Source organism: Pelophylax lessonae (genome assembly GCF_965119305.1).
Source record: "Pelophylax lessonae genome assembly, chromosome: 5".
Classification (NCBI taxonomy): domain Eukaryota; kingdom Metazoa; phylum Chordata; class Amphibia; order Anura; family Ranidae; genus Pelophylax; species Pelophylax lessonae.
In genome coordinates, this window is record NC_138772.1 from 290,809,071 (window position 1) to 290,953,249 (window position 144,179).

Genomic DNA, 144,179 nt, shown 5'->3' on the forward strand with positions numbered 1-144,179 from the left:
TCTCCTTCTCCTCATAATACTCCTTTGCTTCCTGCTGCCTCATAGCACGTTATTTCTGTGCAAAAATGGTGGCTGGTGTATGGTCTTCTTGACCAAATAATAGCAGCTAAGTATCTGACACTGTGGTGTAGCAAAGGCCACAAACTCATGTAAACATAGTGTTTAGTTATAAAGAGACTATGCGGGTGATTTAGATAATAATTGTTCCATTCCAGTAGCAGCATTGCAGAGGTCTGTGAATAGCAGTATACAGATGTGGCATCTTCCCAGATGGATTGCTAGGGGCAGGTGTGCCTGGAGGGAGCCCAGCTCTCCTTAAAGGTATAGGGATAAACTGGATACCCAGCAATTGCACACTGGCAGCAAATGTATCCAGTCTGTCCCCTCACCAATTCGCCAACAGCACAAACAAATGGCAACCACCCCAACCTATAACTAGCTTTTGCAGCAAGGAGCACATGAAAGGGCAATGCAGATCAAAAAACACCAAACGAAAAAAATTCCCAGCTCAACTACCAGCCAGCCTGCAACAAACTGAATTGACCCTGTATAACAGTTTACTTTAAAAACAAGGGGTTTAATTTGCACACATTTGCATATACATCTGTAAGCTGCAGCAACCACTTCATGGCACCCCAGTGTACTTCAGTCCTAACTTCATAATTTTCATAAAGTCACCTGAGTTGGAACACATATATTATAATGGATAGTTTAAGGGCAGTTATGCTTGGAGGGAGCCCATCCCTCCTTAAAGGTATAGGGACCCACTGGACACCTAACAATGGCAGCAAAGGTATCCAGTGTGTCCCTCATGAATTCACCAACAGCACTAACAAATGGCAGCCACCTCAACCTTTAACCACTTGCCGACCGCCAAACGACTATTTACTGCGGCAGTCAGCCCCCTACAGGCAAAACGACGTAGAGCTACGTCGCTCACCCACTAGCCTCTAGGGAGCGAGCGCGCACCACTGGAGGCCCGCTCCCGCCCCCGGTCGTTCACTAACATCCCCGCGCGTGTGACCGGCGGCTCCGATGTCCACCGGTCACTCGCGATCTCCCGCTGGAGAGGGAGAAAGACAGGCGGCTAATGTAAACAAAGCCGTCTGTCATTCTCCCTGGTGTAACTGCAGAGACTATACGATCCTGCTATGTAGGATTATATGTCTATGTGGTTTCATCACAAGCCACGCCCCCCCCCCACCGTTAGGATCACGCCCCTAGGGATACATTTAATCCACTGATCACCAATAAAGTTAACCCCTTCCCTGCCAGTGTCATTTTTACAGTAACAGTGCATATTTATAGCACTGATTACTGTAGTAATGTTACTGGTACCCCCCAAAAGTGTCAAAAATGTCAGTCAAGGGTCCGATCTGTCCGCCGCAATCTCGCAGTCCCGCAAAAAAAATCGCAGATCGCCGCCATTACTAGTAAAAAAAAAAAACAATAAAAATGACATAAATCTTTCCCGTAGTTAGTAGACGCAATAACTTTTGCGCAAACCAAATACGCTTATTACGATTTTTTACCAAACATATGTAGCAGAAAACAAATAGGCCTAAAATGTTAAAAAATTTGATTTTTACATTTTTTTGGGGGAATTTCATATAAAAAAATGTGAAAAATATTGTTATTTTTTTCAAAATTGTCGCTCTTTTTTTGGTTATAGCGCAAAAAGTAAAAATCGCACAGGTGAACAAATACCACCAAAAGAAAGCTCTGTTTGTGGGAAAAAAGGGCGTCAATTTCATTTGGGTACAGCGTCACACGACCGCGCAATTGTCCGTTAAAATCATGCAGTGCCGAATCGCAAAATAGGCCCTGGTCTTTGAGCAGCCAAATCCTCCGGGGCTTAAGTGGTTATCTGGCCTTTGTACAAAGAGCACATGGAAGGACAACACACGTTAAAAAAACAACAAACTAAACACTTCCAGTTAATTTACCAGCTAGTCTGCAACAAATATAAATTCACCCTGGCTAACAGTTCATGTTAAAAACAAGGGGTTTCACTTGCACAAATTTGCAAATACACACGTAAGTGTACTGTAGTCCCAACTCTATAATTTTGAGACTGCCTTAATAGAATAAGGACAGGTATGCCTGGAGGGAGCCCTCCCCTCCATAAAGGTAAAGGGATGCACTGGACACCCAGCAAAAGCACACTGGCAGTGAAGGTTTCCAGTGTGTCCCCTCACTAACTGACCAACAGCACAAACGAATGGCAACCACTCCAACCTATAACTGGCCTTAGCAGCAAAAAGCACATGGAAGGACGAAACATGTAAAAAAACACCAAACAAAAAAGCTCTCTTACAAGCCAGCCTGCAACAAACCAAATTGACCCCGTCCAGCAGTTCACTTTAAAAACAAGGGGTTTAGCTTGCACACATTTGCAAATATATGCATAAACAGCAGCGGGTAGATCTTGGCACCACAGTGTATTGCAGTCCTAACTCTATGATTTTGAAAGTCTCCTGAATTAAAACACGTATATATATATATATATATATATATATATATATATATATAATGGATAAATTAAGGGTGATATGCCTGGAGGGAGTCCACCTCTACATAAAAGTATAGGGATGCACTGGGCACTCAGCAATAACACAATGAAAGCAAAGGTATCCAGTGTGTCCCCTCACCAATTCACCATGTCAAGAAATTTCCATCCACAACATAAAAAGACTCTTTCTTTTCATGGTGAAATAAAAAACGTACAAGGTGTTGTTTGAATCCCATGAAATTGATTGTATTCCATGAAGAAAAATTAGCTCCACCACTGTATCTAATTGTAGAGCAGCTGAAATAGAGTATCTAAGCAATTTTTTTAATGTTTTAAAAAGCTATATGGAAGGCCGTATAAGCCAAAGCACATTAGCAGTCTGTAGTATACATATCATTTTATTTGAGAGCCTGAGGGAGAGGAATGTGGAGCCAGACTGTGCTGAGTATACTGCTGTACCCAAGACACAGAGGAGGGGGTGCGGGAGCTGGAAGTAGAGAATGGAGAGCTGCACCATCTTAATCATGCAGTTGTGACTATGGAGCAGAAGAAGGCAGTCAATTTCTATGGCTTTCTGTCATTCTGCCTCTTCATAGACATGTCTGCTGGGTGCTGGAGAGGCTGATTACATTGTGTACCCACTGTTGAAGAGGCAGGGATCACTGTGAGCTATTTCAGTGTCCCACCAGCCTCTGGAGTCCCCAGAGCAAAGTTGCTATCTTGGCCGAAGTTAGCCACGTCCCCAAATGAGGTTTGATTTTAAGTTCAGAATTTTTAGGCTTCATGCAGGGTTTGTCAAACCCCTCACAGACCAAACAAAGATACACTCGCTCACCTCTGCTATCTGCTAATAATGACAAAGCTTCCCAACAGAAATAATGTAGGAGCAAATAATAGGTAAAAAATGTTGTTTTCTCCCTGGGTTACTCAGTAGCAATGCCTGGATCCAGTGCAAATGCTAAAATAAAGTGTTCATGCTCATGTGAGATTCAATACCCATACTTTAAACTAATATTTGCATTATTATAACATATATATATATATATTTAATAAAAAAAAATCTAGCCTTTGATAGTGTACAAAAAAACAACATTAAATATATGGCTGGATTGATGATATTTGACTTTATAATTCTTTCTACCATGTAAGTTTAATTGTAGCTAACATGTTTGCCAGTAATGCGCCAACAGTCTTGCAGTCTTTAAAAATAGTTCTTCCAACCATATAATTTAGTATGTGAATGACATTAAAGAAATACTTGCTAAGGCAGTTCATTAGCATGGCTATAAACCTTTGTAATTATTTTTTATTGGAACAAAATGTCATCCTCTTAAATGCTAGTAAGAAGTACTGAGAAACCTGAAATTAAGGCATGAAACAAAGAATTTCTAAAAGCAGATGTCTGCATTTCTTATCTATTGGTCACTCTCTACTTTGCTGATCATTTTTTTTTTTTATTTCACAATTGTTGACCTTCTAGGGCAAACTATTTAAAAACTGTTACCAGAAGTTCTAATTTCTTTGTCTGGTTTATTTGCTTTCCAGCATATTTACTAGTGTTTTCCGTTGTTTTTGTTTACTTTTGATTGTCTTTAGCTCTGATATAGCTTTTTTTTTTATATATCTACATTTTAAATCTAAGTTTCCCTTGCCTGTGAAGCCCAATTTACATTCGGATTTTGCACCTGTGGCTACAGTTCTATACCTAGTAAAGGCAATTGTCTAGAGGTCCCATATATGAGAGTATTATGATTATTTTTCAATTATTTGAAATTCCTAGCCATCACTTGCCCTGACTGTCCCCCCTGTGGATAATTTGATACTGCTCTGCCTTTCTTCTGGGGACCCCCCCCCCCTGCTTGAGTCTTGATTAGACTTTAATCCCTCATTCATATAATTACATTGAATCATTAAGATGCCCTCCCCCAACTTTTGTGTCATTGATTATAATGACATATGTAGTATTATGCGTTGTAAATTTATGAAATATATATTTGTTTTTTTGTTCATCAAGTTTTATTGTACATGCATTGATTTATATATTGGATATATCTGTCCACGTGTATAGCATATATCTCCTGAGGAAACCTATTAATTGACGAAACATGTTGTGATTGTTACACCATGACAGACATCTGTAAATAGTTACACTGAGGATACCCAATTCAAAATAATCCAATATTTTTAGTAAATCTTATAATTGTTTTCTTCTTTCTTCAATGTTTTTAACATGAATTAAACAAATAAACCATATAAATTGTATCTGATGTTGTGGCCTAGGTTATTGGCACCTAAGAAATCCCAGCTCTTTTCCAGAGCATTTCTTGTGTCTTTCAGTTCAAGTGAGCATTTTTTCCACCCCAACTGCTAGTCTAAACAAGGCCTAAGGTTTTGTTTGTGTGGGGCATACTACAGTGAGGCCATGTTTAGCTGCACAGGGATTCACAGGTGTGCCATGCATCCTCATGTGGGCAGTCCCATTAATGCCAATTAAGACACAGCAGCTGCACAGGAATTCACAGGTGTTCCATGCATTCCTGTGCAAGCAGTCATATTCATGTCAATTGAGACACAGTAGCCGTATTGACACAGCCACTGCTCCCTCCCAACTTAACATCCATGTGGGTGAATGTTCCTGAACTCACAATGTCTGCATTTTTGGCCATACACCTGCATGGATGTAAGATGGGGGGGCCATGGGCCAGCCGCTTTGTCTAAGCTGACATGAATTGGACTGCCTGCACAGGGATGCATGGAACAGCTGTATAACTTAGCCCCCCATTAGCATATGCTTTGGTACACCCCATGTGAATGAGGCTTTAGTATACATTTTAGGAGGCTATTCGTAAGTTATGTTGTGTTTATGTCTGCAAATCTTAATGATTTTAGCATTTTGTTTTGTGTGAAAATAGTCATTTGATAAATATTTGCACAGCTTTTGTGGGGCCTAAAAATATGTAGCATCTTGTTTTTATTCAAAAGAATAAATAAGTCTAGCGGTCTTGCAGCAGAGAAAGATGCTGCATCATAGGAAGATAAATATGTCAGTTGAGTGGGTACAACTGTAACTCCTTAATGATTAGTTTATGTCAGTTAGCCATAAACAAAGCAACTTTCTGGTGCAGGTAATACAACCAAACAATGACACAGTAAATAATAGTGGTCTGGAAGCTGTGAGCAACTACTAAATGAATGACTAACTTTAGGCTGAGCATGACTGGCTCCTCCATCAGGCTGGGGACCCAGTGGCTTTGAACAGGGCACACCTGTCAGTGTAGTAATCAAATTTATTGAGATCCATAATTCAAAACAAGTGTAAGTGTAGAGTTATAAAGACATTTCTCAGTGTTGTCAGCTGGGAAGATCGGTGGACGTGGAGGGCCAGATTCCAGGAGTGTTGGTCCCTTCTCCTCTGAAGCCACTAAGAGGATAAGCTGTCAGATGGGGGTGGATAGCTGAATCCCAGGAGCCTTAATCCCTTATCCCCATGGAGTCACTGTGAAAAGGTGCCTTGTAGATAACTGAAGCTGCTGGAGGGATCACTGAATCAGATACCAGAGGACCTTGTGAGCACCTCAGAGACAGCTGTCAATTCAGTAGGGTTGTTGGGAAACGTGTTTCGGAGGCTAAGGCCCATCTTCCTTCCTCAATTAGACTATTGCCCTCGCCTGGACACTTAAACCCGCTAGCGGTATCCCCGAGCGTGACTCGGGGTAGGAATTTTCTGCTACTATCGGTATCCCCGAGTCACGCTCGGGGTGAATGGCAGAGCTATGGAGACAGCGCAGCGGAGCGTCTCTTACCTTATCCTGGCGATCCAGCGATGAGCTCTCATTGCTGTGACCGCCAGCGAGATCTCCGCCGCTCGTCTGTCGGTAGGAGGACTTCCTGGTTCCGTTCCCTGCAGCAGCAATGCTGCATGGGAGCGGAACTGGGAGTAAAAATCAAAGTAACACCAAACACAAACATATAAAAGGGAGGTGATACAGTGTAATCTGAGAGGATTACACTGTATCACTTTGGTAAAAGTGGTAAAAGACACAGTGCCCTCTCAGTGCCCCCTTGCCATTGTCCTTTGCGTGAATAAAAATAATTGGAAAATGGCATCAAAAAAGCGCTGTCCCGCATATGCGCTTTTGGATGAGATGAGCGACTGCGACAGCGGCAGCGACATGGAGCTGCTCGCAGAACAGAGCGACAGTGAGTCGTGCGGAGATCTGTCATCTGACTCTGTCACCGACACTGATCCCGCAAGTGACGCCGATGATCCCGCACCTGACCTAAGTGATGTGCGCACTTGATGCCCTTTAGACAGCGACGCGGACCAGGCAGCGCCCCCGAGATTCCCTTTCACTGGATCTCCGGGGATGAAGGTTGACGTGGAGGGAGACAACCCCCTGGCGTACCTCAAGTTATTTCTAACGGAGGAGGTAATTCTAAAAATAGTCGCTGAAACCAGTCTGCTACACTGCGCGCCAGATTTTCCCGTTCCAGAAAATGGGAACCAGTCAGTAGCGAGGACATCTGGAAGTTTCTAGGACTCATCATCCTTCAGGGGGTGGTGGGGAAACCACTCCAAAAATAGTATTGGACCACGAATAAGATGCTGGCCACTCCATTTTTTGGCACAGTGATGTCCGAGTACCGTTTTTCTCTGATAATGAAAAACTTGCATTTTGCCAACAACGAGGAGTTTGATGAGGCCACGCATCCTGCGCCCAAACTCAAGAAAATCTGGGAGGTGAGCCAAATGATCGTCACCAATTTCCAGCAGACCTATGTGCCAGACAGGGATGTTTGTGTGGACGAAAGTCTCATGGCCTACAAGGGACGCCTGAGCTGGATCCAATATATTGCATCTAAAAGAGCGCGGTTCGGGATCAAATTTTACATGCTATGTGAGTCGTCCACAGGATATATATGGAATGCTGTAATTTACACCGGGAAAGGTACAAAGTTCGATCCCAAGTACAGCGGCTATGGGATGGCCACATCCTCTGTCCTTTCACTGCTGGACCCCCTTTTGAACCAGGGATATTGCGTTACAACAGATAACTTTTATACCTCTCCGGAACTTTTTGAAGTTTTGCTCCGAAACAAAACAGATGGGTATGGCACTGTTAGGCCAAACCGGCGGGACATGCCATCCATGTTTAGCAAGAAAAAGCTAAAAAAAGGAGAGATGGTTGCCTTTCAAAAGGGTAAAATGATGGCAATGCGGCGGCGAGACAAAAAGGACGTGTGTCTCATGAGCACCGTGCACAACACCACCACTGCCATGGTCCGCACAAAACATGGAACAGATATGCAGAAGCCGCAAGTCGTGATCGACTACAATCACACAATGGGAGGTGTCGATCGAGCCGATCAGGCAATGACCTTTTACCCGGCGATGCGGAAGCAACAAAAAAGTATTATAAAAAGATTTTTAGGCATCTCCTTGAACAGTGCCTCTGGAACGCCTATATTCTTTACAAAGCCAACACTGCCATACCCCTCATTCATTCGGACTTTATCTGGAAGGTGGCTGAGCAGATTTTCATCAACCACCCGACACCATCATCAGTATCTGCTAACAGACCTGGACGACGTGCTGTTGATGTTGGCAATCCAGAGCGCCTGACAGGCCGTCATTTTGTGGACTTTGTACCGCCCACCCCAAAAAAGTTGGCACCTACCAGGATGTGCGTCGTCTGCTGTTCTAAAAAGGATGGCAATGGAAGAAAAGTCCGAAAGGAAACAAGGTACTATTGCCCAGATTGCAATGTCGGACTTTGTCTAGTGCCCTGCTTCATTTTTTCATACTCAGGATGTGTATTGAATTTCTTTGACAAATTTCATTATTTTTCCTTGCCTTCTTGAATAAAATTCTATTATTGATTGGATTATAATTCATGTGTTTGTGTTTCAAATTCATTACATCTGGGATGTCTACTAGAGTCTTGTTTTGGTAAGTTTTAAGTCAGTAATTACTAAGAATTGTAGGCCTTTAATACATAACGCCAAATTTCCATGGAAAGAATTGAACCGCTTTTGGTACAGAATTCCTGACAGAATCATACCGCTAGGGAGGTTAAATACTAGTTTACCAGCTGTCCTGGGTTTAAACTCAAAGAATAAAGAATGGACTAGAGCCAGGGAGGCTGGAATTGACAGGTGGCTGGAATGAGCTAGAAGAGCTTAAATGAGAAGCCATGGGCAGCTGGGGAACTAAAATAATAAATGAAATAGCATGTGGCTTAAAATAAGCTTTCAATGATAAACATTAATCCAATTCATAATCAATTGAAAATAGTAATAGTAGATTAAAAAGATTATTCATAAATAAAATACCTTATTTAAGTAAAGAACAGAGCATGCTTCTACGTTAAGAAATAATGCATGCGCTTGGGCTTATATTCACCTGAGTATACGTTAACACTTCAATAAAAAAAATGTAAAAAAAAACACTAATACATCCACCTGAATATATACAAATCACACAAATGCATACAATGTGCGTATATAAATGTATACATTTTTAAAAAAATTTGAATAGACATTGTATATAAAATAGATAAGAAACAATATTCATAACTACTCAATGACCTCACAAAGGGGAATCAAAAAATAGGAAAATTAAAAACTAAAACCTCCAGATTTTTAGAGAGAGTTAGTTATGCACAATTTTGTATACATTTGATTTTCACCATTTCTCATTTATTAACTCAATACAGGTTAATCTTTTATATTTTGTCAAATATGCTGTGTTTGCATTCGCTAATGATGATTTTAGCATATTTTAGCGAAAATATTGTTTTGATAAACAATTGCGCAAAAATCATGAGGCCTTATAAAACAGTAGAAGCTTCTATTTATTCTACTGGTCATGTGCTTTCAGAAAATGGGTGGTTTGAGTGCAAGACCCGGCAGTGAAAGATTTTCTTTTTAGAGAAGCCTTTCTTCAGTTATTGGAAATTTATTTTAATGCTTTTTAATTTGTTGGAATATTCTGGATGAATGATTCAAATTTTTGATTAAAAAAAAAAAAAAAAAACCTGAATTACACAGTCTTCATATATTTTTTTTTTTATAAAGCTTCAAGGTATTGCAGATATGGATCTTCTGTTTGCTATATTTTACCTACAGTAGTTGAGACATTTGAATTTGTAAAGTCAGAAGAAAGGATGCAAAGCAGTGTATAAACTACAGTGTTAAAGCATTGGGAAATTTTACTTGTATTAATGTAACCTAGTCAATACTCCTATTACCATGTTATTAAAATATCTGGTTACATTTATATGAATGTTATATTAATAAAAAGTTTTCATGCTAATTATAATATTTTAACATAACCCAATTGTGATATAATTTATATATAGTGAAAACATAAAAAAGGGGGTCAGCACTAGTACTAGCATCCCCGCATGAAACGCATTGGGGCAGGAGCTACACGCTGTCGCTGACGTCTCGCCTCCATTTCCAAGCTTGGAACTGACGGCTCTCTTTAAAAGTGCACTGTTTATTTGTCATGACAATAGTTTTACTGGCATTTGGATGAAGCCTTTTAGTTGTTTATGTGAAATCTATACTTTTTAATAAATATACTATATGTGGTCCTCTGCTTATGGCTCTGTGTGGTGAGAGCTTTTTTCCCAGACAGTATCAGGAAAATCTTCTGACTGTCCCCAGTGGTTAGTGAGAATGGAACTGGTTGACCTCGTATGAAGGATCCTGTTAACACACAAATGCTCATGTCACTGCTTTTCTCTCGCAGCTTTAATATTGGTAAGTGCAGCATTAGTTCTGTTGAAAACACGTGACGGAGAGAATTTCCATTAGCTGGTGGAAGACACTTTCTTTGCTTTGATATTTATCATATAGTTTGCCCTATTTTGCACTGTATTTTATTTACACTGATAATTATTTTTATTATCGTTTTTGTATAATATTGAATGCTTTTTGCACATTATGAATGCTGTATTGATAGCACATGCTTTAAGTTTGTAATAATTCTATATTCTATATTGGAGGTGCTGCATTATTTTCTTTGTTGATACATTTATTTATGTGTGATTCTTTTAATTCCTTAAAGTGATTGTAAAGCCTATTTTTTTTTTTTTAATAACAAGCATATTATACTTGCTTCCTCTGTGCATTTGGTTTTGCACAGAGCAGGCTGAATCCTCCTCTTTTAGGGTCCCTCGTTGCTGCTCCCAGCCCCTCCATCCTGTTGAATTCCCCCACAGCAAGCAGCTTGCTATGGGGGCACCCGAGCTGAGATGCAGCTCCGTGTGTCCATTCAGACATGCCCCCTCTATCTCTCCTGATTGGCTAACTGACTTTGATTAACAGCCGTGGGAGCCAATGGCACCACTGCTGTGTCTCAGCCAATCAGAAGAGAGAGTCCCGGACGGCCGAGGGACTTGTGTACATTGCTGGAAAATGATGGGGCTCAGGTAAGTATTAAGGGGTGTTGGGGAGGCTGCTATAGCCAGAAAGTTTTTTTTATCTACATCTACTTATCTACATTCTATGCATTAAGGTAAAAACCTTCAGACTTTACAACTCCTTTAAGCATAATGTACTCTCCCTACATAAATTATATATACAGTACTTTTCTGTCTCATAACATATATTGTTAGTATTAATAAAAATGCTTAAAATAAATATGGCACAAATCCAGCTTTAAGATATCATATAACACTCAATTACTTTAAAAAAATAAATAACTTATCTTAAGTTTAAAGTTGTCATCTACATCTACAAGGATACCTAAAAAGAATACTAAAAAAGAAATACCAAATTTAATAAAAAAACGTATCGTTTTTATATTATTGTCACTACTTTTATTATATAATTTGCTTTGTTTGATAATCCATTTGCCTTGTTACTGCCTTGAAAGCAAAAAAAACTTTTTTTTTTGCTAGAAACCAATTAACACTATGCTCTTGCACTTCTTCCATTGCAACTTTACTTTATTCATATTCAAAATAATGGCAATGTGAAAGCATTGACAGGTGATAATGTAGAAGCCTAGAAGCACAATCTGCTTCTCTGTCCAAATGCTGAACCATACTAATGAAAAAAAGTCACCTGTCAGCTTATTCTAAGGAGATGTGGAATTTTATGTCTAATGTCTTTATATCAGTGCCTATAAAATCAATACTAACAAAGTAATCCACAACCCTCTGTTCACAATATAATTTGTTTATTGTGATAATTTAGTCCCGAATTATACTCTGATTTTAAACATATTCTTTATCATACTATATCAGTATCCAAGCAAACAACTTCCTTAACATTCTGTGGATGACAAAATAAATGCTCAACAACCCTGTGATTGCCAGCAGTGAAATGTAAAACACGGTTCAAGCTCAATGACAAAGTGTCAGCAAATTAAAAGTATGCTGAAGTCCTGGGTGAATGTAGGCACGCTAGATTTATTTTTAATTCTGGAATGGATTGTGGTCATTGCAAAAATTAAATTTCTGAAGCAAAAAAAAACAAGTTAAATCTCATTTAAAAAAAAAATTGCAGTTACAATTGCTGGCACCTGGCTATTGAAATAATAAAGAAAACATCGATGTAGGGTCCCCCCCCCCCAGTCCATACCAGGCCCTTTAGGTCTAGTATGAACTTTAAGGGGAACTCCATGCCAAAATGAAAAGAAAAATGGCATAGGGCCCCGCCTCCCAAATCCATACCATACCCCTTTCTCCACATGCAGCCCGGTAGGACAGAAAAGGGGGGTGGAGGAGTAAGCACCCACACAGCCTCCTGAACCATACCAGGCCACATGCCCTCAACATGCACCGGCCTTTTTCCAACAACCCTGGGCTGTGGTTGTCGGGGTCTGCGGGGGGGGGCATCAGAATCTGGAAGCCCCCAGATCCCGGACCCCCCTATTTGAATAGGTATTAGGTACATAGTACCTCTACCCATTCACCAAAAAAGTATCAAAAAGTAATAAACACAAGAGACAGTTTTTGACAATGTAACAGTAGATTTGTCTAGCAGTATGCAGGAGGTTAAGCATTGGCCACACACTTTTCTCTACATGAGTCATAATTTAAGTTTTTTTTATGGGATGAACATTGGTAGGGTGTGTTAGGGAGAGAGAGACAACATGCAGGCTGTTCTGGAACAACTTGCACATCCAAGCAGACCCAAATTATCTCAAACAGTCAGAGGGCTGAAGGTTTTCTTGTGTACTAGATTGTGCTGAAACTGACCCCATGCTAGGACAACTCTTCTGCTTCATATTTGATGCAACAGTAATAATAAACAGGGACAGGAAGCCATTACACATACTTTGGGATTTAGGCTATCTTTCAGCTAGCTCCACATTTGAAGCTGATCCATACAGATGCTTATGCAGGAAGAATTGTACCCCTAAAGAATCAGTTCAGGTTTAGAAAAAAAAAAAAAAAGGCCTCAGCCCCCTATTGTTCTAATGCACACTAAACTAAAACCTCTTCACTCAAATGTTCAATTACTTTTCTCCCACTTTTTTCATCTAAGGGCAGCGATGGAACAGGGAGTAAAGGGAAATCTCCCCAATGGGACGCAAAAAAAAAAAAAAAAAAACCTGACAGGGGTTATCTTATAACCTTAAAAAAGTACAAAAAAACTTCTGGATAAAAATACCACCATCATCTTCACCTTGGTGAGCAATTAAAAAGACAACGTTGTCTGGAAGAGACGCAGCTGCGACCACACAGTGCACATATACATACAGATAACACTCAATAGCTAGTTAAAGCATAATGCTATTGCTAACAGCAAGGGAAGGTATGACTTTTCATATATATCCTAATAGTAATATGATGTAATATTTAATAAATTATCCTGTGATTAAGCTGCACTGTCCTGTTGTGACTTCATTTTTTGGGTTTCCAAAATTTCTAATTATATGTACTTGGGTCACTTGGATCGCATCTTTACAAGGTGAGTCAGCAATCACTAGGGATGCTGTCGCATTGGCTTATTTAAGCCTGACAGAAATAACCACTAGTGAGGTATTGAATAAAACGCTTTTCTTTTTTCTGTATTTTATTTTATAACTCTCACTTTCTCTATTCAAAAAAAAAAGTTTTGATTTCAGTTTTGAAACTTTGACACTCTTTTGACAATTTTGAGTCTTAGCTTTTTTTAAAGTAAAACAAGTAAAAATGGTCAATTCTACTGTAGAAGAAAAAAAAATGTAGCCGGAGCTTGGCAATCTCCTTTTCTTGTAATTTGGCATGATCTCTAGTGTTAGTTGAATATGTTGAGTTTTAACAATAGAAGTCAGGCTAATACTCTCATCCACTGTTTCTGATGCTAAATTGTGAAATATTTCTACCAAAACAGAAACTACTTCTCTAACCTTTCTCATGACAACACATGAACAGTATAGTGGTGATCGAAAGTTTGGGCACCCCAGGTAAAAATTTGTATTAATGAGATAGCGGCTTTGGGCGGCAGGACGGACATGTTAGAGACCAAACATGACGAGCTAGCACTGGCTCATGCTGATCTCCGTAAAAAACATGAGACTCTCTCGGAAACGGTTGTCCAGCTTCAATCACATCTGGAAGATCTGGACAACCGCAATCGGAGAAATAACCTTCAGGTGCGGGGGGTGCCGGAGACCACCACAGACCTAGTCGCTGCAGTAAAGAAGCTTTTTGGCTCTCTCCTCCCTGAGCACCCTGCCTCGTCCTTTGCATGTGACAGGCTCCACAGAGCCCTCAGGCCTAAACCCACCCCAGATAAGCCTCCACGGGACATAGTGATGTGCCTTAAAGATTATGTCGTGAAAGAGGACATCCTCAGAGCAGCACGTACCACACAACATATCCAACTGGAGGGGGGTCACCATACAAATCTACCCGGATATCTCTCCAACGACTTTGGATAAAAGAAGAAAGATGAAGGAGGTCACATCGGTGCTCCAGTCGGCCAGGATCCGGTACCGCTGGGGATTCCCTTTTAAACTTACAGTACCCCATAATGGCTCCACGTATACAGTGTTCAATGTGGTGGAAGGGAAAGAGCTCCTGGTGAAACTGGGACTTATGGAACCTCAGAACAACCCTAGACTTCCTTCTACCCCACGTCCATCGGCCATTTGGGCAACACCGTCACCTCAGAGAGCCCACAACAGTGGAACCCGGCCTAGGGATCGTGCCCCTTAACCACTTCTAATGTAGAAATTTATAGAGGTCGGACTCATCCTGATTACCCCCCCCCCATGTCTTATTCTCTCCCTTATTTGGATCTGAGTACTGTGTTTCTATATCAACGGACGAGGGGGGGAGGGTGAGGGTCTCTGTGGGTGCTCCATATTTTATGCACCCTTGAAAAGTTTTTGTTCTTCTTTTTTGCCTGAAGTTTTTTTTCCTTCCTGCTGGACTTTTTTTTTCTTTTTTTTCCTTTTTTGGGGCCATACAGAAGGCTCTCTGTGCCCGCCCATTTATTCCCCCCACTCTTCAGCACTTGCTGTAGTCGCCGAGAATTCCCTGCACGATATTTGCAGCAGGGAAAGCTACGGTACGCTGCTTGATGCTGTAGGTTTGCTACCTCCTTAAAAGAGTGTAGGACGGTTTAGTCCTTGGTTACTCCTCTTTTGGAACAGGGGTTCTGTCCCCCGAAGTTCTCCAGTGACTTGAACTGTGCATTTTAGTATTTTTTATTTTTTTTCTATCTTTTGAGTTTATTGTTTTCCATATGGAAATAAGTTTCTTCCTTTGGTTCTGTTTGTTCCTGATTCTATGTAGACCACTGAGTGCCGACGGGGATTTATCATCGGGACTCCCGTTTGATACGCGGCCCACTGATATACCCTATTACTTGCCTTACTTTGACTCCCTTGGTGTTATAGTGCCTTATAGCCGATGGGGTAAAAATCTTCTTATATATATCCAGGTATGGGGTTGCGAGTAATCTCACATAATGTGAGGGGTTTTAATATCCCTCAGAAGAGGCGGAAAGCATTCCGCTCCTATAGGCACCTGGGTGCAGATATCATCATGCTACAGGAGACTCATTTCTCAGCCCTAAACCACCCCAAATTTTTTGATAAAGCATATAAACAGGTCTATTTCACCACATATACTTCCAAATCTAGGGGTGTCATGATCCTGATCCGTGGCTCTCTACTTTTTGATGTCCAACAGGTGTATAGGGACCCGGATAGCAGGTTTATTATACTACAGGGTACTATCCAGGGTAAGTCAATCACAATTGCTAACCTTTATGCCCCTAATGTCTCACAGGGTTCTTTTTTTTAACATTTTTTCCAGGTCTTAGAACGATATTCCTCTGCACATGTCCTGGTTGGAGGCGATTTCAATTTGGTGGCACATCCCATGCTGGACAAGAGCCGATCGGTGAGCACGGTCAATGCATTTCCACGAGCTTTACATAAGTCATTAACCAATTTTCAATTATTAGATACATGGAGGGCACTGAATGTGGGGGTGAGGGAGTATACCCACTATTCACACCCACATGACAGCTATGCCAGATTGGACTATGTGTTCAGCACTCCGGTTCTATTAGCAAATTCCTCCTCAGCAGGAATCCATGTATGCCCATGGTCTGACCATCATATAGTATCTTTCAATACAGATCACGTAGGACTCCCATTTTCCGCGTCCAACTGGAGAATGAATGACTCCATTTTCTCTAACCTGGAGACGTTCACCACAGTAGCTGAACACCTTCGTGAATACTTTACCCTTAACAATAACGGTGAGGTGTCACCCCCTATGGTCTGGGCTGCCCATAAGGCAGTAATGAGGGGAAAGTTGATTGAGTTAGCCACCCAGGCCAAACGCAAAAGGCTAGCTGATCTTCGCTCATTGACCTCTGACCTACATAAACTGTATCACCTACATGGTCAAAACCACTCACCAGAAGTGCTGCACCAAATCTCACAAAAGAGAGTTGCTTTGGACTCTATATTGTCCTTGGCCACAGAAAAATCACTTAAATGAGCAAAGGCAAGGTTCCTTTTGCATAGTAATACAGCCTCGGCCATGTTCACCAGGAAGCTCCACCAGCCTCTCCAGCCGGAACATGTATATAAGGTAAGGGATGAGGGGGACAGACTGGTTTCACATCCTAAAGAGGTACTGGGTGTTTTTTCTCGGTTTTACATGAAATTACTCTCCACCCCGGAGGTTAACGACCCGGATATATCTTACTCATGGATAAATGACCTGGATTTACCAGTCCTATCTGAGGAGCAGCTTGGTAGTTTGAATGCCCCATGCACGGAAGAGGAAGTAGCGGCTGTGATAAAGTCCCTTAAAACTTCTAAAGCTCCAGGTCCTGACGGCTTTACGTCCACATATTACAAGAAATTTATAGACTTCTTATCCCCTAAATTGGCACGGGTCTTTAATTTTATCTTGCAAGGTAACCCGCTTCCCCCAGATATGCTACATGCCAACATGACTTTGATCCCTAAACCTAACAAGGATCACTCTCTTCCCCAAAATTATAGGCCGATTTCTGTCCTTAACAACGATCTTAAGATCTTGGGGAGACTGTTGGCAGCCCGACTAGCTCCTATTATTTCATCCCTGGTGGCCCCAGAACAGACTGGTTTTATTCCCTCCAGGCAAATAACAGACAACATCCGCCTAGCATCAAATATCATTCAGGATGCCGACCTATTCCACCGTAAGGCCTTGATATTGGGGCTCGATATCAATAAGGCATTTGATAGTGTGCTTTGGCCATATTTAGACGTCATTCTGGCTAAGTTTGGTTTCCAGGGGGCTTTTGTGCATGGCTTTAAGGCCCTATACCGAGATCCCCAAACTAAGATAAAACTGCCGGGCTGCTCCTCTGATCTTTTCCCTCTAGGTAGGGGCACCAGACAGGGGTGCCCCCTTTCACCACAAATTTTTGCACTGGCCATAGAACCCCTTGCTAGGGCTATTTGTAATAATCCAGCGATCAAGGGATACACGAAGGGTTCGTAGGAACATAAGATTAGCTTGTATGCTGATGACGTGTTGGTGTTCCTACCGGACCCTTTGGTCTCTCTCTCTAACTTAGTGCAGGTATTGAAGGAGTTTGAGAGAGTTTCAGGCTTGAGTGTCAACCTCTCTAAATGTTCAGCCTTATCAGTGAACATCCCTCAAGAAATGATGGACACTATCACTACCACATTTGGTTTCCCAGTTTAAAAACAGTCCCTGCAGTATTTGGGGGTATGACTGGCTCCGTCCTTGACGGCCATGTATAGCGTTAACTACCCTCAGGCTTTTACCAAGGTGAGACAATGGCTATCCCTCTGGCACTCTTTCCCAATCCCCTTTATGGGAAGAATAGTGGCAGTTAAAATGTCTATATTGCCAAAACTGTTACATCTCTTCCTTGCTCTGCCGGTTGCGCTCCGGAGAGGGGATGTGGAGGACATACAAAGGGAAGTGAACAGATTCATATGGAAAGGTAAGAGGCCCAGGTGCGGAAAACCCACGGTTTATAGGCCTCTCTCTCAGGGAGGGCTGGGAGTCCCTAGCCTGTGGCATTATTACCTGGCTGCTAGACTGGCCCAGACCGCACAATGGCATGTCGGAACCTCACAGCCACCATGGCTGAGGTTCGAAAATGAGTCTGTTCGCCCCTTCAACCTCCAAGGCCTACTTTGGTCCTCCAAGTCGCATCCTCGGGACGTCAAGCAGCTTAATAGTATAGTATGGCATACACTAAATGTTTGGTCCGCCTGTCATGACAGGTACCAGTTGCGCTCCTCCAGACCTCCATTAATGTCCTTTATTGGTAATAAAAGCTTTGCACCAGCATTTACGTCTCCTGACAACTATAACTGGTGGGTGCAACACTCCTTGACCACCCTCCACGCCTTGTTCCAAGACAACTCCTTTTTCTCTTTTGAAGGCCTTAAGGATAGATATCATGTCCCTGATTCTGAATTCCATAGATTCCTTCAAATCAGAGATTTTTATAGCTCTCAGGGCCCTTTGACGGGCAGCCTTGAATCTTCCCCCTTTGAATTTATCAGCCGTACCTCATCTAGAGATAGAGGGGTAATTTCAAGACTATATGGTTACCTTAATGGCCTCCATCTACCAGACAAATCTCGGGCCATGCTGGCGTGGGAGGCTGATCTTGGAGTGGAACTGTCGGTGGAGTCATTGTCGTCCATGCTGCAGAATATGCATAAATGCACTAAATCTATGTCAGTGAAGGACACGGTAGTGAAGCTCCACACTGGGTGGTACTTTACTCCTGACAGGGTACACAGGTTTTATCAGGGGGTCTCCGACCGCTGCTTTCGTGGCTGTGATGCTCCGGGCACCATACTTCACACCTTTTGGGAATGCGGCAGACTATCTACAGTGTGGAATAGGGTATCAGAAGTGATCTCTCAAATACTGACATCAAGAATATCCATTACCCCCCAGATGGGGTTATTATTTGCTAAAATTCCTGGTGCCCCTGCACCAATTCAGAGATTAGCACACACATTATGTTGCTCCGTGCTGTGGGCGGTAGCCCTTAACTGGCGGTCGGAGACGGTCCCTTGGACTCAGGTAATGTCGAGAATGGAGGCAATTAGGAGTATGGAAAGGGTTCACCACACTTTATATGACACTATGCATATCTTCCATAAAAAATGGGAGAATTGGTCTACGGGTTGATCGTGTTTTAAGTTTCATTGGGTTACCTATGTTCGGCACTTGGTGGTCTACTGGGGGGTTCTACCCCCGACAATAACTCATATCTCAGGAACATTTTGTTAATGTTGTTATTGTTAATTTTTCCGAAGTATGCATATAAGAAAATTGGTATAGTCGGGCTTTTAAAACTAATACACTATGACGCATTCAATGCGACAAAGATCTCCATGCCCTTCTTTTCAGCCAGGACTTTGATATGTTCTATTATTCTTTGCCTTATAAGAACACTTGACTATGTCCTTGGTTATAAAGCATATGATACCACTGCCTTACATAACTTGATATGCTGTATACCGTTTTTTTAATTCCATTTACCTTTCTATGTATGAAATGCGCTATATGTGACACTTGTTTGGAATAATGTGAACTGGCACAGCTCTGACATGTCATACTTTGGTTTTGTTTTTTTTGGCTCTTCTTGTTTACAAAGCTCAATAAAAACGTTTGTATTCAAAAAAAAATTTGTATTAATGTGTATAAAGAAGCCAAGGAAAGAGGGAAAAATCTCCAAAAGGCATCTAATTACAGATTAGACATTCTTATAATATGTCAACAAAAGTTAGATTTTATTTCCATCATTTACACTTTCAAAATAACAGAAAACAAAAAAATGGCATCTGCAAAAGTTTGGGCACCCTGCAGAGTTAATATCTTGTACTGCCCCTTTGGCAAGTATCACAGCTTGTAAACGCTTTTTGTAGCCAGCCAAGAGTCTTTCAATTCTTGTTTGAGGTATCTTTGCCCATTCTTCCTTACAAAAGTCTTCCAGTTCTTTGAGATTTCTGGGCTGTCTGTCATGCACTCTTCTTTTAAGGTCTAGCCATAGATTTTCAATTATGTTGAGGTCAGGAGATTGTGAAGTCCATGGCAAAACCTTCAGTTTATGCCTCTTGATGTAATCCCCCATGGATTTTGAGGTGTGTTTAGGATCATTATCCATTTGTAGAAGCCATCCTCTCTTTAACTTAAGCTTTTTCACGGATGGCATCAAGTTACCATCCAAAATTTGCTGACATTTTATTGAATCCATTTTTCCTTCTACTCGTGAGATGTTCCCTGTGCCACTGGCTGTAATACAACCCCAAAGTATGATTGATCCACCTCCATTCTTAACAGTTGGACAGAGGTTCTTTTCATTAAATTCTACGCCCCTCCAAACGTACCTTTGCTCATTCCAGCCAAAGAGTTCAATTTGAACCTCATCGGTCCACAGAACTTGTTTCCAAAATGCATCAGGCTTGTCTATATGTTCATTTGCAAAGTTCAAACACTGATTTTGTGGTGAGGACGTAGAAGAGGTTTTTTTATGATGACTCTTCCATGAATACCATATTTGTACAAGTATCTCTTTATAGTGGAATAGTGTACCACAACTCCAGTGTCTGCCGGATCTTTCTGGAGGGATCATGCAGTCAAACGTGGGTTTTGAATTGTTTTTCTCACAATCCTGCGAGCTGTTTGATATTTTTGTCTTCCAGATCTTGCTTTAACTTCCACTGTTCCTGATGACTGCCATTTCTTAATTCCACCCTGAACAGAGGATATTGACATCTGAAAATGCTTTGCTATCTTCTTATAGCCTTCTCCAGCTTTGTGAGCGTCAACTATTTTCAGTCTCAGTTTTCTAGACAACTGCTTAGAAGATCCCATGGTGCTGATTGTTGGGGCAAGGTCAGATGAGTCTGGGCATTTAAAACCCTTGAGAAACTGTTTGTTTTGGTGCACAGAGCAATTTCCTACCTGAAGACCCCTTCCTGTACACTTACACTGTAACCTTCACACTTAAGCTGGCCATACAATAATCTTCTTTATTTTTTTATTCAACCAGGTTGGTCAAATGAAATAATATGACCCGATTCCACCATCCACACATTTAATGTGGATGGAGGAATCACTCCAGTTGTGCTATTGTATTCTGGTGTTGGATAGTCTTGCCTACCATCAGAAAAACCTGACAGGCTGGTTGTACAGAAGTAAAATGGCATTTATATAACCAGGCTGCCTATACATGGATCAAAATTTGGCTGGTCCCTGCTGAACCGGCCACATGTTGATTCATGTATTGCTGTCCTAAGCCCTAATTTTAACCCAAACTTTTACACAACCCTTTCTATAACCCTCCTACTAAACCTGCCTTAAAGATGACCCTCTGTCCTCTACCATACAGAAATGGTTCATTTTGTCTGGAAGGATTTGAATAAGCAGCAATATTTACCTTATTCTTTGTTTCAGCAACTGGTGCATGCTGACACTGCAAAGCTTGGGACTGGAGGGGCAAGTATGAAAAGCAGCTTCAGGGAACTTGTTTCATAGTCATGAGGAAGCTTGGGGAGCAAGAAATATGGTAAGAATCATTGCGTATTTCTATCTCCCTGGTCTAGACAATCATTTAACTCTTGCAATGGATTGGGTAGGGGCTCTTCAAGGTAAATATTCTTCTGCTGCCCAGAGTTAGGCTTTAAATAAACTGAACTCTTTGATGGAATTCTCTCTTGAATGCTTCCCTCACATGTCTCTTGAATGCCCCCCTCACATGTGTTTGAAGCTTCTGTTTATAATCTTATGTTCCTACACAGAATCTCTTTATTCTGCAGCTGCATGCATCTGCTGGTTGAACCAGGATCTTCAGCAGGTGGAAGCAATGGGGGACTGACAGAAGGGCTGGGGATAACAGCAGAGCTACACTTCCATCAGGGCTGGAAAGAAAGAAGAACCTGAAGGCTGCTGGGACAGGCAGAAAGTGAAACTTGACTGCTTGGTCCCCAGACAGGGGACAGGATTGGAGGAAATAATCAAACTCTTGACATTGCACCACTTTGAAAGGGACTGCATGCTATCAACCTTGAGACTTCTGGCATAGAATAAACAGTGACATCAGAAGGGGCGGTGCCACCGGGTGACGTAACCGGATGGCCTTGCCCCTTGCCTATGAAAGAACTATCAAAGTCGAAGAGCTGGCATACAGCGGGTATCCTCTTAGGAGGCAAAGCATTTTTTTTCTATTTTTCTGGTACAGCGGGCGTTGTGATTGACGATGGATATACATTGAGGGACATTGTTTTTTTTCTTTTTATTAAAGGATTTGTTATAAAACAGTTTCCTGTGGTTTTTACTTTTTACACTCTTTTGTTGAATGGGTACGGGTACGATGTACCTGATACCCATTCACATGGGGGGCGGGATCTGGGGCCCCCTTTGTTAAAGGGCACTTCCAGATTCCGATAAGCCCCCCACCTGCAGACCCCTACAACCACAGCCCAGGGTTTTTGGGAAGAGGCCCTTGTCCCCATCAACATAGGGACAAGGTGCTTTAGGGTGTTTGGGGTGGGGGGCAGAGCTCCCCCTGCCCCAAAGCACCCACCCCCCCATGTTGAGGGCATGTGGCCTGATATGGTTCAGGGGGGGCGCTCACTCATTCCCCCCTTTTCACCTGCCAGGTTGCTTGCTCAGATAAATGTCTGGTATGGATTTTGTGGGAGCACCATGCCGCTTTTTTTAAAAAAAATTGGCATTTTCTTTTTTCACCTTCTTAATCTGTATTGCTGGGAGCTGCAATAAATTACAGCCGTGAGCAAGTTTAAATGACATTTCTTCCTTCAGAAATGTCAGTGTTGCTGCAGCAGGCTCTATACATCATACAGATGCGCCACTTTACAGACACATTAGGGGCCCCCCCCAGGCACGATATTTAAAGGAATTTTACTTTTTATTGTTTCACTTTAAGCATCATTAAAATCACTGCTCCTTTAAAAACGATTGTTTGAATAAAAACATTGCATTGATACATGTCCCCCAGGGCAGTACCCGAGTCCCTATACACTTTTTATGGCAATAACTTGCATTTAAGCCTCTAAAATTAGGACTTTTGATTTTTTTTCATGTTTGTGTCCCATAGACTTTAACCATTATGCACCGGAAGGATTTGCCCCCTTAATGACCAGGCCATTTTTTGCGATTCAGGACTGCGTTACTTTAACGGAAAATTGTGTGGTCGTGCGACGCTGTACCCAAATACAATTAATGTCCTTTTTTTCCCACAAATAGAGCTTTCTTTTTGTGGCATTTGATCATCTGTGCAATTTATCTTGTTGTGCTATAAACAAAAAAAGAGCGACAATTCTGAAAAAAAAAACAATATTTTTTACATTCTGCTATAAAACATTCCCCAAAAAATGTAATTGTTTCATCGTTTTAGGCCAATTTGTATTCTGCTACATATTTTTGGTAAAAAAAAAAAGTTGCAATAAGCATATTTTGATTGGTTTGTGCAAAAGTTATCGCTTCTACAAGCTGGGTAAAAGATTTACGTCTGTTTTTTTTTTTAATAGCAATGGCGGCAATCTGCAATTTTTATCAGGACTGCAACATTGCGGCGGACAGATTGGACCCCTAACTGAAATTTTTGACACTTTTGGGGGGACCAGTGACATTACTACAGTAATCAGTGCTAAAAATATGCACTGTTACTATAAATAATGATACTGGGAGGAAAGGGGTTAACCTAGTGGGTGATCAAGGGGTTAAATGTAAGCCTAGGGGAGTGTTTCTAACTGTGGGGGGGGGGCTTTTGAATTGATCATAGAGACCTGTGATCCTATATAGAAGGATCACAGGCGCTCTGTGACCATTCCAGAGAGAAGAATGGTCGGCTGTGTTTACAACAGCTGCCCGTCTTTCTCTCTCAGTGGGTAGCAGTCGCGGGTGGCCGGCGGCAATCGGCATCCCTGATGCCTAGTGGGGGTGGGAGCGCCAGCACACTCGCCCCATTGCACCAGGTGCGCGACCAACGTAGTACTACGTCGGTTAGCACAGGGGAGACTGCCTGCCGCAGCTGTCCTTTAGCGGTTAATGTTTGCATGTTCACTAGAACTTTTTCCCTGTTCAAGATGTTCTGGTGCGAACCAAACAGGGGGGTGTTCGGGCCATCCCTAATTGCAGTACATGTTTCCAGATTTCAATTGTTTTAGGAGAATCAGCTGCATGGAGTGTTTCTTACCTGAGACAGGAGACCACAATGCATACAAATAAAGCTGGAACAAACATTGTACTGCTCCTATAATGGCTATGCAGTGTTGCAGAAGGAAAGAACAATCTTTAATATTTTGTTAAGCAGGCTAACACTTGTTTAATCTTTCAGTGTGCTTTAAAAGCCCATTCTTCCTTTAAGATGATCACCCCTTTAAGTGTTCTGCTGTTTAGTGATCTCAGTCTTTAGCTCTTTAGTCTATTAGTTTTGCTTTATTAGAAACATTCTGTTTGTAAGCATGTGGGAATTATCCACTTGTCTCAGTATGTGTATAAACGGTCAAAAACAATGAATAGATGTGTGTGCTTAAGCGGAACAGATGCCCTACTTCCTAAAATTTAAGAATAATTTGAACATTTTCGGGGAAGGAGCCTGCAAAGTAAATTATTGCAGGTTTGAGCACCTCCAGTCTCCACAGTCATGTGCAGTAATACACTGTGGACCAAAATTGCTCTATGCCTCAATGATCTCTGTTTCATGTTTTATGTCAGTTCCAATGCAATGAATCAGATCTGACAAGGAGCAAACACACTTGTGTGGACAAGCAGCCAGAGTAATAGAAATTATTTGAGTCTTATCCCAGGTGACAAAGAAACTTCTACAGAATCAATGAACATGAAGCAAGTCACAGTTAAATCATTGGTGAATGCAGCTGTGATGGGATTATGCATAGCAAACATTAAATCCAGTTTATTATTAAATATTCCTTTCTTAAATAATTATTTTGAGTTTGATTAAAGTGAATAAAAACAATGAAATACACAACATTGGTTCAAAATTTCATAAAAACATTTAGAAAAAAGATCCTGTAGAATTAAAAGATGTCATCAATAGTTAATGTTTTTTAGTGTGATTTTGTGTGTTCCGTAAACACACGCAAAAGCATGCATTCTTGCACATGTTGATGAAACACACACAAAAAACACGCGTCCCGGTTGTAATGCAATGCAATTAATTAAAACAATTTCTTTTTTTTTGGTCATGCTCCAGGCCACCTGTTGATTGCAGTTGGTTGGCCTGATCACCTGTTGGGGTTAGCCTGCCTGGTACTGGAGAAGAGTGTTATGTTTACTAGTCTTATCATCTGGTCTTGATGCGGTTGAGAACCTTTGTGGTTGAGAACTCATGGGGCTTCCACATATCTGTTTGACCACTCTATAATTTGAGGGTCATTTTTCTCTGGTAAGCAGGTTTTTCCTCCAGACACAGTGGTGAAGTGTGCTTTCAGGAGTCACGGAATCTGGTGTGGGGATCATCTCTGTTTTTCCTTTATGAACATTCCTTTATTGGACTGAGGTTTTTTTTTTTTTTTTTTCACATATCTACCATTTTGGCACTGCACCCCTTTGTTTTATAATGTAATTAATTAACCCATGTTTCTGCACACAGCAAAATGCATGACAAATGAGCTAAAAGAACACACAAAGCTCACCCAAAAAGGTGAAGGAGCTTCTTTGGTATATTTTGTACAAATTAATACAGGATTGTGAATACAGCCTAAAACCATATATGCATTAAAAATCCCCCAAAAATGTATTAGAATATACAAAACATAGAATAAAATTCCAACTAAATGTAAAAATGTATTTATTTATTTATTTATTTTAAACTTAAACATTGTTGGGTTTTATTTTACATGTTGCTGCTGGAGATGTGGAGAAGAGTCGGGAACACTCCTACATATTTTTTGAACTTGCCCCAAACTAAGAGAATTTTGGGAGGCTGTCCGAGAGCTGGCACATGAATTTACGGACTTTGAGATTCCAATGGACCCAGCTTTGTTTCTATTGCATGTTTCGGATACCCCTCTGAGAGGATATAAAACGTCAGTTGTATATCATATATTAAATGCAGCCAAATCATGCATTCCACTGAGATGGAAATCTCAGTCACCACCTACTATTAGGGACTGTATATGTAAAATTGAAGATACTAACAAAATGGAAGATTTACGATTCACAAGACTACATAAAAAAGGAATGTATGAGAAGACTTGGGGCTCTTGGAACTCCTTCATCCTCTCAGAGAGAGGACGAAACATGCTTAGTCAGGGGAAGGCTCAAGTCTGAAATCTATAGGCGGGTGCATGGGAGAATAACAATTTGCATATCTATAACCCCCTTCCCCATTAAATGGGGTTCGGGGTGTCTCCTTTTTTTTTTTTTTTTCTGCCTCTCTTTTCTTGCCCTTTTTTTTTCTCTGTTATAAAGGGGAGGGGAGGATGGGGAGGGAGGAGGAGGGGAAAAAAGGGAAGAAAAAAAAAAAGGAGAGAAAAAGGAAGGCATAATGAACAATATTATCAATGCAGGAATTATATAGCTTATTTTATTATTTTTGAAAATTTGGTATGTCAGACTGCATAATGAAGGACAATATCTTAGTATCCTGCTGATATAGATATACTGTTATTGAGCGTTTATATGCCTATCTTCTGTTTTTGTTTCTGAGAGAGACATGACTGATTGCTGATGACTATGTATTGATGTAATTACTTTGATGTGAAATGTCAGTTTCTTTTTGTTTTTGTTTTTCTCTTTGAATGAATAAATAAAATATTGAAAAAAAAAAAAAAAAGAAAAGAAAAAACAAAATACGCACAGGGGTATGGGGAAAAAAAAATGTCAAAAGATGAAATAAAACCAATTACAGCTGAAAAAAATATTTTGCTGAAAAAAATATTTTGGTGGAGTTCAATAATGTTGAAAGGAGAATAAGTTCTTTGCTGCTGGGCATGATGCATTGTGTCTGAATGAATCCCAAAACTTTATTAGCTTCTGTCTTCAAATCGAGTCTTATTCTTTAAGAGGTAAGATGCTAAAAATTCTATTGGATTTGGAGGTCTTTCTTTTGCCAGCACTGAAAGACCCTGTAAAAGTATTGGAACCACAGTTTGGTCAAGATATGCTCGTGTGGGCAAGGCTTGTAAATCCACCTTCTGCTTGGAGGCTTTTTCTGTGCTTGTCTTTTCATTTTCTACTATTCTCTGGCTCTGTCCGCCCTCTGTGCTCTGCTCGGCTTCCATCGTTATCACACCTCACTACCGCGGGCAGCACAGCGCATGCACCGGAAGCTGCTCGGCGATATGGCAACCCCAAATGTAAAAATGTAATTCAATAATGCACACCATACATGTGGCAACAAGGGTTGAATAGGATAATTTGTTACTTCAAGATTTTTTTTCTGTTTGACACAGCACAGTAACACCTGCACACAGTTTTTTTCTAATAGGTTTTCTTGATTCATAGATAAATAGGTAGACAGATACGTACAGTAGATAGGTAGATCTGAAGCAATTATAATGAAATGATATACATTTGTTTTTACAACTTTTCATAAATTATATTTAAAAAAATATTCATTACATCAGTTACTACTCACAACATGAGGGCAAATGCGTAGTAACATTCCTTAAATTCCATATGGTGTTAATGATTCTGTACATCTGTTGACATACAGTATGTCTGAGATGAGTCTTATTAATTTCATATTTTTCTAGTTGTTTGGATAGTTTGAAAAGAAAATGTTAAAAAAAATATACCTGAATAAAATGCTATGGTTTTGATGAGCAAAAAAATGTGTTCTTGATTTTTCTTCACTTTGACACTTAATTGGGATCAACATTTAATGGTTTAACATATTTGCAAACCTACCTACCTATCTAACATACAATGCTACCAACTGGACACTCTAGACTGCTAGACTGGAGCTGCAATAACCAAACCAAAAAAACAGGTCAAAATCCAACCAGTGCCCTTACTCTCTTTTTTGTTATTATTATTATTATACAGAATTTATAAAGCGCCGACAGTTTGCGCAGCACTTTAGAACTTGAGGGCAGACAGTACAGTTACAATACAATTCAATACAGGAGGAATCAGAGGGTCCTGCTCATTAGAGCTTACAATCTAATAGTCTTTAGCTCAAAAAAAGAAAAAATACAGAGGGCGCACCAGCCTAGCGCATTACCTTTGCAACAATGGTTTATTAAAAATATATATGCACATCATACTCACAAATAAATTCAAAGTAAGCCTATAATTAATAGAACCATAGTGGTATCAACTTCCAGATGCTAGACTATATCAAAAATGGGGAAGGGGGATAAGAGAGACCTCAGACTCCCCAGTTGAAGAGGTACTCAATGTAGAAAATAAGTGAGATATACTGAGGGTACTCCTGCCACATCCCTGGAACGTATATAAAAAGACAAAGAGAGAGGGATGAGAAGATCCCACAGCTAGCTGGGGTCTCTACAGTCTCTCACATAGAAATGGGACTTTTAAGGCTAGGAGTGGAGATCCTGATGAAAATGAATACACCAAAGATATATAAAAAATATAGCATTTATTAGTATAGGCTTAAAAATCTTATATAAATATCAAAAAGGTGTAAATTCATAAAGCAAATAATGCATGTACATAAGACAATACAGGTAAACCACTGAATCCCAACCAGCCTCTGAGATCAAAGGCGATTGTTGAAAGATAATTAATGAGTCATGATAGATTCATGATACTAGTACAAAATGATATGGGATATATCAGTGGAAATTCTGGAATCGCGACGCGTTTCGCTCATGTCGCTTCCTCAGACGATTCCTTTTACCCTTGTCCATTGAACAGACATGCTTGAGTAAGCGAAATCTTTATGCCAGAAAAAGATATCTGGTCCAGGTGGAGACGTATCACATGTGATTCCTACAGGTTTGGCCCTTGTTGGCTGCACAGCATAAATTAATGCTCAATGTCTCGAGTGATCCATAGGGAATCAAAACGGTGCATTCCCCACTTAAGAAAGGAGTGCTTATTAGAAGCCAAAGTTCTGTTGCCAGAGAAATGAGCCCGGTCACTAACAGTATAACCAACCGCCTCTCCACGTGGTAGGCACGCCAGCGCCTCCTCTCCCCTGCCGAGTGCCGACCAGTGCAAGTCACTTGCTATGGGGGCACTCATGCCAGCTTGGTTCCAAGCTTGTTCTGTATGTCCATAGACACAATGTTCTATGGTTTCAAAGTTTGTGCACCCCTCTCGCTGGTTGTGAATGACAGCAGTGGGAGCCAATGAGCCTATGAGGAGGGAGAGAGCAAACAGAGCCACAGCCCAGTGCTAGACAGAGATTGGGCTCAAGTAAGTATAAGGGGGACTGAGTGGGAGCTTCACACAGAGAATACATTAACCCGTCGCCTGATGGCCCAGTCCAGGGCCTTCCGTAAGTGTGTACGGGCACATAAACTTTTTGATTCCTGGCGGGCTAAGCATCCCACCTCTAAACAGTTTACTTTCTTCTCTGCAGCACATAAAATGCACTCTAGACTATATCACTTCTTTATTTCCGCCCCTCTCCTCCCCTGCACAGTAAACTGTAACATTCTCCCGATTACCTGGTCGGACCACACACCTGTGGTTCTAGATCTGTCTCTCGCCCCTACCTCCGCAAGGGCTTGTCATTGGAGTCTAAATGAACGCCTTCTCCAGAGTCCGGTCATACATGATAGACTGGCTGCTGGCTTGGTGGAATTTTTCACTCTTACTGAGGGTTCTGTGGATGATGTTTCCACGCTCTGGGAGGCGCACAAGGCCGTTTTCCGGGGCTCTTGCATTGCTGAGGGCTTCAGGATGAAGAAGGAGGCCGGTTGTCTTAGGGCCTCCCTGCTGGCCGATTTGCGGTCGGAGGAATCTCGGCTTGTGGGCTCCCCCTCGGTGTTGAAGCTTAGGAAAGTTGTACAACTCCAGGAACTTATTAAGTCCCTGGACCTGTCGAAAGTTGCCAAATCTTTATCTTGGGCTAAGCAGAAATTTTACGAAGTCTCTAACAAACCGCACAAGATGTTAGTTAATAATCTTAGGCCCCGTCCCTTCCATTCGGTCCCTGACCTCTTAGTCCAGCCTGATGGTACCCCTACGCATTGTCCCTACACTAATGGCTAAAGTGTTTGGTGCTTTTTATAGCAAGCTTTATAATTGCCTTACTTCTGAAAACCGCTTTACTTTTACTCAAGAACGTTTCGATGAGTTTTTTGGTGACCTGTCCCTCCCCAGGTTGTCCGCCTCTGCTTTATCCAAGCTGAACGCTGACATATCAGTGGAGTAACTGGCCGCCACGATTAAGGAGCTCCCCTCCTGAAAATCCCCTGGTCCGGATGGTTTGACGTACCTTTATTATAAAAACTTCCAACCCATCCTGGCGCCTCACTTATTAGCGTTGTATGCCTCCCTGGTTCAAGGGAAGACTCCCCATCCCCAATTCACACCTCCTGGCTTTGGTGCTGAGTTTGGATGCCCAAAAGGCGTTTGATCGCTTGAGTTGGCCGTACCTTTTTGTGACTCTACTGCGGTATGGCTTTCAGGGCTCCTTTTACAGGGCACTGGAGGCCTTATACTCGCCAACTACGGCCCAGGTACGGATGTCGTCTGCTTTTATGTCACCCTCGTTTGTGATGCATAATGGTACCCGTCAGGGGTGCCCTTTGTCTCCCTTGCTATTTATACTTTGCTTGGAGCCCCTGGCAGAGGCCATTAGACAACACCCGGACATCAGAGGGGTACTGATGAGGCAGAGGGAATACACCTTATCATTATTTGTGGACGACATTCTCCTGACTTTGACTAATCCCTTGCTGTCTTTGCCATCCCTCCATGCTGTGTTGTCCTCTTTCAGCACCATATCCAGGTATAAACTTAATACTACAAAAATGGAAGCTCTACCACTTCATATACCCCCGGATCTCCTGTCCCAACTGCAGCGGCGGTCCTACCCCTATCATTGGTGCACTTCTTTCCTTTCATATTTGGGAATTAAGCTTACACCCTCTTACGATACCCTCTATCAACACAACTTTGTCCCCCTGTTTCGGGAGATCCTAGGTTCCCTACATCAGTGGATGGGATATCCCCTTTCTCTCTTAGGCCGGATCAATGTCCTCAAAATGTCCATTTTGCCTAGACTACTTTATTTTTTGACACCCTACCGGTTCAGTTCCCTATGTCACAGCTAAAAACCTTGCAGCGTAGCTTTGTAAATTTCATTTGGAACGATAAGGTCCACAGAATAGCCAGCTCGGTTGTTTTCTCCCCGCATCGGAGAAGCGGGCTGGGGGCACCAGATATAGTTAAATATTATTTTGCATCCCACCTCCGGGTGGGGGCCTCCTGGTCTTCTCTGGTGGCCCCCAACCTGTGGTCGGAGATTGAGCGGGGTATGATTTTCCCGGTCCACCCTTGTTTTCTATTGTGGTCAGCTAATCTGCACTCGGATAGAATTTTGAGGGGTATGTGCCTTGCCCCCATGCTTTGTTCCCTAGATGTATGGCTTAGGTGTTATCGTAGGTGCTCTCTCTCTCTTTGCCATGCCCACCGCTCACTAGTGTTTTGTTTTACCCTTCTATTCCTGATAGTTTGCAGGTGGGACGGGTGTGGACATGCATGCAGGCTCCACTGTTTCAGCTTCGTAATCTTGTTCACCCGGTCTCACGCACCATATATCCCTTTGAAACCTTGCAGGAGAAATTTAACATCCCTAAACATACTTTTTATTTTTACCTGCAGGTTCTTCACTTGTTTCATTCCATGATGAGATCCTTGATTCTGGAGAGGCCCACGGCCTTTGAACAGTTGACGGCGCAGGAGCCTCACCAGAGACGTTTAGTATCCACTATTTACAATATTTTACATGATGCTCAGCCATTGGCAGAGGATACTCACCTCTATATGCGCAAATAGTCTGAAATACTACAGAAACCCATTTCACTGCAGATGTGGGACAAAATTTGGTCGGCTGCTTTTAAGTCCTCCAGGTGTGTGGTGCAGAGAGACACCACATTAAAAATGTTGTTGTTTTGGTATAGAACCCCAGCTAAATTGCATAGGATTGACCCATCGTGCCCGGCCACTTGCTGGTGTTGCGGCACTGGTTTGGGCATGCTGTATCATATTTTTTGGCAGTGTCCTCTCATACAACCTTTTTGGGCCATGGTGGGGTCAAAGATACAGTCTGTGACGGGCCTGTCCTTTCCGCTAGATCCCCTTCATTATCTTTTGGGCCTTCCTTTCCCCGGGGTTTCCAAGCCTACCAAGCGATTGATATCTCACCTTCTGGTTGCGGCCAGGAGAGCAATCCCGTTGCACTGGCGACAGACGGGATCTCCTGATGCTGCCCTTTTTCACTGTTTGGTGCTGGGGATGAAATTCCTTATGGGTAGGGTCCATGACGAAGTTTCTCGCTTTAATGCTATCTGGGCAGTTTGAGACCTTCAGGATTCTGCCCTGATATAAGTATATCTTGGTCTCCTGATTAACCTCTCGTTTCATCAGGTCAATTACATAATTGTTTTTTTATGGCTTGACGTGTGCTTTGTATTGTTTTGTTATTTTCTATTTGCATATCTACTGGGACTTTTTTTTTAATTGCCTTGCAATGTTGTTGTCTTTGGGGTTTCCTACCCCCTGTCTGTTCAAATTACCTGTTTATATTTCCAATAAAAATTACAATTATAAAAAAAGAGAATTGTATCAAATGGTGGATAACAACAAAATTTATAATTCAGGTATACTGGACAGCCACTGACATATCTCGTGAATATTTAGAATGAATGCAGGCACCAAGAGCAGTTTTGATAGAAAAGCATAAAACAAAACTTTACTGGAAATCATAAACACAAAGCTTCCTTACACATCTTAAAAGTTACCATTACTGGACATCATAATACATAAAGATCCCTTACACATAAAAGTTTCCATGAACAAATACACTTTAAACATACAACCCTTGTCCCAAGAATATTGAATACTTAGCTTTGGTAGTTGTAACAGCGTCCAATTTAGCTCTGCAACAAAAAGGGGTCTTGGCCGCATGTTTCCAAACAGCCAACCTTCCAAACGAACAAACAAACAAGGCTACATCATAATGGATGTGAAAGGGCCAAAGGGTGAGGTAGAAGAAAGCTTTCTCATGCAAATTGACCCTTTTATAATCCTGTACACAGAAAGACCTCCCACAGGATGTGGTCATATCTTTTGACCACTCCTAGGTAGTGAGGTCATCCACACATGGCTGCACCTCCCCCCCTGCAAGCACATGGTTCATTAAATATGCGGCAGCCATTTTAGAACCACCTGTGGGTGAGAGTTTATTATTATTACACATGTATTGGGAACATTTGTAAAAAATCCACAATTGATACAAGAATACATTAAGATAAAAAAAATCTTCAGCCTTTAAAACTACTTTAATTTGCCAGCAAATGACATCTCCCTTCTGATTCTTTTTTTTTTTTTTTTAAAGAAAATAGCACACATGTCACAAAGGTCCCTCAAAATGCACATAGTTGTATAGTTGGTGTTGAATAAAAACACCAGTCCATCCAGTTTATCCTGTGTGTGTGCGTTCAAGTAAAAAAAAATATATATATCATATTCTATATCCCTGTATATCCACGTCAGCTCCAGGCCATTTCTGACACTTTTTGTTTAAATGTAACAAATATTTTTTTTTGCTAGAAAATGTCATAGAACCCCCAAACATTATATATTTTTTAAAGCAGAGGCGCCATAGAATAAATTGGTGGCTTTTTGCCATTTTTATGACACGCGGTATTTGCGCAGCTGGAGGATAAACATTATTTGAATTTTAATGCACAAACAAACCAAAAAAACACAATTCAAAACACAATGTTTTTGTAAAATATAAAAAATGATGTTACGCCGTGTAAATAGTTACCAAACATGTAATGTTTTTAAATTGTGCACACAACGTAAATTTTTCTATTGTTTAGAAATGCTTTAAAAGCCTTTACAGGTAACCACTTCAGATTTATAGAGGGAGTCTAGTGCTAGAATGATATATAGGAGGCACTATGCACTACCACTTTCAGCAAGTTGTTTAAATAATAATCAAATGATAGTGATTAAAAGAAGCTGCTCACAACGTTCAATGTACCCCCACATGTAAAAACAAAGATTCAAAATTACCTATTGGGTGAAAAATCCCAAATTACTGTAGTTACAGAGGGTAAAATGATTAACATATACCAAATATATAAATCATCTATCTTCCAACATAAAACTAACCCCTCTGGGTAGTGAATCTAAACCATTGGTGCTTCAGAAAATTCAGCAAATAAGCAATTAAATAAATGGAATAATTTCATATAGCAATTAAAAAAAAAAAAAAAAGGTTTGAGGTAACTCTATTGTGTGGTGCATTCAAATCACCAGTGCTTCAAAAAATTGTGCAAATGAACAAATAAACAAATGAACCAATTTAATATATCAACAATTAGAATTTATCAATAAAGTTGCAATATACAGTATATAATATATCAACAATTAGAATTTATCAATTAAGTTGCAATATACAGTATATTCCATTTTAGTGCTTAAATTCTAGAAATCAAGTGTCCATTAATAAGTAAATTAAAGTTCAGTGATGATAAAGTGCATATCAGTTAAAAGGGTAACTCCACTTGCGTGTGGAAAAAATAGTAATTAAATAAAGCAATACTCTAGCGTATAGTCATATTGTAATTGAATATTATTAAAAATTACCTTTCTCTTTAAATCTATAGCTCTGTAATTTTCTGAAAATGCAATGCAATATGGCTACCTGGAGGTGTTCTGTACACAGAATGTGTACAGAACGCCCCCAGAAACATAATTTTCTGCTTGTGTGAATGGCTCACCAATTTTCCCAGAAGTCTTCACTAAGATACAAGTCAGATTTTAGGCATCCCCTGCAACAAAAATGTAATTTTTGGTGAATTCTTCTAATAGGAAATTACACCTAAAGGGATGCAAGCCCAGCAGCTTTCCTCATTAGTGCACAGCTGATTGATAATCATAAAACCACTCCCATTAGACTCACTTTCCCACATGGACACAGACAAACACACTGGGATTTCTTCAGAATAACAAAAGGTAGGAATCTGCAACAAAATGTGTTAAAATCCTTGTAATACTTAGATCACCCTGAGGGGGAATGTTTTTCTCAACAAAAGTGGAGTTATACTTTAAGCTTCTTGTGTGATGTGACCACACTCCCATACACCATCTAAAAATCCACACTGTGTGCTCTAGCAGCTCACCTCCCATTTAGACCATACAGGTCTGACAGCATTTAAAACCAAGTAATTCCCCACTGTGGCTCACTGTATATTCTCCTCTCCACCGGTCAGCAATATTGAATATATTCTTCATAGTGTAGTATTTTTATAAAAGGACTGTTATGCGGACCTTATGCGGAGTTTATGTGTAATCTCCATTAGCAACTGTAAATAGATATGTGTGTGTATATATATATATATATATATATATATATATATCTATATCTATATATATATATATCTATATATATATATATATATATATATATATATATATATATATATATATATATATATATATATATATATATATATATATATATATATATATATATATATATATATATATATATTGTACACGTCGTCGAGGGTGGGTCCTATATTTCCCCTCTGTTTGGGCTGTGGTCCCTTTAAGGGAACAAAAGGGGTTAACTCATTGATCAGAGGAAGTGGGTTTAAGAAAGACAGGAAGTTTGGAGATTGGTGTGGTGGATTATAGAGGAGACTGTGGATGGTGGATGGTGGACTTTTGTACAGCCGGGAGTGTGCATGTCAGTGTGCTGACTGGGAACCTGTTGCCAGGGGAAGTTACGCTCTGAAAAAGTGGGGACTGTTTGACTGCACAAGCAGATCTGAACTCTTCAAGTCGGTGAGACTGTTTTTCCTTGTTGTGTTTTTTTGCTGCTATGAAGCCTGTTTAACCACTTCCCACCCGCCCTATAGGGAATTGACAGCAGGAAGGTGGTTGTATTATCCTGACACACCGTCATATGACGGTGGCAGGATAATGCGCTCTGTGTGCCCCCTGAGCTGAGCGGCGATTGGTGCTGCGGTGTGTCACTCTGACACACCGCATCTCCGATCTCGGTAAAGAGCCTATGACGTAGGCTCTTTACCATGTGACCAGCTGTGTCCAATCACAGCTGGTCACATAGTAAATAGGAAGTGCCATTGATCGATTTTCTTCAGAGCATTGATTACCAGTGCAGACCCTTGGCTTGATTACCAGTGCAGAGCCACCAGGGATGCCCACCTATGACCATAGGGATGCCAACCCATGACCCCAGGGATGCCCACCATGGCCACCAGGGATGGCAATCAGGGCTCAGGGAACCCGCCAATGCCTTCCCCATCAGTGCTTCCCACCAGCGCCCTCCCCATCAGTGCTGCCCACCAGTGCATATCATTGTCATCTATCAGTGCAGCCTACAAGTGCCAATTAATGCCCACCAGTACTGCCTATCAGTGCCCATCAGTGCCGCCCATCAGTGTCACCTATCAGTGCCCATCACTGCCGTCTATCAGTGCTGCCTATCAGTGCCCAGCAATGCTGCATATCAGTGCTACCTATCAGTGCCACATATCAGTGCCGCCTATCAGTGCCACATATTAGTGCCACCCCATCAATGCCACCCATCAGGGCCTCCTCATCAGTGCCTGTCAGTGTGGCCTCATCAGTGCAGGAAAAAATTTATCTATTTACAAAATTTTATAACATAAACAAAAAAAACTTTTTTTTTCCCCAAACTTTTTAGTCTTTTTTTAATTGTTTAGCAAAAAAGAAAAAACCTTTCAGTGATCAAATACCACCAAAAGAAAGATATATTTGTGGGAAAAAAAAGGACATAAATTTGCTTTAGGTACAGTGTTGCATGACCGCGCAATTGTCATTCAAAATGCAACAGTGCTAAAAGCTATAAATTGGCCTGGGCGGAAAAAGGGAAAAGTGGCCCATATTGAAGTGGTTAAGTTAATAAACATTTCTTTGATTGCAACGCCTTTGTCCTGCGATCCAGCTGATTCCCCAAACATTGCAATGTGTATATATATATATATATATATATATATATATATATATATATATATATGAGATATTGGGTTTTGATTTCAACTAATAGTTGATATAAAATTATATGAAGTTAAGTTGTGTGAAACGAATCTGCAGGCGTTAGTAATTGATTTAGCAAGTCCGTTTGAAGTGCAAGAAGGTCAGCTTGGGCTAACAGGAAGGTGTCCGCTATTTACACGTAAATAAATAAACTGGTATGCGAGGTAGTAAAATACCATAATTAAGTTCCTTTTCACAGACCTTACGGGACCAAGATAATAATTGATAATAGGCTGTGTCACTTCCTTCTTTATCTTGGCTTCTCTTTCAAAGATGCTCTTTTTAGTAATGCAATGAAGATGGCCATCTGTTGAGGAATGGACAACTTGCCCAGGATATGACCTTGTATATCTAAAGCCCCAATTCAAGAGGAGGGCAGCTAGCATAATTCAATTTTCCATCCAAAAGAGAGGAGGTGCTAACAAGGGGCTGAGTTATGCTAAGCTAGGAGAGGAGGAAGTTGTCCAATCCTGAATGAGATACACCCGGAGGGCAGAGAGGGGTAAGACAGCTTCACCAATCAGTATGGCCCTAAGCAACTCTATAAGAGTTAGGTATATATTACAGCAGCATGGCTCCTCTTTCACTCCATGAGATGTTCTGACAGCCCGCACAAGCTGTGATTGTGCTGTTTTATGTGCCATCTTTTTACATGTATTCCGTTATGTACTGAGCTCTCCATACCGGCATTCCAGTGATTGATCACTAAGAGTATGGCCATTGGACCCACCCCTCATTAAGGATCCATTGCTTCCTTTATTCATATATAAGGTGAGAGGCCAACCTGCTGCTTTTGGTGGTGGTGTCACGAGCACACAGTAATATGGACTTCTTTACAGAACTTTCTATGCACTATATTAATTTTGCACCTTTGCTACTTTGCACTGAGTGAATATTATTATATATATATATATATATATATATATATATATATATATATATATATTGGATTATTTTTATTGATTATTATTTGAGTATAGCATGATTACCCATCATTGCAGGTATTGTAATAAGCACGTCTTCACTTTATATAAATTTTAGCACTTTGGTTGCACTATTCACTTTAGCGCTGTACCCCCTTATTATATACATTCATTTACTTTTTAAGTGAAAAAGTTTTGGTATAGCTGCTGTTATATGTATTTTCATTATTTGCGCTGATTTCTACATTTTTTTGCACATATATTAGGTAAGGCTGCCTTTTTTTAACATTTTTGTATCGCCGGCAATAATAATGTATTCCTGGCAATTTAAATGTCATTTTATGTCCATTTTTTTCTGTTTTTCATTTTTGTTTTGCTGCAGCAGGTTATATAAATGATACAGATGCACCACTTTACAGGCAGACTAAAGGGACCCTGTCAGAGAAGTCTGGTTCATAAGAAAGATGGAGTACCTCAGCACGTGCATACGCGCATGCGAAGACCAGCAACTGCTCAAGCAGACGTTCTTGTTCGTGGGTTAGGGAGCACGCATAGGCATACGCGCATGCGTACGAGCGTTTGCGCACCTGTCACTAATGATGGCACCAGGCTGGCTATTTAAACTGCCCTTCTGCATGGACTCATTATTGTTTGGTCTGCAGCTTCTGTGTATCGTTCCTGATTCAGTGTGACCTCTGATCTTGATCCAGCTTATCCATAACCTGTGATTGTCTGCTTCATACCCTGACCCCGGCTTGTCTATTGGATTTTGCTTCTGCCTTCTAATCCTGCCTTACTGTTATTCTGGTACTGACTTGGCTTGTGACCCGACCATCCTGCTGTCTACCATCTATGTCCATCTTCCCGACCAGCTGCCTTCTACTGCAGCCACGCAAACTACTGGACTGATTACAGGTACTCCTACATCATCATGCTCCTGTGGCTGCTGTCTCACTATCAGTGGTCCTAGAGCCGGAGTTGTACGAGAGGCCCTCCTCTACACATCAGGCTCACTGACCAGGCACTTGACAAACCCCCAAGGCACTAAATTTATAGGGATGTTTTATTTTGATTGTTTCATTTTAAGCATCATTAAAATCCCTGCTTCTGTAAAATCGATCTTTTTTAAAAAATTGCATCAATACATGTCCCCAGGGTGCTACCCGAGCCCCCTTTTTATGACCAATAACTTGCATATAAGCATTCAAAATGCTGACTTTTTTTTTTTCAAGTTCAGGCCCCATAGACTTTAATGGAGCTTCAAACTTTTTATAGGTTCAGGAGTTCTGGTGCGAACAAAACAATGGGGTGTTTGGCCCAACTCTACTTATAACAGAGGTCTTCCAGTCCCCTATTAACTTTGTTGTCCTTTTCAAAAACAAACAAAACATGGGTACATATAATGTAAGCATATAACAAATAATTAAGGGCTCAATCAGGTAAAAACAAACCATTGGGAATACACAGAGTGGGTTTTTTAAATAAGCATATGCAAGAGATGAACATATAATTTGCCTTCTGTATTTTTTTGGTCTGCAACCTACGATCTATTCGATATCTGCTGAGATGCTGGTGTGCCATTTCTCATTGGGTATATAGGGTAGCCATGGAATATATAAACCCTATAAGGGGGACCATGTCAAAAAACAAACTCACTAGCAAACCTATGAAACATGGAATTACGTATTGTAATAAAGTGTTGTGAAGGGTCACATGTTTCACATCAGGGGACCTTGGGGGAACCCCACCTCCCAGATAGGACTGTGAGCAGTAATGCGAACATGTCCCTCAGTCCCCAGGAACCGATAAAGGTCGGATTTCCTGAGATATTGCCCTTGTCATGCTGTGTCTTGATACCCTCACAAAATAAATAAAATCAAAAGAGACAGGAGAGAGCAAGGATCAGGATGTCCCAGAAAGAAAGATGGGGAAGACAAAGCACAGAGGAAGAGAGGTAGCAAGCCACCTAGTACAGATGTCATCTATGGGGCCAGAAATCCAGGATAAAGAGGGATATGGGTGTAAACTGCCCATGGTTCCCATATCATTTCAAAGGCCCAGACCTTATCCTGGAGTATGCAGACTAATTGTTCTTCCGCCATGATCCAGGAAATTTTTCATTTAACATTTGACAGTGTGACAGAAGTCTTTTTCCAAGATTTTGCAATTTTCATTTTGACTCCAAGAAGCAAAAAAAAACAAGTGCCTGAGTATATTTGGACAGATTCTCCACCTTGTGATTAAGGAGAGCTATTATAGTATTTTGTGGAATTGCAGCGTCCGTAACCCTACGCATCATTTGGAAAAATGTGTTCCAGATAATCTCTAATTCAGGGGCAGGACCACCATGTGTGATATAGGGGGCCCAAAAGATTGCAACTTCTGAAACACATTGGGGAGGTTGTTCATCACCTTGAAGGAGCATTGAAAGCAATGATACCACATGTCTGATGCCCATTTTTCCTCAGGAACCTCTTCCCAGGACCAAGCATAAGTAGGTTTAACCAATGCTCCAGCCAGTAGATGAGTAGATAATGGATATACCCCCCTCTGATCCATAATGTTTGAGCATCATTGTTCATATGCCGTCAATCTCGTGGTTTCATATGCCGTCAATTTTGGGGGATCAGTTTCGTTGGACCAAATGAGAGCAGAAAGTGTGAAATCTGGGATAGCCTGAACCCCTCCCTCCGAGGTAGGCATCTCTAGTTTGCTTACATAATGTCCAACAGTAAGGGGACCCATTGAGTTAACGTAATGGCCTATTCGAAATAATCCCTTATTAGGCCACCATTTAAAGGCATTAATGTTCATACCAAGGGGAAAGGCCAGGGGGAAAGGTGCGCTAATGAACGGAGATCCGATATTAACAAGGAATCTTTATTCAGGAGATCATATAGGGCTAAGAAGTGTGATAAGGTAGGAGCTAAGACCGGGGGTTTAGGTTTGGTTGGGCTCTAGAGTAGAAAGTCTATGGTATGATGGGGAACTGCTTGCCTTTTCATTAGGAGCCAATCCTGCTTAGGGCTGCAAGAATAGACAATAGAGATAGGAGCCAATTGTGCTGCATGATAGTACCACCATATAATAGGAAGCGCCAATTCCCCTTGAGTTTTTGGTCTAAAAAGTATATCCTTAGAACAGCGATGACCTTTGTCAGTGCTGCTTTCTTGATCGGGATAGGCAGGGACCTGAAGAGGTAAAGGAGGCGAGGTAAGAGTGTAATTTTAAGTAGATTCGACCTAGCCAGGAGAGATCATGTTTGGATCATGTGGTTAAGTCCTCCATTGGCTTTTTAAACATGAGAGGATAGTTAGCTGAGTATAATAGGTCAACACTGGGGGCCAAATTAACCTCCAAATATGGAATGGAAATTTGGGCCAAATTGACCCCAGATATGGAATGGAAATGTAATTTTAAGAAAAGGAGAAGTGTTGCTGTAGACCAGGGATCCTCAAACTACTGCCCTCCAGCTGTTGCGGAACTACACATCCCATGAGGCATTGTAAAGCTCTGACATTCATAGCCATGACTAGGGATGATGGGAATTGTAGTTCCTGAACACCTGCAGGGCCATAATTTGAAGACCCCTGCTGTAGATGCTCCATCAAAGAATTTGGGACCAAGATATTTAATGCTATAGCTTTAGAGACATTTACTTGAAGGCTTGATGCTATTCCAAATTCCCACAGCAGTTTAAAAATATTGAGGGTCAAGATAAAGGGAGAGGTAACAAAAAGAAGGAGATCATCTGCAAATAAAGCACATTTTTGCTCCTGAGGGCCACAAAGTACCCCCCGAATATCATGGTGGTTTCTGATGGCTATAGCCAGAGTTTCAATGTCTATAGTGAAAATTATGGGCAGGAGAGGGCAGCCCTGTCTAGTGCCCTTCTAAATGCTGAAAGATTCTGAGTAACGACCTTGGAGCCATACCTGGCCCTAGAGTTGGAATAGATTGAAGGCAGGATTTTCAAAAATTTGGGGCTGAAGCCCCATCTTTCTAGTACCCTAAAAATATATGACCAAGTCACCGTGTCAAAGGCTTTTTGGAGATCAATTTTATAACAAAGCGTTCTTACACTTCTTATTACTTTCCTTGTCGTTTTTTTTTTTTTTTCATAATTTTGTATTTATTAACCTTCCTAGTGGTATTCCCGAGCGTGACTCTGGGTTAGATTTTAGAGCCAAAAGCGGTAACCCCGAGCCACACTCGGGGTAGCGCTAGGAAGATCGCTGGATCCTGGTAGAGGTTTTACTTACCTTTTCTCCGGGATCCAGCGGTATGCGGCGGCGGAGCTTCCTCCCGATCGTCTGCGAGCCCCGGCTTCCGTCTCCGGCAACATGACGTTTGCCGGGGGGTGGAACTGGCGGCAAATTCAAATGTAAAACACACCAAACACACTGATACGATTCAAAATAAAAAAAAATCACATTACATTGCCCCCCAGTGCCCTTTCCTGCAGTTTTACTGTACTTTTTATGTAAAAAAAAAAAATATAATATATATATATATATAATATATAATTATATATATAAATATATTATATATTATATATATATATACACATATATACAGTATATATATATATATATATATATATATATATATATATATATACATAATTATTGTGAATGAGCAGCCTAAACCAACTGTATACATTATATATATATATATATATATATATATATATATATATATATATATATATATATATATATATATATATATATATATATAATATATGTATACACATATATATATATATATATATATATATTAATATATATATATATAATTAATATATATATATATAATAAATTACATGAATTACATGCAAAATAATGGTACCGCTTTCAGCACCTAAAATCCAAAAGAATCATACCGCCAGGGAGGTTAAAGAAAACATAGGGTTCAGTAATACAAGTAGGAAATAGAATCATACAGAAATGTATATAAACGCAACAGTAGGAACAAAAAGAAAGAAAAACAAAAAAATAATTTGACCAACGAAGGGAGGCCAAATATATCAATAATACACTAGTAGTGAAATTGAGTGTATATTCTTAAACATGAGAGAGTGGGAACAATATAAGATGTAACGATTTGTGCGAGGTATCATAGAAGGGTCGGGGGGAGGGGGAGAGGGATGTATGACCCTCTGGGATACAGATGGGATAGCCAAGGAGGTGAGGGTGGGGGGCAAACAAAGCAGCAGGGAGTGAGCAAATCAAACCTGTATTCAGATAGATCCCAGGGTTCCAATATTTTATTAAATTGCAGTATAGCATCATTAGCAGAGGCTATGAAATATTCTGAATTACAGCTATAGTGCTCAAAAGAAGGGATGAGGTAGGTGGGTTTCCTGATAGCCAACAAATAGGGATAGCTCCCCATGCAGACAAAAGTGAAGAGATGAAAGGGTCATGGCGGTGTGTGATTTCAGGAGTCCTATACCAAAACATCAGGATCTCTCTCTGCCCCACACATCTGGATGGCTTAAAAGTGGATGCCCATATCCTTTCCCAAAGGGGGAGAGGGATTGGCATTTGTAAGATATGGGACCATTTCTGCATAGTGGAATGGAAAACATCCATGTGTGTGTGGGTCTATCTAAGGTGAGGGATGGGGATAAAGATGAAAAAGAATGTCTAATTTGGAGGTAGGAGTAGTGTAATTGTTTAGGCATATGGTATTTAGCCCGCAAATCATCAAAGAGAAGAAGCTTGCGGGGGATAGGATTGACAAAGTGACGTAGTTGGAAAAGGGTGTCTTGAGCCCACGGGGCCATGCGTCCATAGGAAATATTATCAGGGACCAGGGGTTTAAAGAGAACATTGCCGGGTAGGCACGGTGAAGAGAGAGAGTACTTCTTGGAAGTAGTACGCCATACTTGCAACCTAAACAACATAGGTGCTAAACACATGTGCTTCAAAACTCTATCATTATGAAGGGATAGAAACCATACCAGGGATTATGGATGTACATAAAGAGAGCCTGCTTAAATTTCAGTCCACCTGTTGGGGGTATGTTGGCTTGATCAAGAGACAATGGTGTGAAAATGTGCAGCATAATAATACTTTATAATGTCAGAGGCCCCTAGACCGCCTTGGGTGCAGGGGGAAATTACAACAGATCTAGCAATACAGTGAGCTTTGTTATGCCAAATAAAGTTTAGAAACCAGTTTTGTAGTGATTTGAGTGGAGATAGAGGTATGGGGACTGGTAAGGTTTCATAGAGTTATAGTAATTTAGGTAAAATTTACATTTTCAGTACATTTATCCTACCCAACAATAAAATAGGGTGAACATCCCATTGTTTCAGCATAGTTTAGATGTCTTTGAAAAGAGAGGGATAGTTAGCGGCATATAGAGCAGAATATGAGGACATCAGATTCATACCTAAATATTTAAGGTAATGAGAACACCATCTATAAAAGTATGTGTGCTGTAGAGTAGATAAAAGGTCAGGGGAGAGGAGGATGGGGAGAGCCAAAGTCTTGGAGGTGTTAACTTTATATCCTGAAAGGGAACCAAAAATAGAGAGTATATTATGTAACAAAAGGAGGGATATGAGAGGATTAGTTAAGGTCAGGAGGATGTCGAAGGCAAAAGTGAAAGTTTGTATTCCCTCTGCTGCCTCAAAACTCCTTTGAGACAGTTGTACAGTTTGTGATAGAAATCTCCAAAAAGATTAGTCATATTACAAGAGCATTATGTAGGTGTGCTGTCTGGTTGAGGAAAATAAGTCAGGAAAGGAATAGAAGATGCGGGGCTTGAGTTTGTTCACTAACAATCTATGGGGATTATTGGAATACTCATAAAAATGTTGTTTTGGCCACATAAGGGATCTGACTATTCAGTGTATATGTAGGGCTTTGAGCTGGTTATGGACAGAGGTTGCCTCTCGAAGACGAGCCACCGTGGGATGGTGGAGAAGTTGCTTTTCTGAGGAATGCAATTTGCCCAAAATGGTAGTTCTCAGAGCTTTATTATCCTTTTTTTAAATTAGAGTCTATGGAGTTGTATTGTCTACTAAAGAAAGCTTTGTGGGCCTCCCACAGAGTGGCTTCCTCCGAGACAGAACCTTGGTTAAGTTTAGAAATTCTCCATCAGGGCTTGAGAGAGCTGTTCTCTGGTAGCATCATGGATGAGGAGAAAGTAATTTAAGCGCCAATTACACATTTTTGAAGGTGCGGCTGACAGGGTTAGATCCAGAAAAATTGGGGAGTGATCAAAGGGGGCAGAAATTAAGAAGTAATCCAGCCTAGAGTACATTTTGTGAGAAGGGCTTCCGATCACGCTTCAGTGAGGGAATTAAGGACGGTACGTTGTCCTTGTAACGGGGATCCAGTAGGGGGGCAACCCAGTAATCAGCACAAGTTACTATGTGGGAAACTCGGCAGTCATTGCGGCGACACTGCAGCATGTAATCGCTCATGTGTGCCAGGCTGCCCAGAGGCAACGAAAAGCTGTCCTCTGTGGGAGGTGTATCCTCTGTGTCCTCCGTATCCCCCCAGCCACACACCAGTGATGGCCATGAGCTGGCCTGGGTGCCACCCTGCTGTGAACATGGTTCCATATCCTCCTCCATCTCCTCATCCTCGTCCTCCTCCAGAACTGTGCCCCTGCTGGACAATTGTGTCCCTGGCGTTTGTGGGTGCAGGAACCCACCCTCGGAGCCACTTGCGAATGACTGCCCTGAAAGCCTTGGAAATGATACCTCTTTACCCTCCTCCTCCTCCTCCTCCTCCTCCTCATCCTGTGCCACATCCTCTTCCATCATCGCCCGAAGTGATTTTTCAAGAAGGCATAGAAGTGGGATAGTTAAGCAGAGAACGGCGTCATCGGCACTGGCCATGTTGGTGGAGTACTCGAAACAGCGCAACAAGGCACACAGGTCTCGCATGGTGGCCCAGTTATTGGTGGTGAAGTGGTGCTGTTCCGCAGAGCGACTCATGCGTGCGTGCTGCAGCTGAAACTCAACTATGGCCTGCTGCTGCTCGCACAGTCTGGCCAGCATGTGCAAGGTGGAGTTCCACCTTCTGGGCACGTCACATATGAGGCGGTGAGCGGGAAGGCTGAAGTTATGCTGCAGCGCTGACAGGCGAGCAGCAGCAGGGTGAGAATGCGGAAAGTGCGCACAGACAGCCCGCACTTTCTGCAGCAGCTCTGACATATCGGGGTACTTTCTAAGGAACCTCTGCACCACCAAATTCAGCACATGCGCCAGGCAAGGGATGTGTGTCAAACCGGCTAGGCCCAGAGCTGCTACGAGATTTTGCCCGTTATCGCACACCACCAGGCCGGGCTTGAGGCTCACTGGCAGCAACCACTCATCGGTCTGTTGTTCAATGCCCCTCCACAACTACTGCACGGTGTGTGGTTTTTCCCCCAAACAGGCAAGTTTTAAAACTGCCTGCTGTTGTTTACCCCTGGCAGTGCTGAAGTTGGTGGTGAAGGTGTAACGCTGACCGGAAGAGGAGGTGGTAGAGGATGAGGAAGCGGAGTAGGAGTTAGGAACAGGAGGCAAACTGAAGCGCCCTGCAATCCTTGGTGGTGGAAGGACATGTGACAAACTGCTATCCGCCTCAGGCCCAGCCACCACTGCATTTACCCAATGTGCTGTTAGGGAGACATAACGTCCCTGACCGTGCTTACTGGTCCACGTATCCGTAGTTAGGTGGACCTTGCCACAGATGGCGTTGCGCAGTGCACACCTGATTTTGTCACCCATTTGCTTGTGCAGGGAAGGGATGGCTTGCCTGGAAAAGTAGTGGCGGCTGGGCACAACATACTGTGCTACAGCCACCGCCATAAGGCTTTTAAAACTCTGCGTCTCCACCAGCTGGAATGACAGCATTTCAAAGGCCAGGAATTTTGAAATGCTGGCATTCAGGGCCATGGATCGCGGGTGGGTAGGGGGGTACTTCCTCTTCCGCTCCAGTGTTTGGGAGATAGAAAGCTGAACGCTTCCACGGGACATTGTGGAGATGGTTGTTGGTGACCCAGGTGGTGGTGTTGCTGGTGGATCCTCTGTTTGTGGGGTGGCAGGTGCCACTGTCACTACAGAGGTGGATGAAGAGGCCAAGACTGCAGCAGCAAAAGAGGAAGCAGGAGGAGCCAGAGACCTTTCTTGGTTTTTGAGTTGTGCACTCCACTGCAGCTCGTGCTTTGCACTTAGATGCCTGGTCATGCAGGTTGTGCTCAGGTTGAGAAGGTTTATGCCTCGCTTCAGGCTCTGATTGAACAGCGTGCAAACCACTCGTGTCCTGTCATCATCACATTGCCTGAAGAACTGCCACACTAGGGAACTCCTTTGAGCTGGCTTTGGTGTGCTCGGTCCCTTGCTGCATTGGGCAGTAGCAGGCGTAGTGTCTAGGGCACGGCTACTCCGCTTTTGCACCCTGCTCCCTCTTCTGCTGTGCTGGTGGCTCTGTGCGACTACCACCTCTTCCTCCAAACTACTCAGGTCAACTGCATGATGTTCATTCCATGTGGGGTCGAGAAGCTCATCGTCCTCCACATCGTCTTCCACCCAGTCTTCACCCCTGCCCTCCTTGTCGGTCTCCACAATTTAGAATTCCGCAGCAATTGGCACCTGTGTTTCATCATCATCCGAGACGTGCTGTGATGGTCCTCCCATGTACTCATCTGGAGACATAAGTGGTTGGGCATCGGTGCACTCAATCTCTTCCACTTCTGGGGTAGGGCTAGGTGGATGGCCGTGGGAAACCATGCTAACAGAGTCATCAAAAAGAAGAAGAGACTGCTACATGACTTGGGGCTCAGACTGCTTGGCTGATTTGCAAGGGGGTGAGGTGAAAGATTGATGGACATCGGCTGCAGGTGCCAACTCTGACCTTTCAGCAGAAGACTGGGTGGGAGACAATGTGAAGGAACTGGAGGCACTGTCAGCAACCCAATCTACTATCGCCTGTACTTGGTCTGGCCTCAACATTTGTAGAGGCGCATTAGGCCCTGCCAAATACTGCTGCAGGTTCTGTCGCCTACTCGCAGCTGAGAAAGGTGTTTCACCTGTGCGTGTAGCTGGTACAGATCGACCACGTCCTCTCCTTGCAACAGGATCTCCACCAGCAACACCACGACTCAGGCCACGTCCCTTATTTGATCTTCTCCTCATATTTATCGAATTTTGGATCTTCCTCTAAATGGGTTTTTATTGATAAGAAGAATACAACAGTATGCAAAAGGGTGTATCTCACTGTACCATATGCAGACTAGGCTGCAATTAACTTTTTATCCCCTAAATGTTTTTTTATTGCAAAGCGGAATACAACAGTATGCAATGGGTGTATCTAACTGTAACATATGCAGACTAGGCCGCAATTAACTTTTTATCCCCTAAATGGATTTTTATTAGAAAGCGGAATACAACAGTATGCAATGGGTGTATCTCACTGTAACATATGCAGACTAGGGCGCAATTTATTTTTTTCCCCTAAATGGGTTTTTATTGCAAAGCAGAATACAACAGTATTTGCTCAACCCTAGCTATGAATACTTTCCGAATGCACTGTATATTGGGCTCAGCCTGATTGGAGGATCAAAATAAAGCTTCTGTTTACAACTAGTGTTGGGCGAACAGTTTGGCCCAAACAATAGTTATGGAGAATTGTCTAAGAGGGGAATTCCCCTAAGTTTGGAAGATCTCCTCTAACCTCTGATTGTGTTTCTGGGGAGTTAGAGGATGTTAGAGGGAATTATCCTCACTGCTACACAGATTGCATAAAATAAATTGAAATAAATTGATATTAACCCTTCCTAACTTTATCAAAAACCCAAAAAATGTAATACATACATTTTAGTGATTTGCCTTCACCTAAATTTAAAATGGCCCACAGAAATGTATTCGACAAAGAAATCTCAACTGCTGAAATATTATTAGTAATTTACTAATGTGTTCACTGCTGCTTATTATAGGAAGCATTCAAGGGTCTTTTACTCATATCTATGTCAATGCTTAAAATATTAGGCAGGGAAAAGCTCTCCACCTAGAAGATAAGATTGATTTAATTAATTAAATCTTAAACCAGGCAAACATTCCATGGATGTTGCAGATTTCTGTTAGAAGTCAGGACTGAGATTCTATAGGATAAAAAATCTTATCACCATAATACATGAACTCTGATCAAGTAGGATTGAAACCCAGTAGCCTTGTCCCTGACTAAACCATAAGAGTCGCTAACTTTATTTCTTTCATAAATTCCAACTGGGAATCAACAGCCTTGCTACTCTACAAAGGCCTTCATAAGGAATATGCTTATATTTCTTGGATTATCTATTGTAACGGTTTGACTCAAATAGTTTAAAAACACCTATATTATGAATTTCTAACAGCCCAATATCAATAAAAAGTCACGTTCAGTCAAGTATACCCCTCTCCCTCATGTATCTCTTTGTTGTTAGCTATACAAGGTAAATCAAAGACTTCAGATGTGTGGGACACAGAATATTAATGTACCCTTTTGCTAACAACATGTCAATGTTTACCTCCTTTCCTCTGATAACCTTACCAAATCTTCATAGAGTTCTTGATTCGGTTGTGGTAATATCAGAACTGAGGGTGAACAGATTTAAATTTCTACCTCCTAACATTAGAGTAGGTCCAACTTCAATACCTAAAATCTAATATAAGTATTACCATGTTAATGTCTTAATGTAGTCTTTAATTCTGTGTCTCAGTGCTGCTTATATCCTCCTTTTTGCTGTCACTTCCTGTCTTCAAATATGCACTCCAGTAAGTTCTGCATGACATTTCTCAGACAAGGATTTCTGATGGTAATAGCAGTGGACACACAGCCACCAATAGGCTGCTAAAAACAAAAACTGCAGATTTAAAAAGAAATATGAAAAAACTTTGAAATTACATTAACATGTTAAAAGTTAACATGAGATTTTAGTAATATAGTTTACATATACTGTACTCTAACCTTCTGGAAACAGGATCTCCGTAAAACTTTTGAACTGCAGAGGTTGCAAAGGTTGGCAAATAAGGGGTCAAAAATGTAATTTATAATAAAATAAGAATAATAAAGAAGATCGACATATATAGTATAAAAAATATGATTAGTGACACATGGGGTAGCAGGATGCTCCACTTATTCAACAGGACCTTTGTAAGATCTGTAACACATATTGGACTCAATTCACAAAGCTTTAGCACAAGGAGGATAATTATCTTTTTTTTTTTATTTTAATTTAATGTTAATTATTACCAACTTCTATTTTTTTATTATGTTTTACTTGTTGAAAAAGATTTAAAAATGATTAAAAAGGATATAACTATCCTTATATTTTAGAATATACAGTATGTGCAATTACCTGTCTTAGAAGGGCGAAAAAAAGAGATAATAAGAACAATATAACTACCTGTAACTTATAAATGTTTGTTTTAAACATTTTGATACAATTATTGCATACTGTAATCATTATGTTTTAGACCAGCCCTTTATAAAGGCCACTAAAAGTCTAGATCAGAATCTTGCAGTAGTTCTGTCTGCATCAATCATCACTCTATAAGTTCCACATGAATACCCACAATTTAATCTCAGAGCAACATTACTGACATCCATTTTTTTTCAGTCAATCCCCCAACATTATTTAATTATGTCAGTGCCTGAAACTGTAAATTCCAGTTACAGATTGCAAATTTATTTTTCTACCTTTGCTGTCATAAATTGGCTTATGTCCTCATCACCAGCCTCTCAAGGCATTTGATGAACTACTCATGATGAGGAAGTCAATGATATCATGACAGTGTATAACTCCAAACAAGGCCATAATTCATCCAAATACATACTTTTCTCATTTGCTGTCACTAAGACATTGACCTTGATGGTTGGCAAATTATTAGTACATTTATTACCAATAAAAGCAATTACTTGAGAAACAAAGCTGCCATATCTCAAGCAAGATGCCAAGTAACCCACGCACACCTACCAAAGATTTATCTCACGAAAGACCAAATATCCATATCACATACATTGTATTTTTCATATTTTAAATATTTATTTCAAAAGTCTGTTTGCTTATGTAGGCAGGCCTTCTACTTCATTATACCGGAAAATAATTAATACAAAATAACAATGTATATCTTGGGCTAATGATGTATTTCTACAAAAAGTTTCAATGTAATGTGCATAGTGAATTTTTACATATTTGGAAATGAACTACCAAAAAACACTTTCCACCTTTAGGACAAGATTTCAGCTGCAATCGATTCCTCTTCCACAACTGAATTGACATAACCCCCTACTAGAACAAATATATCCATTAGAACTTGGTCAAAGACTAACCTACAGTATGTGCCTTTTTATATTTGTCCGCCCTTCCAGTGCTCCTTACCATTAAGACCAGTTATAGGTGGAGGGGGTGACCATTTTTTGCATTATAGTTGATATCTACATTGAGCCAGGCAATGCACTGACACCTTTGCCGCCATTGTGCAATGTGCTGGGTGTTCAGTGTGACCCTGTGCCTTTAAGGAGGGGTGAGCTCCCTCTAGTCTCCTGTCCTCCATCTATCCCATTAGATGCATGTGCTCTCGTTGTGGAGACTCTTTAAATTTTAGAGTTAAGGACTGCAGATTACAGGGTGCCTTGCCGGGGCCTGCAGCTTACGCATGTATTTGCAAATGTGTGCAACCAAACTCCTGTTTTTAACGCATACTGTTAGACAGTTCAATTTGGTTGGTCGCTGGCTGGTTGATAAGTTGTGACTGGAAATCTCTTAGTTTTTTTGCACTAATCATCAGTGCCCTAATTACAGAAAAGTAAAAAAAAGTGCCCACAATCAGTGCCCATAGTGCTACCAGTCAGTGCCCATCAGTGCCTGATCATCTGTGCTGCACATCAGTGTTCATCTGTGCCGCCAATCAGTGCCCATCAGTGCCGCCCATCAGTGCTCATCAGTGCTGCCCATCAGTGCCACCTATCAGTGCTGCCCATCAGTGCCACCTATCAGTGCCACCTCTCCGTGCCCATCAGTGTCACCTTTCAGTGCCAATCAGTGCTGCCTATCAGTGATCATCAGTGCCGCCTATCAGTGTCACCTATGGGTGCCCACCAGTTCGGCATATTAGTACCGCCTCATCAGTGCCACCTCATCAGTGCCCATAAGTGCCACCTAATCAGTGCCCATCAGTGCAGCCTATCAGTGTCCATCAATGCACATCGGTACTTAGTTTCAAAATTTACTGACAGAAAATAAGAAAAACTTTTTTTTTTTTTCTAAATTTTCTGTCTTTTTTTTTAGTAAGAAGTAAAAAAACCCAGCAGTGATTAAATACCACCAACAGAAAGCTCTATTTGTGTGAAAAAAATTATAAAATTCTAATATGGGTACACTGTAGCATGACTGTGCAATTGTCATTCAAAGTGTGACAGCACTTAAAGCTGAAGATTGCCCTGGGCAGAAAGGGAGTGAAAGGGCCCTGTATTGAAGTGGTTAAAGTTAAATATACAGTCATGGTTTTTTTCTGGATTGAGATTATTGGTTTGGAAAATGGGAGATCCAAACTGTGACCAAACTTATATATAAAGCTATGGAGGTCCTGGTTACCTGAAAATATCTGGTGAGTGGCCCCCCTTACACTAAGGTGGTAGAATATCACGCATGAGCATGTATGAGAAGGGAATATCTGAGAACAATCAAGCACGGGGTGTAGAAGATACCCTATTATTTATATAGAGGAAAAAAAATAGTTTATTTGTTAAATATAAATGTGTATTATATTTTTTTTGTTTTTTTGTATTGATGTCACATTCTCATAAGGATAATTGTTTATTTGTATATGAAGTAGCGATTTACATTTTTTGTATAAGCATTTTTTTCACAAGGATACTTGTATATCTTCACATGAAGCAGCAATTTAAACTACATATTATTTTTATTGTGAAGCGCCTCAAATTTAAATCAGCAGTTAAGTATTGGAAGGGCTGGGGGGGGGGGGGGGGCTGCTTCACACAAAAGGTTTTTTTTATCTTAATGCATAGAATGCATTAAGATACAAAAAAAAATGCCTTCTTCCTTTACAATTCCTTTAATATTGAATAAGCACAGAGACAAAGGTCAGATTCAGGACACATCACATACGTTTGAGAATCCTTGGGCCAGTGATAAAACCCTAAAAACAGTAAACATCAGTTAACTTTCCAAGGCCCTATGTATATTCATGTAGGCTTATGGACAGAAAGGATAAACAAGGCTAGTTAACCAATGACCAACTATTGTCTGAGCTCTGAAAAAGATAAGCACAGAGGAGACCTCACCGAATTAACTATTTTCCCTGTAATAATTTCACCAGCTAATGAATGACATTAACTGCTTCCGGACCGCCGGCCGCACACTTACTGCAGCAGGCTAGCCCTCCTTTGCGAACCAACGTCGGTTGCATGCTTGGTGCTGGGGGCAAACGCGCACCGCTGGCGGCGTGCTCCTGCCCCCACTAGGCAGTTGTGTCATGTCTCTAGACCTAAACCCTATTGAACATCTGTGGAGCATCCTCAAATGGAAGGTGGAGGAACGCAAGGTCTCTAATATCCACCAGCTCCGCGATATCGTCATGGAGAAGTGAAGGAGGACTCCAGTGGCAACCTGTAAAGCTCTGGTGAACTCCATGCCTAAGAGGGTTAAGGCAGTGCTGGAAAGAAAAAGGTGGCCACACAAAATATTGACACTTTGAGCCCAAATTGCACATGTTCACTTAGGCGCGTACTCATTTTTGTTGCCAGCATTTTATATATTAATGGCTGTGTGTTGAGTTATTTTGAGGGGACAGCAAGCCTACACTGTAATAGAAGCAGTGCACTCACTACTTTACATTGTAGTAAAGTGTAATTTTTTCAGTGTTGTCACATGAAAAGGTATAGCAAAGTGTAATTTTTTCAGTGTTGTCACATGAAAAGGTATAATAAAATATTTGGTGTACTCACTTTTATGAGATACTGTGTATGTATGTATGTATATATATATACATATATATATATATATATATATATATATACAGTGGGGCGAACAAGTATTTGATGCACCGCCGATTTTGCAGGTTTTCCTACTTACAAAGCATGTAGAGCTCTGTAATTTTTATCATAGGTACTCTTCAATTGTGAGAGACGGAATCTAAAACAAAAATCCAGAAAATCACATTGTATGATTATTTTTAAGTAATTAATTTGCATTTTATTGCATGACATAAGTATTTGATACATCAGAAAAGCAGAACTTAATATTTGGTACAGAAACTTTTGTTTGCAATTACAGAGATCATACGTTTCCTGTAGTTCTTGACCACGTTTGCAAACACTGCAGCAGGGATTTTGGCCCACTCCTCCATACAGACCTTCTCCAGTTCCTTCGGGTTTTGGGGTTGTCGCTGGGTTATATGGACTTTTAGCTCCCTCCAAAGATTTTCTATTGGGTTCTGTGTACTGGCTAGGCCACTCCAGGACCTTGAGATGCTTCTTATGGAGCCACTCCTTAGTTGCCCTGGCAGTGTGTTTTGGGTCGTTGTCATGCTGGAAGACCCAGCCATGACCCATCTTCAATGCTCTTACTGAGGGAAGGAGGTTGTTGGCCAAGATCTCGCAATACATGGCCCCATCCATTCTCCCCTCAAAACAGTGCAGTTGTCCTGTCCCTTTTGCAGAAAAGCATCCCCAAAGAATGATGTTTCCACCTCCATGCTTCATGGTTGGGATGGTGTTCTTGGGGTTGTACTCATCCTTCTTCTTCCTCCAAACACAGCAAGTGGAGTTTAGACCAAAAATCTCTATTTTTGTCTCATCAGACCACATGACCTTCTCCCATTCCTCCTCTTGAGCAGGGGGACCTTGCGTGCACTGCAGGATTTTAATCTATGACAGCGTAGAGTGTTTCTAATGGTTTTCTTTGAGACAGTGGTCCCAGCTCTCTTCAGGTCATTGACCAGGTCCTGCCGTGTAGTCCTGGGCTGATCCCTCACCTTCCTCATGATCACTGATATCCCACAAGGTGAGATCTTGCATGGAGCCCCAGACCGAGGGAGATTGACCGTCATCTTGAACTTCTTCCATTTTCTAATAATTGTGCCAACAGTTGTTGCCTTCTCACCAAGCTGCTTGCCAATTGTCCTGCAGCCCATCCCAGCCTTGTGCAGGTCTACAATTTTATTCCTATTGTCCTTACACAGCTCTCTGGTCTTTGCCATTGTGCAGAGGTTGTAGTCTGTTTGATTGAGTGTGTGGACAGGTGTCTTTGATACAGGTAACAAGTTCAAACAAGTGGAGAACAGGAGGGCTTCTTAAAGAAAAGATAACAGGTCTGTGAGAGCTGGAATTCTTACTGGTTGGGTAGGTGATCAAAAACTTATGTCATGCAATAAAATGCAAATTAATTATATAAAAATCATACAATGTGATTTGCTGGATTTAGATTCTGTCTCTCACAGTTGAAGAGTACCTATGATAACAATTACAGACCTCTACATGCTTTGTAAGTCGAAAAACCTGCAAAATCGGCAGTGTATCAAATACTTGTTCGCCCCACTGTGTATGTATATATATATACCAATGAATTATAAACAGACAAATGGACATATTCATATAATTGTAAATCAGAAAAGGATACAAAAATATGTTATACAGACAAGATAACAAGATATTACGTCTTTGGAAAAAGGTTACCACTACAGTTGTTTATTAGTAATCTATATTATTAGGGAAATGTGTGTGTGACATAACTATATTCAATTAATAGTGTATTTTAGTATTCTATACATATTTTGAGTATTCCAATTGCTCTATAAAGAATTACAATTTCTGATCATCAAAAAAAATGTACTGTTAAATAGTGCTGCATTAGAATTGTATACTCATCTGATGGCGTTACCAGATCTCCTAACATATATATATTACATGGCCACACTTGTATCATGAGAAAGTGCACAGTCCTACAGCAAGTTATTTAGAACAAATATATCCCTTTTCTTAGAATGACACTTGTTCCTCCTTACACAAAGGAGCAGATACCAGTCCTGCTGATGTCTTTTTTCAGCCTCACTAACTATGTAACTATGTAACTTGGTGGCTAAGAGAGGCAATGCTTAATCAAATAAAGTCATTAATATTTAGATACATTAACCAATGCTGAGAAGTTCCACCTTCTGAGTTAGGCTTATTATAATTTTATGAGCCTATTGTCCAGAATGGTATATAGGACTGGGAGAGGAAGCCTTTAGGACACTTCATACACTACAGGACTTCACTTCATCCACACTTCACCCACTTCATTCCCACCTTAGATACTTAGCATCACTTGCCAAGATGCATCTACACTTTGATGAGATGTCATTTTGGGAAAGGCAGCCATCTTAGGGGACTCTGGTAATGATCATTGTAAGTCAGCAGTGATTTTGGAAGGGTAATTATGTTATGTTGATCTTACCTGATTCATTGATTTAACTTCTCAAAAAAATTAAAAGAACACTTTAAAAAAAATCAGATCTCAATAGGGAAAAATATCATGTAGGATATTTATACTGATATGGACTGGGTAATGTATTAGGAAAGAATGAGGGCTGAATTCAAAGACAACCCAAAAATCACAATGAAAAAACGATGCAGCAGGTTAGTCTATTTTTCTGAAATTTACTTGCAGAAACTCAAAATGGTACTTAGTATTTTGTATGGCCCCCACATGCTTGTATGCCTGCCTAAAAACAACAGGGGATGCTCCTAATGAAAAGACCAGTGCATGATTGAGCTCCTGAACAGACTGAGGTGTAACCTGGTGGCTTTGGATGGAGTGAAACATAATGTCCCAGAGGTGCTCTATTGGATTTAGGTCAGGCAAGCACGGGGCCATTCAGTGGTATCAATTCCTTCATCTTCCAGGAATTCTCTGCATATTCTTGCCATATGAGGCAGGCATTGTCGCGCACCAGGAGGAATCTAGGACCCACTGCACCAGCATAGGGTCTGACAATGGGTCCAAGGATTTCATCCCCATACCCAATGGCAGTCAGGGTGCCATTGTCTAGCCTGTAGAGGTCTGTGCGTCCCTCCATGAATATGCCTTACCAGACCATCACTGACCCACCACCAAACAAGTCATGCTGAACAATGTTACAGGCAGCATAGCATTTTTCACAGCTTCTCCAGACCCTTTCACGTCTGTCACATGTGCTCATGGTGAACCTGCTCTAATCCGTTAAAAGCACAGGGCGCCAGTGGCGGACCTGCCAATTCTGGTGTTCAATGGAAACTGGCAATCGAGCCCACGGTGCCGGGCAGTGAACACAGGGCCTACTAGAGGAAGTCTTTTTCTGATTGTTTGTTCAGAGACATTCACACCAGCCTACTAGAGGTCATTTTATAGGGCTCTGGCAGTGCTCATCCTGTTCCTCCTTACACAAAGGAGCAGATACCAGTCCTGCTGATGGGTTAAGGACCTTCTACGGCTCTGTCCGGCTCTCCTAGAGTAACTGCCTGTCTCCTGGAATCTCTTCCATGCTCCTGAGACTGTGGTGGGAGACACAGCAAACCTTCTGGCAATGGCAAGTATTGATGTACCATCCTGGATGAGTTGGACTGCCTGTGCAACCTCTACAGGGTCCAGGTATCGCCTCTTGCTACCAGTAGTGACACTGACCCTAGCCAAATTCAAAACTAATAAAAAACAGTCAGAAAAGATGAGTAGGAAAAAAATGTAGTGGCCCCCACCTGTAAAACCATTCCTGTTTTGGAGGTTGTCTCATTGTTGCCCATCCAGTGCACCTGTTGTTAATTTCATTAACACCAAAGCAGCTGAAATTGGTTAACAACCCCCTCTGCTACTTAACCAACCAGATAAATATCTCAGGAGTTAAATTAACTTGATGCTATACTCTGATTAAAAAGTGTTCCTTTAAATTTTTGTTGAGCAGTGCATTTAAATATACTGTACTTAATATTGATTTTTTAGGATATTTTTATTATTATTCCCCCAATATCCATATATCCAATATCCATAACCATTTAATATTTTTCCTTAATTTTATTTTTGTTTTTCCAATTTTTATCATTTTTATTTGGAGCTATAGTAGCGTACCATTTTTACTGTTGGCTGCTTAAATCGCAGACTTTTTGTCTTATAGTTAATTATATACATATGTGTTATTGTATCCATGGGGAGAAATTAATCCTTTCATTCCATTCATATTGTATCAAAACCCATTAGCAAATGTTGCATAAAAATTTGTAATTTCTGTAAGATTTTATTTCTGTACATTCATAATCTAACTATCTATTGTGAATACATGTTTAGTGAAAACATATCCCATATTTAGCCTGTATTTATATTGTTATATCTGTGTTTTTGAAAAAGAAATTTGATTGGTAAAACTACTCATTAAAATTATTGTTCAGCCAAACGCAAAATGCACAACAGTTAAAAGTTAAGAATTGGGATAGCAAATTCTGACATCACTATTGCATGTATTAAAAGGGTTATTTTTTAAATAGGAATAGGTCTGTAGATCAAATTGAAGCACAATCTGAAAAAACATGTAAAAAAAAACAGTATGTAAGAATATTAACCACTTCAATACAGGGCCCTTTCACCCCCTTCCTGCCCAGGCCAATTTTCAGCTTTCAGCGCTGTAACACTTTGAATGACAATTGCACGGTCATGCAATGCTGTACCCAAAGTACATTTTTATAATTTTTTTTCACACGAATAGAGCTTTCTTTTGGTGGTATTTAATCACCACTGTTTTTTTTTTTTTTTTTTTATTTCTTACTAAAAAAAAAAAAACAGACAAAAAGTTTTTCTTATTTTCTGTCAGTACATTTTGAACTGATGTGTGCTGATGAGGCAGGACTGATGTGCACTGATAGGCTGCACCGATGAGCACTGATGAGGTGGCACTTATGGGCTATGATGAAGTTGCATTTATGGGCACTGATGAGGTGGCACTTATGAGGAGGTACTAATATGCCGCACTGGTGGGCACTGATAGGTGGCACTGATGAGCACTGATAGGCGGCACTGATGAGCACTGGAAGGCAGCATGGATGGGCACTGAAAGCTGGCACTGATGGGTACTTATAGGCAGCACTGACAAGCATCACTGATGGGCACTGATGGGTGGCACTGATGGGCAGCACTTATGGGCACTGACAGGCAACACTGATGTGCACTTACAGGTGGCATTGATGGGCACTGGTGGGCAGCACTGATGGGCACTGATGGGCAGCACAGATGATCAGGCACTGATGGGCACTGACTGGCAGCACTATGGGCACTGATTGTGGGCACTGATGGGCACTGTTTTTTTACTTTACTGTAATCATGGCACTGATGATCAGTGCCCTGATTACCTGTCCTAGACTCCCCTTTGAGGAAGAGCCGCTGATCGGCTCTCTTCGCCACACACTCACGACAGTGTGAGGCGAGGAGAGCCGATAAACGGAATTTCCTCATTTACACATGACCAGCTGTGATTGAACACAGCGGATCACATGGGTAAAGAGCCACGTCTATGGAACACTGCACGATCATGATCGCTGCACTGCATGCCCCCCGGGGGCTCGTGAGGGCGTCTATTCTGGGGCGCCGTCATATGACGTTGTCACAGAACGAGAGCAAGTGGTTAAAGAAATACACAAAAAAGAAAGCCTGACTGTAATCAATAACAGGATTTAGGCATTACTTTGAAAACATTTTGGGTGCCTACATTCTTAAACAGTTTCAATGAACCGTGAGTTTGAGCCACAAGGCGTTCCATCCATTAAATATTGGCAATAGTTTCTATTAAACAGATCTGAGAATGGGCTTTATTGGATAACCTGTTGGATTATATAAGTATACAGGCTGCAGTTAATATATGAGTGGTAAGCTCCTCAGTGTTTTTAGAGATGCCAGTAAATAGAAGGCCGAAGGTTCCATTCAATCCTGAGAATAGCGATTTACTGGATTTCTTCAGGTGTTTTTTAAGCGTTTTTGCAGCTTTTTACAAACGTTGTTAAAGACTTTTAGAAGTGTATTACAAGCGTTTTACAGCTTCAGGGGTTTTTGTTTAGCCAATAGAAAGAACTAGGGGGAGGACAGGGAAAGGAAACTAGTGGTGGAGAGCTTTTAAGTTAGGCATTTTAATTGAAGTCTATGGGGTCAAAAACTCGCGTACTTTTGTGAACAGGGGCCATTGAAATGAATGGGATTTGGCTTGTTTAGAGCTTCAAGCTTTAATGCAGAAAATTGCTCAGGTGTGAACGAGGCCTAAGCGAAAGTTGACAGGACCTGCAGGGAAGGAAACATCTAGGATGGTCAGATCAGGCTGGAAGGCTTTATGTGGAAGATCATTCATATGCTATTAACCATTTACAATTTAATGGTCCTGGCAGTGTGGTAAGAGACACTTTCAGTCAAGGTTCACACATATGCAATGTCAGAAATTGCATGTGATTCACACCACATTGCTGTGCAGATCACATGCGATGTATATGCAAATTCAGCCATACAGCTGTATGGCTAAAATTGCATTGGATTCAAACACAAAAGGTACAGGAACCTTATTTTTTCCTGTCACTGGATTCTGATCACATGGGTGTTCACACCCATGCAATCCAAATCCTGTCCAAATTCACAGTTCATACTGCAATCTGTGAACCAATCTGGGGGTGTCATTAACTTTGTATTGACATACTCAACGGTTTGCAGAACGCAGTGTGAATTGCCTGCGGGGGGAGATGTGATGTGGGAACCCGCACTAAAATTGGGATGGTTCTCGCATTGCATATGTGTAAACCTAGGCTAAATGGTGAGTAAGGTGGTGGAAGCACATTCTCTCCTATTGAGAAGGGGAAGACATTTGGTAAAATCACAAGTGTGTTTGCAACACTTGGCAAGAACACGAGTTTGTTTATTAATATTGTTGCTTTGTTTATAGGAACATTTTTGTTCCTGTACACTTTATAGAGTTTTGGATATTTTGTGCACTTTCACTGCAAACTTTATATGAACTTTGCACTTTTAATTCCATTCAAATATGGATTTGAATATGCACTTTAACTAATTTACCTATTTTGATATTTGTATTTATTTAATTTGGTACTTAGCGCTTCTTGAAGTTTTTTGTTTGTTTTTGTTTGCATCTCCAGCAGGTTTCCGACTACTTTGGATTACAAGCATATAATGAATCAGGGTTTTTTTAACCAAAACATTACTATCTTATACATTGTATGTTCTCCTTACATACCACACATTTGGATATTTTAGCAGCTGATTCCCATATTTTATTCCAGCATTGGAGGTTATGGGGCACTGAAGGGCCCGTTCCCATTTCCTCATATAAAGAGTGGAGTCCTCAGTCAACTTCACGAAGAATCTGATAGAGGAAATTAAAAATTGTTGCAAGGCACCCTGAACACATACTCAACATGCTCAAATTGGGTGGGACGGTCTATTGTTAAAGTAGATCCCATAAAACAAAAGTAGTGTGTGAAATAAAGATAAAAGTAAAACATATTGATCGGTCATTTTATTAGACTGTAATTCTTCTCAATTACTGAATAATTTATATAATTTCACCCTAGCCCAGGGTAGCATTTTGCTACATAATAAACTATTTGGGAGTTCAGGGTTATACAAGAGTTTATAAAAAGATGAGCAGGGGGGAGAAAAGGTACATTTTCAGATTACATTTCCTTCAAATAGAAACCATAAAAAGCATATGGGCAAAGCATAGATGTGATAAAGAGTATTGGATAGGCATGGGGACCCTCTATCCTCAATACCACAGTGCCCCCCTGCCTTTAGTTTATTGGCTACCAAATTTGGCTGGTATGACCTCTGATGTATCTTTAATCCTCTCACCTTGGCCTATTCATGGTCTATACCTAGCAGAGGATGTCTCTCGAGAATTGATTTGGCCCTGGGTAATGATACATTTATTACTAAATTGTCCTCTATTACTTTTACCAGTGTTACTTAATATTCACCCTGGCTTGAGGGGGGTGAGTTAGCCAGTTGGTGATCTTGGTGTCAGGGCACTACCAATGTCATTGCTAATCAGCGAATTCACGCATTGGCGCGAACACGCATGCGCGCCCAATCACGGGCGAACGCAGTCCGAAATGTGTGTGCGCCAATGCACACGCGCATACGCAAGTGTGTAATGGCGCTTGGGGCTAAACGGCCTATTTAAAGCCAGCAATCTCAACAACAAGTTGCTGGATGATCAACAGCCTCCCGTGTTCCCTGTGCCTTGTAACCTGCTGATCGTGATTCCCTGTTGCCGACCCGGACTGTCTGACGTTGTTTCTCCTGGCTCCTGACCCCTTGGCTTACTCCTGGTTTCCTGATGTCTGCTCCTATACTTGACCTCGGCTTGGCTCTTGACTTCTCTACAGCATACTCCCAGTCTGTTTCTGTTTGCATCCCGCTACTGCCTGGCTTGCCAAAGTGTTCCGGACCTGCTTGGAACTTCACAACAAGCTTTGTTCCTGCTTCCATCTGGTCATCCCAACCGGCAACCCGTGCAACTTCGGGCACAGCACTCCCTGTCCCACTTCCAGGGGTGCTCTTCACCTAGCCGCAAGGGGGAGCCCTCTCTACACTCCGGCTTCAGATCAGGTACGTGACACTTGGCGAGTTTAACTCTTTTGAATGTCCTTGATTGGGCGCAATAACAGGATACCGGACCAGCCAAATGTTTTTTTAGGGGCTCATGGTACTACTAGGGATCTGATATTTAGGGATACATTAAAAGCCTATTTGCGAGGAGCTCCCAGGTATACCATATTATATAGAAGATCATCCTCCCAAGATGATAAAGAACTAGTGCAGGCTTATCAGACAGCAGACGTGATTTTTGGTCTCTCCTAATATTGCTATTTGAATACATTGGGAGCATATGTCCCGCTCAAATGTCTGCCAATGGCAAGTGTAAAGTTTTTTTATGCCCAACAAAAATATTTTGAATGTGGTAATCAATCCAGTAAGTTATTAGCTCATATGGCTAAATAACAGGCAAACAGTTCGGTAGTGACTAAATTAGTACGGATAGATGGCGCTGAGACCCATACAACGGAGGAGATTCTTTCCTGCTTCCACAAATTTTATACTAAAATGTATGCTACTATTCTTACTAATACTAGTCAGGATATTGAATCTTATCTCTCTGATTTACAATTTCCCACTCTGACACAAGAACAAGTGATATCACTAGATACAGATATAACAGAAGATGATATCCATGAAGCTTCCCTTGGAGTTCTTCTGCAGATACCTGGATGTCATTGCACCAATCCTAGTGCGAATTTACTCTAACGCCTTTCAGGTGGGGAGGCTGCCACCATCCATTTACTCTGCCTCTGTTGTACATATACCCAAACCTGATAAGGACCCTACTGATTATGCTTATTATCTCCCAATATCTCTGCTAAACATAAACTACAAAATACTCTCTAAAGTTTTTGCCAAACGACGTAATTTTGTCATCCTTAGTATTATTCATCCAGACCAGACTGGCTTCATGCCAGGAAAGTCCACAGCCATTAACATCCACAGAAGACAATTGATTGTACAGCTTCCAGAGTATTTACCTGAGTCTAGTGTGCTGGCCTCACTAGACACCGCTAAAGCCTTCAACTCCATAGAATGGCCTTTCCTGTTAGCTGCTTTACGATCTTTTGGCTTTGGTGAGAAATTCCAAAAATGGGATTCTATTCTTTATGCAAGCCCCACTTCTTACCTTTTGGTCTATGGATTACTATTCACGTCTATATCACTCCACAGATGCATCCAGCAGGGATTCCCTCTGACTACTACTTTTTGCAGTGGCTATAGAAATATTGCCATTGAGATTTCAGTCTCCTCTCCTTATAGGCATTGCTTTGGGCAATAGGTCTGACATTATAGGATTGTATGCAGATGATCTTTTCTTTTATTTACAAAATGCTTTGGTGTTTTTGGGTACGGCCATACAGATAATTGATCGGTATGGCAAATACTCAGGCTTTAAAATTAATTGTCAGAAGTCAGCCTTGATGCCTTTTCATCCACAAACATTTTCCCAGAGAGATGATCCTGGCCAGTCCCCTTAGGATAGTATCTTCATTTAAATATGTATGTGTAATTAGTACACTTTCTCCTTCTAAAGCCTTTAGCCCTGGTTCACACTTATGCAATGCGGGAAACACAGTGAATCCTATGCATTTCCCATATCACATTGCAATCCCACGGCGTCCATGCCATCTCCTGTGGGTGTCAATACTATCCTAATGACACCCTGAAACAGATTGCAAAACACAGTGCAATTTCTAGAATCGCATCGCAAAATTCAGGTTCAGGAGAAAAAAGGGCCCTGCATCATTTCGGTGCAGATGCGATTTCAGCTATGCAAAATAAACGGGTGAAACCACACCGCCCAGACATCATATGTGATGTTCACAGGAATTTAGTGCAATTCCTGTGCGAATCACATGTTGTGTCTGCATCGCACAAGTGTGAACCTAGACTAAAAATCTATTTAGACCCCCTTCTTCATGTGATCAAAACTAAACTCCATGTATGGGCTAAACTTTCTATGTCGGGGGCAGGCCGAATAATGATAATTCTTCTACCTAAGTGTCTCTTTGTAACAGCCCATATGCCGGCCGCGGTGCCCAAATCATTCTTTATGGCTTTAGGAAGCATTGCTTATCACCTTTAACTGGGTAAATAGCAGGTGAAAGTTGAAATTCTTTATTTTGCAAAGACCAAAAAATGGAGCTGGTATGGCGCTTCTTAAAATATATTTCTAATATCTTCCTGGGAAATTATGTCATTTAATTGATTGGTTGGTACCTGTTACGCTGGCCACAGTGAAATCACATTTAGCTTATGTTCTCATAGATAAACCACCTAATAATAGCTTTAGAGGCTGCTCTTGGCATGGAGCATTTGCTAATTATGACTCTAGCCCATACGGTATAGGGGAAGGCCAAAAGAATAGATGAGTTTAGCAATTCTAATCTGGACCTTCAAATTTGGCACAATCCCCATCTGCAGTTCTCCCATCTGCAGCAAATTACAGACAGTTCCTTCTGGTAGCATAAGTGTCTTATTACTTTGGATGACATATACACTGATAATGTACCGTCCTCTTCTGAAGAAGAGAAAGTGCGAGCTCCCCCTCACTGCCTTTTATAGGTAATTGCAGTTTAGACATGCTCTGCACACCCAGTTTAGTACTACTACCACTACATTTTCTAAATACCCTCTAATAGGCATATTACGGTCACAAGGACCTGAGGGTCTCACCTCTAATGCATACTCCCACTTGCTATATGTTATGCCTTATAAAACCCCTTTGGTGATACGTTCAAAATTGCAACAACATTTAGCCTGATTTATCTAATGGAGATTGGGAAGAAGTATGCTCCTCTCACTTACATGTATCCCCAGCCAATAATAATATACTTATACAACTCTATATGTTGCATCAATCCAACTTAACCCCAGTCAGGCTTCACACCATGCACCTCATACCTGTTCTGAATTGCACTATATGTGATTGCTCGGGTGCTGATTTAGCCCATGTCATTTGGTTCTGCCCTCCTATTGCCAGATATTGGCAGCAGGTGATTAATACTCTTTCCACTATTTTATCTGTACCTGGGGCATGTTCTCCCAAGGGTATGCTTATTGGTATCCTGGATGAGGAACAGTGGCTGAGATACATCACAACAATGTTGAGAGAAACACTATTTTTAGTGCACAAAGCTATAGCACTTTTCGATCTATTATCCCTTCTGTATGAAAATGGCTGCAACTGGTGAACCAAATATTACCATATGAATAACTTCATTTTTTTTTAAATACTTTTTATTGGGTTTTTAACAGTACAGGTTATCAGAAAACATTTCAATGTACAAGAACCGTGGTATAACAAGTGAAGCAAAACAGAAAACGAACAGAAAACATAACTGGGTGTCAGCATAGCAGTCAGCGAAAAAATGCATAAAGTTGTACTGGCGGAATTTTTTTTGTATAAAACTTTTTATTCAATTTTAACATGAAGTTACAGACAACAGGAATATACAATTCCAAGGAGTAAATGCTGAAAACAAACGATGAATATATTATTGAACCAGAGATGTAACTAAGTAGAACTACTTCACTACTGTACTTAAGTAGCGAAAGGCGGTATCTGTACTTTCCTGGAGTAGAATTTTTTTCTCCTAGTTCCATTTTACTTCACTACATTTTTTCGATGATTTCAGTACTCTACTTTTTTTTTGTGCTGCATAGTTACTAGTTACAATTATAAAAATTACCACTGCCAGAACAGTAGATGGCAGGTAGGGATGATCGAACTTTTGAAAAGTTCGGATCGACCAGAACACCCGAACTTCACGAAAGTTCGGTTCGGATTTCAGAACCCCATTGAAATCAATGGGACCCGAACTTCGGTAATCAAAAAACACCATTTTGAAGCCCCAAAACCCAATAAATGCCCCTAAAAAGTGCCTAGGGTTCTGGGTCATGCCCCATTAACTATTAATGACACAAAAAAAGTTCTTAAAAATTGTCATTTTTGATAAAAAAGCCAATTATTGAAAAATTAAAAAAAAAAAAAAAAAAAGAGATTTTTTGATTTTTACTTTGGATTTAGTATCTGGGGGGTCTAAAAGGTGTGCATGTGAAGTTTCAGCTCTGTAGCATGTCCAGAACCATGAAAAAAAGAGATAATTTTTCAGTAGAACAGGGATGTGGTTCGGGAGCCTCCTTTAACTTTAACACCTATATGATCTTTTTTTCTGGTTCTGGACATGCTACAGAGCTGAAACTTCACAGGTACACCTTTTAGACCCCCCAGACACAAAATCACACAAAAAAAGTTCTTAAAAATTGTCATTTTTGATAAAAAAGCCAATGATTGAAAAATTATAAAAAAAAAAAAAAAAGAGATTTTTTTATTTTTACTTTGGATTTCAGATCTGGGGGGTCTAAAAAGTGTACATGTGAAGTTTCAGGTCTGTAGCATGTCCAGAATAGAGATGTATAGAACTGTTCGCCGGCGGACAGTTCCCGGCGAACTTAGCATGTTCGCGTTCGCCGCTGCGGGCGAACATATGCGATATTCGGTCCGCCCCCTATAATACATCATTGAGGCAAACTTTGACCCTGAACTTCACAGTCAGCAGGCACATTTCCAGCCAATCAGCATACCTCCCTCCCACACCCTCCCACCTCCTATAAATAAGCAAGGGCAGCATCCATCTTAGATCATTCTGAAGCAGTGTGTGTAGTGAGAGCAGGGAGAGTGTTGCTGCTGCTGCTGTTAATAGCTAGGGACAGTTGTTAGTCAGTGTTCCTGGTCTTGCTAGTCAGTGTTCTTGGTCCACTACTGCTGTAAGGACAGCACCCTGACAGCACCCCAAAAAGCCCTTCTAAGGGCTGGTATTTGTGTAATTTTTTATATATATATATATATATATATATATATATATATATATATATATATCTAGTGTCCCCAAAAGCCCTTTAAGGGCTGGTAATAGAGTTTTTTCTTTTTATATATATATATATATATATATATATATATCTATTGTACACTGCAGTTGCCTGCCCGCTGTGTGTGAGAGGCCACAGACCCACCACAGACTGTACTGTGTGCACACCACACTCATTTCGGGTGACACAGGCACAGTACCTTGCATTTTAAAAAATATTTTTTTTTTCCTCTGTCATAATTGCAGTGAGTGCTGTGTCAGGTCCACAGAGTGCACTGTACCCACTGCAGTGCACTGCCCACCACTGATATATATACGGTGGCACAGCATCTTGTTGCAAATTGAAAAAAAATATATATTTTTTATTATTGCAGTTGCCTGGGCTGCCAGTGACTGTCAGGTCCACAGAGTGTACTGTGCCCACTGTAGTGCCACTGCGTGCCCACCCACCACTGATATATATATACGGTGGCACAGCAGCTTGCAAAGTTAAAATATATATATTTTTTTTATAATTGCAGTTGCCTGGGTGCCAGTGACTGTCAGGTCCACAGAGTGTACTGTGCCCACTGCAGTGCCACTGCCCACCCACCACTGATATATACGGTGGCAGGCATGACTTTTTTTGGATTAGTGTCTGGGGGGGTCTAAAAAGTGTACCTGTGAAGTTTCAGCTCTGTTAGCTGATTAGGGTTAGGTTTAGTGTTAGGGGCTAGGGTTAGGGTTATTTTTAGTGCTTAGGGTTAGACGGTTAGGGTTAGAGGCGTAGGGGTAGGGTTACTAACTCTAACCCTAAGTATCTCACCGTAACCCTAACCCTAGCCCCTAACACTAAACCTAACCCTAACCCTAACCCTTAAAGCCCAGTTCCTGTCCCATTTTGGTCGGTTCTGGTCTGTTTGCGGTTGTTTGCGGTGCGTTAAACGGGGAGTTTGGTCTGTCACTTTGAAGCGGGCGTAACCCTTACACTACCTGATCGATAAAACATCATACCTGATCGTATACACACACTGGATGTTTTAAAGCACGTTATTCCAAACAATTTAGGAATGTTAGGCGATTTATGCCCTTTATGGAATAAAACCTGACTCTGCGTCAACTACGTAATTTTCCATGGGAGTTTTGCCATGGATCCCCCTCCGGCATGACACAGTCCAGGTGTTTGTCCCCTTGAAACAACTTTTCCATTACTATTGTGGCCAGAAAGAGTCCCTGTGGGTTTTAAAATTCGCCTGCCTATTAAAGTCTATGGCGGTTCGCAATGTTCGCCGGTTCGCGAACATTCGCCGATGTTCGCGTTCGCCGTTCGCGAACGGCGAATTTTATGTTCGCGACATCACTAGTCCAGAACCATAAAAAAAAAGATCGTTTGTATTAGAAAACTTTAAGCACAGGAATATGGCTTCTCTGCTGTAACACCTTGCCGGTTTAATAGAAGGCATTTTTTTGGGTTCTTTGCAGTCAGGAAAAACATCTGAACTTGTGTATAGTGGTACTGTGCACAAGTTCTGATGTTTTGCCTGCCTCCAAAACCCCCCCAAAAATGCCAGCAAAAACACACCTGGGCATTTTTTTTTTGACGCTAGCGTTTTTTTTGGCATTTTTTGGGGTTCTTTTGAGGCAAGCAAAACATCTGAACATGTGTATAGGGGGTATATATAGACATATATGTCTGAATATATACCCCTAGACATATATAGGTGTGATAGTAGCAGAAATAAATGCTTGCGCTAATGAAATCATTTACAGTAATATATTTCTGCTACTATCACACCTATATATGTCTAGGGGTATATATTCAGACATATATGCCTATATATACCCCCTATACACATGTTCAGATGTTTTGCCTGCCTCAAAAGAACCCCAAAAAATGCCAAAAAAACCGCTAGCGTCAAAAAAAAAAAATGCCCAGGTGTGTTTTTGCTGGCATTTTTTGGGGGGTTTTGGAGGCAGGCAAAACATCAGAACTTGTGCACAGTACCACTATACACAAGTTCAGATGTTTTGCCTGCCTCAAAAGAACCCCAAAAAATGCCAAAAAAAACGCTAGCGTCAAAAAAAAAAATGCCCAGGTGTGTTTTTGCTGGCATTTTTTGGGGGGTTTTGGAGGCAGGCAAAACATCAGAACTTGTGCACAGTACCACTATACACAAGTTCAGATGTTTTTCCTGACTGCAAAGAACCCAAAAAAATGCCTTCTATTAAACCGGCAAGGTGTTACAGCAGAGAAGCCATATTCCTGTGCTTAAAGTTTTCTAATACAAACAATCTTTTTTTTTTATGGTTCTGGACATGCTACAGAGCTGAAACTTCACATGTACACTCTTTAGACCCCCCAGATCTGAAATCCAAAGTAAAAATAAAAAAATCTCTTTTTTTTTTTTTTTTATAATTTTTCAATCATTGGCTTTTTTATCAAAAATGACAATTTTTAAGAACTTTTCTTGTGTGATTTTGTGTCTGGGGGGGTCTAAAAGGTGTACCTGTGAAGTTTCAGCTCTGTAGCATGTCCAGAACCCCAAAAAAAGATCATATAAGTGTAAAAGAGGGGTCCCACCATCCCTGCTCTACTGAAAAATGATCTTTTTTCTGGTTCTGGACATGCTACAGAGCTGAAACTTCACAGGTACACTTTTTAGACACCCCAGACACTAAATCCAAAAAAAGTCATGCCTGCCTCCAAAAATGCCCGATAAATGCAAGAAAAAGCGCCGTAGAGAAGCCGTATACCTGTTCTAATAAAAATTATAAGAAAATGCTAATTTTTGGGGGGTTCTGGACATGCTACAGAGCTGAAACTTCACATGTACACTTTTTAGACCCCCCAGATACTAAATCCAAAGTAAAAATCAAAAAATCTCTTTTTATTTTTTTTATTTTTTTTTTTATAATTTTTCAATCATTGGCTTTTTTTATCAAAAATGACAATTTTTAAGAACTTTTTTTTGTGTGATTTTGTGTCTGGGGGGTCTAAAAGGTGTACCTGTGAAGTTTCAGCTCTGTAGCATGTCCAGAACCATAAAAAAAAAGATCGTTTGTATTAGAAAACTTTAAGCGCAGGAATATGGCTTCTCTGCTGTAACACCTTGCCGGTTTAATAGCAGGCATTTTTTTGGGTTCTTTGCAGTCAGGAAAAACATCTGAACTTGTGTATAGTGGTACTGTGCACAAGTTCTGATGTTTTGCCTGCCTCCAAAACCCCCCAAAAAATGCCAGCAAAAACACACCTGGGCATTTTTTTTTTTTTTGACACTAGCGTTTTTTTGGCATTTTTTGGGGTTCTTTTGAGGCAGGCAAAACATCTGAACATGTGTATAGGGGGTATATATAGGCATATATGTCTGAATATATACCCCTAGACATATATAGGTGTGATAGTAGCAGAAATATATTACTGTAAATGATTTCATTAGCGCAAGCATTTATTTCTGCTACTATCACACCTATATATGTCTAGGGGTATATATTCAGACATATATGTCTATATATACCCCCTATACACATGTTCAGATGTCATGTCTGACATCAAACATGTCCTCAAAAAAACACTGGCAGTGGCAGCCCCTGCAGCATAAAAAATGCTTGCTGGTGAGAAGCCACATACCTGTTCCGAAGCAACTAAGAGAAATGATCATTTCTCTATAGCGGTCACCCTGCTATGGAAGGGTTTTGTCACCCTGCCATAGCAGTCACTGTCAGTTAACCCTACACTACACTACGGTCCCCTGACACTTAACACTTTCCCTACAGAAACTAAATTTTTGAAGCTAACTTAAGTGTAAAGGAGCACTCTAACTACACTAGATATCCCTTTCCTCACACTAAAAATAGCTAAATGACACTTTTAAAGTAAAATTAACAGAACTGCTTCCACTCTCTTCCATGTCCAGTATAACAATGCTGGGAATATGGCGGGGGCAATCTTATATACTGGGGGGCGTATTCACTAATGATTGGTCTAGGGACCCCCTAGTCACTCCAATCACATTCCTAGCATTCTCCTGCCCCCTCAATTGGCTTTTGCTAATGGTTCTGGTCCAATCACTGGCTTTTAAAGCCCATTTCCTGAAGCATTGCATTTTGGGCGGTTCTGGTTGCCAAATTCCGAACTTTTTGGGCAAAAAGTTCTAAATTCGGCCGAACCTCGAACACCCAATGTTCGGGCCGAACCGATGGTGGACCCGAACCGTTCGATCATCCCTAATGGCAGGTTTCATGAAGTTCAAAAAAATGTGTATAATGTCATGTGTAAATCAGCGCATACGAAAATAAATGCTACTGTATGTATAAATAAAATGGTCTACATATCTGCTGTTAAGGGGAAAGAGAAGCTCCCCCAACCAAGGAGAGTCACAAGTGTACATAGACCTTTTTTCTGGTAAGAGGCTGATTTTGCTTTTTTCACTGGAAGTTGAGAGCACAGGTTTTGCAGTTTTGTTTCACTGGAAGAGTCTATTTGGATATTATTTTGCAGTTACCTTCATTCGCCGGGTAAGGGGGAAATCCACAAGGTGGTGGGAGTCTGCACCTATTATTTGGAATAGCACCTGTTTGATTCCTGCACCTTTGAAAACATATTCATCTTGTTTTGCCACATACAGGTATATATGGTATTATGGCATTATATATATATGGACTTTTTATTGACTTTGATTTCATACACTCTTTTTTTATTTCATTATTGGAATATATTGTTGTATATCACATTGGTTTATATATGATTGTGCGCACCAATAAGCTGTGGAGAAAAAAAACATGCAGGGAAGAGAAGGAGGGATGCTTTAAAGGGGGAAGGGAGGGACATACTTTATCTGTTTTTGTTTACAAAAAGTTACAGCCAAAGGAATTGTGATTGTCCTTTAGGTTAATCATTTGAAATAATAATAAACAATATGATGTTCAAACTTTTGACTTCTTTCTTTAATAACTACATAACACAGTACTTGTACTTTTACTTTCAGTACTTGAGTAGCAATTTTTTTTTTTAAAAAAAACTACTGGTACTTTTACTTTCAGTACTTGAGTAGCAAAATTAAAAAAAAAAAAAACTACTTGCAATACTTAAGTACAAAAAATGTTGAATACTTTAGTACTTCTACTCAAGTCACTTTTTGATAGAGCATTTCCACTTCTACTCAAGTCACTTTTTGATCGAGCACTTGTACTTTTACTCAAGTATGGGTTTCGAGTACTTTATACAAGTGTGTATTGAACAAATGCAAAGACAATAAGTACATATTCCTTAGTCACGATCAAATGCATGTTTGAAGCCAGAGACCTTAGTCGGTGTAGTGTTACCCATCACCCACTAGATGTCGCCAAAATCCTAATTTAGCAGGCATACATCCCTCTTGCAGGGTCGAATAATTGTGATATCCGGACACCCCATGCAAGGACACCCCTAATGGGAACTACACTGTGTCCACGCCTGGGGCGCCAGACACCCATGGGATAGAATAGCATAACGGTAGCTGCCTTGGGGAAATAGTTTAATCTATTAAGCCATGAAATCCAAGGTTGCCACAACTTAGACATACGGTTAGAAGATTGGTTCTTCAGGGACAGAGAGCGCTCATAGGCGAAGTTGGTAGTAACCATGTCAATCACTCCCTGAAGTGACGGTGGGATGAGTAGTCTAGCTGCAAGTAGGCAGTGGGTTAAAGTGTGTCTTAGGGGACAAGGTATCTGCTCAGATCCCAGAGAGAGGAGGGCCAAACCAGGCTCTGGTGTGATGCAATGTTGAGTCATGTCGGAGAGGAATGAGAATACTTCACGCCAAAACTTTTGAATGAGTGGGCACTGCCAGAAAATGTGGAAGAGAGTACCTGTTCCCCCACATGATCTCCAGCACAGGCCGTCGTTGTTCACGTCGAATTTGTGAATTATATCTGGTGTGAGGAACCATCTAAGTGAAATTTTCAGGGTTAATTCCCATAAGTTGGAGTTACATGTCGCTGAGTAGATTGTACAGAGCGCTTGGGTCCACTGTTTATCCGTGTATACTGTGCCCAAGTCCCTTTCCCATTGGGTGTGGGGAAGAGATTTGGAGAAGACTAATTTTTGCTGGAGAAGATTATAGAAGGTAGTAATGCCGTTTACCTTAGGGGATGTACTGGAGGTCAGGTATTGCCAAGCTTGTGTCTGGATAGTTAGCGGCCATATTGACAGAGTAGCAAGGAAATTACGTGTTCTAAGGTGCAAAAAGAGGTCAGCGTTGGGTAGTTGAAATTGATTTTGTAATATAGGGAATGGGATAATTTTGGAGTATTTGTATAGGTCATTTATATTGGATATACCATGTTTGTGCCATAGTGTGAAGCATGAATCCGCTATCAAGGAATGGAGGGTAGTTAAGGGGATTTTAAGTTCCATGCGGTCAGGGCCCATGGTGCTTTGGTTAATTAATGCTTTCCATGCTCCAGCTGAAGCCACCATGGGGGGAGGGAAGTGGGCTGGTATTTTTACCCCTAGGGATGTGGCCATAAGCCATGCAAGGAGGTAGGATCTATTGCAGTGAGTGGCTTCAATATTTCGCCATAGAGTTGAGGTGTTGGGGGCAAACCATTCGCATAGTTGGGTAAGGATAGAGGCAAGGTAATAATCGTAGATATCTACATAACCAGCCCCACCTTGGGCACGTGATTTGATGAGTTTGATATGTGAGCATCTGGGCTTCTTGCCCTGCCAAATGTATGTAGAAATAGTGGTTTGTAGTGAGCGAAATAATTTTTTGGGTACGGGGATTGGCAGTTCTAAAAAGGTAAAGCAATTGTGGAAGGTACATCATTTTGAACGCTGCCAACCTCCCCAGCCATGAGAAACCTGAGGTCTGTAGATGTTTGAGATCGGATTGGAGTTTGGTACGAGCTGGAATGTAATTGTGTAGGAAGAGTGTTTTCAGGGTTTGCTGTTAATTTTATGCCTAGGTAGGAGAGGCTATGCTCTGCCCAAGTATATGGGAACTGCTGTTGCAACAGGTTACTGGAGGAGGCATCAACCCCAATATTAAGAATATGCGATTTAGTTTCATTGACCTTGTACATTGACACCTCCCCAAACCATTTAAGTGTCTTCTGGATTTCCAGTAGGGAGCTAGTTGGATTAGTGATCATGAGGATAACGTCGTCAGCAAACAAACTAATTTTATGTTGGGTACCCGCTATAGTTATGCCCGATATACGATTGTTGGAACGAATGTGTTCTGTCAAGGGTTCCATGACCATATTGAATATTATGGGCGAAAGTGGGCACCCTTGCCTGGTGCCATTTGTAATTGTAAAAGGGGTGGAGATTGCCTCCAGTGTGCATACCATAGCTGATGGGTTCGAGTACAGAGCCATTATGGCTCTGTAGAGGAAGCCATGGATTCCAAACTTACGGAGAAGCCCACGTGGTGAATGGCATTAATGACCCTCTTAGTGGCGTCCAACGCCTGGCGACCCTTCGTGAAGCCCGATTGGTCTTGGTAAATGATTGTCGGGAGAACATTGAGTAAGCGTAAAGCAATCATTTTAGAATAGATTTTCGCATCTAAATTCAGAAGTGAAATTGGCCTAAAATTTTGAGGCTGGTTTGGTTCTTTCCCTGGATTTGGTAATGTTATAATCATTGCGCTAAGCATTTCTTTTGGGAAGGAGGAGGTGGCGGCCGCAGAATTAAACACTCTAACTAATAAAGGTGTGAGAGATTGGGAAAACCATTTATAATATTCTGCAGTGAATCCGTCTGGGCCCGGGGACTTTAGATTAGGGAGGGAAGATATAGCCTTATCCACTTCTAATGCAGAGAATGGTTGATTAAGGGCATCCAAGGTATCGGAAGAAATGGTAGGTAAATTGATATGGCCAAGAAATGTTTCAATGTCTGTGGGTCGGGGTTGGTGACTATTCAGATCTGCCTGGATATTGTAAAGGGTTTCGTAATATGCGCTAAATGCGTTTGCTATAAGAGCGGGCTTGAGGAGTTTTTCTTTAGTGTGGGGATGGAGGATGTGTGGTTTTCTCGCCTTAAGCCTCTGTCCCTTGAGTCAAAGGGCCATGGCTTTAGATGCCTTCTGACCTGTGGAGTATGAGTTTGTTTTCCATTTTTTAAGGGTGTCGCTATATTTTTCTAGTAGCATAGCTCTCAGGTCTTGCCTGAGTGCGAAAATTTGGTTGGTGAGGTCCCCGGAGGGGTTTTGCTGATTTTGGGAATCTAAAGATGTCAGTTGTTTAGTGATAGCATCTATTCGCTGTGACCTCCTTCTCCTTTCTTTAGCCCCTTTTTGCATAAGCACCCCCCTCAGAACTGCCTTGTGTGCATTCCACAAGACCACTGGGTCCGAATCGTCCGTCACATTGTCGGATATGTAGTCCTCTATATGTTTGTGAATTTCCGTTGCATAAGCCAGGTTTTTGATGAGGTGGTTATGTAGCCTCCAAACATATGTGGATTGGGCAGGCTGGCCCAAGGATATTGTTATAGTCAAGGGGGAGTGGTCAGACCAAGTGGCCGTGTGAATCTCCACACTAGATACATATTCTAACACCTTCTTGTCTGATACACATAAATCAATACGTGAGTAGGTGCCGTGACGCGGGGACAGGAACGTGAAATCCCTCTCCAATGCGTGACAGCACCGCCACACATCATACAATTCCTGTGACCACAGATATTTAGATAGAGAGGAATTGTGGCATTTAGAGTTAGCAGTTGAGTCTATTCCACTGTCCTGTGCTAGATTGAAATCTCCGCATAAGAGAAGATTCCCAAATTGAAGGGCCTTCGCTTTATCCACCACTCTTTTTATAAACGGTAGCTGGTGTTGATTTGGGGCGTATAAGTTCACAATGGTGAATTGCTTGCCAATGATAGAGCATTGCAAAATAATATATCTGCCTTTGGGGTCAAGAATGTCAGCATGATGTCGAAAATCCAGAGTATCTTTGACGGCAATCAGTACCCCCTTCCGTTTTTTCTTGCCCAAGGCTTGGTATATAAATGGGTAATTTTTATGACCGCATTTCGGGGTTGCGTCGAGGGCAAAATGGGTTTCCTGGATACAAAGTATGTCACCTCTCAGAGATGTGGCAGTGGACCACGAGGAAGATCTTTTGGCGGGATGGTTTAGTCCTCTTACGTTCAAGGATACTATGTTGAAGGACATGGTAGAAGGTCAGACACTAAGTTATTGTGAGAAAAGTGCAGGGAACGTGTAGTGTGGAGAGGGTGATCTCCAATGCTATAACAGTACCTCACAGCACCAGTGCTTATGTAGACGTTTAGCAGGAGTGGGACCAATCTCCTTGCAACCGAGAAGTTACGGAGCAGCAATAGGTACCACAGGAGATATGTGCAACCGGTGAGTGATCAGGCGTAGATGGGTTTGGTCTCTGACGAGTTGTTCAACCGGAACTCTGGGTGTACTCTGATGAGGAGATATGAAACTTCGAAGTTGCTGTAAAACAGGGAAGGAAAAGAAAAACAAAAAAAAAAACACACAACAAAAAGAGCTAGAGAAACTGTGCTCGGGAAACCGAGATCAACAATCCGGCAACTGGGGATAGACAGCAGATGGTATCCTAGGTCAGGCTTGCTGATGGAGGAGTGGGGGTAGTCCACCTCGGGTGGAAACAAAGGTGTGGAAACACAAAGAGGGAGTGGTAGTAGGCCAGCCGGGGGTGTGTTGCTCAACTGGGGAAGCTTAGCAGGATCATGGTGTGAACCTTTGCCTGGAGCGGCCTGGGTGGTGACCCTGGGGAGGTGGCAGGTCCTTCTGGGAGTATCTTGGGGACCTCTCGGCGGTTCAGGGATGATACCCCAGGAGTGAAGCAATTTCATGCCACCTTCAATCGTGGAGATAGAATGAGGGATCCCATTGTAAGTTACAATTAGGGTCACTGGATGGCGCCATTTGTACATAATCTTGTGGTTCGCTAAGGCTTTGGTTAACGTTTTAAGCTGTCTTCGTTGCTGCAACGTATGTTGGGATAGATCAGCGAACCGTTGGATTTGCGCATAAGGAGCAGACAGAGTACCCAATGATCTGGACGCGTGTAGGAGTTTTTCCTTTGCAGGAAAAAAATTAACTCGCAGTAGAACATCCCTTGGGACTGAAGCTTCCAGAAACCTGGGCTTTGGGAGCCTGTGAATCCTATCAATGGGCAATTCAATAGGAGTTAATTCTGGCACTTAGGATGAAAATAAGGTGGTTGCATATTGCTGTAGCTCTGCAGGTGGCCCATCTTCAGGAATGCCCCTGATTTTAACATTATTGCGGCGAGAACGATCTAAATCAGCCAGCTTGTTTTTAAGCCAGATATTGTCCTCCTTATGCTCAGTATATGCATCCACCAGATTGTTAACTGTGTCAGTACATTCCTCCATTTTTTGTTCCATGTCATGCATCCTATTACCCATATGCTTCATCTCATATGCAAACTTATCCATAATGGAGGAAAGATTAGACATTAAGGAGGATTGGAATGTAATGAGCATATTCTTCATAGTTGTGTCAAGCACAGGCTGCCCTGTTGTAGGAAAGGCTGAGATGGAGGATTGTAGGGATGACATAGAGTGCATGGAGTATAGGTTAGTACTCACTGTGGGATCTGCCTGCTCCGGATCATCCATCCTCATCCTTGCTTTTGCAGGGCTTCTGGAGATTGGTGTTGCGGATGCAGAATCCGGAGGGGAAGAGGGTGATGTGATCTGCATCTGGGAGATCTGTATATGCCGCCGGATCGTTGGGGCCTGATGTCGCGGCGGCGCCATCTTGGTATCCCCCAGGATGCGAGGCCGGCCTGGAAAGAAGGCCATTAGCTTAGTGGGGCCCCGTTCGTCCTTCCTTTTGCGGGTCGCCATCTCCCCTGAGTAAAGGGCTAACAGAGGGTGAGTTCTGTGGAGATGTGCTGACCGTCGCTTTCCCGATGCTGGGTGAGAATCAAGCTTTCTACTGAAAGCTTCAGTGTGCGCACAAGCCACGCCCCCCCCCCCCCCGTACTGGCAGAATTGATAAGAGATGATATCAGGTATAAAATATCATGCAGACATTTGGGAAAAACATTAGGCTAGGTGGGTATCAGAGTGGAGCTGGGAGGGGCCCACAAATATAGGGTAGGCGGTCAGGAGTGTGGGGTCAGTTATAACAGAGGAGCTTGCGCCCCGGACAACCCCACGGGGAACCCATTGTGTCAGATTGGCTCAATCTCCCCCAGCAATTCTACTTTTTGTCACCCCTCCCCTCTCCACTTCCCCTCCAAGAGAGATCAACATACATTAAGAATCAGGATTTCGGACATTCAACCAGATAGACCATTCTTTATCACATTTAGTAGTAGACATGTTAGCCAACACCAACAATCGTTCATAGGAGTGGTTCTCGTTCACTATCTGTACCACTCCAGATATGTTCGGAGATAGAGTGGATTTCCATCTCCGCAGGATTCGTTGGTGGGTGGCCAAGAGTATATGTGAAACCACTGTCCTGTGCCATGAGGGAAATTTGTCTATGCCTAAGTGCAAGATGGCTAGAGAAGGTTCGGGTTTAGTTACAATTCCTGTGCATGAGGAGATAAGTGTGAAAACCCGGTTCCAAGGGCTTATTAGGTGAGGGCATGACCAGAGCGAGGGATAGAAGTTTCCTACGTGATCACATCCCCTCCTGCATAGGAGCGAGTAGAAAGGCCACATTTTGGCTAGTCTGTAGGGGGTGTAATACCACCGGTTCACAATTTTTATCGTGATTTCCCAGTGGCTGGAGCAGGGGGACCCCACGGCAATTGCATGCATAGCCCTTTTCCAGTCGCCAAGGCTGAATGTCTGGGCCAAGTTGGATTCCCACTTGACCATGGTGGTAGATTTGTTAGAAGCTATGTTGGTGTATAAGAGGCTATAAAGGCGTGAAATGTGGCCTTTTTCGGGGTAGGTCCCCTCCTGGGATTAAGGAGGCCTCCGGGGCCACTCATAAAGGTATACTGCTGTCAGGGAACCAGTGTCTGGTTTGTTCCAACATCGTTGCCCAATAGTAGTTGGAAAGGTCTGGCAAACCAGTGCCCCCTAGGGAGCTGTGGAGTGAGAGAGTGCGATGAGCGCATCTCGCTCTTTTCCCATTCAAAACATATGTTTTTTGGCTTCCAAATAATTTCGAAATGCGGGCCGCAGAAATGGGGACAGGCAAGAACTTAAATAAATATAATATCTGGGGAATAATGAACATTTTGATGGCCGCTATTTTGCCAAACCATGAGATCTCATGACGGTTTAAATGTAACAATTCCTTCTCCAGTTTTGGATAGGGTGAGGAAGTGAATGGCGCTACCTAATGAGGTGTTCGGAAAATCTGATTGTTTAAATATTATTGCGTCACTCCTAAAAATAAATAATAAATAAATCACTCATAATTGGTATGGCGCGTGTATGTGTATTCAATATAAATATGCGTGGTAGAAAGTAGATTCAAATTCTGTAGACAAGTTATGTGATAATCATAAAGGATAAAAAATATATATATAAAAGAATGTTATGGTGTATATAAAGTACAAACACTAAAAATAAAAAAATAAAAGTATAAGTGTCAATCTGCACGTTAGTGTACAGGGATATATAAATGAATAAATATGTGCAGACCCAAAGTGAACGTGTGCAGGTTTGGTGCAATAAATGGTCGGTGTGTTGCACAATGTGTGTGAAGCAACAAATGTGTGCACAATCAACAATAAGCCTGTATTGTGCAAGTAATAAATAATGTGAATATAAAAATTATTGTGCAAAAAATGAATGAAGGTAGCAATCGAATCTACCTTATCAATAAGTAATTGATAAGTGAGTGATATGGTAGGAGTGGAACATTAATTAAAATAGATGGATATATATACTCTATAAAATACCAATAATGAGTAAAAAATGGGAATACCGACACAATCAATAAATATAAATAAATATAGATGATAAATATAGCTGCCAATAAATAGCTACAACAGTGCAAATGTGAAAGAGAAAGAACTATGCAAATTCAGCAAGAAAACGTGGATATCACTGTAGAACGCCACAACAAATCAGTCCAAATATCATGCAATCAGAGCTGATGAAAAAAGTCCTATAATTATGTAGTCCATATAAAGTGGCTATGGTGCTCTTTTCTCTATGCCCGGAGTGCAGTGAGTGTGCGGAAGGTAAAGTGCTCCCCTAATCCTGGGGTCTTGCGCTTACCAGATTCCCGTACCCCTGCAGGGGTAACTAGCGGGTCGATATTGGGGATCGCTCCCATACACCGGCGACCTGGTCCCTTCTAATGCACTTCCTCCTTGTGCTCGATCTCACTCCGCCATAGGGTATATAGTATCAGCTCAGTAAGGAAAAACATCCAGTACAGTCCCCGGGTATAAAAAAAGGAAAAAGGAGCCTCCGATAGTGTAATATCGTTAAAAAATTTTTATTCCAATAAAAAAGACATTTACTCACATAAGCTAAGAACCTGTAGTACGTCCATCTGGCATAGGAGCCGCAACCTCCTCTCTCGTGGTGCCCACCTGGGAGTAGCGTGCGTGCCAGCCGCCGGATGTGCGTTCCGAGCCTCGGGGTCGTTAGACGGAAGTGATGTGGTCACGATCTCGACGCGTTTCGTCACACTGACGTCATCTGGAGTAGCCCACATCCGGCAGGTGGCACGCACGCTACTCCCAGGTGTGCACCGCGAGAGAGGAGGTTGCGGCTCCTATGCCAGACGGACGTACTACAGGTTCTTAGCTTATGTGAGTACATGTCTTTTTTATTGGAATAAAGAAATTTTAACGATATTACACTATCGGAGGCTCCTTTTTCCTTTTTTTATACCCGGGGACTGTACTGGATGTTTTTCCTTACTGAACTACTTTATACCCTATGGCGGAGTGAGATCGAGCACAAGGAGGAAGTGCATTAGAAGGGACCAGGTCGCCGGTGTATGGGAGCGATCCCCAATATCGACCCGCTAGTTACCCCTGCAGGGGTACGGGAATCTGGTAAGCGCAAGACCCCAGGATTAGGGGAGCACTTTACCTTCCGCACACTCACTGCACTCCGGGCATAGAGAAAAGAGCACCATAGCCACTTTATATGGACTACATGATTATAGGACTTTTTTCATCAGCTCTGATTGCATGATATTTGGACTGATTTGTTGTGGCGTTCTACAGTGATATCCACGTTTTCTTGCTGAATTTGCACAGTTCTTTCTCTTTCACATTTGCACTGTTGTACCTATTTATTGGCAGCTATATTTATCATCTATATTTATTTATATTTATTGATTGTGCCGGTATTCCCATTTTTTACTCATTATTGGTATTTTATAGAGTATATATATCCATCTATTTTAATTAATGTTCCACTCCTACCATATCACTCACTTATCAATTACTTATTGATAAGGTAGATTCGATTGCTACCTGCATTCATTTTTTGCACAATAATTTTTATATTCACATTATTTATTACTTGCACAATACAGGCTTATTGTTGATTGTGCACACATTTGTTGCTTCACACACATTGTGCAACACACCGACCATTTATTGCACCAAACCTGCACACGTTCACTTTGGGTCTGCACATATTTATTCATTTATATATCCCTGTACACTAACGTGCAGATTGACACTTATACTTTTATTTTTTTATTTTTAGTGTTTGTACTTTATATACACCATAACATTCTTATATATATATATATTTTTTATCCTTTATGATTATCACATAACTTGTCTACAGAATTTGAATCTACTTTCTACTACGCATATTTATATTGAATACACATACACGCGCCATACCAATTACGAGTGATTTATTTATTATTTATTTTTAGGAGTGACGCAATAATATTTAAACAATCAGATTTCCCGAACACCTCATTAGGTAGCGCCAATCACTTCCTCACCCTATCCATATACTTGATGCTTCCCTTTTAGGGTCGCATTTTTTGAAGTGGGCAGCAGCCAAGTGTGGTGTTTTTTACATAATCTCCATACACCCTTTATCCTAAGCGCGGATTTCTTTTACCATTTTTTACCTTCTCCAGTTTTGCGTGGAGGTTTTTGTAGTTAGTGTGTACCATAGACGATATCAAGGAGGAAAGAGTGATTCCCAAGTAGGGAATCCCCTCATCCTTCCATGAGAATGGGAAACGTTTTTGAAGGGAGAATTTCGTTAGCCTATCTGTGCCCAGATTCAGTATCAGGGATTTCGAGGCATTGAGCTTGTAGTATGAGATCCAAAGTGAAGTAGCGTGTGGTGGGCCGCCGGGAGTGATGATTCGGGATCTGTGAGGGAAAAGATTGTGTTGTCTGCGAACAAGTTAAGCTTATATTGGGTGTGGTTAATTGCAGTGTCGACTGGTGCTCAAAATTTTTTGGGGGGGCTCAAACAGAAAAATGTAATAGGCATTGCTTTGCGGCAAAAAACACGGTAAAAAATTGCGTGATTTTGAGGTCACAAAAGTGTGAAAAGTTCTATTCCTCGCACAAATCTGGGTCCAAAGGTATATCCCTCTTTTAAAATAATCTACAAGGGAAACTATCTTTCAGGAAAACAAACTCAATCCTAAAATAGGAATCTGACATGAATACCTTTTTTACCCTGAACCAATGGTAATCCGTCTTCAGAGAAATTCAAAGAGTGACGCATTGTGCCAACGATTGGGAGCTGATATTTAAGATAGTTAATAGATGGTATCTCACACCTTATAGGTCAACCAAAAATTTTCCAGCCATTTGGGACTGCCCCAGCTTGACACATTTTTCAAATTAAGTTTTCTAAGCCCTCTCTTCCCTCACGGGAATTCTCCGGTTGCCTAACCCAGCTCTAGCTGTACTCTATATTGGTAATCACTCTTATCCTCGCTCTCTTAGGCAGGTAGTTACACATATACTGTTAGCCGCCTGCACACTTATACTAAAAAAATGGAAGTCACAAGATTCCCTCAATATCTCAGAAGTTCTGGTTATAGTCCAACATAACTATACCTTTAAATGCCTGCTATCTATCTATTCTCTTACTACATAAACCTTTGAGTATAACTGGGCAATCTGGTCCCATTTCTAAGATTTAATGGGAATCCTCTTTTTCCTGTAGGTCATGGTATGTATGAATGTACAATCAATTTAGATTTTTTTTCTTTTCTTTCACTTACATCATCACTTACCTATCCACTGACAGAATTGGTGTACCTTCAGTGTATGCTTGCATACTCTTTTGTTTTAAGTTTTATTTGTTTTCTCTATGTTCTTGTACAGTGATCTATACGAATGTATCATTTCATCGTTATATCGCAAATGCAAAGTTCTACTGTACCACTTTCTTATACTCAATAAAAATGTAATGGAAAAAAAAAAAGTGAACTGAAAGCCAGGGCATTCAAATTAATGGTGTAGTGTTGAGTGTGCGTTCTGCAGCAACTGCCAATCAGGGATATTTCTATTGGATCCCGGTTCATCAAGTGGTGGGTCTGAGGTTCTGGTATGATACCCCAGGAGTGGAGGAGGCACATGCCGTCATCTAGTGATGTATATAGTGCTTGGAGTCATTATGTGTGACTTAAATTTGTCCAGGTTGATCCACCGGTAAATCTGACTGTGAATGAGTAATGCTTTGGTTATGGTGTTGAGTTGTCTGCCTAGCTCAAGTGTGTCCTGTGAGACGTCAGCATACTGTATATTTGTAGATGAGCTTATGGATCTGGAAGAGATCTCAGATTTCTGGCCTTCTGCCTAAGGTGCTCTTTTACATGGTAGAAATGTATACACAATATTATGTCTCTGGGGTGGCCTAGGTTGACGGTGTATACGGTCAACTACCAATTCAATGTTTTTAAGTTCTGGTTGAAGGCATTTGATCAGATCTTGGTGTAACTGTCCATTTCCGTATTTGGACTGATTCAGCAATTCCTTGAATTTTGATATTATTATGGCGGGACCTATTCTCTAGATCTGCCAGTTTGTGTCTGATCCATAAATGTTTTTCCAGATTATCCTCGTCTCCATTTACAAATTAGTTGACTGTTGTCGCGATTCTATGTGAGTCACTCTTTCATCCAGTGAAGTAAGATTTGAGTGAATATTTTAAGAAATAACCCCTGCGCTATCACTTAGTAACAGAGAAATCTCTTGCAGGAATCAGGTGTAAAGGACAGGATCTGCTGCAGCTCTCAACTCAGCCTTTCAATTAAACCCAAATCAATCAAAGTAGGTATATAATAATAAAGCAGCGTTTATCCTAACATAATTAATATCTATAATCAAAAAATATAAGTGAATAAACAATTAATAATGTGTTTGATCAATAATAAATGATTAATATATTCAAAGTGCTCCTAGTGCCATCCAATGTGTAAAACTAAAATATATAATAGCATGAATAGTCCATGAGGTGCAAACTGCTGTGACAAAGGTGCTAAGTGCAAGGAGATTATATATAAATCCAGGGATGTCAATACATATAGACTCTTCGTCCCAGTGTAACGGCTAACTGTACCTCCAAAATGTATATAGTGAACAAAGTGACAAGTGCACAACAGCTGCGTAACAGTAGGATGATAATATGATGTATAAAACTAATAAACAATGAAATAATAAAAAAAAAAAAAAACCCATAAACAAGTCCATTCTGTGATCTGTTGCAGCTTCAATCATCATGCAGTGAAAGTGGCATCAAATCAGGTGGTGTAAAATCAGGTGAGTGATTCCAGGAATCAACCAGTGAGGTGTAATAGGGAGATGTGCAAAGCTTCTGGGTGTGCTACACCCTTACCTTACTGCTGTAAGGTTACAGCATTTGGATGGTGTCAATCCCGTGTTCCTGTGTGTATCCAAAGGGGATGCTGGGAGGGGGTATTTAAATTGGATCCTATCCGACTTCCACCTTCAAGGGGTGAGGGAGGGAGCTGTTTATGACCTGTGTGCTTCCAAATGGGGGCAGACAAGCAGAAAAAATTCCTCTGGTGTAGTATTTCACAACATTTATTGACCAAAAAAAGTAGCAACTTACATTTAAATTCACAGTAGTCGGTGTATACAGCTGTCCGTTACGAGCAGTCAGTGATGCCGCACTTCCGCATCCAGTCTCTGTCCCTGTGTCTCTACGCGTATCGCCATGGCCCACATGACTTCTTCATCCTGAAGAAGAGATGCAGGGACAAAGACTGGATGCCAATTAAAGGGAAAAATAAAAAATTTTCATTCATACGTTACTATGAGATACACCCGTTGGATACTGTTTTTCTATTCCGCTTTTCAATAAAAACCCATTTAGGGAAAATAATTAAATTGCTGCCTAGTCTGCATATGTTACTGTGAGATACACCCATCGGATACTGTTGTTCTATTCCGCTTTTTAATAAAAACTCATTTAGGGAAAAAAAATTAAATTGCGGCCTAGTCTGCATATGTTACTGTGAGATACACCCTTTGGATATTGTTGTTCTATTCCACTATTCAATAAACACACATTTAGGGGAAGATCCTAAATTAGAGAAATATGAGGAGAAGATCAAATAAGGGACTTGGCCTGGGTCGTGGTGCTGCTGATGGAGCTCCTGTTGCAAGGAGAGGACGTGGTCGATCTGTGCCAGCTACATGCACAAGTGAAACACCTTCCTCAGGTGTGAGTAGGCAACACAACCTGCAGCAGTATTTGGCAGTGCCTAATGCGCCTCTACAATTGTTGAGGCCAGAACAAGTACAGGCGATAGTAGATTGGGTTGCTGACAGTGCCTCCAGTTCCTTCACATTGTCTCCCACCCAGTCTACCGCTGAAGGGTCAGAGTTGGCACCTGCAGCCAATGTCCATCAATCTTTCACCCCACCCCCTTGCAAATCAGCCAAGCAGTCTGAGCCCCAAGTCATGCAGCAGTCTCTTCTTCTTTTTGATGACTCTGTTAGCATGGTTTGCCAGGGCCATCCCCTTAGCCCTGCCCCAGAAGTGGAAGAGATTGAGTGCACCAATGCCCAACCACTTATGTCTCAAGATGAGTACATGGGAGGACCATCGCAGCATGTCTTGGACGATGACAAAACACAGGTGCCAACTGCTGCGGAATTCCAAATTGTGGAGACCGATGATGACGTGGAGGACGATGAGGTCCTCGACCCCACATGGAATGAACGTCATGCAGGTGACCTGAGTAGTTTGGAGGAAGAGGCGGTGGTCACACAGAGCCACCAGCACAGCAGAAGAGGGAGCAGGGTGCAAAAGCAGAGCGCCCGTGCCCTAGACACTATGCCTGCTACTGCCCAATGCAGCAAGGGACTGAGCACACCAAAGCCAGCTCAAAGGAATTCCCTAGCATGGCAGTTCTTCAGACAATGTGCTGATGACAGGACACGAGTGGTTTGCATGCTGTGCATTCTGAGCCTGAAGCGAGACATAAACCTTCTCAACCTGAGCACAACCTGCATGACCAGGCATCTAAGTGCAAAGCACAAGCTTCAGTTGAGTAGACACCTCAAAAACCAAAAAAGGTCTCTGGCTCCTCCTGTTTCCTCTTCTGCTGCAGTCTCTGCCTCTTCATCCACCTCTGTAGTGACAGTGTCACCTGTCACCCCGCAAACAGAGGATCTGCCAGCAACACCACCACCTGGGTCACCAACAACCATCTCCACAATGTCCCGTGGAAGCATTCAGCTTTCTATCTCCGAAACACTGGAGCGAAAGAGGAAGTACCCCCTACCCACCCACGATCCCTGGCCCTGAATGCCAGCATTTCAAAATTCCTGGCCTTTGAAATGCTGTCATTCCGTCTGGTGGTGACGCAGAGTTTTAAAAACCTTATGGCGGTGGTTGTCCCACAGTACGTCGTGCCCAGCTGCCACTAATTTTCCAGGCAAGCCATCCCTTCCCTGCACAAGCAAGTGGGTGACAAAATCAGGTGTGCACTGCGCAACGCCATCTGTGGCAAGGTCTACCTAACTATGGATACGTGGACCAGTAAGCACGGTCAGGGACGTTATATCTCCCTAACAGCACACACAGGTAAATGCAGTGGCGGCTGAGCCTGAGGCAGATAGCAGTTTGGTGCATGTCCTTCCACCACCGAGGATTGCAGGGCTCTTCAGTTTGCCTCCTGTTCCTAACTCCTCCTACTCCACTTCATCATCCTCTACCCCCTCCTCATCCAGCCAGCGTAACACCTTCACCACCAACTTTAGCACAGCCAGGGGTAAACGACAGCAGGCAGTTTTAAAACTTGCCTGTTTGGGGGAAAAACCCCACACCGCGCAGTAGTTGTGGAGGGGCATTCAACAGCAGACCGATGAGTGGTTGCTGCCAGTGGTCAGTGCAGCGCTCAAGGCTAGGCCTAGCACCTACCTACCTAGGATGGTGCTACGCATCAGGGTTTATTTTATTAGAGGAGTATCGCATGTTCGCTTTACATACAAAGTGAACTTTCATCTAGATAAGCGAATGAGAAGCTAAGTAATATTTATTTTTCGCAAAGATCACCCAATCGTGAACAAGTAAAAGAAAAATTATTTTTGCCTGCATGTGTTTGTAGGAGAGACACATGGAAAGAAAGCAGACTGTCTGCACAACACAGGCAGCCATTTCAAATGAAGCCATGAGGAGATGTGAAGGACATATTTGAAAGGCGTTTTCAGCTGGAACGCAAAGATCCGGAAATCCTCCCCCTGGCTGACACACTTCCCACACTTCGATCACATCGCCGTTTGCTGCACGCCTTTATAACACGCTGATGGCTTGAACCAAGGGGGGATTCACAGATCTGCTGCTTACAGACCTTCCTACAGAAGTCATCATCCCTGCATCGTGATTTTGGTGTTGGTTTTTAATGCATTATCCTGATCGCCTAAACGTCTACTTTTGTGAAGATATAATCTCGAAGCTCCTCTTTCGCCAACAGAGATTACAGAGAGGGAATCTGGAGGGCTGATTGAGCAATCCGTGAGTGGCTGTATCTATCCATGCTGAAAGGCAGGAGTGGCTGTATCTATCCATGCTGAAATGCAGGAGTAAGGAGTTATAGGCTTGTGATCTTAGGATATAACGTGAGAGGCCAATCCATGTGGTGGTGGTCGTTTTTATGCACTGAAGAGCACTTGTGTGCCCAGTTCAGGATTAGCTACCTCCACACTCCCTACTCACGGGCTTCTGTGTATGGACTTTCACTATTAACCTCCCTGGCGGTATGATTCTGTCAGGAATTACATACCAAAAGCGGTACAATTCTTTTCATGGAAATTTGGCGTTATGTATTATAGGCCTACAATTCTTAGTAATTACTGACTTAAACCTGACCAAAACAAGAGTCTAGTAGACATCCCAGATGTGATAAATTTGAAACACAAACGCATGAATTATAATCTAATCAATAATATAATTTTATTATTTAATATATAATATATATAATAAAATTATAATATTGATTAGATTATAATTCATGCATTATATATTATATATATGTGTGTGTGTGTGTGTATATATATATATATATATATATATACACACACACATATATATATATATATATATATATATATATATATATATATGTAATATATAACTCATGAATTATAATTGAATCAATAATATATATATATATATATATATATATACACACATATATATATATGCATACATATATATACCGGTGTATATATATATATATATATATATAAAATGTGTTATGTGTTTTGTGCAACATTTTTTTTTTTTGAATTTCCCTCCCTAGTTCCGCTCCCATGCAGCATTGCTGCTGCAGGGAACGGAACTAGGAAGTGATCACACCGACGGTGGACGGAGGAGCGGCGGGACTCTCGGCTGGCGATCTCAGCAATGAGAGATCATCGCTGGATCGCCAGGAGAAGGTAAGAGAACACCGCTGCGCTCTCTGCACATCCATCCCGAGCGTGACTCGGGGTTACCGATCCTGCAATGAAAAATCCACCCCGAGTCACGCTCGGGATTACCGCCAAGGAGGTTAATGTTATGATCATATTTTTGGATTCTTGAGCGCTGCATTGTGATATTTAATGCTGTTTTTTGTATTTTGACCTGAGTGCACAGCTACTGTCATCTATACATTTATTTTGATTGTACGCTGATATATTATACTTATTCTGTTGCTGCCAGTGAGCCTCAAGCCCGGCCTGGTGGTGTGCGATAAGGGGCGAAATCTTGTAGCAGCTCTGGGCCTAGCCGGTTTGACACACATCCCTTGCCTGGCGCATGTGCTGAATTTGTTGGTGCAGAGGTTCCTTAGAAATTACCCTGATATGTCAGAGCTGCTGCAGAAAGTGTGGGCCCTCTGTGCGCATTTTCTGCATTCTCACACTGCTGCTGCTCGCCTGTCAGCGCTGCAGCGTAACTTCGGACTTCCCGCTCACCGCCTCATATGTGACATGCCCAAAAGGTGGAACTCCACCTTGCACATGCTGGCCAGACTGTGCGAGCAGCAGCAGGCCATAGTGGAGTTTCAGCTGCAGCACGCACGCGTGAGTCGCTCTGCGGAAAGGCACCACTTCACCACCAATAACTGGGCCTCCATGCGAGACCTGTGTGCCTTGTTGCGCTGTTTTGAGTACTCCACCAACATGGCCAGTGCCGATGACGCCGTTCTCTGCTTAACTATCCCACTTCTATGCCTCCTTGAAAAAACAATTCGGGCGATGATGGAAGAGGATGTGGCACAGGAGGAGGAGGAGGAAGAGGTATAATTTCCAAGGCTTTCAGGGCAGTCATTCACAAGTGGCTCCGAGGGTGGGTTCCTGCACCCACAAACGCCAGGTACACAATTGTCCAGCAGGGGCACAGTTCTGGAGGATGACGAGGATGAGGAGGAGGAGATAGGGGAGGAGATGGAACCATGTTTACAGCAGGGTGGCACCCAGGCCAGCTCATGGCGATCACTGTTGCGTGGCTGGGGGGATACAGAGGACACAGACGATACACCTCCCACAGAGGACAGCTTTTCATTGCCTCTGGGCAGCCTGGCACACATGAGTGATTACATGCTGCAGTGTCTCCATGACCGCTGAGTTTGCCACATTGTAACTTGTGCTGATTACTGGGTGGCCACGCTGCTGGATCCCCATTACAAGGACAACATACTGTCCTTAATTCCCTCACTGAAGCGTGATCGGAAGAGTACAAGCGCACGCTGGTAGACGCGCTGCTGGTGGCATTCCCACCTGACAGCGGGGGCACAGTGGAAGCACAAGGCCAAGACAGAGGAGGAGGAAGAGGTCGCCAACACAGCCATGGCCCCGCCAGCACCGCAGAAGGCAGGGTTAGCATGGCCAAAATGTGGAAAAGCTTTGTCAACACGCCACAACAACCAGCACCACCAGTTGATATGGAACGTCTTAGCAGGAGGCAGCATTTCACCAACATGGTGGAGCAGTATGTGTGCACACGCCTAGACGTACTGAATGATGGGTCTGCCCCATTCTGGGTCTCCAAATTGGGCACATGGCCTGAGCTTGCCCTTTACGCCTTGGAGGTGCTGGCCTGCCCTGCAGCCAGTGTATTATCTGAACGGGTATTTAGCACGGCTGGGGGCGTTATCACAGACAAGCGCAGCCACCTGTCCAGAGCCAATGTGGACAAGCTCCCGTTCATTAAAATGAACCAGGCATGGATCCCACAGGACTTGTCCGTACCTTGTGCAGAATAGACATTACCAGCCTTACCCAGCCGTTGTTGTATTTTTGATCTTTCTCACTCTTTTGGGGTGTACCCTAATTTAAAAAGAAATTTAAAATAAAAACAAAAACCAGTTTTGGCTACCTCGTCCTCCTCCACCGCCGCTTCCACCTACACCGCCACATGCACCGCCACCTCAACCTCCTACTCCATATGGGCCTCGTCCTCCTAGATCAAGATGATTATTTTTTATTTTTATGTTTTTTATGTTATTTTAAGTTATTTCCCTATCCACATTTGTTTTCAGAGCACTTGCCATGCTCTTAAGAAGATTTTGCTTCCATTTGCAGCCCCCTTGCCGCCATTTTAGTGCTCAAAAGTTCAGGTCACCATTGACTTCAATGGGGTTCAGGATAGGGGTAAAGTTTGGGTTAAGTTCGGGTCACAAACCCGGACTTTTTTTTCAAGTTTGGCCGAACCCGCTGAACCCGGACATCCAGGTGTACGCTCAACTCTAGTCATAATATTTTGGCTCATCTCAATGACATCACTGGGAGCTGTATCTAGTCTCACTTTAGCTGGACTACCCAGGAGAGGTGTGCCTGGAGGAGATGTAAAGGATCAGGCTGCAGCAGAAAGGACTTCCATAGCACCATCTTGGCTTTCTGTTTCAGTGCTGTGTTGTGAAGCCAGGATCTGTGTAGGGAGAGAAGGATGTGCAGCTGCCTCATTGCCATCTTGCCTCATTCTGAAGGCCTTCCTTTTGGGAGACATGCCGCCCCTGATGTGGAGGACTGCGGACACACTTTTAGGAAGATTCAGGAGCTCCGGGATGATAAAACAAGCTGTCCTGATCGGTAAGGGAGCTTCTTTACAGCTCGTCCATGGTGCTTAAGTACCCCCCCCCCCAGGTATTACATCTTGATTGATGAAGACTTTACCTACCTCTTATTCTAAGACACAGGCTGCAGGGGTGTGACTGGCAGAAATCCAGCCACACCATGTTATTGCCAAAAAATAAAAAATAAAGTAAGTAATAATACCAAAATAATATATTTGATATCAAATATACAGTATGACAACTTAAAACAGTTTATCAATATTAATTATTTCTTTTTACTCTGTAGTCCAAAGGCTGTTTTTTTTAAACATGTGACCAGCGACAGAGGACTAGAAGCTCTTTCTGCCACGGTTTCGCTGCAGACAGACTGTGAAAGAGCTGGGTCACTTGACATCTTTATATCAATTAGAAAAGAAGGTACTGATATATTTTTTTTATTGATAAAGCCCTTGATAAAGCCCTTGATAATGTCACTAGGGATGATCGAACTTTTTATAATGTTCGGTTTCTGCCAGAACATTCGAACTTCCCGAAAGCTCGGCCCGGATTTCAGAACCCCATTGAAATCAATGGGACCCGAACTTCGGTAATCAAAAAACACCATTTTGAAGCCTTAAAACCTAATAAATGCCCCTAAAAAGTGCCTAGGGTTCTGGGTCATACCCCAGGGACTATTAATCACACAAAAAAAGTTCTTAAAAATTGTCATTTTTGATAGAGAGCCAATTATTGAAAAAATTAAAAAAAAAATTCTCTGGATTTAGTATCTGGGGGGTCTAAAAAGTGTACCTGTGAAGTTTCAGCTCTGTAGCATGTCCAGAACCATAAAAAAAGATCGTTTGTATTAGGTCACTTATAGAACAGGATAGTGGCTTCTCTCTTTTCACACCTTGCAGGTTTAGTAGCAAGCGTTTTTTTTGGGCATTTTTTGGGGTCTTTTGAGGCAGGCAAAACATCTGAACTTGTGTATATGAGTATATATACACCTAGACATATATAGGTGTGATAGTAGCAGAAATATATGCTTGCGCTAATGAAATAATTAACACTAATATGGCTCTGCTCCTATAACACCTATATATGTGTAAGTGTAAAATACATATAAGTATGTGTGTATATATACCACTATATATGTCTAGGTGTATATATACATATAAGTATGTGTGTATATATACCCGTATACACAAGTTCAGATGTTTTGCCTGCCTCCAAAGATATATAGGTGTTATAGGAGCGGAGCCATATTAGTGTTAATTATTTCATTAGCGCAAGCATATATTTCTGCTACTATCACACCTATATATGTCTAGGTATATATATACATATAAGTATGTGTGTATATATACCCGCATACACAAGTTCAGATGTTTTGCCTGCCTCCAAAAACCCCAAAAAAATGCCTGCAATAACACACCTGGGCATTTTTTTTTTTTGGCGCTAGCGTTTTTTTAGGCATTTTTTTGGGTTCTTTGGGGGCAGGCAAAACATCTGAACTTGTGTATACGGGTATATATACACACATACTTATATGTATATATATATACACCTAGACATATATAGGTGTGATAGTAGCAGAAATATGTGCTTGCGCTAATGAAATAATTAACACTAATATGGCTCCGCTCCTATAACACCTATATATGTGTAAGTGTAAAATACATATAAGTATGTGTGTATATATACCACTATACACAAGTTCAGATGTTTTGCCTGCCTCCAAAAACCCCAAAAAAATGCCTGCAACAACACACCTGGGCGTTTTTTTTTTTTGGCGCTAGCGTTTTTTTGGGCATTTTTTGGGTTCTTTGGAGGCAGGCAAAACATCTGAACTTCTGTATAGGGGTATATATATATACACACACACTTATATGTATTTTACCCATACACATATATAGGTGTGATAGGAGCGTTACTATATTGGTGTTAATTATTTCATTAGCGCAAGTAGTGTTTTATGCTCCTTTCACACCTATATATGTGCAGGTGTATATATACATACATGGGTGTGTATATATACCCCCTATACACATGTTCATATGTCATGCCTGACTCCAAACATGTGCTCAAAAAATCCCTATAAACGCCTGCAGCCAAAAAGCAAGCTGACCGGCGAGAAGCCATATTAGTTCACCGAATGTGACTTAAGAGAAACTATCTTTTCTCTATAGCGGTCACCCTGATATGGAAGAGTTTGGTCACCCTGCCATAGCTGTCAGTGTCAGTTCACCCTACACTACATTACGGTCACCCTGATATGGAAGGGTTTGGTCACCCTGCCATAGCAGTCAGTGTCAGTTCACCCTACACTACATTACGGTCACCCTGACACTTCACACTTTCCCTACAGAAACTACATTTTTGCATCTAACTAAAGTGTAAAAGAGCACCCTAACTACACTAGATATCCCTTTCCTCACACTAATAAATGATAAATTACACTTTTAAAGTAAAATTAACAGAACTGCTTCCACTCTCTTCCATGTCCTGTATAACAATGCTAGGAATTTGGCAGGGGCTATCTTATATACTGGGGGGCGTATTCACTAATGATTGGCCTAGGGACCCCCTAGTCACTCCAATCACATTCCTAGCATTCTCCTGCCCCCTCAATTGACTTTTGCTAATGGTTCTGGTCCAATCATGGGCTTTTAAAGCCCATAAGGAGAAAACAAATAGTGACCCCCCTCTATCCAGACCCCTGAATGTAGAGGAAGTACCTGCAGCAGAGATCACTGTGATATTTATTACAAACGCTCTTTATGAGTGTTCTGGAGGTGAGCGGCCATTGCACTTATTTATGGATAAATGCTCACACCCTGGTGATGTATCTCCCTCCACTGCTGGCAACCTGTGAAGACACCATCACTTATTTCCACTTTATCTCTTTATGAGAGCACATGAACTTTTATGCATTTATTTTATGCACAAGGACACTTTGTTATTTACTTATTCATCCTATACCTTGCTTTTATGGGTGGATAAGCACCGTTTTACCACATATGTTTTATTAACATACATTTCCAGTATATATATTGTACTTTAGCACAGTGCACCTTCAGATTCACTGTCACTCTCTAACTGCTACATCCACATCACAGCATTGCTTTAGATGGTATTTTTTGTTAGTGATATTATTTCTTTCTCTGATCAATATATTTATTTGATCATCTTAGCACAGTGCACTTTTAGATTCACTGTCACCCTCTAACTGCTACATCCACATTTCAGCATCTTTTGAGAGGTTTTCTGATGACATATTTCTTTGTTTTGATGTATACTGTATATGTATTTGATCATCTTAGCACAGTGCACTTTTAGTTTCACATTCACCTTTTAACTGTTATCCCCGCTTTTTCATCATTTGTTTATGATGTTATTTATGGGTGAATATTTTTCTATATCCATTATATGATTTTTATCATTTTATGCATTATTCAGTAGTGTTCAGGAGTGTTCTTCTGTACATGACGATGGTTTCGGTCTGATTTCCTTCCCCTCTTCCTCCTCCTTTTTTTTTTCTTTTCTTTATCATACTTAATATGCTATTGACTCTCCTCCCCTCTACTTTCTGTGGCCCAACTAGATGTATCTTGTTACCGTCCAAGCTCAATATCTTCATATTAAACCTGCCATTTTCTCTACGTCTTCCCTATTCAGAATTCTTTGGTTCTCTGTTTACCCCATACAGGTACTTAGTAGGTAAAGGACTGCCATATTGATCTATGGTACATGTTACTGCCTTCAGATCACAGTTAAGTCAAAGCTATGCTTCTTTCAAGCGATTACCTACTCAAAGTTTCCTCTGTATCAGTATGTCTGAATACTGGCTGTATTTCACTGAACAATTGATGTCCCTCTAAGCTGTATTCTGCTTGATGTGCCTTACACTTTGGTTTATCTTTCTACTGGTTTTGTATAATAAAGAAATGCATAAAGCAAACAATTTTAATTATGATTACAACAGAAAAACCCTCTCTACATATCTGTTTTTATTCATTTATGTTATCACCTCTGGTAAATGTAGCATAATGCTATTCCAAACTGGACATACTGTATATAGCAGGAAAAAAAAGCCAAGAAATGGTATAGGGTATAAATATAAAGTCTACTTTATTATCATATGTTGCATACCAAAGCTGATTCAAAAACCATCTCCCACTGTGCAAATAAATTAAAACATTACAACGTCATATACAGGGACTTCTATAAATTTTGGAACCACGCAATCTGGCAACATTATAATGTGAGTATCACTGGATTGTGAACATAGACTGCAGGAAAATCAGAAGAAAAATATAGCTGATAATTAGCCCCTATGGTGCACATTGGAGTACAGCCTGGTACACACCAATAGTTTTTTTTTTTCGTTCAACCCAGCGGGACATACTGTATATAACAAGAAAAAAAGTCAAGAAATGGTATAAGGTATAAATATAAGTCTACGTTATTATAATATCTTACATACCAAAGCTGATTCAAAAACAATCTCCCACTGTGCAAAAGAAACAGAAAATTACAACGTCATATACAGACACTTCTACAAATTTTGGAACCACACAATCTGACAACATTGTAATGTAAGTACCATTAGATTGTGGAAATAGCAGGAAAATCAGGAAAAAATACAGCTGATAGGTTAATAACCCCCTATGGTGCACATTGGAGTAAAGCCTGGTTCACCCCAATAGTTTGAACTAAAAAAACTGACAGCTCCAGTTGGAGCCGCTATACTAACTATCTATTGTTAGTACAGCGATCTCCCCCACTGAGCTGTTGTGTTCTGACAGGGGGATGGCCCGCATGCCAGAACACTCCGGTCAGTGCTCTCAGCTATTGGCTGAGAGCGCTGATTGGGAGTCGGTCTGCTGCCGGTTTTCTGGCATGCTTGTCTGTCAGAAGCCAACCAAAATGCCAGTTTCTATAGTACCAGCTGACATACACACGGGCCTAATGTTGGATGTTTTTTATTGACCCGCCCGATTTCTCCTGACATTCAGCCCACATGTAGGGTTTAAATGTTATGCTATGCTCCAAAAACACGGGCATATCCTTACAGTGAATCCATCAGTAGCAAAAGTGGGAGGACCAAGGTTTCACATTACAGCTAAACGGGCAAAATATTTTCAAGATGATTCAATCAATTCTGAGTATGTTTTATCACGTCAAGAAACATGGTTAGTTAAGAGTATGTTTAAAGACATGTGGCACTTGTGCCATTTGCCTATACAGTATTCAGAAAAAGGAGAAGCCTTTCAAAACTTTAATGGTTTGGAATCAAGTCATTTATTTCCTACATCTATAAAAGTTATCTATTAAATTTGCCACCCTTCTGATAAGCAAAATATTGGTAAAACAAGCAGAGAGGAGATTTTAATGCAGAATTATTAATAAAATAAACAATGTGGATCTACATGGATCAGTAGCATGACCCTAGTCAACATTATCAATGAAATTCATTTTCAAGTATATTTATAAAGTCATCTCTAATCTTTGCCCTTCTGTATATACACTCACTCATGCTCAGCATGTTGTATTCACCACATCTTAGATGCCTAAATGCATTGAGTTGCTGTTATGTTATTGGCTAAGTAGCAATTTGTGTTACCAAACAACTGAACAGGTGTAACTGTCACATACCTGGTCTGTGAGTCTGACGTCCTGATGAAGACCTTGCATACAGTTCTGGCTTGGGGGCCACTGGTAGTGAGACAGCAGCCACAGAAGTACAGTGAGGTATGAGTGCCTATGATCAGTCCAGTAGTCTGTGTGGTGGAAGTCAGCAGGTGGATATGGTAGCAGAACAGGCTGGTGGCAGATGAGCTGACATGGAGCTTGGCTGGCGGCACACTGTGGTAGGCAGCTGGAAGCAGAAGGCAGATAAGAGCTTGCTGAACTGAAGAGCTGTAACAGGCTGAAGCAAGGTTCAGGGTCAGACAAGCCGGGTCGGTAACGGTTGAGCAGATGAGTTCTTCAGAGAGTGAAGCTTTATCCTTCCTCTCCTCCTGTCACGTGACCTATCACGTGGCCAGAGAGAGAAAAAAAGTGGAGGTTTCACATAATCTGCTGGGCACCTGTTCCAACAGGAGGCCATAAAGTAAGTGGAGGTCCCTGGGTCCATGCTGCACAAAGCCTCTTGCTCTACACAAATAAATGGAAATAGTGCAGCTCCAAAAAAATATTCATAGTTTAAAAAACATATACATATTAAAATATATGAGAGAAAGTCCAAAATAAATTTCCATAAAAAGTTCATAAAAAAAGATCCTGGATGGTGCAAAGTGGTGTCTCTAGATTGAACATGCAGGTGTCATAAAATGTGCAGCACCTCCACCATACACACAGATGGCTGCTCACCTTAGGACCATGACCCCCTGAACCAACAGGACGGTCAAGCAAGTATTCCCATAAAGGGATCTACTAGAGTCTCCCAATGGTTAAAGTGGATTCCTCTGTAGGATCGAGGATGGTGATATAAAAGCAAATAAAAAGAATCTAGTGCTCTCTGTTATGTAATCATTTTTTCAATAAATGTAAAACCAATTACAATTCAGGCATTTGTCACAAGTGCAAAACGAGTGCTCTGTATATACACATATAATCTGATAAGATGGCAACGGGTAAGGTCATGCGTGGCTCCTTCACCCGTACACATTACGCACTAAGGACTTCGTCAGCAGGTATATGCTAGTCCTGAAACAATAGATGTGATATGAAAAAATATCTAATACCCCATTACATATACAATAAGCTGCTTTCTTTTATGATTTGGAAGAGTGACGGCAGAAAAAAACAAGTAGTGCATTGAGGATGACCCCTTTTTTTTTATTTATACATGTTGTGGAGGGGGTGGGTTGTTTTTTTTTGCTTTTTTGTTTTTTTGTCTGAGTTTAGATCTATGCTTGTCTCAAACAATATTTGAGTCCACTTACTGTTGATTGACTCACTGCCTCTGCTGGAAGTGTGGTCCAAGCATCAATTACTCTCAATAAAATAATACTTTCTAGGATTAGTTTGGAATTTTCCTCCTGCTAGTTTGAGGTAATGTCCCCGTGGTCTTCATCTTGGCTTCATTGCTCTCCTAAGCCTTATTCACCCCCTTGATGTATTTAAAAACGATATATATTAAGTTCCTGAAGTATCTATTATCTTTTCCATGTTTTGCAGCAATGTCCTACCCTATCTAACATTCCTCAATTATTAAAAAAAAAAAAAACCCACACAAATAATATCCTTCCCTAAACCAGTAATTCAGTGTTGTATAATATTTATTAGTCAAGAGACTCTTACTTTTAAGTACAGCAATTTTTTTTAATGACAATAGTAAGTGCTTGTGAAATTTGAACATTGAGGTAATGCCCCAAATCATAGTATTCAAAAAATATTCACATTAAGATTAAAAGTGTAATCTATATTTCCCAAAATAAATTACACACTATAATGCCTCTTTAGTGTGTAAATGCTGTATAATGTTGAGAGTTTGTGCATGGTATGTAATATTCCTTTCAGTCTTATTTTGATGTCCTTTTATTTCACCTAAATTAATTCGTCACCATGTCTTCGGCTTCCAGTATTATTGTTGTGAATGAGTTGGTTAATACCTTGCGGATGAAACACCAGATGCTTGTGCTGTTCAGAATACTAATGCATATTAATGTAGAAAATATTTTATTTTCTGTCCTTTTATAAGCTTATCAATCTTTGTGCAAGATGATACTGAACATTTGAATAAGAAAAAAATGTAATTCATCTTGTATTCTTTCAATGAACACATTAAATATTGTGGCATATTTAGCATACCAAACCAGATCACCTTTTAATTTAAAATTATATATAGAAATAGGACATTTCTCTTTTTTTTTTTTAAATATAAAAAGGGAAATAAAATAGCAAAAATGCACATACTTCCTAAATTGCATAAAATCAAATATTGGGTTATATCAATATAATCACTGAATATTATTTTTGTTTATTTTCCCACCTAATTTTCTCTGCCTTCCTCACAATAAATACATACCACTAACGCATGAGATTCCAGAACAATAATGACACTAATGGTCCAAAAGTGAAGGCACAGTTACAAAACCCACTACTGATTACTGTTAAAATGATTACAGCATTTGAAGGTGAATTATCATGAATTATGTTCAGATAGATGCCAAGGAGCATGAGGGTCACATATTATTCAGGTGGTTCTCTGTCCATGTTCCAAACACTCACCCAACAGACTCCCCAGAAGGAGAAGCAACGTAGAGTGTCAGCAATAGCGTGAATGTTGCATCCTATTTAGGTCTGTGAAATACAAAGCCATTGTCAATAAACACCAAAGTGTACAGTAGGTAAACCCTTTTTGCTCCAATACCAATACAACCCTATTGTTTTATCTGTTCTATAGTAGCTATTGAAACTGCCAAAAATATTTTCAGCTGAAAACTTTCTGTGCTCTCTGCCTGTGCTTGAAGTGTATGTTGACCCTAACAATCCATTTCTCCTATTTGCTTCAATTTAATCTGTAAATATCCCATTAAAAATGCACACATGCATTATAATTTACTGATGTTTATTTAGGAACTTGTGAAGCTCATGTGCAAGGGGTCAAGTAATGTTAAGTATGGGTTCCTTTTTTTCCCACAAATAGAGGTTTTTTTTTTTTCTGGTATTTGATTACCTCTGCGTTTCGTTTTTTTTTTTTTTTTTTTGCACTATAAACAAAAAAAGAGCGACAATTCTAAAAAAAAAAAAAAAACAATTTTTCTTTCTGCTATAAATCATTCCCAATAAAAAATGAAAATATCTAATTTTTTCATCAATTTAGGCTAATATGTATTCTGCCACTTATTTTTGGTAAAGAAAATCCCAAGAAGTGTATATTAATTGGTTTGCGCAAAAGTTATTAGTTACAAACAAGGGGATAGATTTATGTCATTTTTATTTTTTTATTTACAAGTAATGGCGGTAATCAGCGATTTTTAGCGGGATTGCAACATTGCGGCGGACAGATCGGACACCTAACTAACACTTTTGACACTTTTGAGGGGACCAGTGACATTACTACAGTATTCAGTGCTAAAAATATGCACTGCTACTGTACGAATGACACTGGCAGGGAAGGGGTTAACACCAGGGGCGATCAAAAGGTTAAGTGTGCTCCTAGGGACATGCACAATGTATGTTGGCACCAGATGGACTATTTAAGGATTCTGCTGCCTAATGCTGACTGGTCTTCAGCTGTTCCCTGTGTCCGACTCCTTACAGTGAGTTCCCTTGGTTGCTGACCTGGGTTACTCCTGACCTGATCTCAGATCCTGCTTTTGTCTTGTCGATAGTTGCTGACCTGGCTCATTCCTGACTTTGGCCCTGCTCTTGATTTGGTACCTCGCTGCCTGCCTGTTGATGACCCCATCTATCCTGTGACCACACTTCTGTCTCTGATCTTAGCTTACTGACCCATTTGAGTGTTTGCCTGGCTATCTGCTGTTGCAGTTCTGCACCCCACTGAGTGTTCCTGCTGCAAGTCTTCTGGGAGCTCTGGCCAGCTACACGTCCCCGCCTTGCAGCTCAAGTGGAGTGCTTCCTTAACCTCAGCTAAACTACTGTGCATGGCTACTGTACCTGACCTGATGGTTCTCCTGCTGCCTTTTGAACCACATGTCCTGCTGCAAGTCCCCTGATCTACATCTGCAGGCACTCATGTTTCTCCTGTCCCTCGGGATCCTCCGTTTCCTTTCCAGTGGGTCCTGGGCTGGAGATACAAGAGAGGCAGACCTTGTCATTTCAGTTTCCTCTCAGGTACGTGACATATGCAGTGGAACATATCTGGACACAATTTTTTTAAATATGATCATATATACCGTATTTTCCGGCGTATAAGACAACTGGGCGGATAAGATGACCCCTCTAATTTTCATCTACCGGTAATAGTTATACTTAGGTTACCTTGGAGATATTATACTCGGCGTATAAGACGACCCCCCATTTTGGGGGGATTATTTGAGGTTCAAAAGTAGTCTTATACGCCAGAAAATACAGTAGTTTATTTATTTATTAGAAACTGCATATTTTGTTTTTCATTTGAATCTGCACATTTGTTGGGGAAGCAAATCTCGAAGCAGCAGGATTTGACTTTAACCCATGGTAGACAAGTTAATTACTGACCATTACTGTTATAGTAACCTTGGAGATTGATTTTTCCACTTTATAAGGAGAGGAAAGGAAAGAAAAAGGAAAAGGAAAAGGAAAAGGGAAGGAAAGCAATCTTTCCTCTCCATTAAAGAATGTCTGTCCTTTATTCCAGCATAAAGCTGAGAATAAATTCAATGAAAGATGAATAATTAGCCAGTGTTGCTCATTTGGCTAATGGGATTTTGTAGACCAAGCATGTGAAGCTCAAACATGTATCATGAAGAATGAACTAACTGACTATTTTTAGGATTAGGTCCACTTAAAATTATTACATCCTAGGTTATAGGTTATACTCAGATTAGTGGTGACAAAATGCATTGATTCATTCTGCATCAACTCACAAATCCTATGTTAAGTATTAGTTAAAAGAGCTGTGCCGTTTTCACAAAACAATAATATATGATAGCTGTGCGTCAGTGTGTGCACGCTCTGTTTAAAAGCTTTGCTTTCAAAAAATCATTTAAACCACCTTTTAACAGATTGAATGAATAGCATGGTAAATAGAAACAGATAAGGAACCAATTAGGACTTTATTCAGCATAGCTCTGTTAATAGAAGATGTGAATACAGAAAGAACTATTAGCTAATCTCCTAAAAATTCCCTGAAATGTAAGAATATACTTAGTTATGTTTATCTGATCAAAGCTTCTATATTTCATTACATTTTATCTCTTATATGCAGAAACAGTTTCTATTTAGGTAAGGCAATTGAGATACAAAAATCAGTTAAGTTGTCATTATCATGTTGTGGAGCACAGAGCTACAGAATCAGCTTTTCCTTGTTTGTGATATTCTGCATCCATACAATGTGACTATACTAAGTATGAATTCCATAAAAAGTATTAGGCTGCACTGAAATCTTTTTTTTTTTTTTTTTTTAAGCAGATATTCCCTGCATATATTTTTTTTTATTTTAAAACAAACGAAAAATATAAACCTTTGTATAATGTAGCAGAAAAGTCTCAAAGGACATACCTAACATGGATATGAAATAAAAGATGAATACAGTATATTGACACAAGAAGGGAATCTACTGGCTTTTCCAAAGTGCATAAACATACAGTATTTATGACTGTTCCAAAATGTAGAAACGCTTTTAAGAACATGATGTATTTACATATGCTAACAGCACACAGTCCACATTATTTAAACGTGTTTTTGAAACCTACTGTATATTCTCAAGGCAGAAAATGAAATATCATCTGTGTTACTATTGTTGTTGCTGTTCTTCTTCTTCTTCCTCTTCTTTTTTTTTCTTCAGCAAACTTATTTTAAAGTTAAGCTGATCATATGTGGTTCCGTTTTTTTGTTCAGCCATTGGGCTGAACCAAAGAAACTGAACTGATTCCCCCATGCACACATTCGTGGTGGAATGAGGAATTGAGTAGCTTTTAGGCCCCTTTCACACATGCTGTCCGTTTGTCCATTTTTCATCCATCCGTTGACAGATGAAAAACGGACATCAATGTATCTCTATGTAAAAACGGATGACAATGGATGATCATCCGTTAACATCCGTTTTCATCCGCTTCCGTCAATGTCCGTCTTTTTGAACGGATATATGCCCTATTTTTCATCCATCAAAAAAAACGGATCAGACGAAAAACAGATGACAACGGATGAAAAATGGATGACAACGGATGAAAACAGATGACAACGGATGAAATCGGATAATAAACGGATGACAACGGATGAAAAACAGATAACAATTGATGAAAAACGGATGAAAAACAGATGACAACTGACGAAAAAGGGATGAAAAACAGATGACAACTGACGCAAAATGGATGACAACTGACGAAAAAAGGATGAAAAACAGATATGAACTGAGATGAAAATAGACGTTGACTGAAGACAAAAAACGTGACTGGAATGATGAACTGAACGGACCGTATGTGTGAAAGGGGCCTTATCCAATAGGACAGTTAAACAGAAGTTGACCAGTAAATTGACTTCTGTTTAATTGCAGTAGTCACACCTGGATCGAAAATCAGCTGATCTCTGCTGAATTTAAATCAATCAATCAGCCACCTTTAGAATAGAAAGTACAATAAAAAATGATCAGACAATGTCAAAACATGTATACCCAGTCATAAATAATAATAAATAATCATAAGAGTGTACTACTTTTTACAAATACTAGGGAACCTAGTGGGGGTGGGGCTGGGTGGCTTCCTAACTTTGTGGTAAAGCCAGGTCTTTAGTATGGATAAGGGTAAAAAGCTAAAGTATTGGGAGGTGCATGCGTGGAGGACTCCAAGATGGCCACTTAGCCTTGGAGCTCCACAGCTCTCCAGTCTTCTGATTCCCGACCACAGCCTTCAGAGCACTCGTTCCTGACCTGCTCCACCAGCGATCAACATGGGAGCACCCAGAGAATAATCTGATGTCCAGAGGCTCTGCTAGGAGGAACCTATCCATTAAGCTGGACCACATCCCACGGCAGGCTGATCTATCCAAGATGGACGCCGCTACCACACGAGGCACAGACTGTGATATAGAGGAATCCATAGCTGACCAATACGCCTTGAGCCCTGCAATACCTCCTATAGTGCATGTCACAGTGAGTAATCAGCCCATTCTGCACCTTCCCCACATCTACTGAATCACTGATTGGGTGGGCATGTGAAGACCTTATCCTGACACCCATGGGTGACTTTCTTGCCCCCCCCCCCAGTTGCATGTGAGAAGGGGGTACACAATCCCCATATCACCCTTACTGATTTCCCCTCCATAATAGCTGCTTTTTCCACAATCCCAAACAGCTGCACAGGTCACCTCCTCCATCCATGCTGAACTGCAGCATTTGGGATCACGGATGAAAGTCATGGAAAAGAAGGCTGATCAATCTGTAGACAGAATTAAACAAAACACTTCCAGAATACAGGATATCCAGGATCAGTTTTGGAAACTGCATTGTCCAAAATAGATGACCTTGAAAACCGTTCAAGACGATACAACTTCAGAGTCAGAATCAGAATCAGAGGGCTCCCTGAATCAATGAAACCATGCAATTCATTCCTTCATCAAGGAATTAATCCCAGAAATCCCAGAACACCATTGAATTGGGCAGAGTGCACAGAGCCTTGTAACCAATGCAAACTGATGGTCTACCGAGAGACATTATAGTTAAACCCCACTTTTATTCTGTCCAGGAAAAGGTGATGAAGTAGTCCAGGAATTCAGATGGGCTGACAGTTTTTTGTTTTTTTGGTCGCCTATTATAAAAAAATATGGCTCCTCCGTGTCCCCTATATGGCTCCCTTTGAGATAGAAACCCCGTAGACAGTGACTTAAACTCAGCATATATCTCTGTTATTCTCAAACCTAGGAAAAATGTTAGTAACTATAGTCCAATATCACTTATTAATAACGACCTCAAACATATGACGAAAATTCTTGCATCAAGACTGTCAAGTTTTTTAGCTAAATATATTCACAAGAACCATGTGGGTTTCATCTCTGGGAGGCAGGGCCCAGACCAAGTTAGGAGAGCCATAGATATAATCTTGTTTCTACACTCTCTTTGGGATGGGAGGGCCCCGAAGGAAGGCTTTCTTTTGTCCATTGACCTCCAGAAGGCCTTAGATTCTGTCTCTTGGCCCTACCATTTTAAAATACTAGGAAGATGGGGTTTTGGCTCTAAAGTATTGGGAATCACTTAGTCTCTTTACTCTGCTCCGAAAGCACAGGTCCGCTTGATGGGTCATTATTCTAACTCTTTTCACATCAAAAAAGGGACCAGACAGGGGTGTTCCTTATTTCCCCTAATTTTTGCAACAGCTATGGAAGCATTAGCAATCGCCAATAGATCGCACCCCATGAACATAAATCTGCATCATTCACAGATGACCGACTGCTCCTTATCACATCCCCCCTGATCTCCACCCCTAATGTATTTCAACTGCTCCAAGACTTTGGTTCTATCTGGGGCTTAAGAGTAAATGTCTCCAAGTCAGTAGCACTGAACATCTCGGTTCCTCTGGAGTTAGTAGACCAGTTGAGGCACCACTTCCCCTTCTGCTGGTCCTCTGACTCCATTCCCTATTTGGGAATTAATCTAACCCACAATATTGACAAGCTATTCTCTGTTAATTATCCCCCCATGTTCCGGAATCTAGAGGAGGATTTAAAACAATGGGCAAAATGTGATCTGTCCTGGCTGGGAAGGATCAACTCTATCAAAATGACTGTTCTACTATGTCTTCTGTACCTCTTCAGGTCCCTCCCCATCCTGATAAAGAAAATGCTACTTCTCAAATTTCAATTGAAGATCATCTGCTTTGTCTGGGAGAGGAAGGGTTACCGCTGCCCTAAAGAAGTCCTCTACCGACTGAAAAGTCAAGGGGGGCTGGGCCTACCCAATTTATGGTGGTACTAGCAGGCTGCGCAATTAGCTCAAATCTCTACAGTATACTCTAGGGGTCCGAAATCTGATTGGATTTCTATTGAAAGACAGGCAGTTCCCCTGCACACTATGGACTTTCTGCTCTGGAGTCCTTCTAAACAGAAACGCACAGTCCTCACCCCCACCTTCTCTCACTCTCTGGCATTGTGTGATGCTCTATTGTGTGATGCTCTATATAAACAAGCTTTTTAAATCTCTACTATCAAACCACTCTCCCACCTGTTTAATAACTCTTCCTTTCCCCTGGGTTTGAATATACAAGCCTTTCGTTGGTGGTTCAACAAAGGACTCTTCAGAATAGGACACTTCTGTAACTCAATGGGTCCAATTTCTCTTGGATATTGTATGAAAAAACTCAAAAATGCCTCCCACTGAGAACTTTAGCCTGTCCCAGTGTCCCAGATTTCACACTTCCTACACTCTATCTGGCTAGACAAACCCAACCCCCCTCCCCCCACCCCAAATGTACAACCTATGAACAATGGTGTTCCAAAATTATGGATGAGAGGGGAAGCCTCTCTACTATCTATTCTGCCCTGGCTGACAGGGCAGATAAGTCATCCTATGCTCAGTCCTAGGAATCAGATTTGGATATACAGTGGGTCCCGGTCAAGTGGTTCCAGTGTCTCCAACGCTCCTATAAAGGTATCATGAACATATTTCTAATAGAAGCAAATGTTAAAAGCAAATGTTAAAATATTAACTAAATGGTATTATGTCCCCATCAAATTAGCCAGGATCTACCGAGATGCTTCTCCCCTATGCTTCAGATGGTGTAATCTAGTTGGCTCCATGTTTCACACATGATGGTCTTGCGCTCGTATAAGAGGCTATTGGAACAAATGTCCACCTAATACGGAAAGTTGCTGGGGCTGTTGTTCCTCAGGATTCCACTATAGCCCTCTTTATCCATAGGGTAAATAAAACCTCTAAACATGGCCTTCTGGAGAGACCGACATGGGGGTAACATGTGTGGCTCAAGTTCCTTTAGCAGAAGGGAAGAGCGCGCAGCAGACTGTGGAAATTCTTACTCGCAGGCTGGAGCAGCTGGGAGAAGAGAGGCAAGGAACATTCTATGTAGACTGTGAGACATATCACACCGCAGGGGCCAATGTTGGAACGACAGGTAAACCCGGGAAGCTCCTATACATTATGCACAGTTCAGAACACCCGCTCAGTATATTTGCTTTATTTGAGAATGGACCCTGCTTGGTTGCGGACCAAATAGCATCTACTATTCTTAGATGGTAAAAAGTATTGGGTAAATCCTTTTCAGAAGCCAGCTGGGTGAAAGCTTTTGCCACCACTTATGTTTTGTTCAAATGTATAAATCATTGGGAATTATATAAAAAAAAACTGTGAATTATTGGTATTTAACCCCTATTAAACTATCCAAATGTTATCCCTATCATTCAGCATTATGCTGGAGGAACTGTGGTGAACAGGGCTCATTGTTTCACATAATGTGGTCATGCAAATCAATTAGGTCATTTCGGAATAAAATATTTTCTATGATCTCAGAGATCGTGGGATACAGTATTGTTCCTAACCCTGAATTAGCTATCCTACATTTGAATATACATGAGATTCTGTTTAGATTCTGAGCAGTGATAATACATTTTTTGTTAGCGGCAAAGCTCTCAATAACTAGATTGTGGAAATCTCAGAATGTTCCATCTCCATCTGACACTGTTTTACTGCTTAATCAGCAGTATGAGATGGAAAAAATCTTGGCTTCTATAAATTCCCCAAAAAACTATTTAATATTAGATGGAGTCCTTGGCTGAATCGTTTTAGATGTACAGTCATGATTAATTTAGGGAAATTGGGAAGTTTGGATTGTGCGATGGCTGAATATATGTGATTTTTAGCATGGTTGAGATATTCTGGAAGGGAAGTATCCTTGTGCCCCCCCTCCCCCTTCCCCCCCCCCCCCCCCAAATTTTGTTATGCATTTCCAGTTCTAATCCTTCCAATAAATTACTATTTTTTTTTTTTTAACCCTGTTTTCTTCCCCAGTTCCCATCTCACTGCCTCCAATGCATCTTTCGGATAAATTCTTGTGTATACTGCATTAACATAATTTGTTGCAAAGATGTAATGCATGGTATAGGTGCTATCTTTGAGAAGAGAGTTCAATTCTGCATCAGCTTTCAAAAAGAGCCAATTTTGTTCCACTATACCCAATAAATAAAAATCTGTATACTCTAGAAAAAAAGAGAAACCGTTGGTCTCCCAGGGGGCTGTTCCTTACTCTTGCATGTTTTTGTTAAGTAATAAATACTAAAATGTTTTAGGGTATTCGATACTTAATACCTTGCCTCTTTCCCAGTGAGGATTTTTAATGTCCTTCCCTTTTTAATAATTACTTAAATTTCTTTTTCAAGATGATTTTTCTGTGATTTATTTTTATATAAATATTCACACATGATTTGTATAAAAATTATTATTATTATTATTATTTATTATTATGATATAGGATTTATATAGCACCGACAGTTTACGCAGCACTTGAGGGTAGACAGTACAAATACAATACACTTTAATACAGTAGGAATCAGAGGGCCCTTCTCATTAGAGCTTACAATCTAAGAGGGATCCATTTATTTATGCTCATGGGATGATATGATTTATGGTTTTGGGTTCACTTTGTATTTTATATTTGTTGTTATAACTTTTGGGACTAGCACTGTTTTATATTTCCTTTTATTCATTGTCAGGAAGTATCATTTTGATACTTCTTTAACAGGCTCCTGACCGCCCGACCGCCCGACACACATTTACTGCGCAGGCTGGCAACCCTGCGTGAACCGACATAGCCCTACTTCGGTCGCGCGCGGCGTGGTGCTGGGAGGGTGAGTGTTCACCGGCAGCGGCGCGCTCCCACACCAACTAGACAGCAGGGATGCTGATCCACAGGGCCGGTGGCCGCAATTGCCACCGGGCACCTGCGATCACTCCACGCTGACAGAGAAGGACGGTCAGCTGTTGTAAACACAGCTGACCGCTCTTCTTTCTGAAATGATCACAAAGCGCCTGTGATCCTTCTATATAGGAACACAGGTCTCTTGGGTCATTTCACAAACCCATCCTCCATACAGTTAGAAAATACTCCTCTAGGCTCACACTTAACCCTTTGATCACCACTGTGTTAACCCTTTACCTTACAATGTCATTATTACAGTAAGAGTGCATATTTTTAGCACTGATTACTGTAGTAATGTCACTGGTCCCCCCAAAAGTGTCAAAAAATGTCAGTTAGAGGTCCGATCTGTCTGCCGCAATGTCGCAGTCCCGCTAAAAAAGGCAGATCGCCCCCATTACTACAAAAAAAATGAAATAAATAAAAATGACATAAATCTTTCCCCTAGTTTGTAGACACGATAACTTTTGCGCAAAACAATCAGAATACTAATTATTGTGATTTTTTTTTTACCAAAAATTTGTGTTAGAATATAAATTGGTCTAAAAGGATGAAAAATTCTGATTTTTAATTTTTTGGGAATGTTATATAGCAGAATGTTAAAAATATTGTTTTTTTTTTTTTTTTTTTCAGATATGTCGCTCTTTTTTTGTTTATAGCGCAAAAAATAAAGATTGCACAGGTGATCAAATACCACCAAAAGAAAGCTCTATTTGTGGGAAAAAAAGGACATCAATTTTATTTCGGTACAGTGTCGTATGACCATGCAATTTTACATTAAATTAATGCAGTGCCGAAACGCAAAAAATTACCTGGTCATTAAGGGGGCAAATCCCTCCAGTCTAGAACTGGTTAAACAGCAGCTGCTGTTTCTCAAATATAAGCGATCCATGGTGCAGACATACAGTATATATATATATATATATATATATTCACACGTTATGTTAAATTTTCTGAGCAAAGTGTCCCAGAGTTGTTGGTTTGTGAAGTAGCCACTGACTATTTTATAAAGCTCTTCTTTAAGCTAGGCTAAAAACTGATTTTACAGTTTTTTTAAGTTTTCAAAATGATTTTGCGGAGTGATACACGTGTCTTTTATATTCTTGCTTTTGGACACATGTTGTGTAGGTGCAAGGACAGGGACATATCCGTGCCATGTATACAGTCAGTAAATATGGAATAACCATACCCCTTCATTGTTTGGCCATAACCCTAACTGCTTTTATTTAGATCAGTGCGTGATTGATTCTGTTTGGTTACAACCCTTCTCTGTACTTACCAGCATATTTTACTTGTTTTAGGCTTGGTTATATGGGGTCTATAACTAGTTTTTGGATTCATAGCTATTCCTACGGCCTCAATCCCACCTTACATGCAGAAAAGCTGATGGAATAAAAAAACTTGCACATTTTATTTAGACTATACATAAAATATAAAATATGTGCTGAGACATGCATAATTTCTAGTGTGAGTCTCACAAAGAAAACACTGTAACGCTTCTGTCACATGAGGTTTTTCTCTGTGCAGAAATGTGCAGCATACATTTTCTGCATGGGCACAGAGAAAATAATTGTTCTCTATGTGTCCTGTTCACACTACAAAGTTGATGTCATGTGAGGCTTTTTTCTGCGCAGAAAACTGCATACATGTTTTACGCACATGATACCAATGTTGAGTGACCACGGCACAATGAAAACAATAGTTTTCTTTGTGCCCTTGCAAAGACAATTACAGACACGGTGTAAATGAGGCCTAAAACTTCTTATTTACTAAAATTAACATGTCCCAAATGTTAAAAGTGAAAGGTAGTCAAAAGAAGAATATATTGTCCTTTCTGAATACAACATAAACGCCTGTGAACATTTAAAGTTGATAATATAATTTGCTTCATCTTTGGTAATCCTTTGTGCTTTGACAAGGTAATGTCAATTAATCCAAGTATTGGGTGAGCCTATGTCAATCTATTTGCAATTAGTGGCATGCTTTTATTATACTAACAATTGCAATCCTGTCGCAAATTAGCCCTGTCCCAATTTGAATAAGAAAAATAGTCAGTCTAAAAAGAACAAAGAGCATCCTAGGACATGTCTCGATTACAAGTAATGAGTTATTAAAATTTTACTCCACAATGTCAGCTTCTATTCTTCCAGCAACTTTCTTGCAGGTAACATGCATCTTGCAGATAATAATGCCATTATACTAGCTACATGTCTTAGTCACTAAAGAATAGTTTTCCATTCTATTCTAAAGAATGTAACATTTTTGGAACTTAAAAGAACCTTAAAGAGGTTATTGCAGAAATACTTGTCTTTTTTATTCTCTTTTCTTCTCCTCTTCCTAACACTAATTGTATCACTACTTTTATTGTTATCCTGATATTGATACACACTTGACCTTACGGTAAAGCCTAGATTTCATATCTTCAGAATTTCAAATCATTCCTAAAGAAAGGTAAGAGCTATTAGTGCAGAATATGGCCAGTGGGCAGTTTTTCATAAATGTTATTAACTTTTTTTTTCTTAAGTTACCCCCTTTTGAATAATTACATCGTTTGAACCCTATTGCATTGCTTACTTTATCTCTGTGTTTTTTGTACATGCCTGAATATTGAACATTTCTTATGCTTGCTGCAATGTTTTAGAAGTAAACTACTATGAAGGAATGCGTATTATCTGGTACTACTTCATCTTTGCCTCCTATTAACAAGCAAAGGAATTGGATTACAATGCACTTTTCATGGGTTATGGGAGACTTTATGGGGTTAAGATGTTCACTTTGCAATGCACTTTTTTCCTTAGCTTAGTGAATGTAAGAAAAATTGACTTTGCAAAGAATGCGCAATCACGCGCAAAGGCAATAAAAAAAAAACTGTATTTTTGTCTGCATATAATTGGATGATGGAAGTGTTACCTAGGTTAAGTGAATACATTCCGATTATTTCGAGAGTATTTACTTATACACACCTAAAATCTTAGGATTCTTGGACAAAATAAGTAGTTTAATCTGCAAAAAAAATGTATTGATATGATTGCACAAAATTTTCAAATAACTCACTTAACAATGTTTACAACACAGTGTAAAGTATGAGTATTATTAAAGCCTTGATGATTCATGGATGAGGCCCACTTTGGACTACCCCATCAAGAAATGGTGTTGGCAGCAGCTGGCGATACGTTGAATATTGTTTGACATTGTCTATATGGTTGTTTACATATATTGAGCCTCATGAGCCTCTGGAGAAGTTTGGAGTGGATTTAGTGCCATATTTTGAGGATCCTTGGGAATCGAATGGTGCCTGTGTCTTGATTGCCAAAGAATACTGTCAAGCTCTTTTGACCTTCTGTGTAGGTAGTTCAACATCCTGGGGTAAGAGGCAGTGTGTCTGGTGTTGGTGGTGGCTCTTCTTGGACTTCTACTTGAGTTCCCTTCGCACTTGCTTCTTTGTTTTTTATTCAATCTTTTTAGATCTATTGGACTATTAACATCAGCGCTGCACTTTTTTGTGATAATCTATATACAAGTATGATTGGTTACATGATATTTACAAATTACACATAAAAACATATTTACAATACAAAGTACAGTACATGTACGGAGTTAGTTTACCTCTTAGCTTCAGGTCTGGTCATACTGAACGCTTTTATGTCACGGAATGCAGAGAAAGCACAGCTTGGCAACAATTCAATATATTCCCCTCTTCTTTCTGTACATATGATGCTCATTAATTGGTCACTACAACTAGCAAAAGTTCATGGGGGACAGTTTGATTGGAGGATCTAATAAGATTGCTGTTTACAACACATGTGACCTGTGATAAGGAAACAAAATAATGGTCAAGTATTTGAAAAATATTCACAGTAACACCAGTCGGGAAACTGGGAGTAGTATAATATGTGGGGAAACACAACGGTTTTAATATATCCCAAAATATCTGAATACTTAATGACTATAACACACAAGCCAAACTTTATAAGGTAACAGGGTAAATTCTAAAGCCAAGTACAACAACTCCCTTACCTCAAATGTTTATGATGATTAGCCCTTTATTAATACAGTATTTCCCAAGTTTGTAAGCATCTTATGTGTTTGGTTTTGTAAACTACTATTTGGTATGGTACTAATATTTTATCATGCCAAACTGTTATTTTATATAAAAATCTAAAACAGAAAGTTTTTGCAAAATGGATATTTCAGTGCAGTACTTTTTCTAATGCTGTTTTTAATTACTAATTGTTGGCAACACTGAACACAACTGCTTTGTCTCCCACTGCAGATATTTTTAATTTGAGTTTGCAGTCAATATTTTTAATATTTTTTGCAACACAGATCTGCTGTATAGAGTGTTAAACTGATTATTTTCCTCATCCTTTGCAATGGATTACAAAACATTTCCAGACTAAAATAGTTTAACAGTAGGCAAAAGCGAAGGGGAAAACATTTTTGTGCACTCAGGGATTTTTGTAAAACTTATAAATATGCATTATGGCCTGTTGATAAATGGGTATTATAATAAGCTGTCAAGTTAAAAAGCTGATACATCATTCCTCCGAGTACAAAGGTAACTTAAATAAATACACTTAAAACAAGCTTAATAACAGTTTTACAGTTTTTCGTTCTGAATTGCCACTGACTTTTAGGCAGACCAGAATTACAAACATCACTTCTTATAAAGTTGTTAGGAATAAACAGTGTTTAAGATAGATAGATAGATAGATAGATAGATAGATAGATAGATAGATAGATAGATAGATAGATAGATAGATAGATAGATAGATAGATAGATAGATAGATAGATAGATAGATAGATAGATAGATAGATAGATAGATAGATAGATAGATAGATAGATAGATAGATAGATAGATAGATAGATAGATAGATAGATAGATAGATAGATAGATAGATAGATAGATAGATAGATAGATATTCGGACAGATCTTTTGCCTCTTGTCCCTGTACCATTTTCATGGGCTTTAGATTTTTCAGTGTATTGATGCAAATTATTTTACACAAGAGCCATGTCATAGACATTCCTGAATGTTACAATTTAGATCTATGCTAATATTTATCTTGCAGCACATACTAGCCAAACAGTCTGATGTATTTTAGGTACAATTGCACATCATTTCATTATAAAGCAGGCTGAATGGAAAATGTCTCTTAATAAACAAGTTATAGGTCATTTATTCAGTTTTCCGTCAATGTTTCTTTGCATTGTGTGACCTATTAAACCTTATCTTCTCAAATACCAAGAGGAGAAAGATCTTAATATGAATCAGAAAGCCCAATTTTACAGCAAATTTTAAAGTGAAACTAGGCACAAAAATACATACTGTACATAATGCAGCCTTTCACAAGTAGTTATTGTTCTGAGTCTCCTGTAATATAGTTTTATTACCTGTTGATCCTGCTAGTAGATCTGTCCTGTTTTTACTTCCTGTAAAAAGGTGACAACACTATTCATTCTAAAATTATATCGTACATCAAGGTTGACATGGTAGTCTTAAATAGACATTTAGTAAATAGGCTTGACGTAAGCGACAAACACATTAAAGCATAACTTCACCTAACATTTTTTTTTATTAAACAAGTTTATTAATGAGTTGAACAATGCAACAAGTTTACAAAGCGAAATGCTTATAGTTCTAGCATGGCAAGCAGTACGTACATGCATGATGATATGGGGGTGACAACATCTCACAAAAATTGGCAGAGTAATATCTCATAAGGTATGAATAATGCAAAATCACGTACAACTAGACTAAACAAATAAAAATAATTTATTAAAACAAAGCAATAGCATTGATTTACTAAAACTGGATAAAATTTAGTTGTACAAATGGTAATAACTGTGGAGTGTGAGCTGATGAAGAAAATTAAAGTACAGTTGTTAGGTGGAGGCAGGATAGGCTTCTCTAAAGAAAAAAGTTTTCAGGAATCGCCTAAAAGTTCACTGGTAATACCCAAAATACATAATTTTGGATCCAGGGGAACTGGACAGCCCATACAATCATGATAAAATGTAGTGCTTTGAGGCCACTATGCCTGTATATCCAAGAACCAACACTATAGATGGTAAAAAGTAGCATCTAGAGTGCCACATTTAGGGTAACAGGAAGCAGTGGCGGGACAAGGTGATTCAGCGCCCAGGGCAAAGATGGTAAACTGCACTCCCCTTTACCTGGAAGGAGGGGGCGGGGCTAATAGAAAAATGTATGTAATGTTTGTAGTATGCGCTGAAATAGTACCAATCGTTGGGGTACACTACAGAAAACTGAAGAGTTTAAATTGAAACACAAATATGCAGGTAACAGTGGTGGAGAAAATATGGTCAGCGGTGTTGCTAAGACAAAAAAACGTGTTCCATCACTAGTGTCAGTCTGAGGAGGATGGTCAGTGGGATGAAGTAGGAATGGAGAAGTGGGCTCTAAGGAGTGCATAGAACTAGTGGGATCTAGGGGGGTCATGTGTGAGGAAGTTGAGATGAAAGTGTCCATACAGATGTGTGGCTATCTGTGCTGCCACTCAGAAAAGTGATATATGACATATCAATTTTCAGGGAGTGTTTGACAGTTGGTGAGGTGGCAATATGTCACCTCCTCCCTGCTTGTTTTAACTCACTGACCTACTGTGTTGCAGATGTGTGCATTGCATGCACTTGCAGAGTGACCCTGTATCCCTGTCACGTTTGACAGGCAGATATCCCACTGAACATGATACATGCAAGTGAATAGGGCTGAGCTGCAGCCCCTCCGCAACCCCATGCAATCCATCCACATGGTGCGGGATTTTAGGGGCTTAAAATAGGTGGTGAGGAGGTGGATATAATGCCCTCTCTGTCTGTAAAATAATCTCTGAAAAGCAATCCAATGTGAATCACATTTCAGGGGGGAATTGCAATTGTAATCTAGCCCTGAAGCTCTGATTCAGCAAGGGATCTGCTCACAGATCCCCAGCAGATTGAAGTCGGCTCTGTTCTGTGTGAAAGAATCCTTAGGACTCCAGAAACCTGACTGCCTGAACACAAAACATATAGCTGCTACCAGCTGGTCACATGCCACAGCCATGATTCTGAGCTTTAACTGCATGTTGATTTTGTTTGGTGGTGCTACCTCTGAACACAAATAATGCGGTCCACCGAGACCACCCTGCAACCTCCCTACATCTAATTATGGCAAGATAGTATAGCAATTATCAGGTTAAATCACCACCTCTCAAACAGTTCTAAAAAGAGATCCAAGCATAACTAAATGTAAAGGAGCCTTCAAAGAAAAAATATCCCAGTTGGTCTTCAATACTGAGAAATACCATGATGACTAGGTGAGAATTGAACTGTTTAGGAGAGAACCTGGACAATCCTCTAATTAATTAAAAGTATTCATGGTGCATGTGCTACTTTATTCCATCATACACCTAAAAAGGCCAGTCAAAAGATAGCGAATTCTTGTTCAGGCATCCTTCTTCTTGTAAGCAGTTCTTTTTCCGGTTTAACGCTCATCTAGAGGTATTGTTACTATAAAACCTTGAATACACTGTTTGATTAAAAACCGACAAACATATATAATAAAAAAAAAAAAAGAGGATAGATAAATTCATCAATGTAGGTAATTCTAATCTACAAGAATGGAGCAGTAGCCCTGGTTTTAAGAGGTGATCCTTCTCCTTACTGACAGTAATTAACTGTAGCCAACCTAACTAATGCAGGGACCTAAAGTGTTAATCTCCTCACCTGATTAGTGAAGTTCACTGCACACTCCTCAGGCTGGGCTGCAGTCTACACTGACATGTCCCACAACTGGAGACATTCAACAACCAGTGCACTGGTAACTGAAGATAGCAGCACTGGAGCAGGGGAAGATCGAGATACCAACGTCAGCCCGGCAATAAATAACGCTGAGCCTCTGCAGAGAATGTTCTGTTATCATGTCAGGAGAGAAGATTTAGAACTTTATTTCCGTGTATTTGTTTTTGGCTTCTGTAGGAAAGGAGAAGGGAACTGCTGGAGCTCCCAAGTGCGCCCCCTGCCTCTACACAGAGACACTGTGCTCAGGGCAGATGGCCCTTCCGCCCATTCCTTGTACCGGCCCTAACAGAAAGGGTGAAATGTAGCTATTCTCTTAGGCATTAGGTACACACTTTGTAAAATATAGGTCTGAGTAAGTTAAGCTCTAAGATAAAGGGATACCAATTTTGGAGCCTACAAGACTTAATCCAATTCCTATGCATCTAACAAAATAATACAGTGTCTTATTGCCAAGACAGCATGGAGGAATACAGTAAATAATTGTTTGTTCAAACACAGGGCATTATAAATGTCTTCAAAATATTTTGCCGAGCTTTGTGCAGAAAGGCAATTTTAGGAGAAATGAACACAGAGAAAGCAAGTAAATTAAATTGAGACTTTAAAGTCTAATACAAATGTAAGTATCTGCGAAACTAGAAACAACCCAGTGAGCAGTTAGATTTAAAGAATGTAAACTGGCCATGTTCCATGAATTATCCCAAGAAGAGCAAGCCTGCTCCATACTAGAGTTGAGATTCTGTAATGACCTGTACTTCAGGAGCTGGAGATTATGCAATGAGGGAGTTTCAAATTCTTTCATAAAGATGCAAGTCAGTCAGTATGGAAGTTTTAGACCAAATGAGGTTAGCCTGTCTTAGAATAGTATTCATAGCATGGTAAAGATCCAATGTCCCCTTCAACAGGTCACAAAGCAGAATCTAAGGGGCATGCAGAGCATCATAGCCCAGCCATTAAGGGCCAAATGTACTAGGGTAAATAAACCAGGGGCTCAAATGGGATAATAGAGCTGCACACTAGTAAAGTTGGACAGAGGGGAGGACTAGACCTCAAAAAGAGGGGGGATTTTGAAAGTTTTTTTAGAACTTAGATGGGATCTAGAATAAATAATATAATTTAAAATAAATATTATAATAATGTGAGTTTGTATTGCAAAAATGGCTTGGGCAGCCCTGATTTGTACCAGGTTGAAGAGGGAAGGCTGGGAATATCTAACCATTTGTACATATTTAAGCAAAGGAGAATGATACAGTAGTTTAACCTAAACAATGATGCCCTTACTAATACCAAAACCTGCCAAGAACCGCATAGAGATACAGTCATTTAACTGAGATGAAGGTCTTTTGAGGTTTAAGAGAAGCCATGATTCTATCACCTGTGCATGAATGTTGGCATTGGATGCTTTGAAAAACGTGTCTCACCTTGGTAGAGGTGCTCTTGCCTGGCATAAAGCCTTTTTGTTATGGGTGGATAGGAAAATCTGTAACCCTAATAAGCCTGGTAGTAAACGTTTTGGCTGGTATTTTGATACTGTAATTGTAAGAGAAATTGGCCTATATGACCAATAATATTTGAGGTCTTTGGAAGATTTGGAGAACAATCTAAATGTTACCAAAGCTCTCTAAAGCTGCGCTAGTTTGAACCCAGACTTAAAGTTGCCTGACTTTGAAGCTGTGCCTTGTCCCACAGTTTGTGCAGTGTGATACTCAGACATGATCACTATGGGGAGTAGTGTAGGTGATGCAGCATCCACTGCAGGACTGCCAGCAAGGGATGGAGCTCATTCCAGCTCCTGTAGTCAATGGAAGGAAGAGAGGAAAGATCCCTGGTGCCGCACATCCACAGAGTCCTATAGTGGTATGAGAAAGACAACCTCAAACTGGGCGTCATCCAGGCCACACCCCTAATACGTTTCTCTCCACCCCCCAGAGCTTAGTAGTGGGGATGAAGATCCCATGAGTGTGGGGAGTATATAAGCACCATTGGAAGTCACTCAGGATGTATAATGGGCTGGCAGGTGGGTATGGTTGATCGTTCAAGCTATAAGGGAGGAATAATGAGGTGAGGTGAGGAAAGGGTGAACTGAAATCAGAAAAAGGGCATGTAAAGGGAATAAGAGTGATAAGTGAGAAAAATAGAGATAATGTAAATGTTCATATATTCAAATCAGCTTGCTGCTGTGTGTCTTAGGATGGCTGCAGCATAATGTCAAAGGCCAGGCTCCTATCCCCACATAGGGGCCATTGGGGGTAAGAGCCTGATTTTAAACGTTATGTCACGGCCATCCTGTCACACACAGTGGTAAGCCAATTTGATTATATGAGCCTTTCAGCTAGCACAGCTAAGTGCCCCCCTTGGGAGTCCATTATCTGTATACTATTTTATTGGAATAAAGCATTTTACGATAGAGAGCACTAGATGTCTTATGTTCTTTTTGCATATATGGCTAACCTGTATCTGCACTGTGATGCGAGGAGTTGAGTAAGGAAAACGCAACACAGATCTGATTAAATCCCTAACAGTGAACAGCTTGCTATGACTCACTGGTAAAACAGGGGTCTTAGCATGAGGTGAGCGGCCAGTCAACACTGGTGGAGGATTGCACGGGCACCTTATGTACAGTTGTTTTTTACCTAAATCACTTTTTCAAGCACAGATGTGGAAGAGTATGATTAATGGACTGTCTGTTTTAATTTTTGGACACTAACTACTCTCCAGGGAGAATACGTTTAATGCTTGTAGTTTTTCCTCAAAACTGAGGTCTTTCAGTCCCTTATTAGCTGTGCCACTCTGCTCTAGACTCTTTGCAGTTCCAGCACATCCTTCCCGAGGACTGGTGACCAGAACTGGGTGGCATATTCAAGTTAAGGACAAATCAGAGTTATGTAAAGTGGTAGAATTATAGTTTTTTTACCTTGAGTAAATACCTTTTTTAATCCATGCTAATATGCTGCTTGCTTTGCTTGGCATTGCATGCCTTTGTTGATCTACTACAGATCTTTTTCCATCCTGGATTCCCCAAAAGGTTCTCCCCCCCAGTGAGTAACTTACATTCATGCTTTTGGCCCCCAAGTGCATTACTTTATATTTCTCAACATTAAACCTCATTTGCTATGTAGTTGCCCATCCCTTTATTTTATTGAGGCCTTTTTGTAAGGTTTCTTTATCTTGCTGTGAAGCAATTGTGCTGCTTAGTATTGTATTGTTGGCAAACAGTGAAAATTAGCTATTTATACCAACCTCTATATCATTTGTAGCGCTACCCCCTCAGGAGGTAGCTTGAATATTTGTAGTGAAAGGTTGTAGTGAACACAAAAGTTATCTCTACTGTGAACCTGAGGAGAAAAAGAAGCAACAGTAATGATATTATTGAATAATATATATGTATATATGCAAGTAAAACAAAAGAAGTAAAGACTAGGGTTGAGCGAACACGGACTGTATTATTCGTGTTCGTACCGAATAATTGGATTTTTGTTACCCGAACACGGACCCGAAAACTTTACTGTATGTTCGGGTAAAAATCCGTGTTCGGTCGTTTTATTTCCGGGTTTTGCATGCTTTGGCGCGCTTTTCATGGCGGGCTTTCAACAGCCAATCAACAAGCGTTTAACTGGTATGCCTAAGCCATCCCAGCCATGCCTACAAATGTATCAGTAGCTGTGATTGGCCGTCTGAAGCATGTGACCAAGTCTTTATAAGTTCGAGGCAGCGCCGCTGCGGAGTCATTCTGCTGTTTAGTTAAGGGAGAGAGCACACATCAACGTGCTGCCTGCTGATTAGGGACAGACAGGAAAAAAAAAACATTTGTGTCCGGATAGAATTGAGGGACAGGTCGGAGTGTGTTAGGCAGGGCGAGTTGTAGGCATTTTAGGGAGAGAGTCTGCTGATTTTTAGGGTCAGTGTGTTCTACAAACTACAATCGATATTGCTGTGTGGGGTGGGGTTTGCAGTGACCGATCTACGATCTTAGCAATCCTTTTAGGGACAGAGTCTGCTGATTTTTAGAGTCAGTGTGTTCTACAAACTACAATCGATATTGCTGTGTGGGGTGGGGTTTGCAGTGACCGATCTACGATCTTATAAATCCTTTTAGGGAGAGAGTCTGCTGATTTTTAGGGTCAGTGTGTTCTACAAACTACAATCGATATTGCTGTGTGGGGTGGGGTTTGCAGTGACCGATCTACGATCTTAGCAATCCTTTTAGGGACAGAGTCTGCAGATTTTTAGGGTCAGACAGTGTGTTCTACAAACTACAATCGATATTGCTGTGTGGGGTGGGGTTTGCAGTGACCGATCTACGATCTTATCAATCCTTTTAGGGAGAGAGTCTGCTGATTTTTAGGGTCAGTGTGTTCTACAAACTACAATCGATATTGCTGTGTGGTGTGGGATAGGAGATAGGCAGGTGTCAGTGGTCCACATCCATTTTGCTGTGTGTGAACTGCAGTGAACACAATCTTTTTGGGCTGCAGTAAACACAATCTTTTTGGGGTGCAGTGAACACAATCTTTTTGGGGTACAGTGAACACAATCTTTTTGGGCTGCAGTAAACACAATCTTTTTGGGGTGCAGTGAACACAATCTTTTTGGGGTACAGTGAACACAATCTTTTTGGGCTGCTGTGAACACAATCTTTTTGGGGTACAGTGAACACAATCTTTTTGGGGTGCTGGCTGCTGATTAGGGACAGACAGGAAAAAAAAACATTTGTGTCCGGATAGAATTGAGGGACAGGTCGGAGTGTGTTAGGCAGGGCGAGTTGTAGGCATTTTAGGGAGAGAGTCTGCTGATTTTTAGGGTCAGTGTGTTCTACAAACTACAATCGATATTGCTGTGTGGGGTGGGGTTTGCAGTGACCGATCTACGATCTTAGCAATCCTTTTAGGGACAGAGTCTGCAGATTTTGAGGTTCAGACAGTGTGTTCTACAAACTACAATCGATATTGCTGTGTGGGGTGGGGTTTGCAGTGACCGATCTACGATCCTATCAATCCTTTTAGGGAGAGAGTCTGCTGATTTTTAGGGTCAGTGTGTTCTACAAACTACAATCGATATTGCTGTGTGGTGTGGTCCACATCCATTTTGCTGTGTGTGGGCTGCAGTGAACACAATCTTTTTGGGGTGCAGTGAACACAATCTTTTTGGGGTGCAGTAAACACAATCTTTTTGGGGTGCAGTGAACACAATATTTTTGGGGTGCAGTGAACACAATCCTTTTTGCCCACTGAGGAGGAGGGAGAAAAGTATTTTTCTATCAGGCACTGTGTGCAGCATTTTTCCTTCAGCTGTGCTGTGCTGAGTGACTGATCATACACTGCTGTGTTCAGTTCACATGTGCTAATATTGAGTGGTTTCAGAAATCATACACTTTTTTTCTATTCCACTATTCAATATACAGCCTTGGGTTAAAAAAAATAAATTGTGGCCTGCAGCAGAGCTGAATGATATTTGGGGTTTTTGGGGTTCATCTCATACTTCTGAAGATTTGAGGGTGCTGCCTGTTCCATACTCCTCCTACTCCTTATTCAGCCTTTTAGGGGTACAAACAATAGTAATTGGGGCCTAGTGTGGTTTTGTACGTGTGAGATACATACACTTTTTTTGATCATATTTCCTATTCCGCTATTCAATAAAAACCTTTGGGGATCAATTAAATTGCGGGATAGTTTGTGTTGGTACGTGTGAGATCCACCTTTCCAAGTTTTTGGGGTTCATCTCATACTTCTGAAGATTTGAGGGTGCTGCCTGTTCCATACTCCTCCTACTCCTCATTCAGCCTTTTAGGGGTACAAACAATAGTAATTGGGGCCTAGTGTGCTTCTGTACGTGTGAGATACATACACTTTTTTTGATCATATTTCCTATTCCGCTATTCAATAAAAACCTTTGGGGATCAATTAAATTGCGGGATAGTTTGTGTTGGTACGTGTGAGATCTACCTTTCCAAGTTTTTGGGGTTCATCTCATACTTCTGAAGATTTGAGGGTGCTGCCTGTTCCATACTCCTCCTACTCCACATTCAGCCTTTTAGGGGTACAAACAATAGTAATTGGGGCCTAATGTGCTTCTGTACGTGTGAGATACATACACTTTTTTTGATCATATTTCCTATTCCGCTATTCAATAAAAACCTTTGGGGATCAATTAAATTGCGGGATAGTTTGTGTTGGTACGTGTGAGATCCACCTTTCCAAGTTTTTGGGGTTCATCTCATACTTCTGAAGATTTGAGGGTGCTGCCTGTTCCAAACTCCTCCTACTCCTCATCCAGCCTTTTAGGGGTACAAACAATAGTAATTGGGGCCTAGTGTGCTTCTGTACGTGTGAGATACATACACTTTTTTTGATCATATTTCCTATTCCGCTATTCAATAAAAACCTTTGGGGATCAATTAAATTGCGGGATAGTTTGTGTTGGTACGTGTGAGATCCACCTTTCCAAGTTTTTGGGGTTCATCTCATACTTCTGAAGATTTGAGGGTGCTGCCTGTTCCATACTCCTCCTACTCCTCATTCAGCCTTTTAGGGGTACAAACAATAGTAATTGGGGCCTAGTGTGCTTCTGTACGTGTGAGATACATACACTTTTTTTGATCATATTTCCTATTCCGCTATTCAATAAAAACCTTTGGGGATCAATTAAATTGCGGGATAGTTTGTGTTGGTACATGTGAGATCCAACTTTCCAAGTTTTTGGGGTTCATCTCATACTTCTGAAGATTTGAGGGTGCTGCCTGTTCCAAACTCCTCCTACTCCTCATCCAGCCTTTTAGGGGTACAAACAATAGTAATTGGGGCCTAGTGTGCTTCTGTACGTGTGAGATACATACACTTTTTTTGATAATATTTTCTATTCCGCTATTTAATCAAAACCTTTGGGTATAAACAATTAAATTGCGGGATAGTCTGTGTCGGTACGTGTGAGATACACCTTTCCAATTTTTGGGGCGCATCTCATACTGCCGAGGATTTGAGGGTGCTTCAGTCTGCCTCCTGCCTGTTCCGAACTCCTCCTACTCCTCATCCTGCCTTTAGGGTACAAAAAATTGTAATCGGGGCCTAGATTGTGTTTGTACGTGTGAGATACACCGTTTTGTAAAATTTGTCCTATTCCGCTATTCAATATACACCCTGTTTGAGTGTAAAAAATTAAATTGCAGGAGTGTCTGTATCGGTACATGTGAGATACACCTTTTTAAATTTGTTTGGCGCATCTCCTTCTACCGCCGAGGATTGCAGGGCGCTTCAGTTTGCCTCCTGTTCCCAACTCCTCCTACTCCTCTTCCTCATCCTGCCTTTAGGGTACAAAAAATTGTAATCGGGGCCTAGTTGGTGTTTGTACGTGTGAGATACACCGTTTTGTAAAATTTGTCCTATTCCGATATTCAATATACACCCTGTTTGAGTGTAAAAAATTAAATTGCGGGATAGTCTGTATTGGTACATGTGAGATACACCTTTTTAAATTTGTTTGGCGCATCTCCTTCTACCGCCGAGGATTGCAGGGCGCTTCAGTTTGCCTCCTGTTCCCAACTCCTCCTACTCCTCTTCCTCATCCTGCCTTTAGGGTACAAAAAATTGTAATCGGGGCCTAGTTTGTGTTTGTACGTGTGAGATACACCGTTTTGTAAAATTTGTCCTATTCCGATATTCAATATACACCCTGTTTGAGTGTAAAAAATTAAATTGCGGGATAGTCTGTATCGGTACATGTGAGATACACCTTTTTAAATTTGTTTGGCGCATCTCCTTCTACCGCCGAGGATTGCAGGGCGCTTCAGTTTGCCTCCTGTTCCCAACTCCTCCTACTCCTCTTCCTCATCCTGCCTTTAGGGTACAAAAAATTTTAATCGGGGCCTAGTCTGTGTTTGTACGTGTGAGATAAACCATTTTTTTATCCTTTTTCCTATTCTGCTATTCAATATACACCCTTTTGGGGTAAAAAACATTAAATTGCGGCATAGTTTGCATATTTGACTGTCAGATACACCCGTGCGATACTGTTGTTGTTTTGTTCCGCTATTCAATAAACACCTTTCTAGGGCAAGATCATAAATATAAAATAGAAATATGAGGAGACCGTCAAATAGGGGCCGTGGCCTGGGTCGTGGTGCTGCTGGTAGAGCTCCTGTTGCAAGGAGAGGACGTGGTCGATCTGTGCCAGCTACACGCACAAGTGAAACACCTTCCTCAAGTGTTAGTAGGTGACAGAACCTGCATCAGTATTTGCTAGGGCATCATACGCCTCCAGAAGTGATGAGGCCAGAACACAGAGAGGCGATAGTAGATTGGTTTGTTGCTGACAGTGCCTCCAGTTCCTTCACATTGTCTCCCACCCAGTCTACTGCAGAAAGGTCAGAGTTGGCACCTGCAGCCAATGTCCAACCGTCTTTCACCTCACCCCCTTGCAAATCAGGCAAGCAGTCTGAGCCCCAAGCCATACAGCAGTCTCTTCTTCTTTTTGAGGACTCTGTCAGCAGGGTTTCCCAGGGCCATCCACCTAGCCCTGCCCCAGAAGTGGAAGAGATTGAGTGCAGCAATGCCCAACCACTCATTTCTCAAGATGAGTACATGCAAGGACCATCGCAGCACGTCTCCGATGATGACGAAACGCAGGTGCCAACTGCTGCGGTGTTCAGCATTGTGGAGACCGACAAGGAGGGCAGGGGTGAAGACTGGGTGGAAGATGATGTGGAGGACGATGAGGTCCTCGACCCCACATGGAATGAACATCATGCAGGTGACCTGAGTAGTTTGGAGGAAGAGGCGGTGGTCGCACAGAGCCACCAGCACAGCAGAAGAGGGAGCAGGGTGCAGAAGCGGAGCGTCCGTGCCCTAGACACTACGCCTGCTACTGCCCAACGCAGCAAGGGAACGAGCGCACCAAAGTCAGCTCAAAGGAGTTCTCTAGTGTGGAAGTTCTTTAGAAAATGTGCTGATGACAGGACATGAGTGGTTCGCACCCTGTGCAATCAGAGCCTGAAGCGAGGCATAAACCTTCTCAACCTGAGCACAACCTGCATGATCAGGCATCTAAGTGCAAAGCACGAGCTGCAGTGGAGTAGACACCTTCAAAACCAAGAAACGTCTCTGGCTCATCCTGCTTCCTCTTCTGCTGCAGTCTTGGCCGCTCCAGCCACATCTGTAGTGATACCGGCACCTGCCACCCCGCAAACAGAGGATCTGTCAGCAACACCACCACCTGGGTCACCAACCATCTCCACAATGTCCCGTGGAAGCGTTCAGCTTTCCATCTCCCAAACACTTGAGAGGAAGAGGAAGTACCCCCCTACCCACCCGCGATCCCTGGCCCTGAATGCAAGCATTTCAAAATTCTTGGCCTTTGAAATGCTGTCATTCCGTCTGGTGGAGACGCACGGTTTTAAAAGCCTTATGTCGGTGGCTGTACCACAGTACGTCATGCCCAGCCGCCACTACTTTTCCAGGCAAGCAATCCCTTCCCTGCACAACCAAGTGGGGGAAAAAATCAGGTGTGCACTGCGCAACGCCATCTCTGGCAAGGTCCACCTAACTACCGATACGTGGACCAGTAAGCAAGGTCAGGGGTGTTATATCTCCCTAACGGCACACTGGGTAAATGCAGTGGCGGATGGGCCTGAGGCAGATAGCAATTTGGCGCATGTCCTTCCACCACCGAGGATTGCAGGGCGCTTCAGTTTGCCTCCTGTTCCTAACTCCTCCTACTCCGCTTCCTCATCCTCTACCGCCTCCTCATCCGGACAGCACGGCCAGGGGTAAACGACAGTAGGCAGTTTTAAAACTTGCCTGTTTGGGGGACAAACCACACACCGCGCAGGAGTTGTGGAGGAGCATGGAACAGCAGACAAATGAGTGGTTGCTGCCAGCGAGCCTCAAGCCCGGCCTGGTGGTGTGCGATAACGGGCGAAATCTCATAGCAGCTCTGGGCCTAGCCGGTTTGACGCACATCCCTTGCCTGGCGCATGTGCTGAATTTGGTGGTGCAGAGGTTCCTTAAAAACTACCCCGATATGTCAGAGCTGCTGCAGAAAGTGCGGGCCGTCTGTGCGCACTTTCGGCGTTCTCACCCTGCTGCTGCTCGCCTGTCAGCGCTGCAGCGTAACTTCGGCCTTTCCGCTCACCGCCTCATATGTGATGTGCCCACAAGGTGGAACTCCACCTTGCACATGCTGCAAAGACTGTGCGAGCAGCAGCAGGCCATAGTGGAGTTTCAGCTGCAGCACGCACGCGTGAGTCGCTCTGCGGAACAGCACCACTTCACCACCAATAACTGGGCCTCCATGCGAGACCTGTGTGCCTTGTTGCGCTGTTTTGAGTACTCCACCAACATGGCCAGTGGCAATGACGCCGTTCTCAGCTTAACTATCCCACTTCTATGCCTCCTTGAAAAAACAATTCGGGCGATGATGGAAGAGGATGTGGCACAGGATGAGGAGGAGGAGGAGGATGAAGACGTAACATTTCCAAGGCTTTCAGGGCAGTTATTCGCTCCGAGGGTGGGTTCCTGCACACACAAACGCCAGGGACACAATTGTCCAGCAGGGGCACAGTTCTGGAGGATGAGGAGGAAAAACTGGAGGAGGAGATGGAAGCATGTTCACAGCAGGGTGGCACCCAGGCCAGCTCATGGCCATCACTGGTGCGTGGCTGGGGGGATACAGAGGACACGGACGATACACCTCCCACAGAGGACAGCCTTTCGTTGCCTCTGGGCAGCCTGGCACACATGAGCGATTACATGCTGCAGTGTCTCCACAACGACCGCCGAATTGCCCACATTCTAACTTGTGCTGATTACTGGGTGGCCACGCTGCTGGATCCCCGTTACAAGGACAACGTACCGTCCTTAATTCACTCACTGGAGCGCGATCGCAAGATGCGCGAGTACAAGCGCACGCTGGTAGACGCCATGCTGCTGGCATTCCCACCTGACAGCGGGGCCACAGTGGAAGCACAAGGCAGAGGAGGAGGAGGAGGAGGAGGAAGAGGTCGCCAACGCAACCAGGGCACCGCCAGCACCTCAGAAGGCAGGGTTAGCATGGCCGAAATGTGGAAAAGCTTTGTCAACACGCCACAACAAACAGCAGCACCAGCAGCTCATATGGAACGTCTTAGCAGGAGGCAGCATTTCACCAACATGGTGGAGCAGTATGTGTGCACACGCCTAGACGTACTGAATGAGGGGTCTGCCCCCTTCAACTTCTGGGTCTCCAAGTTGGGCACATGGCCTGAGCTTGCCCTTTACGCCTTGGAGGTGCTGGCGTGCCCTGCAGCCAGTGTATTATCTGAACGGGTATTTAGCACGGCTGGGGGCGTTATCACAGACAAGCGCAGCCGCCTGTCCAGAGACAATGTGGACAAGCTCACGTTCATTAAAATGAACCAGGCATGGATGCCACTGGACTTTTCCGTACCTTGTGCAGAATTGCGATGGATATCGACCTTACCCAGCCATTGTTTTGCTCTTTCTCACTCTTTTGGGGTGTACCCTCATTTAAAATTTGTGAAAAGAAGCAGTGTTGGCTACCTCGTCCTCCTCAGGGCCAGATTAACGTAGGGGCTATTGGAGCTGCAGCTCCAGGCCCTTACCTTTATATAGGCCCCAGGTTGGCCATATTCACTGTTACCGCTCTTCTGTCACTTGTAAACACAGAAGTCTGGCTTCTATGCTCGCTTCCCCAGGCAGCTCCCTCAGAACCTCCCCACACAGCACGAAGGCCGGACAAGGAGGGACAGTTTCCGATGCATGGATGTGTTTATGGGCTTCAGAGACAGCATCCCATGTGGAATTAGGCATGCATGGCTGCACCCTTCCTCCTCTGGGTGCATGCCAAGGCACGGCCCTTAAGGCCCTTCAAAATCCTCAGCACCAAGCCCATGATGCTCTTAATCCAGCCCTGGTCCTTCTCCACCGCCGCTTCCACCTACACCGCCCATAGGTGTGCGCAGCCTATTGCATTAGGGTGTGCACCCCAAAGTTTGAATACACATGCATGTGTTTGCCTACATGTACATGGCCCCGATACATTACTTTCCCTGCTGGCAAAGAGAAATAGAGCAGAGCAGGTCCGAGGGAGATCTTTCCCATCTCCTCACTGGCAAACAGAGCAATAATGCTATGTGCCCTAGGTCATTAGGGTGTGCCCAGATACACCCGGCACACCCTGTGCACACGCCTATGACACGGCCACATCCACCACCACCTCAACCTCCCTCCTACTCCATATGGGCCTCATCCTTCAGAGATGAAGAACATTGTTTTATTTTTCTGTTTTTTTTTTGTTGTTTTAAGTTATTTCCCTATCCACATTTATTTGCAGAGCACTTGTCATGCTCTTAACTACGTTTTGCTGCCATTTGCAGCACTCTAGCCCTTTCCATTGGTGTTTTAGAGCCATTTTAGTGCCTTAAAGTTCGGGTCCCCATTGACTTTAATGGGGTTCGGTGTCCGGGAAAAGTTCGGCAAAAGTCCGGGACACGGACCCAGACTTTTTTTAAAGTTCGGCCGAACCCGCCGAACACGGACATCCAGGTGTCCGCTCAACTCTAGTAAAGACTATTAAAGAAACCTCTAGAGTCAACTCTGTCTGCTTCCAGGTAAGCACACAAAGCAACAAATTATATGGTGAATACTACTTCAGTGAATTAACCGCCAACTCTACTTGGAGTGGGCTATATGAGTCCAGGCAGGAGGAGGGCAGGGGAATAACCTTATTTTCTATGTCAGTACTCTCCCTTCTTCACCCCAGCTTCACAGTCCCAAATGACCAGCTTAACCACTTGCCAACCACCCGCCCCATATATACTGCAGCAGGCTGAATCGGCTGCCCAAATCGCCGTACCTGTATGGCGATCCGCGGAAGCGCTCCCGCCTCTGCTAGGCAGCGGGGATATCGATCCATGGGACCGGAGGCACCGATTAGTCACTCTCTGTTGTAAACACAGCTGACCGTTGTTCTCTCTGAAATGATCACAGAGTGCCTGTGATCCTTCAATATAGGATCACAGGTCTCTATGATCATTTCACAAGTCCCTCCCCCCACAGTTAGAAAATACTCCCCTAGGCTCACAATGAACCCTTTGATCACCCCTAGGTTAACCCCTTCCCTGCCATTGTCATTATTACAGTAACAGTGCACATTTTTAACACTGATTACTGTAGTAATGTCACTGGTACCCCCAAAAGTGACAAAAATGTCAGTTAGGGGTCCGATCTGTCTGCCACAATGTTGCCGCTGTTACTAGTTTAAAAAATAAATAAATAAAAGTATCATGAATCTTTCCCCTAGTTTGTAGACGCGATAACTTTTGCGCAAACCAATCAAAATAAGCTTTTACCAAAAATATGTAGCAGAATACAAATTGGCCTAAAAGGATGAAAAAAAATTGATTTTTAAATTGTTTTTATTGGAAATATTATATAGCAGAAAGTGAAGAATATTTTTTTTTTTCAGAATTGTCTCTATTTTTTTTTATAGAACAAAAAATAAAAATTGAAAGGGGATCAAATACCACAAAAAGAAAGCTCTATTTGTGGGGAAAAAAGGGACATTCATTTTATTTAGGTATAGCATTGCACTACCGCGCAGTTGTCTGTTAAAATAACGCAGTGCCGAATCACAAAAACGGCCTGGTCATTAAGGGGGCAAATCCTTCCGGTCCAGAACTGGTTAAACATAGTACCGATCCAGTGAACTGAATTAGCCCACAACTAAAACCCACTCATATAATGACTATAGTCCCAAGTATAGACAGGGCCCTTCAGACTTTAGGTGACTTTAGGTGGTGCACTTGCTGGTTTTCTTTGGTGCAAAAACAGAGTACATCCAGAGAGGACTTGTTAGATAGAAGGGGCTTGACTGATGTGGGTAATCTTCCATTAAATCAGGCAGGTACTATTACTGCCAAACAGATTGTATCAGCATCACAGGTTCTCCTAATCAAGTGAGGCAGAGCAAAAACATCAGTTCAATGTTCAGTCTTAGGGAGGATTGGGCAAGTGCCCTCTCACCAACCTTACAGTCAAAGCCCAAGCGAACGTCCTGAAACAGATAGGCTCTTCAGGTAACCCGACTGGTCACCTCACCCTGGAACACTTCATACAGCCAATGCAGGTGTGCCTGGATATGCATCTGGAATGCCCCTATCTCAGGCTGGATGTCTGGAACACAGTGGTGGGCTGACTGGGAAGATAGCACCTCTCTCTTGCATCCAGTCCCTTCTCCTGCTTCATGGTGAACTGAACTGCTTAGCAGACAAGATGGATGCCTCTTCTCCTCATCTTGCCAGAGAATCCTGGGGTGTGTAGTTCTGTCCTCATATAAGTCTATGGAGCCATTTTTGGTGGGACTACGTGCCCCAGAATGCTTTGCTGATTGCTGCTGAGTGGCTCTCTTCTCCCTGACAATGTGGATGTAGGGGAGGGAGCAGGACAAACAGAGTCAGTATCAGTGAGGAGAAGGAGGAGGGGGATCCCCCGCAGGAACTGACATTCATTCTCTGTCATAATGAGAGCCTTGTTCAGCTTGGCATTGTGCAGGAGAAGCTACACATTTATAAATAAATTAAAAATAATTCATCCTAGGACAGATCCTTTAGGTAGCCCACTTACCACACCAGACTATTCCGAGTACACACTATTTAACACCACCCTTTGAATGTGCCACCAGCTGGTACCATTCAAGTCCTTAAGCTGCCCAAAACACTATAAATAAGAGTCTGGCTTTTACCTAGTTAAGTTCTTTGAGGACTCTCAGGTGTAAGACATCCGACCATTTTAATGTATTTGCATTCAGGTTTTCAAGTCTTTTTTTGACACTGGCATCTGTTAGCCACAAGGGGAGATTCTGTGATGCCTTTCTAACTACCCAATCTTCGTTACTATACCCTTCCTTTTTCTTTTGTAAAAGGAGGAGAAGAATACATTTAGAACAGTTACCTTCTCCTTTTCATTTGTAACCAACATGCCCTGATCATCCTTTATGAGGTCTATATGCTCCAACCTTGCTTTCTTACTGTTAATATATTTCATAAATAATAATTGTTTTACTCTTCTCTGCTATGTGTCTCTTATAGTCTACTTTACCTGCCCTGATTGCACTTGTACACTTATTGCAGCACTCCTAGTACTGGAATACTGACAATGACTCCTTGGCCTTATATTTTTTAGAGGCTGTTTTTTTCTCTTTTATAAACCATTTTATTTTAAAGTTTAGCCACCCAGGTTTAACCTTAGCTCTCTTATATTTTTGCCTGTTGAAATGCACTGGTTAATACCTTTATTTAATATGGTCCTAGAGCACTCCCATTATGTCTTAGTATTTAATGTTACTAGAATTTCATCCCATTAAATATCTTGTAGTATAGAGCACAGCTTAGAGAGTTAGGTTGTACCATAATTACACATTTGCGATCAGATATGTGTTATTTGTAATTAGTAGGTCAATGTCTAATTTTTAGTCCGGGCATCCACTAATTGACCCACAAAGTTGTCCTGCAAGAAGACATTTAAGGAATGGCACCCTAAATGACTGAGCGGTTTCTTCTGCCCAGTCACTGCATCTAGATAATTGAAATCCCCCATATTGATAACATTGCTCTACCTTGTCACCATTCCTAACTGTGATAAGAGAGGAGACTCCTCCTCCTCTTTCAATTTGGAGGGCCTGTAGCAAACACCTACTATTTATTTCCCATTTGTTTCTTCCCTTTGAAGCTCTAGCCACAAGGTTTCTACCTCCTCCCTTGTCCCATTAGCTATATCATCCCTGACATTCACTATAAAATCATTCATGATATACAGACATACCCCTCCCCCTCTTTTACCCTCCCTGTCACTCCAATACAAGAAGTACAGTACCGCAAAGATAGTGGCAAGCCAGTCATATGAGCTGTCAAACCAGGTTTCTGATATTCCCACAAAGTCAAAATCCTTCTTGTGTATCAGCACTTCCAGTTCTTCCATTTTTTAGCGAAGCGTATAGCTTTTATGTACATACTGTTTAGTCTCATACGAGCACATCCTTAGATAATCTGAGACTGTAATTGAGTTCTGCCAACCTACTTACCTTTGGTTTTGGTATTCAGGTTATATTACCATTAATGCCCCCATTAGTATCCTCTGACCTTTGCTCACTGCTGGTTATTGCTTCATCTGAACCCTCCCCATTTAGGTGCAATCTGTTCCTGCTATAGAGCTGGTAACCAACCGAAAACTCTGCCCAGTTCTCTAGAAGCCGAAAACCCCACTTCCTGCACCAATTCTTTGTTAAAATGATCTTAAAGGTTTTTTTTTTTTTAATAACAAACGTTTCATACTCGCCTGCAATGGATTTGCCCTGATCCTCCTCTTCTCAGGTCCCTCACTGACACTCTTGGCCCCTTCCTCCTGCTGAGTTCCCCCAGACCAAGCAGCTTTCAGTGGGGGCACCTAAGCAGGCTCGTTCCTGAGGCTCTCCTTGTCCATTCACATACAGAGCCGTGGCTCAGCTCCACCCCCTCTCTCTCCTCATTTGCTTAATGGCTGTGTGAGTAGGGAGAGTCACCAGAGTCACCAGAGAGCTGAGGCTCTTATGCCCGTTCCTTGATTAAGATTGGGCTCAGATAAGTATTAGGGGGGACTGCTACACACAGAAGGTTTTTTACCTTCATGCATAAAATGCATGAAAGTGAAAACCCTTGAGCCTTTAAAGGTTCTCTAATATACTGTATTGCTGCCTTTAGTGGCTTGAGGTACAGACAGTGTTTCTGAGAATATAATCTTGGAGATCCTTTTCTTCAATATAACTCCTAAGTCGCTAAAATCATTTTTTAGGACACTCCATCTTCCTGTAGCATTGTCACTGGTTCCAATCTCCACTTCAGCTCCAGAAGATCTTACCTGTTTTATGACCAGGCCATTTTTTGCTGTTTAGCACTGTGCTACTTTAATTGGTAATTGTGTGGTCATGCAACGCTGTACCCAGGTTAAATGTATATATATATATTTTTTTTCAAATCAATAGAGCTTTCCTTTGGTGGTATTTGATCACCAGTGGGTTTTGTATTTTTTTTTAAATATAAACAAAAAAAAGAAAATAATGAAAAAAAGATAATATACAAAAAAAAACTTTTTTTTTACTTTCTTCTATAAAACATATCCAATACATTAAAACATCAAATTTCTTCATAAATTTTTATAAAAAATGTATTCTGCCACATGTCTTTGGTAAAACAAAATTCCAATAACTGTATATTGAATGGTTTGCGTTAAAGTTATAGCGTCTGCAAACTCTGGTACATATATTGGATTATTTATTTATTTATTTATTTACTACTAATGGCGGTAATCAGCAACTTATAATGGGACTGTGATAGTGCAGTGGACAATATGACATTAACTGACGCTGGGGAGGAACTGACTAACTGGCACTGATATTACCATTGACACTAATACACTAATACATACTGTATGCACTGTCACTGTATGCACTGTCACTGTACTGTATGCACTGTCACTGTACTGACACAGGCTGGGAAGGAGTTAACATCTAGGGTGATCAAGGGGTTTAATGTGTGCCTAACAATGTTTACTATGTGTTTTACTATGCCATGTGCTGGTTTTTACAAACACATTGCTGCTGACAGTAGAGAGCTCTGTGTTGTTTACCTACACAGGGCTCTCTTCTGTCATTTAGATATCTAAACACAAATACAGAAGCTAAATATGTTGTTGCGCTTAATCCTGTACTGCCAAACAAAAGTCTAAAAATCTGGCATATAAAAGGAAATAATTAATTAAATCACGCCAGCAGGATGTGGCCAAAGTATATAAATTCATTACTGCAAAGTTTTGTAGACAGTGCAGTGTTCATTATCTTTCTGTTGTTAACCTGTATATTATCTGATTATCCCTAACTAGTGAACTGAGCTGAAATATCTTAAAGAAAAATTAATTATGAAAAGATAAAAATTAAACATATTCATAGGTTTACTGACTCAGCTTTACAGCTGTGGAAGAACAAACAGTTATAACTATTCTTGCACTATTATTGTTATTATATACACATGCATTTGTCATTAATTAGAAAAGTCCCCAGACCAATCTAATTAAAATTAATAAGTAAATGTAAGCACAAATAATAACTTTTAATTAAATAAAAATACGCTAAGCTCAAAGAAAACATTAAGGGCTTGTTCACCCCAACAGGTGCTTTTTAATATATGCATAACAGGCGTGCTACTGTTGCGCTCTGTAATGCGTTGTTACAACACATTTTTCCTCAGTGCGCATCAGAACAATGCTTTGATGTGAACTGGGCACATAGACAGCAATAGTATTTGCTGTGGCCTTGGGTTGAACCTGCGTTGATTAACTAAGGTCAGCACAGCTCAACATACTAGGTGTGCATGAGTCCTAAAGCAAGTGTGCGCTTCGAAAAATACCTGAAAATGCCTAATCTTTAGCTGTCCTGATGATTAACAATGATTTATTTCTATAGTGCTGTTTTTTTTCTAAAATAATTTCATACTGTACATACCCTGGGCTGCTAATAAAGAATACATTTTCAGGCCTGCTAATGCTGACAATCCTCAATTTTTTTTTTTTTTTTTCACAAAAAATGGTAAATGGTTAAAGAGCAATATGGGGCTTAACCAATTAAGGACCAAGCCTATTTCTGACACATGTTGTTTAGAAAATGAAATCAGTATTTTTTGCTAGAAAATTACTTAGAACCCCCAAACATTATGAATATTTTTTTTTTGGAAAGACTCTAGAGAATAAAATGGGGGTCATTGCAATATTTTTTGTCACAGGATATTTGCGCAGCAGTCTTTCAAACGCAATTGTTTTGGAAAAAATACATTTCACTGTATTTAAAAAAAAAACTAAACAGTAAACTTAGCCAAATTTTTATTTATATTGTGAAAGATGATTTCACACAGAGTAAATAAATACCTAATGTGTAACGGTTTAAAATTGCAAACACTCATGGAATGGCGACAAACTACGGTACTTGAAAATCTCCCTCGGTGACACTTTAAAAATGTTTAATAGTTTCTACTTTAGAGTTACAGAGGAGGTCTTATGCTAGAATTATAGCTCTCGCTCTGACGATCACAGTGATGCCTCATGTGTGTGATTTGAACACTGTTTACATTTATGGGCACAACTTACATATGCATTTTCGTTGGTGCGTGAGCTCACGGGGAAGGGGACGCTTTAATATTTTTTTCCTATTTATTTTGTTTTACTTTTATCACTGTTCCTTTAAAAAAGAAAAAATCTGATCACTTTTAATGTTGTCACAAGTAATGTAAACATCCCTTGTGACAGTAATAGACAGGTACTCTTTATGAAGGGATCTGGGGTCTATAAGACCCCAAATCCCTCCACTGCACTTAAAGGTATTCAAAACATTGAAATTGGCATTTTTGAATACTGTCACTTTTTTTTTTAAATCAGGGCCGTTGGCAGCCGAGTAAACCAGAAGTGACGTTGTGATTTCGCTTTCCGGTTTCTTGATTAGAGACCCGATCAAAGCCAAATTTGGCTTAGTTCAGGACTCTAACCAGCCAGTGGACATGTTGGCTGGTTGCTCGGGTCTCCCAGTGGGATGGGAGACCCAGGCAGAGCGGCGGAAGGCCGCAGGAGCAGGGTCATCACATCCTGCTCCCTGTGATAACGGCCGAGCGGCTGCTGAGCCGCCTCGGTTGTTATGATTAGAAAGTCGACTGCCGGCTCTAAAAACCAGTACCAAGTTGATGCTTGCAACTGCAGGCATCTCCCAGGTACAACCAATTCTTTAAGCCAACATACAGATACGTTTGTTTGTGGGAAGTAGTTAAACAAAAAATGGTATACTCACCTAGGTTAACGTAGCATCAATCCAATGCTGCGTCTGTCCTTCATTGCCTATGCACTGAGAACTGAGTGATAAAATGCAGCTTATTGCTCAGTTCTCCCCTCTGCTCTGAGGAGAGAGAGGTGACTGTCAGTCACCAGCTCTCTACTCTACCCCTCCAGTGCTTACTGGAGAGCTGGGCTGTGGAGGGGGCCAGAGCAGCTGGTCAGGTCTCCCAGTGGCTTGCTAAAAGCCTGAGGCATCTGCTGGTTCATGCATCTGTATGGATCCCGACTGTAAAGTCAGGATTTATTCAGCACCTGGACTGGCTAAGTGACATCAGCCAACAGCAAAAAGCTTTGACTCTACTTCTCCTTTAACAATATGGTTTTGAATGTATATTATGTTTTTTTTTTTTGGTCACATATTACCGCAGAGTCCTATTCATCTTCATTTTTTTCTGGGCTGGGCTGGGCTGGGCTAGGCGGTCCTTACTGATGCAGAGAGCAGTACTGACATGATGATGTCAGTATAATTTTCTGTCCCAGTAAAGTATGAAGAAAAGGTACCGTGCCATTATAATGTCACTTCAGAGGGTTGGGCCATGACACACTGCATTTAGAGTTCTCAGTCTTTGAGGTTGAGTGATGATGAGTGTCATTAAACCTATATGGCTAAGGATATCGTGTAGCCAATAGGAAGCACTGTGGGGCACAACCCTGAATTAAAGGTGAGTATTGAAGCCAGAGATGATTTTCTCAGTTCATTTAAAGGAAATACCCAGAGTTGGACTTTAAATATTAAAATGTGTGAAAATAGCAATTAAAACTAATAACAATCAATTTAATTCAAAGCAAAGTTATACCTTTTAAATGAAGAGTTGATAATATTATTTGATCTATTCATTGGGTAATGAGCTATAAGGCATTAAAAAATGAGACCTAAACATCATTTCTTTCCGTAGAATGAGCGGTTTATACACACATGTGCATATGCACACTCATTCATGAAAATTGACATTTTTTTTTTGTATATACTCCGCAATGTTTTTGATTTTGCAGTGCCATATAAGGCTGAGCTGTAAAATAGGCAGTAAAAACAAATACAAAGGCCTGTGGCTAGTATTTCAAAAGATCTGCACCCCAGTTTGGAATTAAATGTTGGTTCATGCAGTACTATGACATACAAAGAAGGAGGGAGCTGTGTTAGGCAATTTACTCAACCTAAAGTACTGTATGTTCAAAAGCCTATTGCATGTGAATATTAAATCATCTATTGAAAATAAAAAGAATGTGTGTTCAGTGTGCAATTTTATTACGTTGGTGACAGAGTCTTTAAAGGGGTGCAGATAGTTTCTGTCAATAACATATAACACAAGCAAGAAATGGTTTAAACAAAAAGGGGCCGTTTCTGAAAAGGTACATTTAAAGAAAAATCTAGCTATTGCCAGGTCTGTGGATGCCTTGTGGTATGATCTTATTTTTTACCATTGGGAAATGGTAAACCTAGCATTAATAAAATCTTTTTTTTTTTTGTTCATGTTATTTTTTTGTTTCTTTATGCTTAACAGTTGTCAGGTTATGCTAAGCTACTGCTCTGTGTTTAGGCATGAACTCACAACTATTTTAGGGCTCTTTCACACGGGCGTTCCTTTTTTTTTTGCCCGATCAGGTCCTTTTTTTTGTAACGGACACGGATGACACTTGTGTCATCCGGTCCGTATGTCCGTTTTTCATCCCATCCGTTTGCGGATGAAAAACTGACATAATGCATGTCTATGTAAATACGGATGTCTGCGGAAGACACCACTGACATCCGTTTTTGCTTCAGTTCCGTTTTTTGAAAGGAAGAAAAAATAGGGTTCTCCTCCGTTCAAAAAAACTGAACTGAACTGAACTGAAAAAAAAACGGATGTCAGAGGATGATCATCCGATGACATCCGTATTTACATAGAGATACATTATGTCCGTTTTTCATCCGCAAACGGATGGGATGAAAAACGGACATACGGAACGCCCGTGTGAAAGAGCCCTTACACTTTAGAGCTGCAGGAACTATAAGGCTCCGTTCACATACTGGCGTATGGGATCGTGGGCAGAAACGCTGGGATTCTGCCAGCGATCCCGAATCATTGCAAATCGGGGGACACCTGTGCGATTCCCGTGACTTGCAATGGCATCCCAAATGCGATAATCATGGTAAAATCTCGCAAACAAAATCGTGGGACGCCTGTCGTCCAAAAAAAGTACAAGAGCTTCTTTTGGGTGACAGGCGTCCCGCGATTTTGTTTGCACAATTTTACCGCCATCTGTCGGGCAAAAATCACGGCACAGGCTTTGCCCACGATTTGCAATAATTCGGGATCACGGGCAGAATCGCGGCGATTCTGCCCCTGATCCGATATGCCAGTATGTGAAGGGAGCCTAGATCCACTTGTAGGTGGATCCACTCTATATCATACATGTGAGGAGCACATTTAGCAGAACAAACAGAGCTTTAGGCACATGACCGGTTCTTCTGCCAAGCTTACGTTTACTTCAACTCATCCCCCGGTCACAGTTCTTTAACTCTTTCTTGCCCAGAAAACACTCATGCATAGGCTTATGCCTTACTCGTTATTTGACTTAGAGCTCCCAAAGTCAGTCTAAAGACGCTGGGCCCTTGTTACACAGGAGCCGAGTCATCTGATGCATGTCAGGGGGTCATCTCTCACTCTTAAAGGAGGATGACTCTGTTCGTTCAACCACTACCTTCTCTGTGGCTGATCAGATTTGTACCAAACACTTCTCAGATAACATGACTCCAAATCCTCCATCTCCGGCTACACTGTATCCCGCCGTGAGACCAAGCCTGACCTGCGCAGTGTGTTCCTACTTCCTAGACAAGCCCAACTAGTTTCGACGTTGTGACGTCTTTATGATGAAACTAGTTGGGGTGTGTCTAGGAAGTAGGAACACACTTCGCAGGTCAGTCTTGGTCTGCACAGGTCAGTCTTGGTCTCACGACAGGATACAGCGTAGCCGGAGACGGAGGATTTGAAAACACAGGAATGCCTACATGATTATTTGATACTGCAACTCTGCTATAAGCTTTAGTGTTGGGAGGACACTTCTAAAATGTGAGTGTGTTTTATATTGTTTAAAAGTGTTTTTTTATATATGGAATCACACTATGTCAGCCTATCCTTTCTTCTATACATTCCTACCTAAATCTACATGGCTGTCTGTTTGAGAAGGACTGAGTGAAGTGGAAAATCAGTTCTACTGTATATATTCATACTGTTACTGCTGGTTTGTAACTTTACCAGCTATTCCATCCGGTGAGTCATTTTAGAGGGTGACTGGTGGAAGCAGCACAAAGGGCGCCTCACTGAGCACCCTACCTTTGAAGAGTCGGCACAATTTGCACTTTACCTCTGAAGAATCACACTTTGTCTTGAGACTTTTGTGGATCACTAATAATTTGATTACATTTATTTGATTTAGTTGATTTAATTAATTTACTTTTTATGACATTTCTTTTTTTTTATATATATATTTTTACATTAATCTTGTTATGAATTATGGATAATTCTTTTATCCAACGACATTGCACAAATTAACACTTTATATTCTGTGCGGTATTTTTCACAGATCATTTCATCAGTCCATGGTAAAGCACATTTTTTGCATTAATCATTTCAACTAGTGTGATCATTGATCACATGCATATCGTTTTTTGTATGTGTATATTGTAACCACTTACCATTCAGCACTGTGCACTTTTTTGTATTAAATATTTGTATTTTCTAGGTAATTTACACATGTATGTGTGTGTATGTGTATATTGTAACCACTTACCATTCAGCACTGTGCACTTTTTTGTATTTAATATTTGTTTTTTCTAGGTAATTTACACATGTATAATTAGTCATGCACTTGTCACTTTAGGACACGTATTTTTTTGTACAGTTGAGCCGATTTTTATAGAATCATAAAGATGTTTACTCACAAAAAAAAACCACGCTCATCAGGCCATGTGTGGCTATCTCTCATCGGTTGCTCGAATCACTGAACCTGGGAGTGAGGGCTCCTGGATGAGGCCCCTCAGGCTGATGTGTTTTGAAGGACTGGCCTACTTCTTCAGAGCCCTACATTTCCATTGGTGCCTTCTCTGCCATCCCCCGGATGCAGTGGTACCATCCTGTGATGAGAAAACAAACTCTCCTCTCCTCACACTGCCGACACCTTTCCCAAAATACACGAGGGAGATTCCTCCAAAACTTTTTATAGGCAAGAGTTGAGGTCTACACAAAGGAAGTGACCTAAAATAGAGAGTGTACTAGGAATTACATGGGAACACAAGTTAAACCTACCTACACAATGATTTCACTTGACTCCTGCATCTAAGACACATGTTATACATATCCTTTCTTATGGTAAAAGGTGCAAGTGATGTTGGGACCGGCGCTACCACATAAAAATTGTGTTTGTGCAATTTCATACACTGTGTAATTCATATAAAACATATAAAAGTGCATATAGTGCTTAAACCAAAGTGCTGCGTGCTGTAAACCTTTTATATATTCGCATGGGCTGTGCTCAGTGTACCATATAAACATATGTATACATATAAAGTGCTGAGTGCTATTGATAACCACGTGTGTGATTGCGTGCTAAACAAAGTTTGGCGCCAGTGGGTGTACCACAAATTGCACCGTTGCTTACCGCACTCTTAGGATGGTGGCTCAGCACTCCCTGGTCACTTAGAGCATGTAGAGTAGAAATAAAAATAGCAATCATCTCCTTGGTTGGACATATAGATCTGAAGGTGTATGTAGTAAAACCAATGGTTAACAGCATCTAAAGGAAGTACAGACTTTTCGGAATACACCAAGAACCTGCTTTCCGCAGCAAGCCAGCAGCCACCTGCTGGCTTGCTGCGGAAAGCAGGTTCTTGGTGTATTCCGAAAAGTCTGTACTTCCTTTAGATGCTGTTAACCATTGGTTTTACTACATACACCTTCAGATCTATATGTCCAACCAAGGAGATGATTGCTATTTTTATTTCTACTCTACATGCTCTAAGTGACCAGGGAGTGCTGAGCCACCATCCTAAGAGTGCGGTAAGCAACGGTGCAATTTGTGGTACACCCACTGGCGCCAAACTTTGTTTAGCACGCAATCACACACGTGGTTATCAATAGCACTCAGCACTTTATATGTATACATATGTTTATATGGTACACTGAGCACAGCCCATGCGAATATATAAAAGGTTTACAGCACGCAGCACTTTGGTTTAAGCACTATATGCACTTTTATATGTTTTATATGAATTACACAGTGTATGAAATTGCACAAACACAATTTTTATGTGGTAGCGCCGGTCCCAACATCACTTGCACCTTTTACCATTTTACTACCTCAGTGGTAGGTTGGGGGCAGCTTACACCACCATTTTTTAGTCCAAAAAGTACTGAAAACTCCATAGCGCTGGTATTTAAACCCTTTTCATATCCTTTCTTATGCCCCAGGTTGTGAGTCTGTAGCAGCAATAATATTTACAGGTTTTTTTTTTGAGCTTCTGCTTTAATTAACCACTTTTTCTGTTCTGTCCCAGTATGTGCTAGACAGTAGGGATGATCGAACAGTTTGGGTCGACCATCGGTTCGACCCGGACATTGGGTGTTCGAAATTCGACCGAATTCCATCAGTAAAAGCCAATGAGGGGGCAGGAGTCTGCTAGGAACGTGATTGGAGTGACTACGGGGACCAGAGGCCAATCAGGAGTGAATACGCCCCCCAGTATATAATATAGCCCCGCCTAACCTCTAGCACTGTAATACAGAGGCTTTGGAAGAGAGTGGAAGCATTTGTGTTTCTCCTGCTGTGCTAAACAACGTTGCTGCATAGCCGATTGCTTGTAAAGCTCCATATCAGCAGAAGAGCAGTCAGCTTACAGAAAGATTGTCAGTGTAGTTAGAAATACAGCAATTGTGCAGTTGGAGTTAGAAAAAAAAATAAAAAATTTTAAAGGGACAGTGTCAGTTAGAAATTATCTTCTGCTATATGGAGCTGTTCTTTTAGTGTGAGGAAAGGGATATGCAGTGTAGTTAGGGTACTATATACCACTATAGTTAGATTCAATAATCTAGTTTTTGTAGGGATACTTTTAAGTGTCAGGGTTCCGTCTAGTGAGCACGTTGCACTGCTGATATATCTACAGCAGGTATACGTGCTTGCTAGTCAGCTATTGTGCACAATACATTTCAGCGATACACACATCTGCTGTATTTAGCGACAACTTTGGGTCGCATAGCAGTGTGCGTTTTGCAGGTGAATTTCACTGTGCAGAGTTGCCAAAGACTCGGTGACAACTATACATAAATTAAAATTCATCACAAAAAAAAAAACAGATTATTTTTCTTAGAATTTCAGTAGCGCAGGGATGGTGTTACCCTCCTTTCATAAAGTGCAAATAAATAAAGTGCATAAATTGCATGAATAATCCAAAACATCCAACTAAGCAAGATGTTTACAAGCAAACAGAAATCTGTGTACATAGGTATAGCAATCTGGCTGTTTCTTCTCTCAGAAACATACGCATTACACATTGTTAGGTACACAATTAACCCCTTGATTGCCCCAAAATGTTAACCTCTTCCCAGCCTCTGTCATTAGTACAGTATCAGTGTACAGTATCATCACTGATCCCTGTATTAGTGTCACAAGTGATGTTTGTGTCAGTTAATGACACTCCCAGTCACTGTCTATTAGCACCAGATTTCCCGCCACCTTAAGTCGCTGATCACCACCACCATTACAGTATAGCATCTATAGCTTGTAGAGTATTTTCCAGTATATATACCATAGTTTATAGATGTCATAACTTTCTCACAAACCAATGAATATACACTTATTGGGATTTTTATTTACCAAAGACATGTAACAGAATACATTTTGGCCTAAATGTATTAAGAAATTAGATTTTTCGATTTTTTTTATTTG

General features: G+C 41.2%; 1 protein-coding gene across 1 annotated transcript; it reads right to left on the reverse strand.

Moving 5' to 3' along the window:
* Window positions 1-26,891: 26,891 nt before the first annotated feature.
* Window positions 26,892-27,305, reverse strand: LOC309556796 (protein dpy-30 homolog). Its single transcript, XM_082259311.1, has one exon. The coding sequence runs from the start codon at window positions 27,240-27,242 to the stop codon at window positions 26,988-26,990; it is 255 nt and encodes an 84-aa protein (XP_082115437.1). The 5' UTR covers window positions 27,243-27,305; the 3' UTR covers window positions 26,892-26,987.
* Window positions 27,306-144,179: the final 116,874 nt, after the last annotated feature.

What these genes read in the sequence shown, in the direction of transcription:
- LOC309556796 (XM_082259311.1), bottom strand. Translation starts at nt 27,242, where the DNA reads ATGGAAGCCGAGCAGAGCACAGAGGGCGGACAGAGCCAGAGAATAGTA.